The sequence below is a fragment of the Cupressus sempervirens genome, chromosome 11, assembly GCF_028749045.1.
Source record: "Cupressus sempervirens isolate cs-2001-9-10 chromosome 11, ASM2874904v1, whole genome shotgun sequence".
Classification (NCBI taxonomy): domain Eukaryota; kingdom Viridiplantae; phylum Streptophyta; class Pinopsida; order Cupressales; family Cupressaceae; genus Cupressus; species Cupressus sempervirens.
The window spans coordinates 789,705,891-789,850,069 of NC_143128.1; the positions used below are offsets into that span (position 1 = coordinate 789,705,891).

Below are 144,179 nucleotides of genomic sequence, written 5' to 3' on the forward strand. Positions count from 1 at the left end.
TAGTTGTGAAGGATAAGGTTTGATGTCTGTTAGAGTGGGTAGCTTGTAGGTTAATAAGGGCATCAACATCTTGTTGGTTTCTATTCACGGTTGAAGTCAAATGAAACATCAAATGGTAGTGGTGTAATTTCACTGTGTGTGGATAAATCATAAATGTCTAGTGGATAAGTTTTAGACTACTTCAAACTTTATTTTGAGCATTTCCTAAAAGACAGTTGCTTGATGGTTCTCAATATTGTCTATTACAGAATGTGATTTGAGGAATCTTTAAATGCATGGATAAATTCATCATTTTGTGCTTAAATGTGGTAAGTACACTGTAAATGGTGAATTATTTTTTTGTGTCTTTTTCATTAACCATTTTTTTTTTTTTTTTGTCTTTTTTCAGATTCCAAAGTTGGTGGATTCTTTGGAGAGAGAGTGGATAGATGAGAAGCATAGTTCATACTTGGATTCAATTGAGGCATCATTTGTGAAAAAAATGTATGACAAAGAATATTGTTCTCTAGATTTGTTTGTCTAAACAATGAGGACGAATGGGGATGAGTATTGAGTGGGGTGATTAGCTCACATTAAATGAGCAACCATGTAGCCACATATAGCTTAGAAAATTTCAACACCTAGAAAACATGCAAGTGGAGTTGAAGATGAAGAAGACCGAACGATGACAAAATCAATCATCCACTACTCCATCCACTAATGTTTCCACACAATCCAAAATCAAAATAGGAAAAACCAACATACAACTCATATTGCTCTAATTGTCTTGCAAGCCTCAAGATGTAGTGTGGACCACCAATGCAAGAAGTGAACTAATTCACTTCAGCATAGGTACACACAAAACCAATTTTATTTTTACATATTGATTACTACATATTTAAGCAGTGATGTTACTTACTCCTCATTTGTGATATTTTAAAACAAATTAAAATTCTGTATAGAAGTAAAATTCATGATTAATTCATACACACAATAATTTATCTATATATTTTGTATTAAAATATAATTTATTCGAAAATAGAGAATTATAAGTAGTAAGAATAAGAGAGGATATGTTTGAGTGAAGTGATATAGTGAAAATATAATATATAATGATATGTATGATACTTTATAAGCACGGTCAAAATTACACGACTGGTCTTCATCAATTTGTAGATTTGCGTCTGCAGCTCGACACCCATATGTTTTGTTTTTTTGAGATGTTTTGGTTTTTGGAGATTCTATATGGGATCCCTAACAAATATGACTGCATCATCTCTATGTTCTCATGGAAATTTACATTGTTTCCTGAATGAAGATGTGCACAATAACCGCAGGAGGATTGCATTCACTTCAGATTTCCCTGTATGCTGAAAGAGTAATCATTTTCCAGGGATCAAAATCAAATTGTTCCTATGCTTAGTGAGGACACTTGTACATTTCCAGAGATCGTTGGAGAGGCATTTGCATGTAATGGCTTCCAGAATTGGAGATCAAACTCTGTAATGATGTGCAAAGACAATCAGACGAGACAAGAGAATGGCCTTGAGATCAAGATGTCGACCTCTACTGGGTATTGCCTCATAGGTTAGCTCATATTGTGTGTTGGGGGATGTCATTTTTCCTCTATTTTTCAGCTAATTTAAAGAAATATATGAGATGTTTGTGAGATATTTGTTAGATATTTGAACAAAGTGATAACATTCTCAAAATTGCAAAGGTAACTTTTAAAAATAATATCACTATGTGTGGTTATTATGCATTACATTATCAAAATATGAGCAAACACATTAAACCATATTAAGGAAAACTGAATTGAGTATAGTTTTAAATCAAAAACATTTCAAAGAATATGATCTAACGATAATATTTCTTCAATAAAAAAGTTATTTCAGATTAGGCTCCCTTTTTAATCATTCTGAAATGAAAGCATTTGTTCAGAAAAAAGTTTGATCATATATTGAATTTGATTTTAAAAAATTATACTTTTGATTGTGTGAATAATTTTTATCATCTATGTTTCTGATTTGATATAAATTATTATATATCTATTAGTCTTCTACATCTCTAATAAAATAAATTGTATTTAAAGACAGTCTACCATCTTAGCCAGCATGCTCTGTCTAAAGTCAGATTTTTGGAGCAAGTTGCTCAGAAAGAAGGAAACATATAACAAATCATAGCTTCTTCCTAATATGTTTAAAAAAAAAAATCTTTATGTCACTCTATTTTTATGGAAGACATGCTCTATGTTATCAACTTCTATGATGAGGAGCTTTAACCCCGGAAGGAGAAGTTTGGTCCACTTTGCCCAACACGTGGTTTGCTGAAAATTGTGTGCAACCCATGGTGGCTGAATTTGAGCATATGCATTGCTTCTAATGGGATGTTGTAACTAAATATGACTCTACAAAGAATTTTTTGAAGTTGATGGTCTTCCTCAACCTCTTGAGTTGATGCTGCAGTGTTTGGGGATGGGATTTTCTTGAGTGGACTTAAATTAGGCACCGACAATATAGTTTCCTATATGCACTACCCTCCATAAGAAACATAGGTGGGTGAATTTGAGGGAGATGGATTTATGTTGAGAGGCCTTACGAGAGTGTTTCTTGATATTTCAGATGCTTCAAATCTCCATAGACACAATCATGATCTTCTAGCCCTTGACTCATATGACTGTTCTTATAGTTTCTATATAGAATAGATTTCATGGTCTTAATTGATTCTCATTGAGCTAGTTAGATTCAAATTTAATCTAGAATTAGTTCAAAGTTATAATTGTTTTTTTTTGTTTGGATGGCATCGGACATTATTATTGTTTGCAATAATAACCCAAGAATCAACTTTAAAACTTAAGTTTTTTATTTTTATGGAAATTGACTAGGGACTGGTATACGTTTATCCTAATGAAAAAGGACAATCAAATACCGTGTTATTGGTCTTTTGTTACATCAAATTCTAAAAATGAATTTAAAACAGTCTGGCATGGGGGCGATATCTCAAGACTTAGCCATTAGATTTCATATATCATTGGAAATCCAATTTGCCAAAAGCTCACTAGAATGATTTTGAAAATAATGGTTTGTTCAAAAGTTATAGTCACCTATGTTTGATTCTATGTGAAAGTTATAAATTTCTTTTGTTAATAAGAATTATTGTGACTTTAAATAAGCAAGGTGTTGTTTGGCTAATTGGTTGTAGTACCAGAGGTTCTATGCTCCAAAATACTTGTTTATATTGTTGCATGCTAAAGACAAATTGAACCAACAACCTATATAAATTCAAAAACTAGACCCCTCTCTTGGTGTGGGGCTAATTGTATGGTGCCTCTTTATCACATATGCATAGAACAATTATTCGTAGATTGCTTGTTTATTTGTTTGCCCAAATTCTATGATTATGGTTTTTGCACTTTATTTGTTTTTGCACCTTAAATTGTTTTCAGTGGATAATCATTAATTTCTATATGACTGTATAACAACTTATATGTTTTATGGTTGTTTATTTTGTACTTGATAATGTCTTCTTTCAATAATACGATTCAATAATACAATTGAGGGAAAATTTTGAAATCTTGGTTCTTTTGGCTAGATTCTCATTGAAGGAAAGGAAAGGGAACATAATAGCTCAATATAATACTTTTATCTTATAGTTTGTCCAAATGTGAGCAACACAATTTTTAGGTGGCCTTTAATAAAGAAAATTGAATAGCTTCATACATCGAACTGTATTTCAATCTCCCAAATGTGTAATTCGCATTTTGCCTTTTTTGAATGATATATTTCAGCATCATTTGCACCTATTGTCCTCCAATTGTGAGTATGAAGACATTATTGAAAGTAGAAACCATTCTTGCACCTAGACACTTCATTATGCTTATTAAAGTTCAGTTACTATTGCCAACAATTCATCATTCTACCAACATTAGGGACATCACATTAAATCACTACAATCTAGTTGAGAGGTAAAAGAGAATTCCTTAAAAACATATACACGGTTTGGTAGTAGTTGTATGAATGATATGCTTGAATATTTGTACCATTGTAGCACAAATAAGATTTTTCAAGAAAACATTGTTGTATTTCTTTTTCAGTTATGATGTATTATTCATATGATTTTATTAAAAACTGTTTATTTTTAAAATTTTATTCTTGTATGAGAATTATGAGAGTATGCTAAATGGTTTGTAAGTATATCATCACAATGTCCATATCATTAATTGGCATTAATTTAAATGTAGCAATTTTACATGTTGAACTCTATTGTAGATCATATATAGAATGGAGTAAGATCATTCTTACATTGACATTTCTAACAAAATGTACCAACAAGCTACTACAAGATATCAATATGTGTACCAAACTGAGATTACTAGAATAGATAGTGGACCGCCTACAACTGTCCAAACACAACTGGTATTCTAAATTGAAACAATGATGATATGCAATATGTCTTGACTTCTATTTAGGGAAATACTCATGTCCACTGATATACAATAATTCACACAAGTAGAGTATAGGGCCTATGAGGAGGCCAAATGTATGCATACCTTATGTCTTATTGTGGAAACATTTAAACATTTCATTTCCAATTCCTAAATTTAACATCTTTGTTTATACTAAAGTTAAATGTATACAATTATTTCCTACTATTGCAAACATGTTTACTCTTTGCCTATTATTAATCACGTATGCAATTCTTCTATACAAATATGTTGCAAAGAAGGACAATTGTAGTCAAGGACTTCTTCAAAAGTGTGGACCTCCATAACATCCATAGAGAAGAAATATATAATGTAATAGCTACAAAATGGTCCCTAAGTGTGGACCTCCATAACATCCATGAATAAGAAATATATAATGCAATAGTTGCAAAATGGTCCCTACAACAAAAGAGACTAATTTCTTATAGGACATCACCAATGCAAAATTTTACCCATGTTGGTACAGTGATGCAGGAGTATCCTGGGTTTCCTTGCAATCTTGCACTTTTTGCTCTTTCTGCTAGTGACTACTGAGTTCTTAGTTGCTGCTGAGTTCCTTTGGTTGTTGAGCGAACTCTTTGGACACCAAGTCATTCTTAGTTGTTGTCGAGTTCCTTTGGTTGTCGAGTGAATTCTCTAGATGTCGAGTGAATCCCTTGGTTGTCGAGTGCCTTTGGTTGTCGAGTGATTTCCTTTGGTTGTTGAGCATTGGAGGATGCCGAGTTTGTAGTTGCTGCCGAGTGATTCCTTTGGATGCTGAGCTCATGTGGATGTTGAGTGCCAGTTTTCATTTGCTGAGTTGTTTACGTCTAGTTCCAGTTCGGGCCGACTCTGCTTGCATTTAATTTCTGTTAGGTAGCTAATATTTTTAAAGAGCCAACTTCTGGCCTTTCTATATTCTAGAATCTTCTGTAAGCCATTTTGGCAATATTTAAGGAAGTCTAAGGTTAGGTTTTAGGTAGTGAGCAAGGGATAAGTAGACAAAATCTAGAGGGGAGATTGCAAATAAAATATATGCCCTTGGAAGTGAGAATTTGAAGATTGTAATATGTTTTGGCCGTAACCCAGAAGGCCTTATAGTTGGGCATGCATGAAGATGTTTTGATGAATCAATAAAAGTATTTCTCTCTTCTTCCTCCTTTGGTTGTTGTTTCTTGTGTTTGCTTCCGTTGTGTTAACTCTTGTAGGTGCTTTGGATAGCTGGGTGAGCCTTTGGCCCTAGTTATTCTTCCCTTGCTTGCGTCATACAGAGACCCTTATGTTTTGGAAATGGTGACATGAAAAATATGCAATTTACCATAAATACATCATGTATCAAATGAGTTATGGTTCCATCTAACCTCAATACCTTCATAAGCAAAGTACATCACATTTCTACAAGGAATGGGTCAAGCGTGGTTAGAATAACTACTTTACATGCCACAAACCAATGCTATTGCCAGGCAACACCTACACTACCACACTTGCATCTATCATCTACAATTTGCATCTAAATCAAATAATATGGAATCAACAAGTAGTGCAACTGTAGGGACCACAAAGTTCTTATTTAATATTCTCCAAATGAAAACCCAAAAAGACCCATAAGAATTGGTTAATCCACACACACACAAAAGACATTTAGCTATGTCGTTACAACTTTTTAAAGAACAATAAAGACGATCCACTAAACATCACTTCGACGTACTTGTCGCACCTTACAGTGTGATTTCTAGTCATTAATTGTGTTCAATTATTTAAATTATAATTAGTTTGTTTATTAATTGTAAGTATATTTCTACAACTCATCGTAGTAATCTTTTTTTAACTTCTAGATGTAGATTATGTGTATCTTTTTGAGCCAACATTACAAGTCACACTGTGAACTATCATCATGAAAAAACAACAACAATGAGATGAAAATTATACAACTTGATAAAATCTTTTCATAAATCAAATATATTTGGAAAGAGGATAGTCATTATAATTGAAGTAAAATGAAAATGAATACAGTCTATAATTTGTTTGACAAATTTGGTGTAAATTATTTCTCCATTCTAATTTGGGATGAATTAAGATTCAAAATTGTACTCTCAACAATTTTGTAAATAGGTTTTGCATTAGGTGGACTCACTCGTGTGAATGTTTTATGTGGGCTGTGTAAGTACAAGCTTGTCCTTTTATTGTGCAAGGTCTTGTATAGTTGTAATCATATCCTTTGATGTGTTATGTCTTCTACTTATCTTGCAACTTATGCTTGTTACGAAAACTTTATATTTGGGATGAAGTGGTGCAACTTTGGAGACTTGTAGCAAATATTATTTAATGACATAACTCTCTTATTAATAATCATGTCGCATCAAGCATTGAAAAATGAGATATTATTTGCATTAATAAATGTAGAGTGGATAAAGTTACAAGGAAAACCTGATTGTATATTACAATATTTATTATTTACTTAAATGTTGTTGACTCTACTTATCTTTTTACATGTATTCATTTTAATTACTAAAATTAAGTATTGTATATATGTTTATCATACTTTAACTCTAGAAGATGATGCACACTTGAACTAAAGTAGAAATATAATAACTCAAATGAATCTTGGTCTATTGGTGAAGTTGAATGGTTTTAAATGAGCCTAGTAGAGATCAATTCTTATTGAGTAGAAGACCATGACATAACAAGAAACAAAGATAGGGTTATGCCACATGTTGTCTTATGGTCAGAGAAATTTTGGTTTGACGAAATCTCCAACAAAAAGGAAAAGAAAAGAAAACACAATGAACAAGCTATATCGATATTCCCATATACATAAAACTAAGGAAATTACATAAAACTAGCCTACAAACATACAATCTTACATTCTAGGCATAGAGACATGATTATTACAAAAGTTGAATTCTATTGCTTAACTCTACTATACTCATCTTGCTACTCCTAACAAAGAATAAATACAACACTTATATACAAGATCACAAGCCACAATTCAACCATACCAATCACATTCTCCAAAGATAAGAAAATGTATTACAACATATAGGTTATGAGCCAAATTTATAAGAACTCTAGATAATGTTGATATGTGGTGTGATAGTAGATAGAGGTCCACCATGAATGTATTAACATCAAACAATGTGTCATTGATCATCACAGATTGTGAAACACCATTGCAAGACCAAATTAATCCAACCTGGTCATTAGAATATGAAGACCAAAATAGAATCACACTAGTCTTAATTTCATCACGAAAGAACTAATCAAAATGCAAACCCAGACATAGATTTATCATGGTGTATAGAACATATCATAAGGATCACATGGAATAGATATCCAACTGGAATGATCACAATGCAAAACATAAAAATTGGCAAACAAGAGTAGGAATATAAAGAAGATATTTTTGTTGATGCAAGATTGCCAATTGTCCAAGGATTCTCCTTCGCTACGATTAAAATAAAATTAATCTAGTCATTGCAAGATTAAAAAAGTATTATTTGGATAAAAGAAAGTGCAAATAATTATTTTCTTTACAAGTGTAGCTTGTTTAATATGTTTATAATTGTGAATAAATGTATTTCATATCTAATATATTGGACAATGTTCTTTCTTATCTAATATATTTAACAATATATTTTCCTATTTAATATGTTGGACAATGGACAATGCCATGATACATTTATATATGTAAAAATCATACATTTGTGTGTAATTGAACTTGTATTCTTAAGCTTGCTTATGCTTAACCTTATACTTATTGTTTATCCCTATATTCATTACTTATCTAGTCTATACTTTATGTGCACACAATACTAATTCAATGAAACTTGTGTGTCTAATTTTTATTAATAACTATATTTTAATTTATAATATGATCCTAATAGACACTAATCCAACCTGAATATTTGACCTAGATAGTTTTTGTAGTTACAAAATTGTCCTTGGAATGACGATTTTGATCCTTCTAAATACAAAATTAAAATCAACTAGTTTAGCTAACTCAACCCCGTTTATATTTAGCTCTCAAGGTGAATATACACAAATCTCTACAATTTGTTAATACATTCACTTGCAAAAAAAAATTTGCACTCATTTTAGATTAAAAGAGATTCTTCTTAACGCACAAAGAATAAACATGAATAATATTTACATTTAGATTCTTTAAAATATAGTAAACTAATACACATTACACACTCATCCTAACATATTTGAATCATCTACTGATTATTCCAAAACTCATGTGCATGTTTCAAGTGCATTGCTTATCAATATATTGAAAACAAGAGCTCTGTTCAAGCTTGAGTCTTTGCCTTCTGCAAGGAGTCTGAAGTAGGGTTGTTATACATGTATCAGTGGCTAGATATTTACATATCTATCATATACGTATGAATGTGTATGTTTGCTGCTATAAAAACAAAATAAGAATTCCTTACACTTAAATTTGGCTAATCTAATAGATGCATATGCCATAAACTAATCTAAATCAACAAATCACAACCATACAAATTAGTCTACTTAACTCTAGAATCATAAAGAAAAATGAAGCAACACTAAATTTGATATTCTTAAGACCAAAAGTTAATATTTCTTTGTTTCTTTTTTACCTTCAATTCTCCACAAACTTTGGTTGGGTAAGTCTACATACTTTAAGAAAATTATGTCGCAATAGATCTGATCTTGTAACTTGTGAACAACTTTATAATTGGTTTAGTTTACTAATATCCTCTTGGCTAAAAGAATTGTTGGAATTTAGGAATCTTTATAATAGTTTTCACAAGCAATTTTGTATAAAAAGAACTCATTACCATGTGCTAGAATTATGTTCTCACATGGAGGCTTCAATTGAAACCATTGAAATGCTAGAGTTTGACTACAAGTACATATATTTGAATTGTCATGATGCTGAAATTCAGCCTACCTAAACAATTGAATGATATTGGAGAAATTTCTAGAAAAAAGATTCCAATATTCAAATTACATATTTGGTGCTTCATTGAAGAATGTACATTCGACACCTCTATAGTACCAAGAACAATTAGAATGTAATAGAAGTGATCGCTCCAATTTTCTCGAAGCCCATATTTAAGCCAAGATTTGAATAATCCTGAAATGCGCAAGGCAACAAGGAAAGCCACATAACAGTAGAACATATATAAAATCCTAGTAATTTTTTTAATATATGATTTTAAAATTTAAGTCTTAAATGGTTGACATAATCTTCTCAAGAATTGATTAAAGAGTTTGGTCTTACCGGCTCTTCAAAACCTCTTATAATGTTTTTATACAATTTTGTTAATGGTTTTGATTTATCTGTGTCTATATTTTAGACAATTCTGATAAGATCATGTTTAATGTTCTTATCAAAATTGAAAGTGGTCCAAAATGTAAATTAAAAAATATCCCAAGCGGAAAAAAAAAACTAGGAAAATCTTTTCTTTTAATCCTACTAAAGTCTTGATTGTAAAAAAAATTCCATCCTTTTGTTCTAACCGTAGTAAAGGCTTAACCATCCAAAACAATTATACTATTGATTTGGACAATTGAAAACCTCTAATCCTTGCTCAAAATAAATATTAGAGGCTCAAAGGCTAGTTATACACAAAAGAATACGCAGTGTTGCTAACCCTAATTAGATTTCTTTCCTGCAAGCCCAAGATGAAAGTTGATTACTACACCAACTAAACTAATAAAAATCATTTAGACACAAGAGGCCTACAAAAATAGTACACCATTGTGCTTTATAGAATTTAGTAGTACACAATTAGCATCTTTAGATAGCTAAGTAGAGGTTGATTGTAAAATGGTATTACAAATACTAAAGAGTTTTAAACCAAAAACATTCAACACAAAATACAAATACAAATCCTCACAAGACTGCAAATGTAACTAGGGACTAACATTTTAATCAACACTGATCTGTCTTTTAAACATACTCGACAAATAAATAGACTATTTTCAATTTTATATATGCTCAAATAAAAACTTTTACCTACAAATTTATCATGTTCCATCTTTGATTTTCAATGCCAAAAGGAGGTTTTATGGCTAGGCCCCAACAAAAATAAAACCCATGAAAGCAGATGTAAAGAGCTTGCTGCAACTCATGAGAAACAACGATGAAACAAAGTTCAAAAATTGGGGAATGTTGGAAATGGAGGTGTGAAATGAAGGACGAGACAACCACCTATTGTGCATTTGCCTTTATGTTACAGGTCATGAGTTTGAGTAATCGTGGGCACTTGGTTATGATTTGTACAGTCATGGGCTCTACTGGGGTTTTTCTAGTATTTTGCAGGGGTTTGACGATCTACTTTCTCCAGGGGAAGAGAAACAAGGTGATTGTGCACATATGCTCTATAAACCACAATCAAAGCCTATTCAAGGTCTTAGTGGAGGTTATTATTGCCAAGGATTTCACTTATTTACGCTATGTGATTTAACAATTTCTAGAACTTGAAAAACTCTTTTGGAAAAAAATAGATTTTTAAAAATTACTCTTGTTTAAAACTTAAGATATAACAATTTGCCCAAATTTAATTTAATTATATGTCCCTACCTTGACTAATAAAAAAAATCAAACATGAAAAAGTGTATATTGGTGCCCATTAATCCATTCCCTAAGACAAAATTTAAAGATCATTATAGATTAAGTTTGTAACTAGATAAATTGAATTTTTTAATTGTAGATTAAATTTTAGTAAACCCATGTTTTTACACTTCCCAATTCGTACACATGACTAAGAGACCTTTACAAACATTAAGATGCAATAAATATCCCTATCTTCTTCCTTTCTTCTTCCTTTAATCTCTTTTTCCAACATCACGTAATCCCCTTTCCGGAGATCCAAATTAGCTTTACTTATTTAGCCTAAATTAATTTCTGTTTGATTAACCACGATTAACGCTAGCCGTCCTTTTCGTAAAAGGGTAAACGCGCTCAACGTTCTGTTTCTGTCAGTCACGAGCTTTTCTTTTGTTGCTTTGTTCAGGAAGCGGGATGGCCAGAACATTGGAAGAGAGCGAGATGAAAATAAATTTACATTTTGCCTGAATGATAAAAAACCGTTTGGAATAACAGCAGATAATTGTACACCGTAAATTACAATTACAAATCCAAGCATGATGTGCCATACAACTTTTGGGTTTTCAACGATGAAGAAATACCAACTTTGGATGGTGTCGCAGATTATCAGTGGTGAATCAGCGCAGAAAGATAAATATTTTCAGATGGGTGACCCTCCGTTTCATCATTTCAAGTGGGGCCATATTCTACTTAATAATTTTGAATTGCCCCCACGTTTTCTCTATTTGCAGAAATTCTATGTACAGCGACAGTATATTTCACTTAAATTACGATCTAGTATTTGAAACCATGGCATGATGGGCGCATTAGGGCTTACTTTTTCTGTTCTCGATAGTACTACCGTTAATTAACGTTGTGCTTGATTGAATAAATCGCACAGGATCCGAGAGCCGAGATACCATTGTGCGTTTGATGTTAAAGAACCAAAAGGGCAGTTGTAGGGCCTCTGTTGGAATAATTGTATGACTTTTGTATTGATTTGATGTGGATGATAATTGCTTTTCTGACTTTACCTTCCCCTCTGCATAATGTCGGTGATCTTGATTGATAACATATTTATAATCCCGCTTTTGAGTAAAACAGATTTACAATCAAGCATTTTTGGCAGTCTCTCTGCAACAATCCCTTGTTGATTGCAATGGAAGAAATATATTCTTCCCCCGATGCACAGGGACCATCTTCCTTCTCAGGTTCAAAAACCCAAAGGAAAAAACATGTAAGTTCCAGCTCTATTTCTTCGCAGAATGATTTGGAGAAGGATATGAGTGATGAAGACCAGGGGAGAAAGAAAAGGGCTTCTGATAGTCATATGAGGCATGGATCAGCCCTTGTGTGGAGGGATGTGACAGTTACAATTAGTGGGAAGAGGAAGTACTCCGATAAGGTGGTAAAGGGTTGCACAGGCTATGCAGTTCCCGGTACCCTCACTGTGATTATGGGCCCTGCAAAGTCTGGGAAGTCTACTCTGCTCAGAGCTCTTGCAGGTCTTTTTTCAATTTCAGAATGGTATTTGAAGCTTTTATCAATATGGACCGCCAATTGGGTGGGTTCTTTTTAATGAAATATGGGCAAAGAAAAAATTGGGCAATCATGCCAATTTTCTTTAACTTTTTTCACAATTTAGATTTATCAATTGCGAAATTCGCCAAAAGCGTTTGGAAAATATCTAAATCAAATGTAGCAGAGTTAATTATGTTTTGTTCCATATTAAGATGACATTGGAAACACTGATATTCCCCGAGACGGACTTTTGTTCCATATTAAGATGACATTGGAAACACTGATATGCCCTGAGACGGACTAACTCAAAATATGCAACTCATTGCCAATAATGTTGAAATGATAGGGTTTATTCAGTTACAGAACACCTACTATTAACCACTTCATCAGTAACACCATCTCTAACTACAAATACATTATGAATTTCTGAAACAATCAGTGATTTGGCTGAGTCTTATTCTTTAGCAAAGACAAGGAACAGATTGAGAAGAAGCTGGTTAGGCATGTATCGAGTATAATCTCCAAATGCCATAATTTTTAACTGGGTCTTCTTTTTTAATTTCTAAATACTATCACAGAATTTTAACCAAACATTGGGAAGTTTAATCCACTCTTCTATACTGATAAAATAAACTTTTATGCTCCTTAAGGTGTTCCTGAGACCGATATCTTATTTTCCTTTTGCAGGCATATTACCCAACACAGCTAAAGTCTATGGGGAAGTTCTTGTGAATGGTCGAAAATCAGAGTTCAAATATGGGAATTATGTGAGTACATAAATGCAATATCTTGGTAGAGTTTTAATCATTTTATAGTCACATAGAAAATGATTCAAATTTTCATGTATTAGTGAGCAACAAGAACTATATTTATATAGGACAGCCCTACTTTTTCCTTCGATTTTTTGGATATGATTGGAAAAACTTATCTATTGCCTATGGTTTGATATGATCAGTATGTTTAGTTCCAATTCAAATTGTCTTAAATTCATGCTAGGAGACACAGTATGAACTCTTATGTTATTTACTTATTCACAAATGGAAGTAGGCTCTATCAATGATGTGGATGTTCTTCACTAAACTGCCAATTACAATTTAAAATAAATCAGTACCAGACTTTTCAAACTGTTCTATTTTGCATTTAGAACCATATGACTATCACAATAACTATGCTATGATATAGGTTTTTCTAGCAGATTTATGATAGAACATTTGATAAGATACTTGTTAATATATATCTGTAGTATTTTGGTCATAACCCCAATAATAACCAGAGATACCTCACTAAATTGTTAGCAGGGTAAAAACATTATCTGCAAAACATCCTTTAAAATGTCCAAGGCAAAACCCTGTAGATTTTTTCTACTAAGGGCTGTATTCTTATAAGAATGGAAAATTCAGTGACAAAAAACAGCAAGGTGAGCAAGGTGGTGACATATTAGTTGGTTGCTAAATGTTTTGTATTCTGGCTTTCAAATTATCTTTTTGAGCCATAGAATATCATCAGGGAAGCATTGGAATTTTGCATTGCATAAAAGGTAAGAAGATCAAATTTCTTTGAGTCCACTCCCATCATATCTCTTAGGTTTATATAAGAACACTGCTATACATTCTAAAATGCTAAGGATCTTTTGCGCACTAGTTTATGTTATTCTTATTCCGTCTATGTGCTTTTTATTTCATATTCTAATAATCTAAACAATAGACTCCAGACCGCTGTACAGACAGTTGGGCATATTAAATACATATTCCCTACAGATACATGTTGTATCAAATATATTAAACATGTGGTGATGACACATTAAAGTTAATTGATTTTGATATGGATCACAAAGAAAATAATTTGAAAAGCATTCAGTGCCTTGTCGTCCGTTGCTTGATTAGGATGACCAAATGAAGCTTATTTACTTTCACATCTTTTACAAGTTTGCTTACTTCTGCGAATCCATTTATGTAACCCATTTTATAATGCCGTAATATCATTGGCGAAAGCCTAAAACTGTCATTTTTGAGTGTTGACACAATGTATTGCTTAATGCTTTGTATTTTTCTTTCAGCCAACCTTCTAATAAAGATTTCTTTTAATCTGGTGTTTCTTGGGAAATAAACAGGTTCAATACCTAGATTGTGAAGATCAATCTCTATCCAATAAACTAATTAAAGGATGAGACACAAGTTTTGGATAGCTACAACACGAAAATCTGAAAATCAACTTGCCTCAATGTGGAAAACCATGATTAGATCCTTTTTGTAAATGATGCCAAAATCAGCCTGTATATCAATCTTAATAAACCTATCATATGTGAACTAACACCAATAAATAATGATTAACATCACCATAAGATAGCAGCAATGAGGCATAAATCATCACACAGCACAGGATTTATGTGGATAAATCCTTGCGAGAAAGAACTCTACCAAGAAGAGAGGCCAAGCTTGCATTATCAGCACCATTCTACTCTTTGCCTCCACCATGGTAGCACATGTGAGCAATCTTCTTATGCCCCCACTTGTCTTTGTTCTTTGAAAGAAACTCTACTTTCAAATGTTTTTCATAAATCTGTAACCAAAAGGCTGAATTTATAGGATGAGAATGGCTCAAAAACCACCAATAAAGATGCCCAAAGAAGCCTCTTCATTCCTCGTGACCACAACTTTTGGAATGCCTGTACAGAACTTGAAAAGGCATGGGTTTAGCTTCCATTGCTTCCCTTCCAACTTAGGTGCCTATTCTTGCAAGATAAACATGTTGATGTCAGTTTTTATACCACATAACATATTAGCAATTGAACACTTGATATGGGATATCAAATCCTCAATTCCTCTCTTGAAAAGTTAATACTCGTGAAGACATGAGAATAACTCCAATGTTCCTTACACTTGTGGATACTAACTCAGTTATCGATGTGATTTGCTGGTAATCACGTAGGCGGGCTTACGTTATTCATTCGAAGATAACTTGGTCTTGGTGGAATGATGGTGATGGTGATGGTGATGGAGGGTGAATGCCAGATGATGTTGATGGAGAAGGTGATGGTGATGGAGGGTGAATTTTCTTATGACTTACCCCTTTCTAACTTTCCTCTTCAAAACTCCAACTCCTAACTACCTGCTATTCTACTCCTACTTCTATGAATGGAAAGATTAGCAAATGGACGGGGATCGAATCTAATGAAAGTTAACCAGCGGCTCCACCTCCATAGATGCAATGATTCAAAGGAAAGTGAACTAGTTTACCACACAAGGCTTCCCAACAAGCCGCTAGGATGCTAGTGACCTAGTTATCCCTATCAAACATCCACTAATGCTACCATGCAACTATCCATCTACTCTTAATCTTACTTAGCAACTTGAAATGAAATCTATTTTAGCAACTTTAAAATGAAAATCTTATTCTAACTAGTGGAAGTAGAAACCATGCAACAATACCAAATGTTCTTAATCACCATGCAAGCCACAACAATGATAAAGAGAGGCAATTTTGGCATTATCTTATGCAACAATTTTCTTCAACCATTACAAATGAGAATAAATGGCCTTATATAGAGGCCAAAATGTACAATCGACGGTAGAGATAAAAAGGCAAAACCGACGATCTAGATTGAATCCTAAAAACCCTAATTAGGGTTGCCACCCCATCGGCCAATGAGAAGATGCCACCTCGCCAATGGACCAATGAAAAAAGTGGAAAAGTAACAACTAATGAGAAGGCACCAAAATGGTGGCCAATTAAAATTAGACACTTGTCCTACCCTAGAAGAAAGAGAAATTGCCACTTGGGCTTACATCAAATGATCTTCTAATATAAATCTCCCTTTTTTTTTCAGTCTTTTAGCGAAGGCAATAAACCTAGCTAGCCTTTCGTTGACTTCCTCTATGGGAGGGCAAGGCGTATGCTTTATCTTGAGCTCAGCCGATTTCATCATGCTGCTTGCTGCTTGTAGTGTCTTCTCATGGTCCTTCTCATACTCTTTTGCAAATCCGATAAAGGCATTGAGGGAGGAAAGGTGTTGTGAGGTTTTCACACCATCGCCCCAAAATTTTGGGGACCCCCTTTTTTTGGTTGCCTTAGCAATTTTTCGGTCCAGAGGTTTCAAATTTGAACATTTCACACCTTGGATGCCTTCAAGCCAGGAGGGATTTGATTTAATGTGATTTCCTTCTTCACCTAGTTTCAACTTGATTTTCCAGAACAACTAATTTCATCCTTAGGCCGGAAAAATTTCAAATAACAACACTAGGCAGGATAAAATTGTAAAAATTGTAGTTAGATGATTTCTTTTGAAAATTTGGATATAATTGTGTAAATTTGGATAATTTTCAAAAAGTGAAATTTTGTTAGATTTGAATTTTTGGAAAATCTTGAATTTCTTTGTTGAGAATTTTTTTTTTCATGAAGATGAAATCAAATTGCAAATTGATTTTAGACTCTAGAGATGATTTTATTTTCGTCAAAAAACTAAAATTGCTTAGCAAAATTGATTTGAATTGAATTGCAAAAAATTGGCTTTAAATGGACTAAAATTGGCTTCAAATTTTTTAAGCCTTTAATGAAATTAGCAATTTAATATTGAAAAATGGCTTTTGGTTCGCCAAAATCCGATTTTAATGACATATTAATTGCTAAATTATCATTAAATGAAAACATTTAGCATCTCCAAGGCATTATTTACTTTCTTTTTGCAATTTTGGTCTAATTGGCAATTTTTAAAAGTAAATTTCATCTTGGCAAAGTTAAATTTTGGCTAAGTATTTAATTGGGGGCCAGTTTTGGTATTATAATTAATTTATTTTTGCTCCCAGGGTCCTAGTCGGTCAGCTAGGAAGGGAGAGGCAAGTGGGATATAAGAGGAAGCTCTCCCCCTTTATTTCTTCTTTCCTCACTCCTCTTTGGTGCTTAGGCGATTTTGCTAAGGGCAGATTTTCTCCTAAATGAGTGATTTTTCTAAGGCAGATTGGCATCCACTTGGGCGATTTTTTTCAACTAGGGTAGATTTGCATGGTGTTGACAATTTTTTAAAGATAATTTGGAGCTGCTTCCCCATGTTTGGCGATTTTTAGAGGGCAGATCTGCACTTTTTCTTGGCAATTTTCAGTATCCAAAGGCAGCAAGATCCGTCATATTTAAGCACCTTCATTTTGGCGATTTTCCTAGGGCCAAATTCTCATGCATGGCGGCTTCTCTAGGGAAGATCTAAAACTTCTCTTTGCTAGGCGATTTTTACAAATTCTGATTTTTGCCAAGGAGCTGCGATTTCTGCCCTAATTCGGGCGATTTTACTTGAAGGAAGTCATTGTGATCAAAGGTCTGATTTTTTATTTTTTTTGGGCAAATGGTGGACAATTCCGAGAGCACTAAATTCTGATTTTTCTAGCTAGAGCCTCAAGATTTGCAAGGGGTTTGAAATTCTCAAAGTCTGATCCTAAAATCCAAAAGAAGACCCGGCTATTGGTAAAGGTAACTTCAAATCATTTAGAGTTGAAAGGGGTCCTTAAGCTGATTTCTCTCTTTCGTTCTTGTCTAGATATTGTCTCCCTTGGTTTTTCTTGCATTCATCATCCACCACTTCATTAGGATCGCATATGTTAGTGCAAGCAAGAACCCTAGGGAACAAACACTAAGAAAGACAGAGGATATGATGCCCAAAACAACTTTCTTCTTGAAAATGAGGTGAATAACCGATACCAATGTCGGAACAGTAAAAATGATAAAGGTAAAGCACAGATTGAAGGAAGGGCAATTCCCCATGGCAAAGATCTACAAAAGCTGAATTGGCTACACGAAGGAAAGAAAGGAGTCACCAGATCATTGAGGCTCACAGTGGCACACTTCAAATCAAAATATGGCGATCTCATGGTGCTTCTCAGCCGGATCATGGGCCTAGCTCAAGGTATGCAATCCGAAAACTAGATGTACTTCTTTATTGATGAAATTGCAAATGGAAGGGGCGAATTTGATTGAAGATTGAGATTCAAGAAGCCCCACAATCTCAAGGAAGAGTGAAGTTCAAAGAAGAGCAAATTCAGAGGAAGTGGTTTGAAAATATTTGAGGCTAGGCAAGGCTTTGCTATTCATGCAAACCAAATTCGAATGGGAAGGTTGATAGACCAGGAAGGCAAGGATAATGGGGGGAGATTAAGTTCGATTTCAAGGTAGTGGCCAAGAGTAAAGCTCTCAAGTTGCAAAGAAGTTCACATCCAAGAAAGCCATCATGGCCAAGACAAGATTACCCCAAGTGCATGAAGACCTCATCCTTTTAGGGTCAGGACATCAAGTACAAGCAAGTTCGAGTGGTGATGAGAAAGTTTCTAAGGACAAGCTCAAGCATCCAAGGCTTCACCTTGTCTCAAAGATTGAATAGATTTATAAGATAAGGTTGATGAGGTGGCACTTTCATGTGCATGCAATCAAATCATGCCGAGTGTCCTATGTTCTCATTGGTTGACAAATTATTGTAATTTTCTCATTGGCCCACAAAGTTGGTGCCCTCATGTAATTGGTTGAATCATGGTAACCCTAATTAGGGTTTGTAAGATATAATCTTGGCCCTTGATTTCGCCTCTTAATCTCGGCCATTCATTGTATTTTGGAGCCTCTATATAAGGCCATTTTGCTCTCATTTGTGGGGGAGTTATGTTGTAGAATTGTTGCGAAGATACTATCAAAATTAATGTGATCAGATTTCTTGTGACATCTCTTGCTCTCTCATCCTGATGATGGATCACGTAGTGTGATTCGAAACGTTGATGGTAAAAATCACCACACAATCTAATCCAGAAACTGATTCACATTACTATCAAAATTGTTCTCTATTCATTGTTGTGGCTTGCATGGTGGATATACATGATCATTTTGGTGTATTGCATTGTTCTTATCTCTCAAATTAAAGTAGGATTTCATTTCATTTTGTTAGAGTAGAAGTAGATGGCTAATTGTATGGTGATGATTAGTGAATGTTTGATAGGGATCTACAACTAGGCCACTAACATCTTAGCCGCTAGTTAGGGAGCCTTGTGCGGTAAACTTGTTCTCTTTTCCTTTGAATCATTGCATCTATGGAGGTGGAGCCGCTGGTAAGCTTTCATTAGATTCGATCCCCGTCCATTTGCTAATCTTTCCATTCATAGGAGTAGGAGTAGAATAGCAAGTAGTTGAGTAGTTGAATTTCACTCTAAGAAAGTTAGGAAGGTAGAAGTCATTAGAAGCATTATTGCCTCCTCGCACAATCAACATTATCTAGTGCTACATCCTCCACCATCACTGTCGCCATCAACATCACCTAACACTCATACAAAATCATCACCATCTCACCAAAAACCCAAGTCATCCTCAAATGAATAGCGTAAGGCCGCCTACGTGATTACCAACAAATCACATTGATATACTGAGTTAGTATCCACAGGTGTAAGAAACATTGGAGTTATTCTCATGTCCTGTTGGTGTTTGAAAACGTTATAAGTTTCCAATTACCCCGATGAGAATATGACACATCTAGGGGCAGCTAACTCCCATCTTCAACATATCACTTCAGACACCAGGCCAACTATAAGGCTAGACCCTTCTTCTACTTCAGGCTCTGCAAGACCTAGGAAGGTGGACCTTGAAGTTTTGATGTATGGTACCTGTGCAATTTAAACATAGATCTAAACCTAATAATTGCAGATCAAAACCCCTTATATCTCCTAATAACTCATGTAATAACACAGATCTACAGTAGCTAAATGCGAATCAATGAAATTCATAAGCTGAGTGAGGGTTAGACTTTTCAGGTCTTCAACATGAAGGGAAAAACGTTTGATTAATAATGTTGAACTCAAAAAAACCCCTAATATGCAGCAACATGAACAATTGATCATGTAACCGATTAGTGCCTAATCCATTGGGCAATTCTATGAATCAAATACATACACATGGGTACCTGAGACATATTTGTATCTTCAGATATCTGATCTATCCATTCAACTTATGAACAGACATCCATGTTCAACTTAAATCCCATTCTTACATGATATCCCCATTAGTAAACTTGCAACCCTGTTGATTTCCCTGAAGTGTTTACATAACCTCTTGAGTTATAAGCAACAATGAAATAACATACAACCTTAAGGGACTGCAACTACGACCTAGGCTCTTTGTTCAAAGATCATAGAACACTGAAGATTACTGATAAAGGAGACAAGATTCAAAATGAAACTCAACCTGCTGTTCTTTGTATTAATTTCCTTGAAATAATACATTCATATGCATGAAATGAAAACATAAAACACCTAATAGATCTGAACCTATACTATAATTTGCACTACTGCTGTTCATATAAGAGAATTATGCTAAAGAATGGTGTCTTAGTATTGGGAATACATCAAGACTAGAACCAAAACCTGGTATCACAGCCATGAGCAATTTTTCTCCAACAAACTGGAACCTGTAGAATGAGAAAGAATGAGAATCATATAGGAGGAGGTGAATTCCTAGATCTGCTCTGTAACTGACATGTGTCCCTTCAGAATTCTCCCTCAAGAAGCTGAAAAGAATCTCTCTACCTTCTCTCCTCAACTGCTAGAATCAAATCTTCATCATTTGGTTTCTACAAGCAAGAAATATTTGAGATACTTGATGATGAAAGAACGTAACTGATTTTTGATGTTAAAATGAACTCAAGGTAAAAAGTGAAAATCAGTTAAAATGGCCTCTAGAATGCAAGAAAACTGTTTAAAGTTGATTTTCTCCACATTCAGACTTCAATAAGTCTTCATATCTCTCCTTTAACTAATTCTGATGATCAGTGATGAAAAACACCCATTCTACTGAGAACGCCCCGAAATTTACAAATTGGCTTATAGTGTGAACCAATGAGCACTTGTGCAAAAATCAACCTTATATTCAAAAAATTTAGATTGTTCCGGTTCCAACGATATATTGGAGTGCCTATTTTGGATAAAAATAGCCCCAATTATGGTCTTTTGAAGTTTAGGCTCCCAACTCCATGGTTTGCATAATATTTTGCAAAAATTTAAACTTTTCCCAAAGTTTAAACTATACAAAAGTTCAAATATTTATTTAAAATCTGCCTTGCATGTGATTCTAAGAAAAATTAACTTTTTTATGAAATTTGAAATTTGAATTTCCTTCAGAATCCCATCCGGGTCAAACTTGGTTGACCGACCTTGACACGTGTCATCTTCTGATTTGCTCATTCCATGTACACTCATCCATTCCTATCAACAGGGCGCCACATCAGCACCTCGGGAGGCGTGCCACGTCAGGAACCTCCGCCACGTGTCACTGTCAAACTGGTCCACCTTGCTGCCATGTCATTGCCACGTGTCATCTTCCTATTGAGTCGCTATGTCGCTATATTATCTCTCGAGCAACTTTCTCATCGCGACATAGCGACTACCCTCAGATCTGCCACATGGCATGATCTGGTGGATTTGAGATATCTGCCGCCACATCACAGTCTGTCTTGAAGTCCGTGCCACGTGGCACCTTGTGGTTGGTCTAGATTTCGCCACATCACAGTCTCCTTGATGCACACACTCTCTGGTTGCCACTTGTCACTACTTGATTTGCTGTCAAACTATAGGCGGGACCCGCAACCTTCTCACCAGATTTTCATGGTTTTTCGGCAATTTGCTATGTCGCTACCGCAAAACCTGGAATTTTTCAGCAAGCGACATGGCGACTTGTCGGATTCTTCAACTTTTTCGACGGCTCATTCCTGTTGACGTCATAGTCTAGGTTACGTGTTCATTTAAAATTACTATCTCTTTCTGGCTGACCACGGGCCCACCTGCGCAAGGAGCTGCCTTTAAAAGGTGTTCTCTTTTGAACACTCATCAATTGTGTGGAATCGTATTTAAAGACTCAAGCAAGACCACATACAGGCGATGTGGGATAAATGCCTTTGGACAGTGTTTTCTCCTTCTCTGTGCAGGGTCTTTCCTGAGACATGGTCACTTTGTTTTTTCTCTGACTTGGCTTCCATCTCAATCCTCTCCACTTGAACACATACAAAGTTGTCAAAAATGTCATAAATGACTTGGCTTCCATGTTCCCTGATAATTTCTACCATGGAGGCAATGATGAAATCGTCCCTGGCTATTGGAAAGAAAATCATGAGAATCAGAAATTCCTCGAGCAGGGAGGAACTCTGAGCGAGCTGCTTGAGAAATTCGTGAACACAACCCACCCATACATAACTGCCCACAACAAGACAGTCATATACTGGGAGGACGTGTTGCTGGACGCAATGATAAAAGTAAGAGTAGATCTTCTATCGAAAGAGACTACCATTCTACAGACATGGAACTATGGCCCCAACAACACAAAGCTCATTACTTCGGTAGGATATCGGGCAATCGTTTCATCAGCAAATCTCCTTTTCCTCTTTGTTTTAAAACATTGGCGTTTTCCCATGCTCCCCCTGCGGCTTCTTTATAGCTGTGTTTTTCTCTTCATGCCGCTATGTCAATGATGCTCTGCCTCTTCCTTTTTGGCGTGAACGAGTTGTGTTTTTTGAGCTTGCTTGATCAGATATAGACTATTGTAAGTTTTCCTCCATTATAGCATATGCCTCAATCTCCTTGTGCCGTGTGGGCTCCCTTCTTGATGCCCTGCGGATTGCTCTGCTTTCTCAAATTGTATGTGACTTGGAATGTTTACCGGCTGCGTGGGTCTATGGCGTGGGCTTTTTTCTTTATACGGCCCCTTGTTTTGATGTGCAAGGTCTTCTCTTGCGTATGGAGTTCTTTATTTTCATATGCTGCAACTTTCCATTAACTTTTTTGTTGCGTGAAGCTCCCTCTATTTTGGGCGTGAGTTATCTTGTGGAGCTCCCTACGAGCAACTACCCCTCATGCGTTTTCCTCTTTAATTTTATCCCCAACCATAATCAGAGGGGTCATTCAGCTTTGCATAAGTTGCAAAACTTTCTCATCACCATCACTAGTAGAAATGCTTTCCAGACATCAATTTCATCAAAATTACTACTCTTCCGATGTCAATATGCTACAAGACTGTCCAGTTATTTGTTTAAGAGTCACATTTTAAAGCTTATTCACAGTCTAAGCCACATTCCTCCAATGTTGGTCCATCTGATTTGGCAATGAATGGATTAATCCGGACCCATACGAGGGAGAATAGAGATGCAAGTAAAATGGACCACACAACGACAATTGTTGGTGTCCTGTTCTGTCTCCCCATCAAACCTTTTAGGAAAGGATACAAATGCACAATCACCCAAAAGGCAAAAAACAATTTTCCAAACAAAGGGCCCTAGGACTCGTATCCATTATTTATCGCATCAGAGACACCGGCAACAACTCCAATTAGGTTAATTATAAGTAATGTTGTTGGCGGAATCAACAAGGTTGTCCACTTAAATTCATATAACTCTGAAAATTTGGCATCATCTCTAGCTTTTGATGTTACAGTGCAATTTGTATCAGTACCAGCCAGAACCTTAAGCAAACCCTGGAATACAGCAAATAGATGCGCAGACACACCTCCAATCACCCAAAACTGCTCAACATCCATCTCCATGTAAATGAACACATTTCTTATCACAGCCAATTTGTTTAATAGCTATCTCCATCTATCATTAATGCTTTTGGATTCGATTAGTTCAAATCACACTCTGTGATATTTATCTTATTCTGATGATGGATCATAGAAGGCCGGTTCCTCTTAATTGCTTGTGTTCTCCTCTGTTATCCGTGTTTGCAAGGGTGTCTAGCAAATTCTCTGCTCTTGCACCAATCTCATTTTTTCCAGAAACACCCTCGAGTGCATGGAGAAGAGGTAATACTCCTCCATCCATACACTGTTGCATGGCTAGATGTCCCCTGGCAAGCCCTCTCAACATAGATAGAATCACAGGTATTGACGGCAATTTAAAAGCATGCATCCATTCTGGAGAAGACTTGAAATCTCCTCTCTTAGAAGCACCAAATACTTCTTTTAAATGTTAAACAACGACTCTAGCAATAACCTTCTCAATAATGATATCTTTTAACTTCTCACCAAATGAACTTATCTTGAAAATGATCTTGAACACATTGTGTACCTCCATCACTCTCATCTTCTATCATTAACAACAGTCATGACTTGAGAATTGTGCACCCACAACATGTTGAAATGGGAGATAGTACCCCTTTAAAAACTCCTTTGATTCCAGGTCAATATCTATGCAATCAGATGAACTTAGTCGGGCCCCAAAGTGGGTCTAACTAAATTTTTTTTCGTTTCCAAACAACTAAATTCTCAAACTGACCTATTAGTTTTCTAAAAATGATTTGATTGAAATTCAATTGCTGATCCATTTGTTAAAACTCATTTTACCACTTTATCTGCAAACTGTCAATTTAATGTCAGAGGGTCTTTTGACTGGCCTTAAAAACTGACCAAAACACCTAATTGGGCTCTGAAAACTGACACACTGATTCTTTGTTCTACATACTCCTACCCCGTCGAATCTCGTCTCATGATGAATTCCCAGTCAAATGATATTCGTTGTCAAAGTTACCTTCTCAGAATCACCTGTAGATAAACATGTCAGAAAACACTAAATTGTGTTCGGATTTGGCTTAAAAAACTGGGTAAACTGACACTTGGGAGAACGAAAATTGGGGTGTTGGTTCACTGTCATGAGGAGAATATAAATCTGTGATTTGGGCTCATGACGAATAACTAGGCGCAAATGGCGAGCGGTCAAAGCAGGCTACTCAGAATTTGCTGACTGGAAACAATGGCAGAAAAACAATTTTTACAAATGGAATTGACCTGGGAAAATGTGCAAATGGATTCGCCAAGATTTGAAAATTGGCACACTTGAAGTATTTTCGGAGTACAACACAGTGGTACAATCCATTCGATCTCACCTATCGTGGATTAGGAGTTATAATGTCACAAACAGGGGTACTGACAAATTTGCAAATGTTGACACCAGTGAAACTTTATAAATTGTAAACGGAATTGTGTTTGAAAACCGATCAAACAGCGTCGTTATAAGCTCAAAATTGAAACATAGAAAGTCTCTAACCCCTAGAATATGACGCAACAGGAATTTTCTCATTTGGGTCAACTGATCAAAAGTTATAACTCGTCAAATAGGGCCTTCCAGAATTCTGAACTAATTGCATCAGCATGACATCAGTCAATGACCAACTTTGAGGGATTCAAAACTTAGTCAAACGGACTCTACACGACTCGAAATCTGAAACATAGGCTCTCTGATATGGACACTAGATACTCCCAAAGTGGCGAGTCATGAAACATCATTGGGTGCGAGATATTCAATTGCAAACACAGGCTCTTATCGTTGTTTGACACTCGAGCAAAAATGCAGACTTGACAAATGCTCAAAACGGGACTTCACGAAATGACTCGGAATGGCAATTTATCTTCATGGGACGCATAGGCACACTGAATGGAAGGTGTTAGAAACATTAAATACCTCTTATGCTTCCAAAGGGCAACCGGCTACATATGCATGAAATGCATTTATAGGGCTTGATTCACTCAATGGTACTGAAAATCGAGGCTTCGATTTTGAGTCCCAACATGTCCCATGATTAGTAACTTTTCAAGAGAGGAATTGGGTGTTTGATACTCTGTATTAGATATTCAATTGCTAATATGTTATGTGGTATAAAAACTGATATCAACATTATCTGGCGCTAGAAGGAGGGCTGAATTTAAATTCAGCCTTGAGGAAATTGGAGCATTGGTGAGGCACATACCCTCCATCGTCGCGCCATTAACATTATCTAGCGCTAGAGGGAGGGCTGAATTTAAATTCATTCTTGAGGAAATTGGAGCATTGGTGAGGCACATACCCTCCATCGTCGCACCATCAACATTATCTAGCGCTAGGAGGGCTGATTTAAATTCGTTCTTGAGAAAATTGGAGCATTGGTGGACATACCCTCCATCGTTGCGTCATCAACATTATCTAGCGCTAGAAGGAGGGCTGAATGATTTTCATTCTTGGATCAACTTGGAAATTCAGAGGAGAGATTGACGAGGAATGAGCTTTCAAAGCTAGATTTGAGATGAGAGATCTCTTTTAAAGTGAAAAAAATAAAAAATAAAAAATAAAATCAAAAAATCAAAAAATTCAAAAAAAAAAAGAGAAAAAGAGAAAGAAAGGTTTCTCAATGGGTAGGCGAGTGGACATTCTTCCCATTTGGTTTGATTTGAACAAAAGGTTACCTCCATTGGATTTGTCTCAACTTGCAGCATTAGGAAAGTGCAGGATACATGGTATTACGGATCATGAGGAGTTGGATTGTTTGGTGTTTCTCTTGAGAGTGGACTTGGCATTAAGAAGAAATTTTTCTTTTTCACAAATACATGAGCTTGTAGTTCTTGTCAATTCGGAGGAAGATTTTCTTGTTTTCAAAGAAGATATCAATAGGGAATCAAAAAACATATATGGAAGAAGTTCTTGGTGCAGTGTACACAATCTCTCACATTCATAATCTACTTGCCCATCTTGCCAAGACACCATTTACTTGGTCAAGTTTCAATTTGGTTGGTATGAGGAAATATCAGTGGGGGGTGGTAAAGATTTCTTTCAGCTTTTAAGTTGGACACCGAAGAATGAAGAGGGTAAGATTTATCAAGATGATATGGTTGATTCTAATGTTCAAGATAAGCTAGTGGATGAACCTTCACACATTATATCACGAGATGGAGAGGTTGACAAGAAAATTGAGAAAACAATTGAATTTATCCAAGAGAGAGAAAAGATGGTAGGCAAAGGTCAACATGTGAGGGCCCACGAAGAACTACAAATGGAACATCAAAAGGTGGACGAAAAGGACATCTTTGGTGAGCCTTCATGCATAATTCAAGGGGTGACTCTTGAGGATGCATTGAAAGAAGTTTCAAATGTCCTTGAAGAGGAAAATAATCAAGTGGGTGAGTTGAACAAAGAATTACAAGATATCACGAGAGAGTTCAAATATGAGGAAAATATTGATAAACCAATACAAGGCGCTATCTCCACTACATTCTTTGGGGGGATGCTTGAAGATCCTATGGAAGAAATACAAAAGGAGTCATCACCCAAAGCCTTTCAAGGTGATAAAGTTGTTGCAAGTGGCATGATTCACCATCAACTTCAACCTCCAGAAATTTTGCCACTTGAAATGGAAGTTGATGGGCAACTCACAAAGACGTAGGATGGTTCTCCTACCAGTCTTGAAGGTGCTATGTTTGGTGAGAGCCTATATAAAGAATTGCAAGATGTTCCTAAAGAGAATTCAAATGGAAATTACATGCTAGATGAGGAAGCTTCTATTGGCGAGGATATGCAAGGATTGTTGAGTGGTGATCAAGTTGCTCCCATGGAAAAGGAAAATAAAGAACAGATTGGGTTGATGCTACAGTTGGATATTGTGTTCGAACAACTTGGAGAGGTGTTTGATGGGGAGAATATCAAAAAATCCTTGATTTTTGAGGATACACTTGAGGAGATTCACAAGGATTCATGGTTCACTGTTCACAGGGACAAGCCCCCAAAGACGATATTTCATGAGCTTGATTCCAAGATTGATTCTGCCTGGACTACCAATGAGTTCGATGTAGATGTTAGAGGGAAGATTCATCACCAATTGCGACCTCTTGAAGCTGTGGATGATTAATTGAGGTTTAAACAAGAGTTACCACCTAAAGCACACCAGGTTGTTTCTTTCCCTGCTCTTAAAGATGAAAGGTTTGAAAGTTTTTATTTTGATTATGGAAATTCTGGAGAAACAACTTGTATTTGGATTAATCATGGACCCTATGAGTTGCCTCAATTGTTGATCTTGCATGATAATTTTCTAGAGTTTGAGTTTGAGGTGACAAACTTTTTTTTCAGAGTACAAGGATGAGTTTGCGAAATTGAGAACTATCACCCAAACCTTGTTACTTCTGAACATCCTGAGAAACCATGTTAGATCCTGTGTATATATTAGATCGGTTAGTGTTGTCCCTTTAGGGTCTTGTACATAGTTAGGGTAGGTTTGTCTTGGACCATTTGGTTCAGGAGAGTAGTTTAGTTTGCTTTCGTGTGTGGCTTAGATTAAGTTTCCTTTCAATTGGGTAGATTAAAGTTTCCCTTTCAGTTGGTTAGAGTAGATTTATTTTAGTAGTTTAGTTTAGGTGTTGTGAGGGAGCTTGAGCTTGATTTGCATCAAGTCATTTGACTTGAAATTTTTTTTAGCTTCCCTCAGTCGGAAGGCAATTTTGGTTTTGGGCCTTTGCAAGGGCAAAGGGGGGTCCATGTTATCACTCGTGGGCGGGGTGTGTAGATTTTACATTTTAGTGACAAAACGGAGTCTGTCTAGTTCATTTTTTGAATATATTTGACGAGGTTCAAAGGTTAAAGGATGTGCTTAGTTGTTGGTCTATGGTAGGACTTGTACTAAATTTGGGTCGAACTCGATAGAGGTTCTTGAGTTATCTCTGGCATGGTTATAACATTCTACTCACACTTAATTGCTTTGAGTTCTTGATGTTTTGAAGTGAAATTGGACTTAGTAAAAATCATACACCTGCTTCAGCGCCACTGTGGTCTTCCAAATCCTTCGCAAGCTTCATTGCCTACAAACCAAACAAAATATTGAAAAGAAAAGAAAAAGAGAAAATATCATGGGACAAGAGAAAAAGCAGTATTAAAGTGGAAAATATAAGATGAAATTTGGTTCAAGGGTGTGCAATCATCTCTATTGGTGCTATAAAAATAATCACTAAAGGTAGAACCATGATTGTGGTGCCACAGTGATAACTCCATCAGGGCCATAGACACCTGACTGGCAGCGGGGCTCTATCCAGGTTGCTTTTGAAGTAAGGTTATTATAATAGCTAAGTTTAATGGATCTAAGAGTTATCAAGTTCTTGTCGAGCGAGAAAAAATTCATTTGCACACGTGTGAGTAACTTATGGTTAGGGTGCTTGGGTTCAACTTGAGAGGTCTTTACCTCGTTGAGTGCTTGTCCTTAAGTAGATTTTTCGGATAAGCCATCCCAAAATTTTTTGTTCTAAGTTACTTATTTCTCGAAATGTTCAGGAACATTTCTTTGGGTTGATGCTAGATGTTGTGAGGTTTTCACACCATCGCCCCAAACTTTTGGAGACCCCCTTGTTTTGGTTGCCTTAGCAATTTTTCGGTCAAGAGGTTTCAAATTTGAACATTTCACACCTTGGACGCCTTCAGGCCAGGAGGGATTTGATTGATTGTGATTTTCTTTTTCACCCGGTTTCAACTTGATTTTCCAGAACAACCAATTTCATCCTTAGGCTGGACAAATTTCAAAGAACAACTCTAGGCAGGATAAAATTGTAAAAATTGTACTTAGATGATATCTTTTGAAAATATGAATATAATTATGTAAATTTGGATAATTTTCAAAAAGTGAAATTTTGTTAGATTTGAATTTTTGGAAAATCTTGAATTTCTTTGGTGAGATTTTTTTTTCGTGAAGATGAAATCAAATTGCAAAATCGATTTTAGACTCTAGAGATGATTTTATTTTCGTCAAAAAACTAAAATTGCTTAGCAAAATCGATTTTTTAAAAATTTGGATATAATTATGTAAATTTGGATAATTTTCAAAAAGTGAAATTTTGTTAGATTTGAATTTTTCGAAAATCTTGAATTTCTTTGGTGAGATTTTTTTTTTTTTCGTGAAGATGAAATCAAATTGCAAAATCGATTTTAGACTCTAGAGATGATTTTATTTTCGTCAAAAAACTAAAATTGCTTAGCAAAATTGATTTGAATTGAATTGCAAAAAATTTGCTTTAAATGGACTAAAATTGTCTTGAAATTTTTTTAAGTCTTTAATGAAATTGGCAATTTAATATTGAAAAATGGCTTTTGGCTAGCCAAAATCAGATTTTAATAACATATTATTTGCTAAATTATCATTAAATGGAAACATTTAGCATCTTCAAGGCATTATTTACTTTCTTTTTGCAATTTTGGTCTAATTGGCAATTTTTAAAAGTAAATTTCATTCTGGCAAAGTTAAATTTTGGCTAAGTATTTAATTGGGGGCCAGTTTTGGTATTCTAATTAATTTATTTTTGCTCCCAGGGTCCTAGTCGGTCAGCTAGGAAGGGAGAGGCAATTGGGGTATAAGAGGAAGCTCTTCCCCTTTATTTCTTCATTCCTCACTCCTCTTTGGTGCTTAGGCGATTTTGCTAAGGGCAGATTTTCTCCTCTTTGAGCGATTTTTCTTAGGCAAATTGGCATCCTCTTGGGTGATTTTTTTCAACTAGGGCAGATTTGCATGGTGTTGACAATTTTTTAAAGATAATTTGGAGCTGCTTCCCCATGTTTGGCGATTTTTAAAGGGCAGATCTGCACTTTTTCTTGGCAATTTTCAGTATCCAAAGGCAGCAAGATCCGTCATATTTAAGCAGCTTCATTTTGGCGATTTTCCTAGGCCAAATTCTCATGCATGGCGGCTTCTCTAGAGCAGATCTGAAACTTCTCTTTGCTAGGCGATTTTTGCAAATTCTGATTTTTGCCAAGGAGCTGCAATTTCTGCCCTAATTTGGGCGATTTTATTTCAACAGCTCTTGTAACTGCCTCCAAGGAAGGATCCTGATGGTCATCCCAATCTACTGGATTCAACTCTGTTCCTTCTAGTGTATCATAATCTTCTCTCAACACATTTCCATCATCTTCTATTTGATCGGGAATATCAAGGCCTCTCCATTTGATATCTCTAATCATGTTCAGCGACAATCTTGAGAAAGCTAGCTTTCTCACATGAAAGTCATCCTTGGCATTGGCCCAAAAGTCTTCTATAGTGGGAACACATTTAGACGCATTTCCATGAGATACCTTGATAAGACTATTAAGATCGAATCCTTGCCTTGCTCTGTACCATCCTAAATGATACCATTCCAATTCGTTCTCCGCAGCTGCAAAGGTGACACGATTGGGGCAACTATCACTGCCAATTCCGAATGAGAAGGTCATCTGTGTCTTACCCTCGAGTTTCATTATTCTATCATAATGCTCAAGTTGCCTAGCCAATTTCATCAAAACTACCTTGTCGGGTGGGTATCTTGGAAGCCTCTTGGGACAAACTATGCTTCTTGCTACTCTAATGTACGTAAATTGTGGAAATTGGATGAACCAACTCCCACACTTATTTATCTTTGCTTTTGCTTCCGATGAGAGTCTTCTAGTAGGTGTCCCTCGTAATACCCTTACTATCTTCATGGCAAAGGTGCCACAAAACATTTTGTAATCTTTGTTGTGCAAATGAAGCTGTGGATAGCATTCATGCACCAAATATTGCCCCGACCCACTGCCAACTTCTCCTAAGGCCTTAAGTCTTGGACTTTTATACAATCTAGCAATTAGGTAAAACAGTAGGATCCCATGTAGAATTGCATTTGGTTTTGTACAGTTCTAAGTTGCAACTCTAGATTGTTGCTTATAATCCTAGCCCAATCAAATCTTCTTTTTCCTTTTTCAATTTCATCAATAAAGAAGTACATCCAGTTTTCGAATTGCATACCTTGAGCTAGGCCCATGATCCGGTTGAGAAGCACAATGAGATCGCCATATTCTGATTTGAAGTCCGCCAATGTGAGTTTTGATGATCTGGTTACTCCTTTCTTTCTCTCGTGTAGCCAATCCTGCTTTAGATGTGTGAAATAAGCTTCTTGGTTATCCTGAAATGATTTGACTGCCTGATCCATCATCACCACTGTCATGATATTGTACTGGGGAATGTTAAATGCTTCCTCGATCGCTTGTCCGCCAATATTGGCTAACACCCTCTGCCCTTCATCAAAAATGATGGATTTGCTGATCAGATCAAACCTAGATGCGCACCCTGTAACTAACTTTGGACAAGGCATAGTAGGAGGAAAAGTTGCTGCATGTACAATTCCGCTTCTGTATATCTTTGCCAAGGGGGATTGTCCTTCCTTTAGTCTGTCCTTTATTTGTATCATATTTACTGTAACAACATTGGTATCGGTTAGTCATCTCATTTTCGAGAAGAAAGTTATTTTGGGCATCGTATCCTCTGTCTTTCTTAGTATTTGTTCCGTTAGGGTTCTTGCTTGCATTAACATCTACCATCCTAAACGCTTATTTATGCCCCTTCATTCTAAGTGATATGGACTACCCTTATTGATCTCCAACCTTCTTTCTATCGATGGATTCTACACTTATTTCTGTCTCACTAAGTCTTATCACTACACTTATCAATCTCTAATCTTCAACTTAGGGGTGGGACTACCACTTATTTCTGCCCCGTCGTTACCTTAGGATGGACTACACTTATATCTCCCAACTTCATTCTTAGAGTGGTCTAGCTTATTTTTGCTTCTTCAAATGTCCTATCATGGATTCTACCTTTATAAACCTCCAATCTTCAACCTAGGATGGGATGATGAAGTGGTGGATGATGAATGCAAGAGAAATCAAGGGAAACAATGCTAGACAAGAACGAAAGAGAGAAATCCGCTTAAGGACCCCTTTCAACTCCAAATGATTTGAACTTACCTTAACCAATGGCCGAGTCTTATTTTGGAATTTAGGATCAAACATAAGAATTTCAAATCCCTTGCAAATCTTGATGCCCTAGTTGGAAAAATCAGAATTCTGTCCACTTGAAATTGCCCATGCATGTGCCACAAAATCAGACTTTATCACTTGTTTTCTTTACCAACAAAATCGTCCAATCTCTAGGAGAAAATCGCGGCTCTTTAGCAAATATAAAATCAGACCTGAACAATAACAAATCTGCCCCTCAACTTTGCAATTCTGAAAATGTCTTCTTTAGCCACAACAAATCACCAAGAATGGAAAGTGCAGATCCAAATTGCCCAAGAGGAAAAATCGCCAAACACCATGAAAATTTGCCTTTAAAAATCGCCCAAAAGTGGGAAATTCTGTCCTTTATCCAACTCGCCCAATATGGAGGATGTTCTTCTTGACAAAAATTGCTAAATCCGGAATAAAATCAGACTTAGATCATGAGAGGTTTGCCCTAGAAGGAAATTGCCAAGTATGGGGAGTGCAGATCTGCTCTTAATGAATCGCCAAGCATGGGGAGCAGTTCCAAATTATCTTTAAAAATTGCCAACACAATGCCAATATGCCCTAGCTGGAAAAATTCGTCCAAGGAAAATGCCAATCTGCCTTTGCAAAATTGCTCAAGGGAGAAGAAATCTGCTCTTAGTCAAAATCGCCCAAGCACCATGAAGAAGACGAATGAGAAGTGAGGAGATAAGGGAAAAAGACTTCCTCTTATAGCCCATTTGCTTGCCTTCTTTAGTTGGCCGACTGGGACCCTAGGAGCAAAAAGAAAAAATTAATTAGAACACCAATCTGGCCCCCAATTAAATGCTTAGCCAAAAATTAATTTTGCCAAGATGAAATTTACATTTTTAAATTGCCAATTAGACCAAGATTGCAAAAATAAAGTAAATAATGCTTTGGAGATGCTAAATGTTTCCATTTAATGATGATTTAGTAATTAATATATCATTAAAATCAGATTTTGGCTAGCCAAAACCATTTTTTCAATATTAAATTACTAATTTCATTAAAGATTTAAAAATTTCAAGGCAAATTTAATCCATTTAATGCCAATTTTTGCAATTCAATTCAAATCGATTTTGCTAAGCAATTTTAATTTTTTAACAGAAATAAATCATTTCTCTAGAATCCAAAATCGATTTTGCAATTTGATTTCACCATCACAAAATTAATTGTCTCACCAAAAAAATTCAAGATTTTCCAAAAAACTTAAAGCTAACAAAATTTCATTTTTGAAAATTACTCAAGTTTATACAATTATATCCAAATTTAAAAAAAAAATCGTCTAAGTACAAGATTTACTATTTTATCCTGCCAAGTGTTGTTCTTTGAAACTTGTTCGGCCTAAGGATAAAATTAGTCATTCTGGAAAACCAAGCTTAAAACTAGGTGAGAAATAAATTTAACCTCCTCCCTCTTGACCTGAAGGCGTCCAAGAAGTAAAATTTTCAAAGACCGGAAGTTTTTGGACAACTTCAAAAATTATTGCCAAAGCGATCAAGAAAGAAGGTGGTCCCCAAAATTTTGGGCTGATGGTGTGAGAACCTCACAACAAAACATTATATTAAATGTAATAAATGATGGATACCAAGAGACACCTATTGCGTCTTCCATGCTTCCACTTGGAAAAGCCTAGAGGTCATCGTTAAGTATCTTATTATAGACATCCATAGGTGGGTAAAACAATATTAAATAATTGTGTTCACAACCCACTTTTACTGCTACTAGTGGAACCAATAATTCCTTGTGATGATTGTATTATAAACAATGGTGAGAATTAAATATTAAAAATTATTTTTCTAATATATCCTAAGTGCCCTAGAATATTTTTGAAGGATCTAGGAACTGACAACTTGAATTTTCACCTAGTTAAATTTTTTTTGTATCTTGTGAAAATCAAGAAGAAACTGTGTTTCAATTGCTTAGTGTTTCTGAAATGTTGTCATCCTCAAGAAAAAACCTAGAACCATTATCATACCCTACGTTTTGATGAGTTATTCATAATTGGTATGCCAGTATAAAATAGGGATACTTTAAAGACTTTGGTTATATGTTTAATTTCTTCATATCCCTAAGTCCTTTGATATTTTCATATATCCTAAGTCATACCCCTAAATGTTTTAAGTTGTGATGTCATGAAATCTTTTCAATCGCTTCATCTCTCCATTTTGTCCTCTTGCTGTTTTGGTAGTCGCGAAGCATTCATTTGCGTGGTCATCGCAACGTTGCGGGCGTCAGTGCTAACTTTCAAGTTAAGGCCGTGAAGAGGAGATTAACTACAGATCGCAAGGTCACGGCTTGTGTTTGGCTTAAAATATTTTAAGTTGCAATGATGCAAATCATAACCATGGTAGTCAAAGTTGTAAGCCTTCACTACTTCATGGGTAGTTAATGTTAATCTCGGTTACGGTGGAGAAGTGGAGATGACTTATTATCGCAGCTTCGCAGAGTTAAGAGGCAAGCTAAAATTTAAGGTCGCGAAGCTGCGAAAGGAACAACAGTTAACTCCAGAGAGATCATCACAACATTGCGGGCAGCAAGGTAGTTAATAAATGTTAATTTGCGAAGTGGAGATAAGCCATCAATCGTGGCATTGCGGCTTATACTTCACTTGATAAATTCTAAGTTGCGAAGGTGCGAAAGGTAACCCGGGCAGTCAATTTTGAAGCTATCGCTACATCTTCTGTAGTTAAAGTTGACCCGAGGTTAGGGTGGAGAAGTAGAGATACCTTGTTATTGCACCATTGCAAGGTTCATCCTCGAGTTAAGTTTTATGGTCGCGAAGCCACGAAACAATGTAGTAGTTAAATAAAATAGTTATTGCATCTTCGCACAGTTTGAAGTTTTTATGTATCTGATGGTTGCGAAGTGGCGACGAGGTTAAAGATGGAGTTTTCACAGCATCACGGGTGATGAAGATGTTAAATCATAACCCCTAGAGAAGTTGCGAAGTGGTCTATTCAAAGGGTTTCGCTGCTTTGCATGTCTAAAGTGTTAGTTAAAAAATAAGCAACGATGTTGTGAAAAGATGCTAAGTAACTGTTTTGCTGGATCACGGCCGTTAATGAAGTAAAAGGTTAAAAGGTTGCAAAGCTGCGAAATGGTCAAGTTTTATGAATTCGCTACTTCGCAGGATGGTTGTAAATAGTTTGTTTAAATGTTGCGAAGACGCAAACATGGTTAGTGGTGTAGTTTTTGCTACACCTCTGCGGTTAGTAAAGAAGAACAATAAACAGTTGCGAGGAGGCGATAAAGGGTTGAATGAAGTTTTCGCTACTTCGCAAGTCCATGAGGTAAACAGGAAGATAGAGTTTTGAAGAAGAGATTGACTTGAAGTGCAACATCGCAGGGTTAACTTGACAGTGAAAGAATTAGCTGATGAAGTTGCGAAATAGTCAAAATAGCACTTTTCGCGTGGTCGCGGCGAGAAGCAAAGAAAAGCAAAAGATCGCCGAGAAGTAGAGATAATGAATTGATCGCCACTTTGCAACTATCAGTTTTAAAAGCAAAATCAGAATTAAAAAGCGCATGTCCAAGTTGGAAGAAGGGATAATGAGCTGGAGGTACGAACAATGTACAATATGGAAACAATGTAGCTTCTGAAGGACTGAAAGGATTTCAAGCATGCCAATTTTAAATGCCATTAATGCCACGCTCCAATTTGCAGAAATAGATAAAAGATAGAAAAACAAAGATTTCGTTACCAGTTGCACAGTTTTTGAAGTTTCAAAGAAGAGTTCAAATTGCAAAGAGAATTTCAGCATAAAGAGTTCAGAATTGTTGTAATACTTTGAAGCTATGGCACAAAAGGAAGGAGACTTGATCGCGCAGGCTCAAATTGAGGACGCTACAACGAAGGGAAAAAGCCCTAACCCTTTCGCGGATGAGTGGTTACTGATTTTACCAGGTTCCTCCAATCTCCAATCTGCTAATGACCATGCATTTAAAGACCTCTACAGTTTTTGCCGAGATGCAAAGGTGCCTGATAGGAATGGACGTGAATTATTTGGGTATTTCTACAAGAATAGAGTGGAAAAGGTTCCTATATCCAACCCTTGGACTAGGAATTTGGGAAAATTAATCACGCCTAAGGTTTTTGTAGATGTTGATCTAGTCAAGGCATTGATAAAATCATACAACCTAGTCAGCAAAGCATTCCACAAAAGAGATAGAAGTAAACTCTATGCACTTGACAAAGAAATGCTCATTGAAGCCTTTGACTTGGGAGGACCTATGTCATTTCCAATTGACATGGATAAGTTAAATGAGAATTTCAAGAACCACAAGAGTTTCTACACTAGTAGAACTATGACCAAACACATCCCAATGTCAAAGGAGAAAGGAGAAATATTAAAGAAAGTGGGAGATTTCATGCCTCTCGAATACTTCCAGGGATATCTCCAGAATATGGTGCTTGGTCTAAACAAAGTCCTAGGTTCAGATGGGACCATGAATGCTCTGGGTGAACATTATGTCATGTCGTTGAATATTCAGGACCCATACACTAATGTTGGGTATGATTATGTCACCTATATAATCAGTAGGATTCATGATGAGATTGTTGCAGCATAGGAGGGAAGGCTGAAAAATTTCAAGTTTCATCACTACTTGCTGCTCATGCATCTGATTCTGTATAGGAATGTGCAATTCATTGATCGAAGTTTCTTCGAAAGTACAAAGGAATGGGGAGAGAGACTGCTTGTGCAGTGATGGACAAGGGTATGGAAAAGATTCTACCCTTACTCAAATACTATTTCTTTTTACAATGATTTTTTATACCCTGTTCTAAACATGTTAGGGGCTATAATAGAAAGGATACCTAGGAGTGTTAGAAAATTGGTTAAGCCCAACTTGTGTTATGATGAGGGAAAGCAATTAGGGCATGACTGGGGAAGTGTTTTTCTTTTTGAAGATTATACAGCCATTAGGGTTTATGGATGTCCTCAGCCACCCACCTTCTCCCAAAATATGTTCTAGAAAGATTAGGGATTGTGGAGTTTTTTTGGCAATTAATTTCATTGAATACAAAGTACCTATGTCGAAATTTTAGGAAAGGCACATTTTTGTGTAGATGCTCCAAAATTGGAGATTTTGACATTGGTAAAAAGGCAATTGAGGAAACTGATGCCTTCTAAAGAAATTATAAGTTGCCAACTGTTCCTGCAAGAACATATGACCCCTATAGTGTAGTTAGAAATGCACTAAAGCAAATGAGGGGATACAACTTGCCTCCAACCAAGGGTTTATTGGAGGAAGATGTGATTGCAGATTTTCTAGATGATAATGTATCTAGAGAGAGGATAATAAAATTCAGAGATGTGATTTTTGAGCAAGAAATGAAAAAGACAAATCCATCCTTCAAGGGATTTTATCATGAAGTGGACTACTGGTCAAGGTTCAACAAATGCATTGAGAATTTTGATGAGATTGCAGCTCAAGTACCTGAAGAGATCAGAAATAGATTCGATCCTGGGTCTCTTGATCAGGACATTATTGTTGAAGTAAGTGATAATGAAGACCAATCAGAAAGCTCAACATAGGCTCATCAGAAAAGGAAGAAGCAGAAAATGGTAGAGATTTCGAAAAAGGCAAGAGGAAAAGCTTTATAGATTTTGCCAAGGAATAGCCAATATTTTGACAGTGCAAGAAGAAGCTCCCAAATGGCTCAAGCCACTAAAGATGAGCAAAGGGCAAAGAAGTTGGAGCTTCAAGTCCAAATGATTGACGGCAAAATTATTGAAGCTAGAGAGTTCATGAGTGATGAATTTTTTATAAAAATAGAAGAATTCAAAAGCTTTTTGTTTAAATTAAAAAAAAATGAATTGTCATTACAAATGAAACTAGGTGACTTCGATGAGAAAGTAGTAGAAATGGTTAAGAAGCTAAAGGAGTATGATCCTGCAAGTGAAACTCTGACTGTAGAAGAGGCAAGAGAGCTGATACAGAGAAGTGGCATGGTTGTTTTCCCAGGATGGGATATTAGTTCTTCTTTCCTATTGGATCAAATGAGAAGACAAGAAAGGACCATCTCATTTGAAGATGAAAATCAATAGGGGTAGTTGACAGGCTCTGGTTACAACATTGATGCTCAAACCATGGCAATATAGAGTTTAGCTCCAGAGCATCAGAGACCAACTCTCATAGAAATCAAGGGATATAGGGAATGTAATTTTTTGGAATGTCCAGTCCACTTCAAGCAACCAGATATATGGTTTGTTGACATTGCTAGGTAAAAACAGAATTGACGTGCTGGAAGAGCAGTTAGATGGAGCCTAGATCAAGACCAAGAGGCACTATGAAGAGGAGATGAAGAAAACATATGTTCTTGAACAGAAGAATCTTTGGTTAGAAAATGAAATGGTAGCCTTAAAAAACACTGTTAGATCTGCTATTGAGATTGAGGATAAAGGTGTACAAACAGAGACATATACACTTGAAGCAGGGGATATGGTGGGCCAAGCCATGGCTACTGATGAAGAAGAGTTGGAATCCAACAAAGAGATAGAAATTAGAACCCTAAAGAATTTGCTGATCCATAAAATAAATTCTTTGAAATATGTTTCTCAAAATCTGCATAGCAATTATATTGTCTTGCAGGGGGCAGAGTATCAATATTCTAAGGCAATATCCTTATTGTCTCCCTTATTCACCACATTGGGCCCATACACCCAATTTTTTGAGAGCCTTATACCCATGCTGACATAGAAGGACTTACCAGAAGTGGTAATTATTGCTGTCAGAAAATTGATCAATAGGGTGAAGGAGTTGAATGGTTTCTTTGTAGGAAAGTTGCAATTAATTTAGAATAAGATGAAAACAATTGCTACAGGAACACCAAATTTTGTGCCCAGTATATTAGAGGAAGGTGGAGCAGTAAAGGATTGGCAGGAATGGTCATCCTCTTTTGATGACATTTTGAATCACCCTAGGTTTATGGCATATTGCAACGGTGAGGCAAATATTGTAGTGGTTTATGATTTGATTGACATGCTATATAAATTAGAGTTAGAAATGGGTAAAGTAATTGTAGAGGTTAAGGCCATCACAGATGTTAAATGGAGCAAAAGGCTTGAAGAGTTAAACGGGATTAGAGATGCCACCTGGCGTGACATTGAAACTTACATAGCCATTTGGGAGGTCATAGCTGGCATAAAGGCCTTACCATCCGGGTAAAGTGATTGAGTAGTTGAGATTACAACTGAAAAGGCAGAAGAGACAAAATGAAGAAAAGACAGTGAAAGTGACAAGTTGTTAAAGTGCAAGCAAATTCATGTTGAAGACACCTGAAGAAAGTGCCACCTGCCAGTTTCAAAACTGCTTCCCCAATTTCGTCTAAATGCAAAGAATGTTTGTAAAGAAAATGTATCTGAAATATCTTTGTATTGTGTTTTAAATAAAATTTTGACAAGTGTCCTCCCATCTGAAGCTTGTTGCAATCCTTGTCTATAAAAAGATTTCCAAGACGTGGAGTGAGGGTCCGAGTTTTGTATAATTTTAGTGTTTATGCTATTGCAGTTGGTCCAGTCTTTTGTGTCAATTGTATGTTGTTTCAAAATTGCAATCTGAGAATACAATGAATACTGAATGATAGAATTTGTCATATTTTGAGTCTTATATTAGTAATGTATTATTTTCATGGAAGATCAATACAAAGAGAAAGTTTTGAGTAGCTATGTCTCCGAATTCTGTCTCCATTTTCATGTGCTTGTTATTTTGAGATTTGAATGAGCAAAGTTCTTTCAATTTAATGCAGCTGGGATAGGTTGTATGTCATTTCATTGTTTCTTTTAATTCAAGGAATTAAGTAAATGCTTCTATGAACTGACAGGGTTTCTAGGTATATGGGAAGGATATCATAAGAATGGAGTTTAGGGTTAACAACTGATAAATTTAATTGCAAGTCAATTAAATATGTCAAGATTTACTAGTATGACTATGCATAGCAATGGATAAGGCATTGGTCATAAATTGTGATGCAAATTGATACAGTCATTTGGTTGCACAATACACATTTAAATCAAAATCAATTGTTTAATTTCTATAACAAAGAACTATATTGTTGGTCATTCCCTTATTGTAATAACTTTTTCTGAATTTATAGTAAGTTGCTGTAAATCAACAATTTGATTACATTTTCAAGAAGACTTTTGACCATTTTTCTGCTATAAGGGATAAATATAAGATGAAGAATACCAATGAGTAAGTATAATCCCTAGGTGCACCTGCCTTGGCCTTGCAGAGCCTAAAGTGTAGAAAACCTTTAAGTTTTGTCAAGTTGGTCTAAATCTAGATGGGTTCTTGTTGAGTATGGGAATTAGCTAGCCCCTAGGCATCCACTATCATTCTGCATCCTGGTGCTGTTTTGAAGCCTGTAGTTTTAAAACACCAATAGGAACCATGCGTAGGACTTACAAGGTAGATATCACCTTAATCCTAATATTCTCCTACTTGACATCTTACATTGTAAATACACCTATAGAAATCGCAAACAAGGGACAACTTCTCTTAGTTATTTATGTACCACCTGAATCTTCAGCACCTCCCATGCTTTAACAAGACACTTGTGAAAGCAACCATGATAACCACCATCAAGCAAAAAACTCCTCACATCCTGCAACTTGCCACATTTGGAAGAAAAAGGAACGTGCCAAGGTGAAAAATATCAACTATCATTGAAATTTGCACCAATATCTACATGAACATAGGCATCAAAAGCAAACGATAACAAAGGCTTTAAGTAAATGTCATACTCATATTACTTGGCAATTAGAACAAATTGCAATTCATCCAAGCTAACCGTACCACTAACTAAAATATACCAACATAGATAAAACTTCATGCCATCAACGTATCAGCTCTAAATCTGCAATCAAGTCTCTGTATATCCAACCTCCTATCTCAAAGCGACATACCAACATAGAAATGACCACAAACAAGGCCAACTTACAAAGTCTACATCACCATTGAAACAATCTTGTGGATGTCAATAGTCCACATCTCACTCATCCCATCAGAAGAAAATGTGTAGCTAATTTATGTCTTGCATAACTTGTAGATCCAAATGCAATGAAGCAAGCAAGCTTGTTATCACTTCGATCAACAAACCAAAGTATCACAGAAAATATTTAGATACATATTTAGAAGCCCCCGTTGCATGAGTAATGTCAAATCTGAAAATACATCAAAGCATATGAAGTCTATCTATAGTACTTCTCATAGAAGATGTACCTAACTCTTCTATTACATAGTGTCAAGGAAACATACATTGATCTACAATTCCTACAACCAAGTATCATACAATACCTCTCTCCCCAGTAGTCTCAATAGCTTTCCCAAGTTATTCACACTCAACCATGTGAATACAAATATCCGGGAAGTAGAACAAGACCAAAGAGAGAACTTGCAGATCAAACTATAACCTTGTTTCACACTGACATGTACCAAACTATCTAGTGTAAAATCTCCTTCACCATTCCAAAATTGAACCGATATTAACATCTAATATTCAAATCAAGTGAAACAGTGAAGCAATAGATGTTAACTTCTTATACAAAAGGTAGATTAAACAAACCATCCATTCCCACAGCAAAGCAAATAAGCCCAAAACCACAAGCTATTTCTTGTACTTCTCTACTAAGTCCTCAAGATGAAAACCACGGCTCAAGATCACTATTAAGAACATCAAAAATCTATACAACCATGCATCTTCTTCTCAACAAGTCCTTTGAATAGTTATATTCAAGACTAGCTCACATGAGAAGACAAGGTATAAAATAAAGAACACATTTGATAGCTAGGCAGGTAATACCTCTTAGATCATTCGCGTGTCGGGTAGACCAAGATTGGGAAACAAGATTGTCACATGCTCACAACACCAAGCAATTTAAAGTTGCAACAATTGACAATCTTCTCTTTAGGTTTATAATGGATTCACATCCATAACTAGGTGTAGGCTCCCTTATTCTTTTTGCTAAAGTCCTTATCAAATAGTAACCATCTTAACATTTGATCCTCTAAAATATGAGATCTCATGAACTCACTTAAGTCTCTTTAGTCTCTACGAGCATCCACCAATCAATCCATGCTAACTTCAAATGGAATTGTGCAAAATCATGAAGCTCGAAGAAAATGATCAATACTCAAAACCAAAGACAACTAATATCACCTCACCAAAGATTCAAGAGCCCTCCATGGCTAACCGAGACATCACCATCTCCAAACCAAATGAAGATAACCATTTATCATCAATTGACGAATCCATAATACTACTAGCTCTCATTGAACTTGGTAACCAAGCTCTTTAGGCATCTTGATAATCATCTTGTGATTGAAGAACTCAACCAAGACCTTCCAAAGGGGAAGAGTCAAGCTACAATCTCTAAATGAAGAAGATACAAAACTGCACATCCTTTGTCTATAGAACCAAATGTTGAATTTGTTAGAAAGTAAAGTCTACCAATATAACTGGGGGGGGGGGGATCAGTTATATGCTCTAACCAACTTTTACGAACTTTAACAAAACTGAAACATGTAACCAAAAGATAAAGTGACACAAGATATGTTAACTAGAGTTACCCTTGATCAGAGGGAAAACCCTAGTGGGAATGATGCCCACAAGATGATGTACTAATATAAAAATTCCTTGTGAAAGGGTGTGACCTTGTTAGGAGTCAAATGATTACAATTAGTACACATGAGTCCCTATTAGGAGACTTTGAATCCCTGTCAAGAGATTCCAACCCTGTTAGAAACTGTTCCGACCCTAGTAGGAGTTGATTGGAAGTCAACTAAACCCACTGTCCAAATTACTTCAGAATTGTTTTCTCTAAACAATTTAGGATAAGCTATCCAAGAAAATGAATTGACTGAAACAACTTATCTTGCAAGTACAATTCCTTTAAAGTTCACAACTTATCCTCGACATCAATCATTGCCCTGACCTTCTCAAATTCACATCCAAAGCTCTCATAATATTACATATGACCATATATGACCTCATTGATCAAAACATGATACTTACAACCAAGTAAACATCTTTCCTTTATAACAAGTCCTGATAACTAATTGAGTTGGCCTTGACGTTTTCCCAATGTACAATGAATAATCTAGGACCATCATAAGATATTATAATTAAGTTCCACATGCTACAATACAAGTTACATCAATTACATAACACAGTCGGCCTCCAAGGAATAATCCACATATTATCCTTCACAAATCTTCACAAACTGAAAACTAGATTCCACTATATCGAACATAGCTTCACGAACATGTCTTCAACCAAAATTCAAGTTCATTGACTAAGCTTCAACCTCGCCAAAAAGATACAACACGAACAACAACATACACTTTCTTGCAAATTGTTCTACAACCACGTCTTTTGCAAATCTTCCATAACTCACACATAAATTCATAATTTTTTCCGAGAACATAGACATAGCATCTATAAACTTCCAAGAACATACTGCTTATCTCGTTGAAAGAAACTGAACAACCCCTGACCTTGCCAAACAAAACTGTCTCTGCTACTCTACTAGAACTCTCCATAAAGCTAATATGTTGACATCAATGACAAACTAAGTCATGAATGCAACACATAAGCACTCAATCATCTCCAAAACATTCCTTACAATCTCCTTAACAACATTCATCAATCTCCGTTAGACATTCATGTCGACAATCTCCCCCTTTAGCATTGATGGCATATGATGAAAAACATTAAAGTACCAAGAATACAAAATATATTTCTTTCTCATCTGCTCCCCATTCATGCTGCTCCCCATGAATGTAAATCTCTCCTCATAAACATATCTCTCCATCATATATATAGACAGAATGTAAAAAGTTTTTCATGTTCTGATCTCCTCCATTGATCAGCAATGTTTTTCATGAATATCTCTCCCCCATTGACATCAATGACAAAGGTGCCATTGTGCCAACAATTATTTCCAAAACAATTTGAAAAAGCTCACCAAGTGTCAAAAGAAACTATTGAACTATACTCAAGAGTTCTCAATAACTCTACCCAAAAGTGACTACTCCCCCAAGGAAGCATCACCAACGTATAGTCTAGATGTAAGAATAACCTCTGAATATACTGGAGTGATTCAATCCTGCATCAACTACTCTGAAGTAGGTTAGGGCATAACCCCAAGCATGCCTCTCAAGTACTCAAAGATGTCCTTTGCCAAATGTCTTGTAAAAATGTCTGCTATTTGCTCCTTTGTGCTAACATACTCCAATCTAATTCCCTTCTTTGCTACGTTCTCTCTCAAGAAATGATACTTTATCGCAATGTGCTTAGTCTTTGAATGTAACACTGGATTCTTTAATATATTACTTGTGCTTGTGTTATCACAGTGAATGATAATAGGTTCAGTAAACTCAATACCAATGTCTTGTAACATCAGCTTCATCCAAATAATCTTATTACAATTGTTTGTTGCTGCAACATACTCTGCTTTTGCTGTAGACTGTGATATGCAATTTTGTTTCCTACTTAACCATGAAACCTATCTTCCTCCCAAGAGGAATGCTCCACCACCTGCACTTTTTGTGTCATCAACATTTCCTGCCCAATTTGCATTTGTATATGCACATAAGTTAAAGTTGTGATTTTTCATACCATAAGCCATAATCTGGTGTACCCTTCAAATATCTAAAAATTATCTTTATTGCTGCAAAATGTGTTCCTTTAGGATCTTCTTGGAATCTTGCTACAATCCCAATTGCATTAAATATATCTGGTCTTGTGTGAGTCAAATACTGCAATCCTCCTATCATAGATCTCTATCTTGTTTGTTCTGCACTAGGAGATTCATCCTTACTAGACAATTTGCATCTTGTAACCATAGGTGTCCTAACTAGTTTACAAACCTCTACTAGATTGGCTCAGAATGATCGGAGTGTGCTACAAACATTTCGTCATACAATTGCTAAACGAACTAGTCTTTAAGTGAAACTATGTTTGCATTCACAAAATTACTGTTTCTCTAATTTGATACTGATAGTTCAGAACTTCATTAATCAATAATATAAACACATTAAAATGCCAACATCTCTTATTAAAGGTTTTATAAACTGATGGCAGAATTACATTCTAGCATTTGAGATATTAATATGCATAGTTAAACTATTTTGGGAGGAGAAGAAAGATGACAGACCCGTGATTTCCTACGTGGGCCGACGGTGTTAGGATCTGAAATGGAGTTAAGAACCGATGCCACTACCAAGACTCTGTCAATCTGTCGTCTGTTGGTGCATATTATGTCTATAACTCACTACATTGTAATACCATATGCCGTCCAAACTCTATATCATTTTTTCGACGTGATTGCTGCTCAGACATGTGAACGCCAACTCGACCCGTCACTGGTGTAAGCCGTGAGACATTGCTATAAATTGACTTGCCTGAACGCCACCATACCTTTGTGATATCCTCCTCGTTTATCTCAGTTCTGTCCGCTTGAGATGAAGTCGTTCTATTACTGCCCTCTTGCTCCGCTATGTAGATATTAATCACTCTTTGACATGTTGCTTCTGCCCAGTTTGCAAAATACGTACTCAGACTTGGCTCAACCCCCTCTACACTTCCTTATCAAACGTCTGCTACTTGCTGTTGCTTCTCGAATCCTTGTTATCTCAGAACTTGAATGTGAATACTAGGTTGGCGTCTAGTATCGCTACTTTCTTAAGAGATTTCGTCCTTAAGAACAATCCAGTCACACTTTAAACGACCATTAGGATTTGAAGAGTTTTTTCATATATTCATTTGTTGTTTCTTTCCCAAGATTGAGCCTCCTTTATATAACCTCGAAGTGAGGAAAGAGTGTTGGAATAAGAGATGTGGGATAAAACACCAATTTCGTCACTTAAGTCACTTTATAAAGTGAATGTCTTAATAAAACATAAAGTGACTTTATTAAAATACTTTAATACAATGGATGACGAACTTAAGTCAAATCTTCCCTTGTCACCGGCAGGCATCCTATCTGGAAGTGTCGTTAATCAATTCGGATGTGGAGATAGATTAACCAGGCGCCAAAAGAGCTAGCACGAAAGAGGGGACATGACAGTCCTCCCTTCCCAAGATTGCTTGCCCTCAAGCAATCTCAATGTTGGATGCTGTAAAATAGACTCACTTTCCCAAGTGGCGTCTTTGTACGGTAAATCCTTCCAGCGGACTAGTTATTCTCTGACAAACCTATTTCGTAGCTTCTTTTCCCTAGTTCGTAGCTTCTTTTCACTAGTCTCAATCATCTCTGCCGGCTCCAATACTAGTCTACCCTCATTGTCAAGTGGAGGCAAGTCCTTTGACGGTACAACCTACTAACCAATTGCCTTCTTGAGGCATGAGACTTGAAACATATTGTGGATTCAAATATCACTAGGTAAATCTAACTCGTAAGCCACCTCACCAACCTTCTTGGTGATGCCATAAGGTCCGTAAAATCTGGGCTTAAGCTTTTTTGATCCACTTTTCTTCAGGGAGCTCTGTCTATATGGTTGGAGGTGAAGATAAACCATGTTGCCTATCTCGAAGCTCCGCCTTGTACGATGTTGATCAGCATATAACTTCTGTTGGTTCTACGCTTGTTGAATATTATATCTAAGAGATCTGAGAATATCTTGTTGATCCTGGATCCAATCCTTGGCTAAGGGCGCTCTGTTGTCTTGTAAAGCCAAATCAATAAAAGAGAGGTTCGTAGCCATAAAGAGTGCGGAAAGGAGTCATCTGAATAGACATATGATGTGTGGAGTTATAACAATACTCCACCAAATACAACCATTTAACCCAAGCTCTTTGTTGACCTGCAATGTAGTTCCTCAAATACCTTTCCACCCATTTATTCACTATTTCGGTTTGACCATCCGTCTGCGGGTGATAGCTAGTACTGGGTGTCAACTTTGTACCTGTCAATCTGAAAACCTCCTGCCAAAAGGTATTGAGAAACCTGTTGTCCCTATCACTCACGATAGTCCTAGGTAATCCATGAAGACGAAAAACCTCTCGAAAGAACAACTCTGCCACCTGAGAGGTTGACCAGTCCGCCACAATAGCAAAGAAGTGCGCGAGCTTAGTCAATCTATCTACCACGACAAAAATACAGTCCCTGCCTTGGACCCTCAGCAACCTCGTAATAAAATCCATGGAGATACTCTCCCACCTCTGAACTGGAATAGGGAGAGACTATAGTAAACCTACTGGAAAGCCCTGTTCTGATTTATTTTGTTGACAGGTCTGGCACTCTCTAACATGCTGCAATACATCGTCTTTTAGCCCCTTCAATGAGAATCTCTCTCTGATCTACTTGTAGGTTTTAAAAAAACTTGGGTGACCTGCTGAAGGTGCATTATGTATAGGGTGCATAATATTCATTTTAAGTTTAGATTTTGGTACTAGGTAGATTCTATTCTTATAATATATAATATCATTCATTACTTTGTATCGATCATCTTGAAGAAGACCATCCATAATCTGACAAGCGTGAGTATTTTTAGAATACTCAACTAACAGTTGGGACCTCCAATCTGCTGAAATCTCGGAAATGGCACAACACTCCATCACTGAGGGTCTCCTAGAAAGTGCATCAGCAACTATGTTATTTTTCCCCTTGACATATTCAATGTCAAAATCATATGCTTGAACCTTGCTGATTCATTTTTGTTGTCTTTCATTCAACTCCTTATGTTCCAAAAAGTAACGCAAGCTGTTATGATCCGTCTTTATTGTGAACTTGCTTCCTACCAAGTATTGTCTAAACTTGGCTAAAGTGTGCATTATGGCCAGCATTTCCTTATCATAGGTAGAATATAATAGCTCGCTGTCCCTAAGTTTTCGACTCTCAAAAGCTATGGGATGACGGTCCTGCATCAAAACTGCCTCAATTCCATTCCCCGAAGCATCACACTCCAAAACAAAGGGTTTAGAAATATCAGAAAGTGCCAAGACCGGACATGTGCTCATTACCTGTTTCAGTCTATCAAAGATTGCCTTTGAATCCTTTGTCCATCTAAATGCCCCTTTTTGTGTCAGATTGATAAGGGGGGCCGCTACCTGTGAAAAAACTTTAGCGAATCGCTTGTAATAAGAACAAAGGCCAAGGAAACCCCGCAACTTAGATACATCTCTCAGTGGTGGCCAATCAAGAATTGCCTGTATCTTTTCCTAATGTACCTTAACTCCCTCTGCACCAATCACGTGACCTAGATAGAGAATTTCAGTTAGTCCAAATTCACACTTAGAGTCCTTTGCAAATAAAGAGTGTTCTTCTGTGATGCTAAGGATCTCATCTAGGTGCTGCAAATGTTCCTCCCAAGTCCTGCTAAAGATCAATATATCATCAAAGAAGACCAACGCACTCTTTCGTAGCTGCTTTTTAAAGATATGGCTCATGCATGATTGAAAGGTAGCTGGTGCGTTAGTGAGCCCAAATGGCATTTGAAAGTTGTCTTATGCACATCCTCTTCCCAGACTCGTATTTGATGGTACCCCGATCGAAGATCTATCTTCGAGAAATAAACAACTCCATGAAGCTCATCTAGTAACTCATCAATGCGGGGAATTAGATACTTGTTATTAATGGTTCTCTTATTAAGGGCACGGTAATCGATACACATCCAAAGGGTGTCATCCTTCTTCTTAACCAACACCAGTGAAGAGACAAAAGGGCTAGAGCTGGGCCTGATATGTCCCATATCTAATAGTTCCTTAATCGTCTTCTCTATCTCTTCCTTGTAATGCCTGGGGTGACGATAAGGAGTGGTAATGATGGGTTTGGCGCCCTCCTCTATCTTGATGATATGCTCAAACCCTCTATCTGGTGGGATAATTGGGGGTAAATCCTCAAATACCCTCCTATGCTTGTCAAAATGGCTTCTATCTTGTGAGCTGTAATCAACCTGGGTCCACTATCTGGTATGGCCTTTAGGACTATCAACCGATCACCCAAGAATTCCAACTGTATTGTCTCGTGATCAAATGTGTACCTATAGAGAGTCCTTAACCAGTGTCTACCCAGAATGGCATCCAACCCATCCAAATCAACATAAAAATCAGTCTCTAAAAGATAATCATCAAACTGTATCTGAAGACTGGATACTTTTTCTGTGCAACTCAAAACATCACCCCTTGCTACCTTCACTTCGAACTCGGGTATGCCGACTGTTTGCAAACCTCTCTTAGATACCATTTGTGTGTTGATGAAATTATGGGATGCTCTTGAATCCAAAAGGATAACAATGCGTTGTCCTCTAACAACACTCTTGACCTTGAAAGGATGACATGCTAGATCACTAGAAATGGTGGCTATAACAGGAGGCTGTTCGGTAGCGGTTTTCTTCTTTTTATCTTTAAGAGGCTGCTCCTTAACCTCTTCCTCCTCGCTGTCCTCAACATCACCACCATCTTGCTACTCTCCTTCATCCTCTAAAAGAACTTCAACATAGTGAATCTTGCCTTTACCAAGGCATTTGTGATCAAGTTCCAAGGTTCCCTGCAAGTGAAGCACAATTTCTTCCTCCTAAGTTCATTACGTGTTTCAAAATCCAATCTGGGAGGATTTGGTTTTTGCTGGTTTTTGTTCCCTTGGGACGATGTAGACACTTTATAGGGTTTCTTTAAGAATGTGAATCCAAATCATGGGCGATCTTAATTGCATCATTCGGTTTAAGGACCTTAACCAAACCCCTAAATCTGCCCTGTAACCCTTCTGTGAACAACATCACCTTGCACTATTCTGTCATATCCGGTACCATCATTGATATCCACTAAAACTCATCAATGAAGTTATCCAAAGACCCACTTTGTCGTAACTGAGCCAAATCCATGTAATAAACTTCAATATCCTTCCTGTCAAAATGAGTAATCAGCTTGGAGCTAAAAATCTCGTATGAAGTTATGAGGCCATGATCTTGGATGACTAAACCATGATGCCACCAGTCATACGTTGCTCCCTCAAGGTGCATCGTGGAAAATCTAATGGCTTCCGTCTTCGCCATGGGTTTGAGTGTCAAGTAGGTATCAAGCTTGTGAATCCAAGCTCTAACGGATGTCTTACTGCTGCCATCAAAAGTAGGGAGAGATAACTTGTTCACAACATGCTTGAGGTTTCTGTTTGGTACTCCGGATCTCCTATCTTGCTGCTGTCTATTTGACTCCCTTTTCTAATTTAGGTATTGGACAAAAGTTCAAATTTTGTTTAATAGGATCGGGAAACAAATCCCATTCATCATACATTGCCATAACATTGTCCGGTAGTAAATTTTGTGTTGCTGGTGGTGTTGGCTTTTCTTTTGCATTAAACACTGGCATTAAAGGCCTGTCAGTGTTACGTGTGGGAGCTCTAACAACTCGGTGTGATCCAACTACTATTTCCTCCACTGTGATGGCTCGGGGCTCTCCTATTAACAGGAGCTAATTGTTGTATATTAATTGCAAGTTGTTGAAGCGCATCAGCTATGTTATTCTGCCCATCTCTAATAGCTCGCAATGTTTCTCGTACTTCCCTGTCCTATTTAGTTTCATTATGTGCCATTTGAATGTTGTTTACCTGTTTTGCCCATTCAAAATAATCAACTTGTTTAGTTTGTTCAATTTGTTCACTTGTTCCAAAAATTAATTCCTCATCCAATGAATAACTATCTTCAATCTCAATATGTTCTGAAGAATCTGCTTGTTCCGGTTGTAGATGACTAAATTTATAATGTCTTTTACTCATTCTCGGTTGTCATTTTTTTTTTGGGATAAAAATTAGTCTGCAATTATTTTGCTTTTCTCACAAGATGGCAGGTCTTGTGGCTCTGATACCACTGTAATGATCTCTACTAGATTGGCTAAGAATGATCAGATTGTGCTACAGACATTTCGTCATACAGTTGCTATACAAATTAGTCTTTAAGTGAAACTATGTTTGCATTCTCAAAATTATTGTTTCTCTAATTTGATACTGATAGTTCAAAACTTCATTAATCAATAATATAAACACATTAAAATGCCAACTTCTCTTATTAAAGGTTTTATAAACTGATGGTAAAATTACATTCCAGCATTTGAGAAATTAATATGTATAGTTAAGCAATTTCGAGAAGAGAAGAAAGATGACAGACCCATGATTTCCTACATGGGTCGACGGTGTCAAGATTTGAAATGGAGTTAAGAATCGACGCCACTACCAAGACTCTGTCAATTTGCCATCTATTGGTGCATATTATGTCTATAACCCACTATATTGTAATAACATACGCCGTCCAGACTCTATATTGTTTTCCCGACATGATTGTTGCTCAGACATGTGAATGCCAACCCGACTCATCACTGGTGTAAGCCGTGAGACACTGCTATAAATTGACTTGCCTGAACGCCATGATACCTTTGTGATATCCTCCTTGTTTATCTCAGTTTTGTCCGCTTGAGATGAAGTCGCTCTATCATTGCCCTCTTGCTCCGCTATGTAGATATTAGTCACTCTTTGACTTGTTGCTTCTGCCCAGTCTGCAAAATACGTACCCAGACTTGGCTCAATTCCCTCTATGGCTTCCTTATCAAATGTCTACTATTTGCCAAGTGAAGAAACAAAAACTAGAGGAATATCCAGAACCAGTAACCTTCATCTTTGATACTAAATGTTGGGAAATAAATAGATTCTATGTAACAAACGGATTTTGATAACAAAATAAAGAGGTAATAACTGGGTTCACATAGAAATCAAAGAGTTTTCATCAACTAATTGTCGAAACAAAAAATCTTAAATCCTTTTCATGAGACATTAACTGATTTAACTACTAGGGATTAACTGAGGTAACCATTCAACTAAAATAACTGAAATAACGATTAATTGAAGTAACTAAAATAACGATTAACTAAAGTAACCATTCAATTGAAATAATTGAAATAACGATTAACTGAAGTAACCATTTCTTATCTTGCATATAGTAAAGTAAATACATAATTAGTTACAAGAGGGATACAAATACATATCAAGAATGGAAAGAAGAAACATACAAGAAGTAACTGACGAGTCTTTATCTAGTTGTGCAAGCCTTGGCTTTCGGTAAGAGGAGAAACATTGACTTAGGCTTAACCTCCCAACCTCAGACCATATTCATCCCCACACAATCTATTGAATAGAAAGGCCCTCCCTACCCTGGGATTAGGCTTGGGGTACTACTAGTTCAGCCACCTGAGCATTTCTGGTGTTTAGAATGTCCGTATAGTTATGGACGAACATGTCTGAATAATTGACACTACTAACATCAAGTGATCATAAGATAACAAACATGCCTTTAACGACCTTGGCCAAGGTTTTTGGATGGGTTCAATTACCCGATCACCACTGCTCAACATGTCAACAGGGGAACAATAAATATGAACATGCATGAGCTATTAAATGATTTTCCTTTTAAAATAATACATAATTGTTATCTCATATTTGATTCTGTTTCTATGTTATTGCAGATTTCTTTATCACCTCTTTGTTGGCCATACAGTCGGGTGAGTCCCAAGTGTTTAAATCTCGAAGTAAACTAACTCATTTTGCTAATCCTCAGCTACTGTATGAGTAATTACATATTTCAGTATATCACAACTTTTATGGCTTGAGAAAATAATCTTAAGACTTGCAAAAGTACAAATTGGATTCTGACTTACAGCAATAGAAGAAAGATGTTTGGACTCAATATGACAATTTGTCTTTACTCAATATGGAAAGATTAGTCTCTTTGATAATATAGTGCAAACTTCTCATGGTCGTACTTCCTTTTGCTATAATTTCTAATGCAGGAATAAAGGAATGAAGATGTATCACTTGAAAAAGGAAAATGACCACCTAACTTGATCTGACTTAATGGAAATGTGAGCCTTGGCTTGATGTTTAATAGCTGGCTACCTCACAAAAGCAATCCATATGCAATATTAGAATATATTTGAATTCCGATCTTCAACATGGGTTAGAAACAAGGAGTAAAATTGTGGAAAGATATATATGAGTAAAATTGTGTGGAGGTAATATATATACATACTTGCCTTTTCTCAGCTTCCAAATATATGTAAAGGCATTCGATTTCTCAAAGGCTTTCAAGAAGCCGTAACTCATAAATAAATATTTGCCTTCTTGGACGCCGATATAATATGCCAAGTGTACATTTCAGTTTCTAGAAAAGAATTGAATAAATAAGGAAAAGAATTTGAAGGTTATAAATTAAGGATAATTTATAATATATTTATCTACTTACATGTAGATGTATTTTTAAGATGACATCATATTATATGTTTTATCCAAGGTTGTATCTTTTATCTTGTATATCTAAATACATGCTTTATTTGGAAGATTATTTTATCTTCTTGTACATGTATTTAAATATACATATTAGATAGAATCTTGTATAAAAATGATATTATGGTGTCGCCTTTATTTCTATATCTATGTGCATGTACATAAATATTTGTTACAGTGAAATGATGGAAATGTCAACCATAAGCCGTTAAAGGTATGCATTTTAATTAAGCTAAAATCATTAATATTTTTTTAATGTTTCTCTAATAGCTCATGCGTGTCCAAATTATTGTACCCTGCTATACAAGTTGCTAGGTCCTTACCAACATAGTTAGAGGTCATACCTGTCGACTAGATAAGTGGAATAACATACTACCCCATTCCGTTGATCCCATTAAGCGATGCTTCTCCCCTTCGTCTTCTCCTGTAATCACCCATGCAACATTTCTCACAATAGTAACAAGTTCCATGATAAATCCATAATAACATTTAATGTAGATATTAGCAAGGAATTTCATTATTAACCATAATTCCGAAATCAAGCAATTGCTAACTACTATCATCATCATATGACAAATAATGGATAACGACCATCATCATTAAACAGTTAGACAAATAATGACAACAATATTTTCATAAAATACAACGGATATTTTTAACTACCCTTTTCACATGATTATGAAAGAAAATCCATTCAATTCAATGGCTATAATAAATTTAAATTAGGGCAAAATTTGGGATGTAACATTTTATACCAAATATTTTGGAGATCAATCTCTATCCAATGAACTAATTCAAAGGATGAGATACAAGGCTTATATGACTGCAACATGAAAATCTGGAACTCATTCAAATCCAAAACTTAAGATGCCTTAATGTGGAAAACCATGATTAGATCCTTCTTCGTAGTGATACCAAAAATCAGTTTGTATATTATGCGTAACAAACCTATCTTATGTGAACTTATTACAACAATAAATAATGATTAACACCATCGAAGAAAGTAACAATAAGGCATAAATCAACAACATAAGATCAACAGATTACAGCAGCACCTATGTACACGTGAACAACCTCCTTATGCTTCCCACCTACCTTTGGTCCTGTGCAAAAACTCTATATTCAATTTTTTTTTATAGTTCTTCATCAAAGGGCTTTTTTTTGATCATGGCAAGAGCTCCAAAACCACCAATAAAGATGCCCAAAGAAGCCTCTTTATTCCTCATAAAACTTAAAATTAAGATGCCTTAATGTGGAAAACCGTGATTAGATCCTTCTTCTTAGTGATACCAAAAATCAGTTTGTATATTATGCATAGCAAACCTATCTTATGTGAACTTATAACAACATAAGATCAACATGTACACGAGAACAACCTCCTTATGCCTCCCACCTACCTTTGTTCCTGCACAAAAACTCTCTAGTCAATTTTTTTTTCGATAGTTCTTCACCAAAGGGCTGAATTTTGATCATGGCAAGAGCTCCAAAACCACCAATAAAGATGCCCAAAGAAGCCTCTTTATTCCTCATAACCACAATCTTTGGAATGCTTCCACAAAACTTGAAAATACACTAGTTTAGCTTCCAATGCTTTCTTTCTAGCTTAGGCACCCATTCTTGAAAAATAAACATTAAATTAACTGTAATAAATGACATATACCAAGAGACACTTGCTTCCTCTTCCATGCACCCTCTTGAAGAAGCCCAAAGGTCACTCGTTTTCATTTTCTTAAGTCATTTAATATCTTAGACATCCATAAGCAGAGAAAAATAATATTAAATAATTGTGTTCACAACCCACTTTTACCTCTGTTAGTTGAATCCACCACCCCTCATGAATGTATTACAAACAATGGCAAGAATCAAATGTTACGAATTATTTTTCTAGTACATTCTAATTGCCTCTAAACACTTTCTAACAATGTTGGACCATGTGATAGGATTTAAAAGGTAGATGGTGCCTTCATTCTAACAATGTCTTGTATAGTTTAACAACTTAGTGATGAGCACACTTTTATACTAAGATAGGGGAAATGTGGTGAATCAATATAAAACAATTGTTTACTTAGTAAAATTTAATAACTAGAACAAAGCAATTGCATAAGATCTAACAACTAGGAAACACATATATTTACATGGAAAGAAAATTATAAAGAAAGGCTGCTTGGATCTAATGTCTAAATTTAGTCAAAAATAAAATACTCTTACAAACCTTTGTTGGCACCAACCCGTGGGAGACAACAATCTGCACTACTAAGCACCAACTTTACACGAGATACCAATCTCTTCTATTGAGAGGCACTGACCTCCAAATGAAGAAGATTTTTGCCTTCTTGAGTATTGCTTCTTTAATGGATGATGGTCATTTGAATATTCTTCATAAAATCTGCTTGTATTGGAATGATAAAATATTTATTGATTACTTGCCTTACTCCCATTTCATCTTCTTTTTATACCTCTTCATGCCCTTCATGAAGGGAGATGATTTTCCCAAAGGAGGTTGGACCATTTCAAGGAGGCTCCATTTAATATTAAATTAAAATTTTCAAATGTAAGATCCTCCATCTTTTTATTAACTCCAAAACTGCCTTAGTCAAGGTAAAGCCTTCCTTTTAACAGCATTGTTAATCTCATTGGAAAGATGTGATCTGCTTGGAACAAAGGAAGCTAACTTCTATATTTGAAGCAGGTTTTGGCCTTTGATAAATTGATTGCAATTAGCGGCCTTTGGCCTTCATACTTAATATTATGCCATTGCCACATAAAGCATATGATTTTCTTTATTAACAACAACAATATGGTGGCTGTACTTTTGCTCCTCTCATTTGACATCAATGACAATTTAGCCAACACTTATATAATCTGTCTATGAACAAAGAAAGAAAAATGCTTAGTAGTTGTTAAAGTAAGTCTTATAAATGAGCTAATGAATTCTTGCACATTGTCCAAAGGGGAATGAGAGAAGGTATATGGTGATCAAACTTGACATGGCAAATTTTTTGGACAAGTCAATGCTCATTGACAACGAATGTAATAATAAATAAGATCATTAACTATTGCAGTTTATCTATGACAGAACTGAAGAAGGGACAATAGTCAAGCTTGACATTGCAAAGGTATTTATTGAGGGAAAAATTGAATTTTCCAGTTTGTGTTGGTGTATGACTGTTTGTCAGTTCTTTTACTTTGGTTTGGTGCAGCTGGTTATGGTATGATTTAATGAAATTTGTTTGGTCCATGGTCAGTATTGTAATGTATGGAAATGGATGTTCACTAGTTTATGCATGCAAACTAGGAACTAGGCCTATTCCCACTTGATCACATTAAGAAGAGTGGATCCATTTGGCTCAACCTCAAATCTGATTGAAAAGGATTGGGCACAGAGTGAATCCAATAGTCCTTTGATTGAGTTGACAATGAATTGTTAAACAATGTGAATTGAATACTCGATCTAGGGCCAAAGGTGTTCAATTGAGAGTAATCACTATGCAGAAAAAATCTTAGATTATGTATGCAAACATGGAGTGCAGATCTGGGAAGTGGAGGAAGAGAGGAACCCATTTCTTAACTCAGCCTAAAAGTGGAGGTCAATGGCGGTTTGGGCACCCTTGACCCAGGAGTATCAGATGGGGACAAAAATTTCATTTTCTGAATCGGGATGTTTGTTAAGAACCTTTCCCTTAGACAGTAGCGTGAAAAATTGCCTTTGACCCCACTTTTTCACCTCAGCAAAAGACCAATCTATCTCCATCTTCTCTTCTTGATTTCAAATTTGTGTCTTCACATCGTTTTACTTGCACATACAAGAGAGATCAATCATGAAAACCTGCTCGCATGGAGATTGTTGTAGCTTGCTACTCCACAATGCTTAGATTTGGAGGCGATCTGAAGGATATGATGGGATGAAATGTTGTCTTGACTGAATGATGTATCTAGGGCGTGTATGATATGAAAATGAACTGAAAGAAGGGTCTCATATATGGTTCTAAAGGTATTTTGTGAATTAAGCCTTCCTGCGACAATTATATTTAGACACCTGTATTGAGGAACAATTGATGGGAACTTGAAACTGACATGTTTAAATTTGGGCCTGATTTGGTGGGTTAATAGCGCCCCAAAATGCCATTGACTGGTCAATGGTGCTTCAAAGGCACCATGGAGATTATTGTAACTTGCTGCTCCACAATGCTTAGATCTGGAGAAGATCTGAAGCATATGAAGGAATGTTTTGTTGCTTTGATTGAATGATGCATCTATTAAGATAATATCTTATACTTTCTATAATAGTCAACTACTTGTCTGTAGTCCGTCTTTCAGTCTAGATAGGAATGTTTCCTATCCCGTCTCTTTTTTCTTCAGTCCAGATAGGAATGTTTCCTATCCTGTCTCTAGTTTTGTTTCTAATTCCGTCTTCAGTCTACGTTGTTTCTAAAAGAAACAACGTCCTTGTAATTCTTTATAAGGAACACATTTGTTCCTCTGTTAATGAATCAATAATCCGGAAATCCGTTAATCTGCCAACTCTTCTTGAATCTTGTAACATGGTATCAGAGCAAGGCTAGGGTTTGGGATGCAAAGAATCTGCAACTCAGGACTGGAAATCGTGACATCAGTTTGCAAAATGTGGCATTTTTTTCATGCTTTTTCTTGTGCCTTTGAGTCTCTACCAACCGCAATTCAATGCCCTATTTTTCGCGTCTTTTCAGGGGATCGTTCCATCTGCAAATCGTTTTTTTTTCAAGCTCGAATCTGCAAAAACACGACTTCAGCTTGCTCGCGTCTGTTATGTTTTGCATCCCTTCAGTGACGTCTAATATTTTGCGTGTCTGTTATTGCTTGCGTAATTTTTCTCTTGCTCGTTTTTGACTGGAAATCGCGAGCCGTGTTTTGCAGTGTTTTTTCCTTGTATTTGCAACAAAAACGTGTCTGTAACACCATTTTTTGGGAAATCCTCATATCTACTGCCCTATCAGTCCATCAGTCCCTATTCTGAAAAGAAAAGTGTGATTTTTCACATAAAATCGACATTTTTCTGCAAATCCGACCTTCAAAGCCGTCGACTAGGGTTTTGCTCGAAACCCTAGTTTTTGACCTCAAAAAAAAAAATTTCTTTCATATTCTTGGTGGGTTTTTCGAGAGCTCAACTGGGTTGTCGTCCGTTTTTTCTGGGTGCCTCGATTTTCGAGCCAACGGATCTAGAAAACGACAGCAGATTCCTTCTGGGTTTTTCGAGCTCTCTTCTGAGTCATTCTCTGATTCTTTTGGGTCTTTCGTATTTTTGCCTCGAAGAACGTGCCTTCACAGATTTTCACAGTTTTTCATTGAAAAACGTGTCATGGCATCTCTGACAAATACTCTGCTCGAACATAATTCCAAATTCAATGGTCGCAATAATGGAACCTGGAAGCAGCGCATCATCGCAATCTTCGAATATCGAAACACCGATCAACTTGTTTTGGGTGTTAAGCAGCGTTCGACTTCTCCGGGTCCTGATCAAGATACATGGGATCTGAATAATCGAGAGGTAGTAAAGCTTCTCAAACTATCCATAGCGGATGACCAGCTTTCTCATATTCCATCCGGCAAGACAGCTGCCGAAATCTGGACACATCTAAAAGGTCTTCATGAGACTTCCGACAAGAGCAGAGCCTTCTTTCTGAAAAACACTCTGTTTTCTATTGTCATGGATGAGCGCACCTTGCTCCAGCCACATCTGAATCGGATTCAGGAAATCCGTGATCAGTTACTTGCCATCGGTCGCAAGATGGAGGAAGAGGATATTGTGGTAATCACTCTTCGGAGTTTACCAAAATCCTATGAGCATTTTATCGAGACTCTCAACATCACATCTACTGGTGTTGATCTAAAGTTCACTGATCTCTGCACCCTGCTGCTTCAGCAAGATCGGTGGAAACAACAGTTTGGTAGCAGCTCTAGTTCCACCTCCACTGAGCAAGCCTTTGCTGCAAAATCCTTTCAACAGAACATTGGCAACCATCAGTCTTCTCAGCCTTCCCAGCATCAACCTTCTGTTCAATCCTTGGATGGCTCTACGAAGCAAAATGTACAGTGTAATTGCTGTCACAAGTTCGGCCATATGAAATTCGAGTGCCGGAAACGTTTGGCTGCCCAAGCAAGGTAAAATGCTTCCCAGCCAACAACACAAGTTGTCGAGCTTCCTGATCAAGGCGAAGCTGCATTTTTCGCCTTTTGAATTTGTTTCTGTTTTTTTGGGTTTGTTGATTTTCTCCTCAAAAATCATTTCAAGTTGTCTGTAATACGCAAGGTTGTGTGAGATTCTGGGTTTTACCGTTTTTTCCACAAAAATGAAGTTTTGTAATTGCAACCTATTTTGAGTCATAGCACTCTTCTGGCAAAGCTTCTTGGTTTCAGCATTCTGTAGATCCAGGGAGGGTCTCAGTTATCACAGAATGTTCCGACATCCGTACGTTGACCATTAAGGGAGGGTATTAAGATAATATCTTATACTTTCTATAATAGTCAACTACTTGTCTGTAGTCCGTCTTTCAGTCTAGATAGGAATGTTTCCTATCCCGTCTCTTTTTTCTTCAGTCCAGATTGGAATGTTTCCTATCCTGTCTCTAGTTTTGTTTCTAATTCCGTCTTTAGTCTACGTTGTTTCTAAAAAGAAACAACGTCCTTGTAATTCTTTATAAGGAACATATTTGTTCCTCTGTTAATGAATCAATAATCCGGAAATTCGTTAATCTGTCAACTCTTCTTGAATCTTGTAACAGCATCTAGGATGTGTATGATATGATAATGAATTGAAAGAATGCTCTTATAAAGGATTCTCAAGGTATTTCATGAATAAGCCTTCCACCAACAATCATAATTAGACACCTGGATTGAGGAACAATTGGCGGGAATGCAAAACTGTCATGTTAAAATTTGGTCTGATTTGGCGTGTTAATAGCGCCCCAAAATGCCATTGACCTCTCAAAATAGGCCAAACAAGCAGGAATCAAGTGCACTCAGTTGAGGAAAACAGCTCCGATCACCATGCACACATGATACCAAATTTGCAGTATATCGGCCACAAATAGGCTTGGATAAAAGATAGGAGACAACACACCAAGGAAAGGGCATAAAATGGTGTAAATTGTACAAGCTTACAATTTATAACACTACATGTAATGGTTGTGTATGGCTCTAAAAGATATAAACAAAATTTAATAGTAACTATAATATAAAAATGTTAACATTTTAATTGTATGTTTCTCTATTAAAAAGTTAGTTGTTTTTAGGGGGCTGGGAAATGGATGTGTGGGAGACTGAGGTACTGGGGCACCTTGTTACAGCCGGGGTACAACTTGGGCCAGCAACCATACCCCTTGGGTACATGGTGCATCTGGTAATGTAGAAAAAATTAAGTATCTTTTGATTCTCAAACGACCAATGTGATTATGTGTCTATTGCTCTTTCCTTGTCAATTTATTGGTCTTAGTGAATAACTTATTTTCTTTCTTGTTAGGGTAGAAAGGCCAAGATGATTTCATTGTTGGACAAGTTCACCTTCTATATTAATGGCTGCAGCTCTGAACCAGACAGTTTGAAAGATGAGAGATGTACATGTGTTCCATTGTCTATATTACTCTGTGAGGATTTTTCTACGTGGAATATGCCTCTTTGAATGAAGCCAAATTCTTCAAGAAATTCCTTCATACCATGACTTGGCCTGTGGACAAAGGATATCTTTGGAAATAGAAAGGTGTCAAAATATGTATATCATTAGATGATGAAATGACTAACCTAACAAGAAAAATCTATGCTCCATGGAGTTTTTGGGACAGGGACATTTTAGGGGACGGGAACGTGTTTCTGGTACGGGTACGGGTCGAAGCCAAAATTTAGGGGATGGGACCTTAGGGGATGGCTATAAAATATAGGGGATTTGTAAATTTTTATATATGGAGAATTAGACTTCTTTAGAGATATATTTCAAATATGCTTATCATAACATTGATAAACCATTCACCATAGAATACATGGAAACTGAAAACTATCAAGATTAAAATCAAAATGAGAATATGATATGATGATATATCCGAATATCGCATACAATTAGCAAAAATGCCCAAAGGCTCCAAGTATCAATGTATCATCATCATGCATGAAATCAAAATGACATAATGAAAGTAAATACTAGAAGTGTAAATGAGATGTCCAACTCCATAATAATCAAAAGCAATAATGTATTTGAATTTCTGCAAAGCGGAAAGCCAAATATATGGCTGTCCTCTAGGAATCTAAATCTATATCTAAATCAAGATTAGTGCTAGTCTCTTCTTTCGGATCATTGTTAGGGGTAGGTAGAGGGTCCTCATCCAATGGAACACCAAGCAGCCCTGGAGGTGTGTTATCCTCATCAATTCGCAATGCATCCTTAGGATTAACATCCCAACGTAGTGCTGGAGTCTGTCGATATTCAAGACTTTGTCGCTCCTGTAGTCGCAATACACAGCCACAAGCTTCTCCGATCGTCTAGAGGTAAGGTTGTTCCTCTTGACCAATTGGATAACGCTATATGTAGACCAATTTCTCTTTGTAGCAGAGGAATTTGCAACCTGTGAGAGAAGACGGATGAGAAGGCCTTTCAGCTCAGGTGCGTCTCTACCATGCCATGTCCTCCATCCAATCGGGTCCCTTTGAGCTAATGTAGCTCTATCAGTCCTCGCCTTTGGTCTACCAAATGTTGGACCATGAAGATTGGCAAAGTCAAGCCATTGCCCTTGAATTTTTGTAGCATCCTCTACATTATACATTTTTGAAAGGGCCTTGAAGAAGCCCTCCTTCACCTATATTGAACAAACAAAAATTTAGAAGTTAGAGTTTATGAACTTTACAAATAAAATCAAAATTTTAAAAACATATTATAAAATTAGAAATCTTAAACATAAATTAAACTCACCTCATCACTAGATGGAGGCACTGTCCCAGGCCTTGGTGCATACCATTTTGGATTGACTGCATAGGCTGCCATATGAAGTGGGGTGTTCATAGTGTTCCACCTTTTCGTTACAATGGGCTTGAGATGCTCCTCATAGAAGTCCAAAGTAGGTTCCTTCTCTTTAATAGCTTGCTTGATCTTCCCAAGCATCCTATCAAAGGTCTCATAAATCTCTCCAAGGCTAGGAGAGTCAGTATCAACATATCTAATGACCTGCACAATAGGGTCAATGAAGGAGCAAATGTATTTGCAAATGAAAGAAAATTGCAAGTGAGAAACATCATATGTTAAAAAAATCAGCAAGTGCTTAAATCATAAATATTTTTATTAAATCAACAATAACAATTATGATGTCGATTATTTAAGTTTCTTAACCTCATTGTGGTCCACCAATTCTCATCCAAGATTCTTCGTTTGACAAGTCTTCCATCCGAGGTGCTTAATTCATGCCATCTATTCCACTCTGCATTGACCACCATGGTTGTAAGGCCTCTTGGACCTCAAGCATCCTCTCCATCAAAATGAAGTAGCTAGCATGTGTAGTCTCCATATGCTTGAGGAATGCTTTTTTGAAAAATGTCCTAAATAATGCAAGAGATGTGTGATGATTGCAAATACAAATTTTCTTGTTTCTAGCCTTAGACATCATAGTCTTTATCCAATCAATTTTTTCCAAAATCTTTCAAGGTGTTATTCAATGCATGTACACAACATGGGGTCCAAAAAATGTATTTATAGGTGCTCTCTACTATCAATCCAACTAATTTACACACCTGGGCTGAATCACTGACTAGTTGCACAACATTTGAAGCCCCTACCTCTTCTATAACATCCTTTAAAATTTGAAATTGGAAGGATGCATCTTTCTTTTTGCCCGAACAATCAATGGCTCTAAGAAAATAGGCCCTTGCTGTACTAGTGACAATAAGATTGATGAGTGGCCAATGTTTGATAGCGGTCCAACCATCCATGATGATAGAACATCCATCACTCATCCATCAAAGTGTTTACTTTGAGTACTCTTTGTCAAGGATAGTGGTGCATAATTTAGTCTCTCCTAGTGGTACAAATGAGGGACCAGCAGCATAAATATCTTGGCACATTTGTTTATAAAATTAGGAATGAGAAACATGGTATGGTATGCCATGAGCAACAAGAAATTTGCCAATGGACTCTTCAGCTCTCTCATTTGCTTGTATGTTAAATAAATCAGCCACATTGGTATCTCTCTTGGCCTTTCCCTTCTCTTTACTAGCAGTGCTAGTGGGAGTGAGTGTGCTACCTGTAGGACCTCCGGATTTCAATAACTCCCCTTCCACATACAACCTATTGGCCTCAAGTTTTTCATCATTCTAATTTTTTTTGCAACCTTTCACCTCTTGCCCACCTATCCATAAAAGATGACAATACACTCTTGTGTCGCTCTCAAAATAATGTTTCTTACATATATGGCACTCCCATTCCCTACTACCCCTTGAATTTTTCTTCTTATTGTTGTCTACTTTTGTGGCAAATTGTAGGAGATGTTTCTTAGGGTTGAATGGACCTTTGGCATATTTTTTGAGGGCTTTGGAAGGGCACTCAAATGGATTAGGCATTGCATCTTCCATAGGGACATTTTGATTTTGATTTATATTATGCTCAAATGAAGAATCATCCATGGCTGCCCTAGTTCTTTTTCTTGGTCTTTGTAAATTTGACACTTAAGTTTCTTGCATGGCAACATCCATGACTACTTCCCTCACTCTCACTACTGCTCATGTTTTTGCCTTTGGATTATACAATGTATTATACTGCTGCAACATTTCAATATTCCATTCAACATGCCCTCTCTATGTCATTAGAAAAGATGAAAAATGGCAACAAACAATATTGAAGTTTGATACAAACAAAAAAAAAAAAAAAAACATACTTGGAATGAAGAAGAAATGAATGCAAAACCTCCTCTTGCATCCAAAATGCACTCCCCGTTGGCTGCTATTGTTTTCTTCTTCCTCTTCCCAACTTGCCAAATAACTCAAATGAACAAAATACTTGACTCTTTTGTGTTTTAAAGCCAAAGTAGGGTTTACAATATTTTATAAATACCTAACGTCCATATTGGGGCCCGTGCGGATGGGAGACAGAGCAAAAAAAAAAAACATTTTTAAAAACCTTATTCAATGCTGACCACGTGTCGGGAAAAAGGGGACGGGATGGGGTTTTGGGGATGCTCAAAGGACAGGTATGGCGTCCCCGTTACGAATTTCATTACCCAAGTTTTCGGCAATATAGGAAGTGACGTTTTGGGGACGGTACCCAAAATCACCCATTTGGCACAGCATAGGGGACGACCAAAAGGGGTACCCACGTCCCCATTTTGTACCTGGTATGGGTACGAGGGTAAAACCCTAGGAAACGCGTCCCCGTGCAGCACACAGAAAAATCGATTATTTTATTCCTTGTAGGAATTGGTAGAAAGGCAGTTAAGTATTACCTTTTGGGCAGAGTGCAAAGAAAAATAGCCAGCTAAAGGAAAATGATTACTTCTATCAGAGGACTTTACCTTTGAGAGATTGTGCTTCGATCAGTTCTGCCCTATCTACCTCTGTTTATTTTTTAAAGTAGCTTATGTAATGAAGCCTTTTGAAACTCTCCAAAAAAACCCTTAAGACAAGATACGGATCAATGTAAAGGTGTTAGGTATTACCTTTTGGACAAAGTGCAAAGAAAAATAGCCAGCTAAAGGAAAATGATTACTTCTATCGGATGACATCACCTCTTAAAGCTTGTGCTTCAATCAGTTCTGACCTATCTTTCTCTGTTCTATTCTTAAAGCAGCTTATGTAATGAAGCCTTTTGAAACTCTCCAAAATATTCCTTAATACAAGATACTGATCAATGTGAAGGTGTAGAGCCCCTTTTAAAACTTCCTTATTTTCTTTAAATATAGTAAATTCTAACTCATAAAAATAGTTTGTACAATTAGTTATGGGTATGAAATTGACCTAAAGATTGTCACTTGATATTTATTATATAATTCAGATTTAATGTTTAAAATGTATTTCACAAAATTTAAAACTTATCCTCTTGCCTCTGCTGTAAATCTTCCTCCAATTTGCAGTGATCTTTCTTTATTTAAATGCCTTTGAAAATTGGAATATCTTAGAGTCAGCCTGTATTAGGGGTTTCCATCCACTAACATAGTGGTAAAAATTAAGGGGTTTTCATACTTTAATTTCCACCATGAGGGTATTCATTCTCAGGTAAATTTAACCATTATTTATGCTCCATAAGGAGCAAAGTAAGCTGAGAACATGTTTCTTTATGATGCCTTCTCCTTCTTGGTTTTTTTCAGGTACTCCTTCAGTGGCCATATGCTTCACAATCCTTCATTAACCTTGAGAAAAATTATTATTTAAATTAAAATTAATATTTTAATCTTATAATTACATTATGTTTTAGATTTTGATATATTAATTTTACTTGAGGCTCACTTTCTTATAATTTTTTTTTTATAATATTTTATTATGGGCATTTTTTTGTTTATCTTGATTTAATTTTAAAAAGGAGACTAAGTATGCCCTTCCCAAGATTGCTTGTCCTCCAACAATTAAAACTAGGCTCCTACATAATTAATTCTTCACTTGATTGAGTCTTTCTAGGAGATACTAGGATCCCAAATCAATCTTGGAAATACCATTATCTCTCTAATGATATAGTGTATGTTGTTTTATGCCTTTTTTTTGTAACTCTCACTGACCAACCTTGTCTAGCTTGTCTTTAAGTGATTTTGATTGATGGTTCATATTACCTTGAAAAGCTTCTTGAGTCATATCCTACTGTATTAAATTTTTTTGTCTTTGCAACTCCTTACTTTCTAGGAGTCTTTCTTTATAAAGATGAAGAACTATTTAAGCATTTAACTTTTTCTGCACTATTCTTATATTATCACTAGTTGTTATAAGTTGAACTAGAATATGTTTAGCTTAATCTCAAAAAGTGGGTTATTCCAAGAGACAGTCTCTTTACATCTATTATAAAAAGATTGTTATCTACAACCTAGCGGAAAATTGAAAATTATTCCTATTATTGGATTGAAAATCATTTAGCTATTAGACCATTCATACTAGCCTAATCTTGAACAATGTCTTCCATATCCACCATTTTTGATTCTCAGTCGGTTTTAACATTTGTAGATTGTTTACCATTAGTTGTTGATCTAACAATTGTAGAAAACTCAAAATTAGATGTAGTTGCTAAAATTTTGTCACTTGCTTTTGGCTTTGACATGTTTACTTCTTCGTATTCCACCTCACTTTCTAATTTTGCATTAAATGGCCTTGACTCTTTCTAATGTCATTGGTTATTTGCTATGAAGCTTGGAAATAAGTTTAGCAGACTCAAAACCAGACGTAGTTGTTGAAAACAATTCTTCAATTGTATGTTGTCATTGATGTTACACAAATGTTAGTACTAACCGAGCAATGAAGAATTTGTAGTATTGACCTTGTATATCTCAGTATTAATCGAGCAGTCAGGTAAAGAAGACTTTCTAGTAGTAACCGAACAGTTGGTTAATAAAGGGATTCCTGCTTGCGGTATTGACCGAGTGGTTGGGCATCAAAGGGCTTGTAGTTTTGATTGAGTGGTCGAGCATCAAAGGAGTCACAGTATTGACTGAGTGACAGTAGAATGCAAATTGTCTAATATTTTGTTGATTAAGGCCGACTAGTTGGATGTTTATTATTGTTTTGAAAGGGTATTCAAGCCGACTTGTCCTTGCTTATAATATATAAAAAAGGTCAAGTTGTGAGGATAAAATGTACAAGTGGAATATGGAATAAGATGGCTATGTAAGCAAAGGCAAAGGCAGAGCAGGAAAGTGTGGAAGATAAGCTGCAAAGAATATCTGATCAAGAAGGATCCAGAGTTTAAGCCAGAACAGAGATTTGAATCTGCGAAGGAAGTTGCTTCACCAATTAGGTCAAATTTGTTGTTGCTTTCTAACCATTGTAGCAGTAAAGAAATCTCTTAACAGAGTTGACTTAACAATCATCTTGTAAATCCTCTAACAAGGTGACATTTCATGATTGAAGTGTTTAAAGACCTCTAACAAGGCCACTCCTAACAGGGTGATCCAAATCCTCTAACAGGGTCATACTTATAACAGTATGTTTTGTAACCTTTAACATGGTTGGCTCTTAACAAGGCTCACTTCAGAAGAGTGAAAATTATTGTGACTAGTTGCAAGGTGGTTTTTCCCAAATTGGGTTTCCACGTAAAATCTTGGTGTCATTTGTGTTCATGTTATTTGCTTTATGCTTTAAGTTTCTGCAACTAAGTTACTAAAAGCTATAATAGATTAATAATCATAAGATTGCTTTGTTAACCGAGTGACAGTAATATTTTAGTTTTAACTGAGTTGGATAGTATTGCATGATCAGTGAAAGTTTGTATTGACATCTAAGGGAAAATGAATTGTTTTTGTGGTAACTGATTCACCTCTTCCCTCTTAGTTACCCTCTTACATTTGCAACAATAGTAACTACCAAAACTTGTTTCCAGCTGAAATGAACTAGTTTATGCAGTTCAAAGTTCCCAGACTCAGACTCGGCAAGGCTGACTTGTGACTTGGCAAAACTCAACAAAGTGAAAAAAACACACTTGAAAATTAGAGATTTGTAAGGATTTAAAGCTTTTTTCGTGCACCCATTATTGAATAAAGCTTAAAGACCCAATAACATCATCAAATAGAAGCTAATTTAATCTCATACATAAATATACATTGATCACATAAGTACAAACACAAATTAATACATTGATGACAATTAATACACTGACAAATAACCAATATCATCAAACACAACAATAGACATTTTATGCAAACTACATCTCCTCCCCAAAGAAAAAGTGGTCTTCTAGATGACAGGTACACATCAAAGTAATATCCAAGAAGGCTAGTGAAAAACGTGTAGATAATGACTTGTACTACGCAAACAAGATATAGTGTACTTCAAAAAAAAGGGGGCTGGGGGCAATGACCCCAGCGGGTTCAAGGGGCAGCATTGCCAATAGGGTCAAGGGGCAGCAATTATGTAACAATGCTTATTCTATGTTTTGTTGAGAATTGGATTCTATGCTTTCAATTCCCGTGCAAGTGAAGAGGTATTCTATTTTGTCATACCAACTCTGTAATTGTTATCGGGTATATTTTATTTATCTCATCTCAGCCTTGATCTGATTGGGTTAGTGCTTGTTGTATTACAATTAATTTCCTCATTTATAACTTCTCATAGTTGAGGTGCCGATAATGCAAATCCATATCTGCAATATACAAGTGTTGACATTATCATTATAGAAATATTATTTAGGGTTACAACATACACTGTTTCTCATGGGGATGCTCTAAAACCTTTCCTATTGTGACAGCCAAGCCTGCTATGTTACTCTTATCTTTACTTCTCAATAGAGGTGATCTGTAATTCATGGTTCCTTTATGCTACGCGAGCCTCTCACATTTCTCATCTAGAAATTGTGGGAGAAGGTAAATCCTTGACTTTCAAGTTACACGTTTGACCTACCCATATTAGCTTAGTCTACAAGCTGGAAATTAGATCCAGATGATTAATTGATGGTCACATGTGCCAAAAGTGGGCTAATCCAAAATGCTCCTAGCATGATAAGTTTTATTTGAAGAAAAAAAGTGGGAGAACCAAAGGGAGAGAATAACTCACTAGAAATGAGTTTCAGATTGAGGAAACAAGTTACACATAATCTTAACATGTCTTAGGAAGGAACACCATAGTGAGTGCATAAATGTCTGTTAAAGATTGCAAAGTAAACATTTCCACCATATGATAGCCACACAAACGTTGCCTCTGTATGACAAAAAGCATTTTTCATACCCGTTATTTAGCAATGGGAAATTTATGCCCTACGAAGGAGTCAAGCCACTTGTTTTTCCTTACAGATATGAAGTAATAACATAATGTTAAGCAATATTTACACAACTATTTTTTCCCCATTGATAGTAGCATGCCTGATGTGCCACATTATCTTTAGGGTAGAAGTCTGGTGGGTAACCTGTTTTGCTTTTTGCTATAGGAGGTGATCTTTTTATCTTCACTCATATGCTATTTTGTATTTTTCTGTTTGTTACCTTTCATTCCATGTATTCGATTATTTTAGTTGTCATTGTATGATGTCTCATCTGTCATGTTCTACAGAATATTGATTGTTGGAAAAACAGTTAATTACAGATTATAAAATTAAGGATATTCTACATGCTCTGATTGTTTGGCCCAGAAAAATGCAGTTGATTTATTCTAATTATTTTCTTCATGAGATCTTATTTTCTTCATAGGGTTATATTGGAAGAAAAGATGAACTGATAGACACCCTTACTGTACGGGAGATGCTGTACCATGCATCGCTTTTACAACTTCCAGGTTTCATCTCTCGTGCACAAAAGGCTGCTTTGGTTGAGGATGCTATCTTAGCCATGTCACTGCAGGAATATTCAGATTCACGCATAGGAAGTAACTTTCACAGTAAGGGTTTATCAAATGGTGAAAGAAGACGCATAAGCATTGCCAGGGAGCTGATTACAAACCCACAATTCGTATTTATTGATGAACCCCTTTATCACCTTGACTGGTTAGTAATATGCAAATTTTAGCAAGAAGAAATTCTAGTGCCATGTATTAAATCTTATTCATGACATCCACTAATCAAGTAAATGTGTCATTTATCCATTTAAGGGACATTGGATATGCTGTTTTCTTGTATGGTAGGATTTCATTTAAGCTGTCGTAACTGAAGTGACTATCTTGTAACCTGTGATTATAAAACATTTAGGGCCTTAGTCGTATGATTCATATGCCATTTTCTGATCTCATATTATATTTATCTGCTTGGTATGCAGTGTGTCTTCTCTATTGATGATGGTGATGCTGAAAAAACTTGCCTGCACTGGGCGTACTATCATATTTACCATGTATCATAGCAGCACTGAAGTATTTGGCCTCTTTGACAGTATCTGCTTGCTTGCAAATGGAAAGATGCTATTCTTTGGGGAAACATTATCATGCTTGCAAGTACGCATCACCTGTGCTACATATTTGTTTTACAGCTTTGTTGCACTAACTCTAGTTTCAATTGTTGGAGGTGTAAAGAGTTATAAAAACTGGGTTAATGTGAAAGTCAAGAATGAGATCTGATATTGCTGGATTTCGAAGGTTTTTTTAGAATATAAATTTTACCTAGGAGGCTTGACAAGCACCATTCAATCAAAATTAGTTAGACATTGACATGTTAGGGATAGGGTATTGCACACCTTGAAAACACTAAAGTATTATTCTAAGTCATGTAAGATAAATATTTATTTGTGATGCATCCTTAGGGGATGTGTTTGACCCATAGTTTACAGACTCGGACTTGAGGGTTCTCAGCAAGCCCAAAATTTTCAACCCGGCAAAATTTGGGAACTTAGAAAGAACTAAAACTTAGAATCTCTTAAAGAAACATGTTTTTTTTTTTTTTGTAAAATTCAATAAAAAAATGTATATGATTAAAAATTGATATCTTGAAAGAGAAAATGCATGGTTTTAAAGCAAAAAAAGGCATGTGGAAAACACATTTTTACCAGCATTTTACTTGCATCAACTTTTTTACCCACAGTTTTTTTGTCTATAAAAATGCAAGAGTTAAACTTGTGAGTACTCGCCCAACAAAACAACTAGAGAGTACTTGGCAGCTTGGGGAGTAATGGAGATTTTGCAAATTATGGATAGGCAGAGGAAGATTGCTTATTCAATAATGATCTGCCCAATTGTTGGAGTGTTTGTTTGCTGTCCATTGGGTGAGTTTAAGCTGATCACAGCAAAGTATTGCTGCCACAAGTCTGTTGACCGACACATTGATACCATCATGCTCATCTCAAGTAAAGTACAAATACATGTTTATTACAATAGGTTTCTGATCCATGTCACAAAAATTTTCTCTTTAATGTTTTTGGGTACGCTCAGGCCCAAGGCTTAATATATGGCCAATTATTATTCATATACACGAGTTCAATTGTGCAGAAACTCTAGAAGAAGATGCATGTGAGTCATTGGAAATATGCAATCCTGATGACTGATGTATTACACTTAATTGCAAGAGGAATCAACTCAGGTCTGCAAATGATAAAAGTTCAGTAGTCTCACCTCAGCATGCTCTCTTAGAGGGTTTTCCTACCTAATCCTAGCAACATAAATTTACATATTTTGTAATGAGACGCCTGTATAGTAGTTCCACTATATTTTTTTCAAGTCACTATTTCTGAGGCACAGAAGCGAAAATGCGTGTGTTGTACAGTAGCAAGTAAATTTTTTAAGTATTGGGATAAAATTTTGTGTTAGGGAGCATATAATTCATTGGAAATTTCAAATACGCAATCCTGATGACTGATGTATTACACTTAAATGTAAGAGGAATCACCTGAGCTCTGCAAATGATAAAAGCTCAGTTGTGTCACCTTGGCATATCCTCTAAGAGGGTTTTCCTACGCAATCCTAGCAGCATAAATTTCCATGTTTGGGAGTGAGATGCCTAGATAAGAGTTCCCTTATATTTATTCTGAGTCACTACTTTTGAGGCACATAAGTGAAATTAGTAAGTTGTACAGCAGCAAGTGAATTTTTTAAGTATCAGTTTTGTGTTGGGGAAATAGTTGTAATTGAAAAACGATTTAAATTTTTTCTTTTTGCTAGCATAAAGTTCACTTTTGTCCCTTTTTATTGTCTTGTCTTTGCATTAATTGATGTTTTTGTGCAGCACTTCGCAAATGCAGGCTTTCCTTGTCCTGTCATGCAAAGTCCATCTGATCACTTCCTACGAGCAATCAATACAGATTTTGATAAAATCATTTCAATGTGTAAAAACTGGCAGGTATAAGCTTGTAAATAGTGTCAGTAATTTAGTATTATTTTCCAGATTACTATATCGTGCCCTTGTCTTTGTTTAAGGGAATAATTCTGATGTTGAAAAGTAATATATGCTAATAGGATGAACATAGAGAATTTTCAACTGTCAAGATGGACACAGCTGCTGCTATCCAGTCTATAGAAACTACATACAAAGCATCTGCTGATGCTGTTGCTGTTGAATCCATGCTGGTTAAACTTACAGAGAAGGTACTATCAAGTTGTTGCTACTTTTCTTTATTCTTGCTGTTTTATTTCCATGCTTTTTGTTGAAGGGATCGAGTTATAGAAATCCAGAAATTAAGAGAATAATATTTTTTTTTCTACAAAGTGTTGCATGCAAGAACTTGATTGATGATAAGAATTTATCTTAGTATAGCATTCTGTATTGTATTGAATGTTGATGGACAAGCATTGAATTTTGTGTATGAAGATGAACTCGATTCATTTTCCATAAGAAACAATGAATCATTAGATTTGCATTAAAAAATGCAATAAAATTTGCAGCAGTTAAGATTTTGATTATTTCACAGATCGTAGTAGGAGGGCTTATATTGCATTTAACAAATCCTACCACTTAGCCTTAAGAGATCCACATGGGCCTTGCACATAGGCCTTTGCCTTTTGTAGAAGCCATAAAGACGATATATTTATGACATAAAGCATCAAGTTATAAGTACAGATAAGGGAAATCTCAAGCTACAAATACCTCTCCATCTTTGGAGTCTTTTGAAAATTCTGAAAGAAAATTAATAGGTAGTCTGAAATATGTTAGTGCTGCAAACACTGTGAATGCCAGTGTAGTGGAAGTTTCTATAGTATCTTAAACATATATGCAAATAAATGGGTGAGAATGTGTAAATGGTGAATTCTGAAAATTCCTTGAATTTAAGCAGACAAGTGAAACATTGGAAATAATTTTTTAAATATTGGGAAGCATCCGTAATGAATGCAAAAATATAACAAAATGATACAAGCAACTTGTCAAATTTTGAACAAAATTTCCATCTTTTCGATGTATCCCTGTTTTTTCTTTTTTCAAGTCAGCTAAATTTTAACTAATATACACACAGAAGATGCTGGTTTCAGGAATGCAAGATTGAAAGGACATGGAAATATCTTTGCAAAAGAATCAGAAAACAAGAAATATGCAAATATAACAAGTTTATACTGAAGTTTATATTTTGTATATAATTTATAAGAGATATGAAGTATATGATGGAGAGAAAACCAACAGCAAAATTTATACAGGATAACGATGGCTAAGAATCATAAATGCAATAGAAAGAAATAATGGTGCACTCATGGTATAACAAGAGAGTTTACTTTATGTAATCTGTCCTGGAAAACCCCCTTAAAACAGCACTCAATGTGTTGACTTGTTACTCTACCATCCGCAATACAATTAAATGTTTCATGCTTATGCTTTTTTTTAATCTAAGTTGCACGGGTACCTCCCTCCCCCTCCGGACCCAAGAAAGTTTGAACCGGTTCAAAGTTCGGCTCCGGTTCGAACTTGGTTTGACCAGGGTGCGATTTTTGCACTCCTGGTTCGAACTGGGTTCAAACCCGGGCGAACCACCTTGAAATTTTCGAACCCAGTTCAAACCTGCAGCTGAGCTTCTGAGTCATAATGAACTGTTTATCATTTTTTCAATATTAAATACTGCATTATAAACACATTTCATGGTAATCCATATCCAATGACACCCCAAGGTTTGAAGTTTCATTTTATAGCATTCCCAAAAACTGATCTTGTCCTCTGAATTTGCGATCTCTTCTACTTATAAACAGGACCACAACTGACATATAAGCGAAGTCAACCCCCAAAATATAAGCTTGCATTCCCGTGTGACACATGGCTTCTTTTTTTTGCAAGCACAATTGTTGAGTAGTTAAAGAGATATGTTGCATGGGCCTTGTGGAATTATGTAATGAATCCATCAAGAAATTGGAGGCTCTACCTTTATAAACTATATCAAGTCCTTGGCCAATAAGGTCAGTTTGAATTGGAAGGTATATTACATAATTGAAGGTAAGATAACTTGCCTAAAATCTAGTCAAACAGCGATGTTAATGAAGCTTAAATGGCTTTTTAAAACCTGGATGCTTTAAACAGATTTTCTCAAGTTTCACCCTGTTCTAAACTGTGCACAGAATATATATTAACAGATATATTAAATCATCTTGAATGAGATTCTATTATTATTGTGATGAAGGTTTACTTATGAGGTTTGTATATCAAGACTCTCAGTTATTGCTTAACACCCTTGGGTTTCCTCACATTCTGCTATCTGTTTTATACTTCATAGTACACGGCTTGCTTCAATATTATATGCAATGCAGCAAGTGTAGATTTGATTTTTATAATAGCTTATGGAACAAGGATCACATTCTAATTTTAACTCATGCTTCATAAATATATATATATATATATATATATATATCATTTTTACATGTTTTTGTACTAACGTACCCAAACGAACCCAAACCCCTTTCCAAAATTTTGTTGAACTTGCGAACCGGTTCTCAAACTTCGAACTTGGAACCAAACCCGAACCGGCAACTTAGATTTTAATCTATGTGCAAGTATCTACAGGCACACAAATATGGGAAATTTGATAATTGGAATTACAACACGACAAGTATTGTACCCTAAGTAAGAATCCCATATGAATGTATATATCTTAAAACACATTGAATTCATAATTTTGGGGGGCAAATTTCCATTTCCCTATCATATATTGACTATCAATTTCTCTCATGAAAAGTTACTTTCACAACGAATAATTCACTTTTCCTTATGTTTGTATCTGCATAAAACAATTTCAAAAGCACTACTGGAATGAAAATCTTATTGGCATGAAGGTTTGTTCCAGACAAGAGGGTAATTTTCAACCAATACTAATTGGCAGAAGGTATTCAGGAAGATTTTTGATAATTTCGTTTTCCTTGTTTCTTTAATCAGAAATCACGTAAGTTTAGGATACTGCTCACCTTATGAAATTTTGTAATGATTTCTTATTCTTGAAATATTTTTTCAAATATCATTTATCAATTTATAGCATATGTGAGACATTCTGAATGCTATTGACTACCAAGATAATGCATCTAACAGAACCTTTTATTTTGCAGGCAGGTCCAATGATTAAAAGCAAAGGTCATGCAAATGTATTTGAATGCATACTAATCTTGACATGGAGATCATGTTTGAACATGTCAAGAGATTTTAAATACTTTTGGTTACGGCTAATACTCTATATGCTGCTGATGATCTGTATGGGAACAGTATTCACAAATATAGGTCATACACTGTTTTCAGTGAAGGTAAGTGGAGTTATTACTACATTAAAATTGAAAGAGAATATTTAAATCGCAACTCTATTTCTGAATTCCTATTTAAATAAGTGAAACCTATATTTATTTGCTTAAATCAAATATAACCACTTAACGTTTCTAGCTTCCACCCACTGTCTTCCAACTGTTCACTTTCTTTTATAGTTATTTCTTTTCACCCTTTGAAGAATTTTACTTGCCTACTTGCATATGGCTTTTCAATGATATAAATTTATAACTAATAGTCTAATACACATACAGTTATTACAATGGATGTGTTAGTCATTTTATCCCTACTTAGAGAATATTGTCCCCAATTTTCAGATATGGTTGTTGAAAGAATCGTCATTGATGTCAAATATTGATAATAAGAAGATACGAAAAGAGCAGATAGTACATGTTTTAGAAATGTTTTATCTTGATTCATTAAAAAATCAGAGTAATGGCAGATATGCAGATCCTATGTATAGAGTTGGCAATGTAGTAATGGGAGATCCTTATTGTCATAGAATAATTTTTTACTGCTGTACCTGGTAAATTACATCATTAAATAATAATACAGATGGATGTGTGTGCCACATATAGGAGTAAAATATATCTTTATTTGCTCGATTCATTACAAAGAAAAAGATTGGAGATGGCCAACCAAAGATCACAATTCATCTGATTATACACTACTCCCTTCCTTGGTAGTACACAACATATTTAAAGGGCCCAACGGTTGCCAAGAGAGACACAACCATCAACCAATTGACACTTATACCTACCTGAGAGTGACAACCAACAAACAATTAATACATTGACAGATACCCAATATTATCAAAATCATGACAATAGGCATTGTACGCTGACTACAATGACTACATAATGATTTTCCAGAGAGCAAGAAATGGTTATGGTAGTGGCTGCATTAAATATGCATTTTCAATCGACACATAATGATGCAGCTTTTAATATAAACAAGTGATTCAAAGTAACAACAATTGATGTTAATGAAGCAGAAAAGCTCCATGCAGCGATTACATTATGATGCATGGGCAGTGATTCAAAAGTGATTGCGATTGTTAATTTTTTTCATATGGCAGCAATTAGAGAGCAATATAATGTTAAATTTGAACCAGAAGTAACTATGAATGCAACAATTTATCAAATACTCAGAAAGCAAAATAATATAGGATTTTATCCTGGGAAAAACCCTCCTCACCGAGGGAAACAAGCCCACCACAAGAGAATTCCTTTATTAGATTTTTCAAAACAATTACACAAATTCTGCTCCTCTTATGACTTCAATGGTTGCTGATCAAACAATGATCAGAACTTATATAACAAAAGAATCCTCAAAGAGGCACCACGATACTCACAAAATTATCTGAGATAAATATCATGATAATTTTACTCCAAACTTGAAAGACACAATGCTACTTCTCAAAAAAGATGTATAAAAGATAGGAATAAATGCAATATATGAATCTTTAATTTCAGAATCATCTGGTCTGCATATAATAATGCTTTGAATTAATGAATAAGACCCCAACTTGAGAATATCACCCGCACTCCAAAAATGTACGGCCTGCAAGAAAAAGAGTGCCATTATGAAATTAATTGATGCCCTCAAGTATGAACTGATGCCATACAGAATGCAATGGTGTTTGGATTAAATGAGTCGATGTGAATAGAAAAACCATCTACTCATTAATACAACCATAGTTGAGCCAAATCAATAACAAACCGGTAAACATTTGAGAAAGTCTCAACTGCTAGTGATGCCATGTCAATGAGAACATAGTGTCCACATAGGGAGAAATAGAACACAATGCCAACAAGAATATGTCATATATTTCAGACATGAACAATAGAGATCAGATATCAAAAATCAACAATGATTAATAAGTCTCCACATAGTAGACATATCAAAATTGTATATAGAATACTGTCGTCATTTAACAAAGATAATATGATCTCTATCACAGTTACCTTATTCAACACTCCCTCTTAGCAAGAGAGAGATCTTCAGGATGTCACCTCATGATAGGTACACAAAGCTGTGATTAAAAAATGTCAACAAAAAATATCGTTATAGATTTTCTCAATAAAATTGTTATCTCTGCATAACAATATTCACCATAGCTACTCCTAGAGGGTGAAATTAGAAACACAGCAAGTTTAGCCATGGTATCACACACATGACTTCCACCATGGCTACTCCCAGAGGGTCGTTCCAGACTCCCAGAGGGTTGTTCCAGCATAAGTACTCCCAAAGGGCGGAACAAAGGATTTCACCTCAGACTTCTCTCACAGAGAACTCATTAACAAGGGATTGCACATCGAACTTTTCTTGCACAGAACTCATGAATAAGGGATTGCACCTCTAATGTAATAATCCACTGCCGGTTATAACTACACAACATGAATTTCCCTTTACTAAAATTTCAACATTATGTCAAACATGTGGCAAGTATACAGAACTACTAAATCTTTAGGTGATTGTTTCACCGAAGTTTTTAGATAGCAAATAATCTCATTCAATTCCAGCTTTCAACATAATGCCAATTTAGAGAAGAATAAGAAGGGCAATTTTAATCGCTATTAACTGTCTTTCATCAGAATGCGCTACAGGAAATAAACAGAACAGAAAGCTGCTTCCAATGAAGTAATTCCAATAATTTAAATGTTTATTTGGGAAATATAACAATAACATTCACATCTGCGTATGAATTGCAACTTGGTAATTAACTGTAGCAGCAAATGACTTTAACACTGGACTCCAGAATGCAACCTTTGGCATATGAAGACTGAATGCTAGCCTCTTACATGAAACACGATACAAGAAATAGCTTGTAACTCTTGGCAGTATGATCGCAGGACACTCGAAACCAAAGTAACAAGAATCGGAATCAGATCAAAATCCGCAAGGCCGAATCAAATCGTGAATCGGCCATGAATCGGAATCGAATCGGCCATGAATCGGAAAATTTAAAAAACCCTTGAAATTTAGTGAGTAACTTATTTCATAAACCCTTTATCGCTGATTCAATTCACCGATTCACAAAAAATCGGTTGGCTTGAATCGAATCGCCGAATTGCGTGAATCGCATGAATCGCCGTGATTCTTGGAACTATGCTCGAAACACAAGCTGCTGGTCTAAAGAAAGATCGCAGCTCCAAATAGTTGTTCCTGCGGCCTCTATATAATGTGTGGCCTTCAGGATTCCAATCACATGCCCCAAAGATTCACACGTAGGCCAGAAAAAACACTGCCGTCCCTCCAAATTCTGATCGCAGGATGGCTACAGACCTCCCAAATATGAATTGCAGGCACTGGGAAAGTCACATCCAGCCTTGTGGGAAGGTTGTAAATGCATTTACTAACAAAATTGTGGCCTCCAAAGAATACACACCCTATAGACTTCCAACCACAGGCTTAGAGAAATAGCAGCAATTTCAATTGCATTCAATGATTTTTCTAGATGCAAACGCAAGACCTCTTAAATCTCCAGCAAATAAACTGCCTTCAAATCACACCATAGAGTGAATCTCTCCTTTGATACAGTTAAAACAGTAGGAGAAATTAGCAAATAGTTTTACCTTAGCAACTATTTGCAAAGTAATCCAGAATAAAATCTCAGATTAGAATCTACAATATTTCAGCTGTAGATCCAGTGGAACAACTCAGAATTTATACCCTTATACATCAGCAAGGGCACAAAAATTAGAACTCAGGAAAACCACAAAGACAACAAAAACAAATAAATATTCAAGCATGCTTTTTCCAATGAAATGAGCTCATATAAATAATGCTTTGTTGATAAAAGTTTCCAAAAGAACTCAACTTTAGAAACTCAGAAAGTTTTCCAAATGAACTCAGCTCTTGAAACTTTCCAACACAACGTCACTTTAAATATTTAATACTTGGCTTAGGCATATAATAAATGGCCCCTTCCAATGACGACTCAACCCTCAACTCAACAAAAGCAAATAAATATTCAAGCGTGCTTTTTCCAATGAAACAAGCTCATATTTATAATGCTTTGTTGATAAAAGTTTCCAAAAGAATTCAACTTAAGAAACTCAGAAAGTTTCCCAAATGAACTCAGCTCTTGAAACTTTCCAACACAACATTAGTTTAAATATTTAATACTTGGCTTAGGCATATAATAAATGACCCTTCCAATGATGACTCAACCCTCAACTTAAGTGAAATTATAACTTTATAATAAACCATTTAATGATTTAATAATAATTTGGCCACTAACTATTTAATGATTTAATGATAATTTGGCCATTTAACTTGTTCAAAAAGAAGAAGCACAAAACAAACACATACCTTTGATCTGAGACTCAAACATGTCAACAAGCAAGTTGCTCTCTTATGCAAATTCGAAATTGGATTTTGGAAACATGTGAAAATCAAGGTTTTCATCTTATTTAAAGAGAATTTTCACTTTACATGGCATATATTTGGACAAATGTGCAAAAACAAGCCATAATATGCAGCAAAATAGCAAAATAAGCATGAATTAATGAAAAAAGTTATGGTGTCTACTTAGAAAGTAAAGTCCACAAAGATAACTGAGAGGGGGGGTGAATCAGTTATTAGATCAATATTATTTTTATCAACTTTAATAAATCTCAAACATGTGATCAATATAAACAACCATAAGAAGATACACATACACAATAACACTATATATGTTAACTAGGGAAACCCTTGATCAAAAGGAAAACCCCGGTGGGGATGGTACCCACAAATGATCTACTAATATATAAGTTCCTTGTAAGAGGATGGACTCTGTTAAGAGCCAGTGAAATACATTCAGTACACATTAATCCTTGCTAGGAGCCTTTGAATCCTTTTGAGAAGATTCCAACCTTGTTGGGAGTTGTAGAAGGCAAAAGGCCCCACTGTCCAAACAACTTCAGGGGCAAGAACACCAAACTCACTATCCAATCTAGCCTCTGTATTATTCCTTTCAGAATAATAGAAATACAATTGATCTCAACAACTCAAACTCTTGCTTTATCCTCTTATCGTGCTTTTTTTGCACCAAACACTTCTCAGATCTCCAAACTCTCATTATAGTAATCCCCTTGATCGCTTACTCGCATGTGCCTCGCACATACAATTTGCTTTCTATCTCAAAAGCGTCTTACTTGCTTACATCTTCATCACAAGGAAAATAACTCTCCTTTATACCGTGTCCTCAAGATAATTCATTGAGGTTGGCCCTAATTACAATAGGAACTCATAAGATAACACACTACATTACATCTTTTCATTATTACATTACACTGTCGACTCACAGTCCTTACTAATCTTCACATGTGCGACCTCGGACTTCGTGCACTTGCTGACGTCATCATAAAATGTCTTCTGTCTCTGTCTAACCGCGCTCATCCCGATTCTATACTTGTTAGGAGATATAATCGAAACATAATAAATTGCTTCTCAGGAACTCTGTCTGCGAACTGTCTTCTGTAAATCTCGAATAACTGCTACCAGTCTTCGACTTTCTGCATGCGCTCTTAGCCACGTCATCACGACACTTTGTAGAACATGTCCCCAACTGCGCATAACCTTATCTTGAAACCTCAATCCATGCAATCTTGATCTCTGTTTGCTACTCTGGCAATCTTCTCAGTATGTTGAGATCAATGGCATAGTCATGAATGTAACACACAGTCATGTTATCAATCTCTCCAATCCTCGAGCAATGCTAGGATACTCCCCCATAGGAATATCATCAGCATTCATGCTAACACACTTGTACAATACACCCGTATGCCCATTCAAACACCACCATATGATAAAAATACCATATGTAAGTAAGTTGCTAATTTTGTACGGAACCGTACGATACTGTCGACCTCACCTTCAAACGCAAATACCTCAATGATGTTGTCGATAAATAACCGGAATATTATGCATTATGCAAAATTGAAGATTCACGCATGCAAGAGGAAATTCGTATTCTCAATTATGATGATACTCTAGATTACGTCAGACATGTCTTCAACAAAAATAAACAACAAACTCGGGCCAAAGGTAGAATAAGGTGAGGAGTTGCTCCCTCCGAAACTGCAAATATAGAATATTGAGTGTCTTGCAGCTTCAAAACTGTAGTAGTCTTGAACTCCAACTAGAATTTGTAAATACAAAGAGAAAGTCTAATTCAACCCTTACAACTATGCCAAACTCAGCCTTATAAAGGGGTCTAGGAAGTTTCCCAAAGGATTACAAGTAGGCCGACATACTTTATTTATTATATTAATATATTATCACCCTTTTATTTTACTAAATTAATTAATTAAAGAAGCCCTTTATAATATAATATAATTTTTGGGACAATTTAATTACATCTTGTCAAAGTCTAGACTCACAACTCTCCCTATTTTGTAATTGATCATTAAGGTTCTGAGTCTTAATTGAGGTGTCATTAAGGTTATGAGTACAGGGATGTCACACCTCCCATGTTAGGAATAACATCTTCTATATCCACTGAGGTCGCCTATGGCAACGGATAATACAAAAATATCAAGATTTGAGTGATTGTCTAGGACAGAGGAGGCATTACATTCATACTGTATTAAGTTTCTGAATAGAAAGTTTCTTGCAGTTGGTTGAGTGATTGTCTAGGAAAGAGGGGACATTGCATTCATACTATAGTAAGCTTTTGAGTAGAAAGTTTCATGCAATTGGTTAATTATGCAATGAAAAATAAGAATATTAAGATGCATTGAATTCTTTTGCTTTTGGACTGAAGATTTTGTATATCTATCTAAAGGCAATAATAGTCCAAAAGCAATTGTTAGAACTTGATAATGGCTCAAAGGCAATGGATAGAAGGAACCGATGGCCTGATAGGTATAGCCAGAAGGTACTAATGGCTATAAGTCAGAACAGCCCACAGAAAATGGGCTGAAGGCAACACTTGGCCAAAGGCTTTTGCCTATGGATATCAACATGTAGCACATAAACAAAAAGGTGTACAAAAAGATCATAGAATTGCTGGATCCAAACAATTATTAGTATTGATTGAAGATTTATTAGAGTCTTAAGTAATCACCACCATTTACTGAACACAACTAGGCATTCATCAAAGTTTAAAAGAAGTCGAAATAATTGTTACTTTTAACTCCACATTTATGACAATTTATATTGAAACAATAGTCTAGAGCATTAATTACATTGTGATTGAACTCCACATCTGTTACACTAAAAAGTTGTCAACACTCAATAGTAATGCAACTGGTTGCATTCAATCCCATGTTTATTAAACTGAAATAGTAGCCAATGACATTAGTCATATCCAGTCCGACATTTATTATGATGAAATAACATTGCTTCCAGTGTTTGTCAGTGAATGTGTATTACTTTTGTTGGAAACAACTAAAAGCGTCAAACCTCACCTCACTATTGTGACGGTTTTCTATGCTGATGATGGATGCTAATCAGTTCGAAAGTAGAGTTTGTTGATTTGCTGATTTATAGCACTCGTCCATCAATCTCAGTTATACGAGTCCCCAACTAATCTTCTTGTTTTGTGAAATACCCTTTGCTGCCAAGGGAGAGAGGTGAATGGTAGAAAATAAGTCACTTAACTTAAAAGCATTGTTGCTAGGAAATGCTAGAGAATGGTACCAGTACCAATATAGCTAATTAAAAAAAATAGGAGATGGGGTACTTGGAGACGCTAGAGAATGGTACCAGTTTCGATATGGCTAATTTCTAAAAATAGGAGACACCATTTAAAAGAATTAATGTACTATGAGACACCGTTTTTTTAAAATAATGTAATATCTTCTAGAAAATATCATGATACAACTTTGGAAACAAGAATAGTAAATCAGTCGTAGAAGAACAACAAAAATGAAGACAACTTCTCTTTAGACGATTACAATGACAAAAAATCAGTCATACAATTACTTATGTCCCCCTCAAAAAGCTTACACTGTTAGTAGATTTGATCCTAAAACTTTGCACAAATTTTTGTGTTGTCCAAAATATAAGCATGAAACACTATGCAGGCTTATTTTATTTATTTTTCTTTTCTTTTAAAGGCATCTTGCCCTAATTTATGGTGGGGGATGTCAATTTTTGTTTGGGAGACTTTAGAGACGACAAGAGATACCAGCCGAAGGAACCCTATGCGTCACAAAGTTTTTGTAGTATTGGAGACGCATCTCAAGGGCTAGGAGAGAAGTCTCTGGGTAACCTTGAATATTTATTAGCCGATAAGGCTTTCACTAGGTGGACACTGCCCATTGGATTTGTCTCACATAGCCAACAGTGCCCATCGTAGACACCAATGTAGACACCACTATTGGATTAGGATGTGGTAGTCGGATAGAAAGAAAGTATTTCCCAAATTATAGAAGCAAAGATTAATGCCACAAAAATGCCCATTTACGACTACAAAAAATAATATAGAGGTGTGATTGCACTACTTGTTGGAATATATTACTTGCCATATCATTGGAATTTTACAGTAAATAAACATTTAATTTTTTAAAACAAATTACTGCATGAGCTGTCAGGGCTGACAAACTCGCCTGAGACAATTTAAAAAAAAAAAATTTTATTTCTTGGCAAACCATTACCCATATTTATTATTATTTATAAAATCTTCCCTCCTATAAGTAATTACAGACACTAAGATCACAAGTATAAAACTTATAGAATGATTATATTTATATAGATAATATAATTCTTTAATAAGATTTTGGTGCAGGGGCACAAAGTAATTATTAGGCATATTAACTAGTTTTAAGTTTTAGGTTTAAATTTGTGTCTCTAAGTTTTCAATAAAAGTCCATTTTCTATGTGGTGGCAATGCCATGGTAGCATCCCATATAAGCCAACCAGACATTAGCCACTTAGGACTCATGCTTTAGTTTTTTAATTATGCATTGAGTTTTATTTTCCCAAAGTGTGTGTGCAGTAAAAATCTAAAAGTTTCGAATTAATTATTAGGTAGGGAAAGGATGCCAAAATAACATGAACTCCAGGAAGGAATTTGATGGCTTCTTGGAAGTTACATAACTATGATTCTTCAAAAAGAAGAATGGATTCATCTTGTAAACAATTGGACAAGAGAATAGATTAAGTTTTCTTGGTTTTTCTTGCAACTGCTTGAGTTTTCAGCATTCATACAACATTTCTTGGTTGTCTTTGTGTAGGTTTTTGCATGCATGTTTCTTGTTATGCTTTGAATTTCATTTGAGAGTTATTGAGTTCCCAATCTCTATAGCTTAGAGTCATTTTCATTTCCTCTTTAACAGGCCGGAACTCTCTGTTTTTGAGAGAGCGGTCTTCACATGGAGGGTTTCTGAAGATTCTCCAGTGGTCTTTGTCAGCCATTGGAGGATCATTAATAATTTTATGTTTTCTTCTAGAGCTGTATTATTATTTTTGTTGCAGGAGAGCCAAATGGACATGCAAAATTAATCGGGTGACATCTCTATGTGTCTACCCATTAATATGTTGTTCCATTAATATCAATTTGGAATGGAATGGTCATGGTATGTGTGAGAAATTTGATGCCCTTGTTGGTTCAACCATGAATTTTCTGAGTATGTTTTGACAGAAAATTGGGATCTGTTACGGGGGTCATATCTCCCTAACCCACTGTTGGATTTTCATGATTTTCAGATATGTTATTTAAACCTAATTCTCTAGAGTTCCACCAAAGGGATTTTCAAAATATGTTTAGGAACAAAAGTTACAAGTGTTTGATTCGGGTACTATCCAAACTGCCAGAACAGCCACGAGTTGATTTTGCATGTTTGAAGAATGACTGCAATTGTGAGTTTATTCTTCAGATTTATTGACGTTTCTTGGAATATTGAAGGAGTGAACTCATTGTTACTAATAAGGATTTGTCCTTCCTATCATTTTATTGGCTTTGATAACTAAGTTTGGTTCCTGAAGAGTTTAAAAACTGTACATTGTTTAGTTTTGTAGATTTATAGTATGATCTCTGTATTGTTGGTTGCATATAAGTGTGTCTTAATTCCTGTTGCTGTGAAGGTAAACCAACAAGAGTGTTTAATGTTCTATGCTACTATAGCCGAGTATGTTGCTGTATTAAGGAAAGATAAGTGCAAAGAGCCCAAATTGATGAGTAAGCCTTTGATGAAGCCTCTTTGTGTTGGATTTGTCCAGAAAGGCATTCCAAAGTGCAGCTCTGCATCATATTTTACTTATATGTGCACAAAATTTTATTTTATATAATTTTAATATTAAATTTATAATTTTAATATCCATTATCATAAATATATATATAAAGCATTATTTTTATAATTAATACATTATTATATTAATTGAATTGTAATAAATCAAATAATTTTATATTGATGTTTGAAGAGGAAAACAAAATTTAATTGTTTAACAAAATATATGATAAATAATTAGTTACAATAATTATTCACTCTTATAAATTATTTTATGGAAATCTAAATGATCTTGGTAGATCTAACCTTCAACTAAGAATTTATCTTTTTTGAATTCAATTAGTAGAATTTATTCACCTTGATTCTTAGATTTAATACACGTTCAGCTAAAAGATACTTTCTTAAACAAATTTCAAATTGCAAATTAATGATTAATTCTATACTAATGAATAATGAATACTCATTGTTTCTATTAAATAATATAGCAAAATCAGCAGTTCATAAAATATATTCTCTTATCCAAGTAAAATAAGGGAAATTTAAAAAGATAGGTTAACAAAGAAAGTTGACCTCAAAATCTTGATAGCCATCACAGAGTAAATAATAACAAATTTTCGAGAACAGTAATTGTTTGTATAAATGCATTGGAAAACTTGGATAGTCAAAACAGCTGTCTGTGCAGAAGAAGGAATAAAGGCTTTAACTAGAAATGTCTTCTTTCTTTGTACAAAGCTATCTCATACAAATGTGTAGGTACTTGATATCAATGGCTACACCATTGCACCTTATCTGGTGCAAGTGCTAGTATATTTTTGTAGGTAATTGGAAGACATCCCATGCACAGTGAGTAGTCATAAAATGTTTCTAATTTACAATTCCAAGATGCTTCACATGAACCATGGCCAAGTTAAGCAGCTCGTATATAAAATGGAGATTTCCGCTGTAAAGGAATGAATTAGATTGATTGTCAATGCACAATTAAAATTAAAGTTTCATTGTGGATATATGGTTTGAACTTGGAGCTCACTAATTAAGGGTGTGTATTTTGCAGGCAAGAGTCGTTGCAGTCTTTTTTTTCATAGCTTTCACATCTTTATTGAGTATTGGGGGATTTCCTTCTCATATTAAAGAAATTAAGGTAAACAGAATTTTTGAAAGATTCCTTTTCATCATTCATCCTTAAGGTTTATCAATTATACTGCAAATGTGTTTTTATATTGGCTATAATCATTTTTTATTGTAGGATTCTACTATTTCCATATCAAAGATTGGATTTGAAAGCATTTGCAATTTACTAATTACCACCAATATGTGATTTCCTTTCCATATCGATTAGTGATAAATAATGATTTTTTACTTGTGAACAAATCTAAATATCTTAACTTCCAATGAAATGCTTTTTGCATTATTTTTTGCTATGAAAGTCCTTTTTATTTTCACTGGTAGTAAAGATGACAGCATGCATTGAAGATGCTTCAGCAGTGAAAGAAACATAATATTGAATAATAGTATAGTTTTCTTAGGTAGGTAACAACCTAGCCGAAATGTAAAAGTAAGTAGTGTCGCACAGGTTACCACAGAGCAAGACATTAATTTGGTGTCTAAGAAGCTACATATGTAATAAGTATGTACTCCATGGCATTTTTTTTTCTATATATTTAATATATTATTCAACAAAATATACAAGTTTAGTATCCAGATGCAAATCCATGACCTCCACTATGGAGCTCACATGCCTTAATCATCGAGCCAACTATCTTCTTTTCTACACACCAATTTGTCAATAGAAATATATTTTATTTTTTGTGATGCAACAGACAAGAAGAGGGCCTATTGCAAAAACAACACCAAGCTTTACACATAAGGTAGGAGCTATAATGTGATTTTTGGAACTTAATTATTATACTTAATTTTCAGATGATAATCTATTTATATTTATAAATGAATTTTGTAAATTTGGTAGATACTTAAATTATCTTATATTGTTTGAGCATCAAGTGGATCATATATTTTCAATTCAGGAAACCTTGATGATATTAGATTTGTTATACACTGTTTCTATGCACATTGCAAGAGCTTTCCAATCATATATAAAAACCATTGTGTTTGATTTAAAAAACTTTATGGACCAAATAATCCACCTTGTGATATATATATAATTGGCCAAACTTTTGCCCAAAATTGGATATCTTTAATAACCTTATAACTTGCATAAGAAAGTAAACTAACTATGCTGAACAGTAAACATAACCATGCAATAAAGTAACTTATAACATCATGTTTTGTTAACTAGGGAACCCTGGCCAAGGGAAAACCCCGTTGGGGATGGTACCCACAAAATGATCCACTAATCAGAAGTATTTGGTTAAAGATAATGACCTAGTTAGGAGTCTATTACAACCGTATAGTGTCTCAGTCCTTGTTAGAGGACTTAGAGCTTATTAGAAGCGTCAACCCTATTAGGAGTTGTTACATACAATTACAAAATGTATGCAAGATGAGCCCACTACCCAAACATGCAATGTACAATAAAGTTCTTTAATACAAAAATAGATACAAAAACCTTTGCACTGCTGCTGATATCTTCAATATCTGATATTGCCTTTGCTGCTCATCACAAACTTTATCACAATTTGCATTCCTTTGATTATACATCCTGATCATACATCAGAATTCGCATCACAAAACATTACCATATAACTTCACATAACTTCACATTTGCAATCTTCCTTTATACCTTGTTGTTTAACAAATATCTGCCTAGCCGGCCTTCATACCTTTATAAACTTTATCAATATACAACATTAACTCTTGCCCACTTAGGGTGAACATCTAGGATATCGTCCCTAATTAATTAAGTACAAAATAATTCCTTAACCTAAAATACCCATTTCCTTATCATGCTTTGTTTTGCCTGTACATTGCTATAACTAGTAAACTCATCATAACTCTCTCTGTATTCGCTATACTAACTTGCACTCTCAAATGTAGAATCCTCATACTCTATACAATCTGTCCTCAAGTGTGCACATGCCAATACGATTTCTCTGAACTGCGCTAATCAATACTCTAATTGTTCTGATAAGCGAACTATGTAACACTTAGACAATTTTCTAAGTCTAACTGCTATTACTTCATCTTCATGCTTTGCTCATTTCATATGACTGATATGTTGCCATAAATGACAACATCAAAAAGTCTGACCTAGCCAAATTGCCAACACTTATACTGTCACTCTTTCTATTCCATCCATATCCTTAATTGTCCATCACCAATTATCTATCTATCTGGCTGCTATGGAGGTGGAAACACCAAAGCAATCACTTAACTGGGGCCAATGTCCAAACAGCCCCAACATTTTCTCTTCTTCCCGATGTGTGCAAGTTTTCTTGGAGGTGGAGGAATAGTTTGCGGGATTCATCTACCTTCTCTGTTGTCAGTATATTCTTTTGCATTTCTCCTATCATTTCCATTATTTCTGCTATAATCACACGTTTACTTATACCATTATTAGTTTAGTTTATTTTCTATTTATTGTGTAGATTCTCTATCTCAATCTTTGTGCCCTGTCTATACAAGATGAAATTGTGTCCCATAGACGTCCTATATCCTTGCTATTGTGCTAGGCTCATAGGGTTGTTTGAGGTAATAAGCTTGCGTGACTTGACAATTAATCTTGATAGTTAGTTCTTTTGTTTCTAGTAGTCAGAATATGTTATATGTTTGTTTGTCTAGTTAATTTACTCTTGCATTTCACATAATAGTTCATTTAATCCTTAAAACATGTCCTTCATCAATCAAGTTCTCTCAATCACGCTAGCTCAACAAAGCAATAGTAGAATTGAGGTGGCACAAGAGTTGATTTGCTCCTTGGGATTTCATCAATCTTGAGGGTGGTGAATTCCTTCTCCACATGTATTTTCTAGGAAGCCTACTCAAGATGTACCAAGCGTAATGATTGATTTTCAAAGTTCTAAAAATGCTCACCTAGATGCCTCACCGGCAGATGATGTAATGAATTTTTTGTCAGCTGTAGTTAGTATTCAACCATAGGCAAGCCTGCTGTAGCAGTGACTCTTTTATCAATAGCTAGCAGCTTACCAACAATTTTCTTTAGTTTCTTCAATGCATGGAAATTAGACCAATTTAATGCAATATTGTTGTACATGGTTGGTTCAACCCTTCTTACAATACCAGAGGCAAGTTATTGGAAATGAAGTCAGCACAAATGGTTGGTACTACCACAGTGGAGAAACTTGTAAGCAACAGGTGAGTACTCACGTGGTTAGTAATTGCAACAACCTTGCTAGAATTTTGGGGATAGCAAGGCTCGAGCTACTACCAAGCATTTATCAAGTGTTGTCATGTCCCCTATTGGGACTTTATTTTTAACTAGAATACCCAAATGAGACATGTGGTATATTTAAGAATGTATATTGTCAACTTTATATCCTGATTGAGAGCTTGCAACCAGGTTAGTTATCATTGTGAAAACTGAAGAAACATATAACCAGCAATGATAAAAATAGAATTCTAATTATCAATACAATTACATGTAACATCCCTAATCTAGGACCTAGAAGATATATGATATGATAATTTTTACTTAAAGATCGGAACTTATTATATAAGCTTCCACCATTTATTGGCAAGCATATGGAAGGATAATGTCCCTCTATGCAAAGGATAAATATTCTGTCACTTGGAATAGTTTTTTTTATTTATACATAATCATCACTAATAAATAATACCAATTATCTCCATCGATTAAAGGGAACAAGCATTTTGTCAAAGGACCATTGATACTATTACCAACTTCATAGTCAATGAAGGAGGCGACGTATGGTGTGATCAGATCAAACAAATATTCATCAAAGGATATTGGCTAAGGAAGAAGCAACGTATTTGATTAATGGATGTTAATGACAACAACAAAGATTGATATCAAATAGAAAAGTATGATATCCGGTAAATAAAAATTATATCTAATCAATAAACTGCCAACTTGAAGGCAATACTTAAGAGAAACCACGAAGAAACGATGGATAGCCAAGTGAGGGACTAATGGTATCAACTAAGTCTAGACAACCGGTGATGAATAGTCTGGAAAATGATATCGTGAAAGAAGACGTAGCACTTCACTGATCAGTTGCTTATAGTCATCAAGTGATACAATACAATGACATGGAAGTTTGAACATCACAAAAGAGAGAAATTAAGAATCAGGGAATAGCCATGTGAGCTATTACTCGGCATGGATGATACATGATGATAGAAAGCGGTTGATACGGACAAATGCTTCTGATTTTTCTCTTACGAATGCAACCCAGGTATATCTAGATTCTAGAGTGATCATCAGTGAATAGTACAAAGTATCTCTCACCTAGAAAGCCTCTTGTTCTGGTAGGACCGCCAATGTGGGTGTGGACAAGATCCAGTAAACTGGTAGAAGAGTGATCTTTTGCCTTGAATGTTTCACTTCTCTGTTTTCCTTATTGACATCCTTTTTATATCACACTGTTCTGTTTGCTCAGTTTTGGTAAGTCTAACAAACTGGGATGAACTTATCTTACTGAATTGTCAAAATTGATATGGCATATCCTCTAGTACCAGAGTCATCTGTCATCAATTCAAGATATCTTGTATCCTTCTGTAGCTCCCTCTAGCTGGTTCATATTTCTGTCAGTTCTTTTGCTAACTGCAATCAATACTCCTGTCCTTTCCTGATTTCACAACCTTCATCCTTGAATATAACATCATATCCATTTTCACACATTGGTTCAACACTTGCAATAACCGTTGATTAGAGATTAATCAATGTATTATAATATGTCTAAATAATGTAAAGAATCTCATAAATAACAACATGTCAATTTTAATCAATATAATTTATATATATTCAATGAAGATGAATGATTCATATATAAGTTGATTGATAACTGATATAAATAATTAGTTAAAATACAATTCATATTGCTAATAACTCTAACACTAAACTATGTCATCATAAACCAATATATTAATATTATCAAATACCAATTAACTAAGAATAATGGGCAATAATAAAGAATGATACTAATTAGAGCACAAGATGCATCCCAATGTGGACCCCATCGAATAAGGTGGGGACACCATAAATATTGGGAAGAAAGGAAGTCAACAATGGGGAGGGAAAAAACATATTTGGCATCCGATAAGAATGCCAAGGAAGTATTAATAAACAAGAAAAAACAAAGTTAACATAAGAAGGGACCCACGATAAGGTGCAAATGTTGAAGAGGGATAAGAGAGGAGAAAGAAAGGGATCTGCGGTGAAAGATAGTACATGGCAGTAAGGAGTGCCATCGAAGATTAGAAAAGGGAGCATTGCCACTTCCCTATAATGATCTATGTGGCAAAAAAGAGGGAATCTAAGTACTACATTGGACACCTCTTTGGGCGGTCAATGTATCAGAAAGAGTTGAGAATTCACGAGCATCATATAAGGGAAGCATTCTAGCAAAGGTCAAACGTCATTAAAATAAGGTTAGGGGTGCAAATCATACATCCACATTTGACCACAAGTAGAAGGTGGCCAAATTGCAAGTGGCGAGGATTAGTAGTCGAGGGGAAGATGCTTGATAATAAAGAAATTGTATCAAAAGACCTCCAACCCTTGATACATGTGGAAGGTTATCAACCCATGCGACTACTAAGGTAAATAAGGTATCATATTTATTTAAAGCCTTGTTCACTATATATATATATCATTGAGAAATGATTCATATTTATTAATTAGAAAAGTATTGTTATAATATTTTATGGAAATGAGAATAACGTAATACCTTATGGGAGATTGATATAATCGTCGTAGAAGAGACTGATATATATAGTCTCTAAGTAAGAAGGGGATTGATATAATTTCCATTGGCGAGGCTGAGATTGATATAATCTTTATATTACTGGTATGAGAGATTGATATGATGTCCATCTAACCATAATGATTTAAGAATGATCTATTAAGATTGATCTATTCTGATGAGTCAACATATGCATATGTGTTAAAGAGCCCTAGATAGAGGAAATTGATATGTGTAATACCTTATGGGAGATTGATATAATCATCATAGAAGAGACTGATATATATAGTCTCTAAGTAAGAAGGGGATTGATATAATTTCCATTGGCGAGGCTGAGATTGATATAATCTTTATATTACTGGTATGAGAGATTGATATGATGTCCATTTGACCATAATGATTTAAGAATGATCTATTCTGATGAGTCAACATATGCATATGTGTTAAAGAGCCCTAGATAGAGGAAATCTCTTCTAGGAAGAACCTTAGAGGGAGCACTCTAGAGAATATGGTGAAGTAACTAAGGATGGTACTAGAATCGATGATATATCGTTCAGGATTCAGAGATCCTTAAGAGGGTTAGCAACCTCGATGTGGAGACGTCTTTGAGGTTTGGGGTTAAGATAGGGGGTAGAATAGTATATTTAGACATGTTATTATTTAATTTTGACATTTCTTTTGTAGGTAGTACTTGCCTCAAGCTAACCCTAATAGTGGGGATATTACAGTGGTATCAAAGCACAATCCTACTATCTAGTGAACTTTGGCTCACACAAACTCATCAATAGATCATAGGACTATGGAAAAACAACTAGCAAAAGAATTAAGAAGCTTCATGGAGAAAACCAATGAAAGGTTTAAGAGCACATACAAAATGACCCTCAAAGCCATACAAAAATTAAGCAATAATAATCATAGTGAAAGACCCAATCCAAATTCAGGGAGGGATGCCCACTCTAATCATTCAGAGAATGAACCTCCGACACAAGATTCAATTCCTCGGGACACCTTTCCTTCATTCCTTCCAAGCGAGGAAAGGATTATGGAAGAAGAGGAAATTGCCACCAATAGTGTGGAAACAATTGCACAAATGTACGCAAGGATAGACCCAAAGACTAGGAATCTTATTCCCTTTAAAGAGTATTACGAAACCAAAACACTGGAAAGCAAAAAGAAAATCCATATAAACAAAGACCTTAAAAGAAACATAAGCAAACTACCATTACCTTGCTTTGATGGACCAAAAAAGGAAACCATTCAATTGTGGGTTCAAAAACTAGATACATACCCATCTCTCAGTCCCATGTCAAAAGAAGTTTTCCATAGTCCATTTAACAGGGCCAACACATGATTGGTGGCACTACAATCTCAAAACTCTAGGCCATAAAAAAATCACCACTTACAATGAATTCACACAAAAACTTATTAGTAGATTTGATGATTGAGATTCTAAATAATATTTCCAAGAGTTAACCCACCTCAACAAACAAGAACTGTGGAAGGATTTTTCCGCAAGTGCTTAGGACTATCAGTTATGATTCTTGATCTTTCCTAGAAAAGGCTCACTTAAATGTTTATAGGACTAAAAGACTCCACTAAAAGCTCAGTAAAACCCCTTGAACCCCAAAATTTGGAAGAAGCTATCAAAAAGGAAAAGAAGGTTGAGTCCAACACACCCAAGGAAATATCCAAAAGCTTCACATTCAAAACATCCCCTCAAAATGAAGGGCCAAAGAAAGACAACCAAGAACGATTGTGTTATTTATGCAAGGAACCGTGGAGTCAGGATCACCAATGTCAAAAGAGAAAATATTTGATTGAGAAAATCTGAAAAACAAATGTTTTAAATGTAAGGAGCATTGGGGTCATGGTCATTTGTGCAAAAGAGGGAAAATAAATAAGATTGAGGCAATAAGGAAAACGTGTCAAAAAGCTAAACTGGATGAATAAGGAGTCATTAAGTTTCTTGAGGGCAAGCAAATTCGAGATGGAGGAACTGCAATAACCCTCGATTAAAGATTAATTGATGTATTATAATATGTCTATAAAGAAGCTGATAAAGAACAATATGTCAATTTTAATCAATATAAAGTATTAATTAAATATAATTTATATATATTCAATGAAGATAAATGATTCATATATAGGTTAATTAATAACCAATATACATAATTAATTAAAATACAATTCGTATTTTGCTATAACTAACACTAAATTGTGTGATCATAAACTAATATATTAATATTATCAATTATCAATTAACTAATAATAATGGGCAAATCACACATCCACGTTTGACCACAAACTGAAGGCATCCAAATCATAAGTGTCGAGGATTAGTAGTTGAGGGGAGGATGGTTGATAATAAAGAAATAGAAATATTAAAAGATCACCAACCCTTGATACGTGTGGAAGGTCATCTGCCCATGCTACTACTAAGGTAAATAAGGTATTATATTTTTTAAAGCCCTTGTTCCCATTATTAATTATATATATATATATATATATATATATATATATATATATATATATTATGTATATTATATATATTTAAATAATTAATAATGTCAACAAGGGCTTTAAATATATATATCATTGAGAAATTACTCATATTTATAAATTAGAAAAGTATTGTTATAATATTTTATGGAAACAAGATTAACATAATACCTTATGGGAGATTGATATAATCATCAAGGAAGAGACTGATATTGTCTCTAAGTAAAAAGTGGATTGATATAATTCCCATAATGCCTAATGAGAGATTGATATAATTTCCATCAGTAAGGCTAGGGTTGATATTATCTCTATATTATTGGTATGAGAGATTGATATAATCTTTATCTGACTGGAATGACTAAGATTGATCTATTTTGATGAGTCAACACATGAATATGTGTTAAGGGCCCTAGATATAGGATATATCTTCCGAGAAGAACCTTAGAGGGAGCACTCTCGAGAAGATGAAGAAGTAATCGAAGATGGCACTAGAATCGATGATATATCGTACAGGATCAGAAGATCTTTAGGAGGGTTTGTAATCTCAATCTGGAGACATCTTTAAGGTTTGGGGGTAAGATAGGGGGTAGAATAGTATACTTAGACATGTCTTATTTAATTGTGACATTTCTTTTAGGTAGTACTTGCCTTCAAGTAACCCTAATAGTAGGGACATTACAACACTCAATAAATTATGATAAACCCTTCACATAGTAAACATTGTCAGTGTAATTCTTTCCATAACAGATCCCTTTCCAACAATATACACTACGTTGTCATCACCAAATCTAGCAGAGCCACCATCATACTTATCAAGCAAAACAAATTCTCTTTTATCTTCAGTCATATGATGAGAAAGACCACCGTCAATTAATCATTCATTCTTTTTTCGTGAAATATATAAAGCAGTTTCAATGTCATCAATTTTAGAACAAATGTTAGAGATATCAATTTTAGATTTTTAATCTTCTTCCTCTTCTTCGGCATAAGGCAAACAATCTTCACCTGTTGATCCATCATCTGACATACTAGTATCTTTATTCACAAAATAAGCCTTTATATTAATTTTTTTGAACTTTCGTCTAAGACCTCTCTTAGGACATCTAATAGCCAAATTACAAACTTTACCACACCTAAAGCATTTTAGGGGTAACATACCTTTATAAATTTCAGTAGCTTTCTTCTATCTCCTCGTGAAGTTAGCTTCAATCTCTTCTTCATCATCATTGTCAGATTCTTCAATTTTGGTTGCTTTGAAATCTGTTTCTGATATGCTCTTGTCATTGTCAAACTTTCTCAATTCAAATGCTATCAAAGTGCCAAACATTTGTTCCTTGGTAACTTCTTTGGATCATAAACCTCGTTAACAGCTAAAACTTTGTCATTGTAGCCGTTAGGTAATGTCATCAAGATTTTCTCCATAAAGTCTTCATCAATTATGTTACCGCCTTGATTCTTGATTCATTCACTGCATTCTCAATTCTCTAAAATAACTCTCAATTCCTTCACCATCTTTCATTCTAAGATTCTCAAAATGTCTTTTTGCTGTCAACTTCTTAGAACTTATCGTTTCCTTGATAGTTTTCTTTGAAATTTTCCCAAAACTCATAAGCAATTTTCAAATAAAGTTTTTTAGCAAGTACTGATTTTGATAAAGGACGAGTAATTGCATACCTTTCCTTCTCATTCTCCTCATATGCTTTGATTTCATCTATTGTCTGTAAGCATTCTAAGGGAACACATACATAGTCTCCACATGCTTCCAAGTCTTGTAGCTACTAACTGATACTAGATAATCTCTCATAATCTTTCCAAGAACTTTAGTCTAATCCATCAAACATAGGGATATTCAATTTGTGTTCCATAGGATCTGCCTCAAGCGGTTAAGCTCCACATCGAGGAACCAAGCTTTGATGCCAATTGTTTAACAGGTCGAATAATTGAGAGGGGGGAGAATCAATTATTCCAACACACTTATAGTGAATACGTAGAAACCATCAATGAATACTTCAGACCTGTCATTTACAACACAATAAATCACCATAAGAAAGATAAGCATGAAAGCACAGAAACAGTAGAGTCTGACACATTTAACACTAGGATTTATATAGAAAACCCATTTTGGGAAAAACCACAAAGAAGCTAATTCTCATGAAATGGAAAACACCCGTTAAGGTGATTTTGTACAACAAGGCTAACTGCCTGAAATGCTCACTGCAACAAAGGGGTATTGTCGGTAGGCTTCACTACAAAGGTGGCTTCGCCCAAGGAATACAAAAAGGCACACTACAGATAGGCTTGTAGTCAATAAATGATAGATAAAGTAGGAACCACCACAAAATACAGTTGTCGAGCCTGCTAGTGCCTGCACCTCCTTGAATCAGCTATCTGAGTAAGTTCATATTTGCATCACATATAGTTCGCATATAAGCAACAAGATCACATGGATACAATCACAAAACACGTATTTGCATCAAAGTAACAAGAATCGGAATCGGATCGGAATCGGCAAGGCCGAATCAAATCGTGAATCGGCCATGAATCGGAATCGAATCGGCCATGAATCGGAAAATTAAAAAAACCCTTGAAATTTAGTGAGTAACTTATTTCATAAACCCTTTATCGCTGATTCGATTCACCGATTCACAAAAAATCGTTTGGCTTGAATCGAATCGCCAAATCGCGTGAATCGCATGAATCGCCGTGATTCTTGGAACTATGATTTGCATACATCCCTCGTGAGATAATACTTCATTTATATTGGATGTACTTCTCAAATCTATCAGTTAGAATAGATTTGAAATAGGTCACACCTCCTTGAGCTATGCAACGATTCTCAAGCAATCCAACACTCTAGAACAAACTTTGGTGCCAACAGTTATGATGAACATGTTATGGAGGGCTGTTGGGATTGAAACTGAACCACACGCTACACAAAGGGTTGACCCAAAAACACGATCCACCGAGGCATGAAATGGTAAACCAATTAATGTATTAACTGACAGTAAGCACAAAGACCGATACACAGGCTATTGGTGAAAGATAATCAATATGCAACCGACAGATACACCAAACTATGTCGGAACACAGCTACCAACACACGAGAGGTTGAGAGAAAAGATGTTGACATCAATGACAACCATCAATTTCACATTTCAACATTTGCATCTCTTGTTATATATTCCATCTTATTCTCCATAGTGAGATAGTTTGTTTTCTAAAATATTAAAGAATATTACATGTATACTATATTATGCATAGACATCATAATGGCAAGAATAGCAACATAAAAATGTACATCAGTTGCAATATGTTAATTGCTTAACATTTCTACCTCTTATAAAGTGTGAAAATTCAGCAAGATCAGGGTTTCATGTATTATGTATCTCAAAGTATGGTTACTAGATTTCTTGGTTGTGAGACTGCGAGTCTCTTCCTTGATCAATTGCTTATTTCCTTTCTTCCCTGCTCTCCTTGATGAGTGCCAATCTGCATTATATATCTATCCATTGGTATTTAGGAGTCATGTCTTTTCTATGGTAATGCCCCCCTTCTAAAAGAGGTGTTTATTTATGGTGACTGTGGACTCTTGCTGACTAAACTGTTGCAAGTCATCTTAAGGAAAATCTTTCCCCAGCACTTATGCCTCTTTACTAATGATCTGCAGCTGCCTTGGATTAATCAAACTCCTTTAATAAAACATACCCTTGTCTTATTGCTTATGTATATGTATCAGTGCATCTGAGATAACATGGCTGCCTCTTTCTAAATACATTTCAATATGGAATCTAAAATCGTAGAAATTCACAAGGTATTATAAATAATATGATTTTCTGAGGAAGGACATATTTTAAGTCTCCCTTCATGGCAGGGTTGTGACAAGTATAATCTATAACATGTATATTGTGGTTTCACAGGATAGTGGTATCATCATTATTGCTTTTGAGCGGGTTTGAAGTAATGATGGGATATCATTGAATAACATGTATCATACTATTGGTAAACAGATTGTTCTTTTGAATAAACTCTCAAAATGCCCAAATCTAAAAGAACAATTAGATGCCAACAGTTTGATAATCTATCATGGGGTTGATAGATTTCCTCTGAATTGAAAGGTACAACTCCCTTATAGAATGATATGCAATGAATTTGTTTATTCCTAAACTAATTAAGGTACGTTCTTAACTCAAGAACGAAAGAGGAAAACCAAGCCAGCCCTAGACAGAACTAACTCAGGCAGATTTTAGTTCCTAAACCTATCCAATGCCAAGAACCCACAACTCCTATGACTTCTTGATACCAGTAATGCAATATGGATGCAAATTATGTGAATGCAATGAAGAAATGAAGATTTAATATTTAGATTTCTGCAATAGGAATATATGCAAATACTCTGATCTACAACACATTCACTATTTGACATAAGATGCAAGATAATGTCCAAAACCAAATACAACAATGCTCTGATTGAATATATTCAGAAAATAATACCCAAATTCTTTGATTTGAAGCAAAACTCTCCTTTGTTTTGAACACAACAAATACAATGCTCTGATTTTTTATTTGCTTGCAACTCTGGCCAAATCTTTTACATAAATCAAAATATCAAACCCTTAAATGCATGAAATGAAATACATAACAAAAACTAATGTCTCCCCTCTACTCCAGCAATACCTACTCTTGCAGAAAAGAAGAACCCCCGCAAATGAAAAGGTTTTACTATAAATACATTCTCTAAGAACCGATTGGTGTCCTCCGGTGACTTTTCAGTTCTTGTCTCTTTGACTTCTCATCCTTTCCTTTTGAAAATTGATATGCTTATTAACTTTTAAAGTTAATAATGATATATACTAACATATTTAAATTATATTTAACAATTGACATTTAAATATGTTAAATCAATATCAAAATCTTTCCTTTGTTGAGTGGACAACAAAATAAATACTACTGCTAGGTAAAAATGAGTCATTTTTCGTGAGGCGTATCTTTTTATTCCACTGTTGGATCGAACTCATTTCTGGATATGTTCTTCCAAACTTTGTTATCTTCATCTTAACCGGAGCGATCGGAAAAATAATCACTGAGTCAAAAGATATGAGCTTCTAAATTCTGCTCTATATGACTGCTACAAAATCAGAATTAATAAAATAAAATTTCCAACCATTCTTCTTTCAATGCTCTATAATCCATGCCTTCAATCTGCCACAATGTTATCTTCCATGCTTACAATGTTAATTCTCTGCTAAAATTTGGGAGAAATTCTTTGGAATGCTTATAGCGGAAATCTGACTTTTGTCTTCTTCCTTTGGTGGAAAATTGAACTTTGACTGCGAAAGTGGTAGTGGAAAATGAATTTTTCATTTTATATTTAATACCACATTGATGTCCAAATCCTCAAACAATAAATCATTATGAGATTATCATTCCTTGTTTAATCAATTAAAGCTCTTTTCCATCTCTCTATCATGGATTTGATGCTTGGTGGAAATTCCATTTTTGAGTGCGAAAAGCGCACCCAATCTTCAATTTTCCATTTCCATGTAGTGGGCACAATTTTGATGTAGATTGATTCACAAATTATTTTTCTAGAGTGATCTTGATGCTAGACCCCATATACCTTCATTTTGGATTGAGATTTGCCTTTTCTCTCCTCATGTGGAAAATTGGACTTTGCCTGCGAAAGTCGTAGTGGAAAATGAATTTTTCGCTATGCATTTTTCTTTTTGCTGGAAAATGAAATATTTGCTTCTCCAATGGAAAATCTAAAAATGATTATGAAAGGCGCAGTGGAAAATGAGTTTTCCACTACACTTCATTTTTCCTTTGGTGGAAAATCCCAAGTTGACTTCTCCATTACGGAAAATTAGAAAATGACTGTGAAAGGCACAGTGGAAAATGAGTTTTCCACTACACTTCATTTTTCCTTTGGTGGAAAATCCCATGTTGACTTCTCCATTGCGGAAAATTAGAAAATGACTGCGAAAGGCACAGTGGAAAATGAGTTTTCCACTACACTTCATTTTTCCTTTGGTGGAAAATCCCAAGTTGACTTCTCCATTGCGGAAAATTCAAAAAGTGCTTCTCCATGGTGGAAAAATGAATTTTGACTTCTATTTGCTTCCACATTTGCATATCTGGACTCAGAAATAATTCAATCCTTCATAGAAATTTCGTTAAACACACTGAGAACAATTTTAAGAAGTTCTTTATGGGTGGCAACTTTAAAAAGTTTCAAAAATGGTGTACTGAAAGTGCACCTACACATACTAAAAATCATAAGAATCACTAAAGTGGCATGTTGACTACATATTATCAGGTCAGATATTAATATGCATTTGTTTCCCGCAGATACTTTATCATTGATGTATTTCCAGGCATCATAATTTTGTAGTTTTGCTGCTTATAATTTGACACCTGTTGCCACAGTTTGAGCACTTTAGGCTGAGAATGCTCTTCATCATCTAAAGATGCCTAGAACAACTTTAAATAAAGTACTTTGACCATGGAAATTTGCAAATACAACATTCTGGAATACCTCATTTCTCTTTTTAAGTCTTGTAAAGGCCGAGAATTTATAGTTCTCCATTACCAGTATGGGGGAGTTGCTTGGAGAAACAACAAATAGCAATATATATCCCTCAGAAGCACTTGCTGTAGGTGAGGATAGAAAGTTGCTGAATTCTTTTAAAGGAAAATTTAACAATGTTCGGGTGCACCCAACAATGAACAAGACATGCTATTCATCAAAATTCGTTACCGATTCGTGCCAAGAATCCGATTCGGGCACGGGATCCGATCCGTGGATTCGGGGATTTTTTTTTTTCAATTGTGATTCGTGGAGGATTCGTGCATATATATATATATATGCATTATAATGATCTTGCATTAGGACGCTTGTTCAAATACAAATTCATTTGCAGTGGTTCCCAAATGTTGAAGACAGCAAGTGCTGTCTGACTCAGCACCAATGGGAAGATGAAGATCAATAAGGTTAACATACCTGCTAAAAAAATTCTTCCAGAAACGACTGGACAAAGCCTTTGACAGTCCTTCCAGCCATTACAGTCAACAGTACCAGTAACACCAGCAGCTGCTGTCAGTCTATGTACCAGTAACACCAGCAGCTGCTGTCAGTCTATGTCAACGGTCCTGCCTTCTCTTTCCAGAATGAAAGTCACATTGATACCATATTGAAAGTGCTTTGTGTCAGTGTTTGGAGTCGACACAAAATTGACTGCTAAAAGAGGTGTTGGTGGTTGAAAATGTTGGCAGGCTAAAATATGAAACTACAATTCCCACTTTTTTGCAAATTTTTTTTGACCTTGCCGTGGATTCACACGGATCCGCGCGTGGATCCTTGAGGATCTGGGCAGGATCCTTAATCCAGGGATCCTGACGGATCCACAGGCAGGATTAAGGATCCTGCCCGGATCCTCAAGGATCCATACGCGGATCCGGATCCGAATCGGACCCGAATCCGGATCCGAGGGTTAAGGCACGAATCCGGTAACTAGGCATCAAATCCCTTAATAGGCTTGATGTTCCAGTACCCTTTCTACAATCTCAATTATCCTATGTATTGCAATCTGTAAAGGGGGTAAGGAGTATTTGCTAATACTATTTTCCAAAGAACATGGCCTGGCTCTGAGCAATAGAAGGAAAGGCATATCCAGTTGCACTGGGTCAAATTGAATAAGGTCTTAGTCTTATCAAAGCAAAGGAAGAAGTAGCAATTGTGAAGAGGTTTGACATGTTCACAGTTTGAAAAGGAATCTAATTTCTTGCAAGTGGTAGGAAAAACTCTTGCAATGATCTATTTTTGATTGCTATTTGATGAGGACCTCAATATGATCTATGACAATGGTACAGAATCTGCAAGTTGGTTTTCGCAAAAGATTTCACTACCAATAAGTACTATATAAATTGCTTAGTGAAGTAAACAGTAGAATTTCATGTTTGGCAAAACATGAAACTAATTACCATCACGGAAATCAGAAAATAAGATTAAGCACAAACAAATATGAATCCCACTGAATAAGGAAATTTGTTTGACCCAATTCTTGAGACAACAATGACTATCAATTATATTCTGAGTCCTGACCTAAATGACAAATTCATTAAATATTGTAATAGGCTATAATTGATCTTATCATGTATTTTGAGGCTATATTTGATATTTCATGCATGATTTTTGATGATTCCAGGTTCTGAAATTCTTTTGCATTGAGTTTCAAAGTCAGTTTTAATTCTTTTAAATAAGGGACACTCTCCTTTTTTCATGGAGGGCATAATAAATGTCTTATTGCACTGACTGTGTAGTGAAATCTATTTCAAAAAATGGTTGTGCTTAAAAAATTGTTACCTCGAAACATTTGTTTTTATGACATTAAAAAAATGACTGCCTTGGCCCTTCATACATTTATGAGCATTCAAAAAGAGAGTAACTAAAGTTGGTCATTCTGATTTGTTATTTGCAGATTTATAGCCATGAAAAAGCTGCCAGACACACCGGACTACTTCCCTTTTTGCTAGGAAACTTGCTTTCCTGTATTCCTTTTTTGTTTCTCATCTCCATCTTGTGTTCTGCAGTCATTTACTTCTTACTTGGTCTGAGATCAGATTTCAGCTTGTTTATGTATTTTGTTTTAAACTTCTTCATGTGCCTTCTAATAAATGAAGGCATGCTCATGGTTCTCGCTTCATTATCACCCAATGTATTCAAAGGCATCCTGACCATGGTTTTTCTTCAGGTGGGCACTGACCTATACAAATCAGTCTACTTATCTACTGTTAAATTTTTAGCTGCTTGTGAAGGTGTCTCTGTGTTATTGTCCTCTGTCTCTCTTTCCTCTAAAGTTATTTATTTATCAATCAAATGTGTGTTGTAGATTATCATGATGCTGGTTGCAGGATATTTCAGACTGAAAGACGAACTTCCAAGGGCAGTATGGAAATACCCACTATCATATTTAGTCTTCCATACATACGCTATTGAGGCAAGTATGCTCAGAATATTTTAACTGTTTGCCTTTTTCACTTTTTTGCCCTTACATTTATTTCTGATAGCCAAACATGAAAATTAATGTTTAATACTGTCGACAGGGTCTTCTTGAAAATGAATATGTAGGAGTATCCTTTGCTGTTGGACAAATTGGATCAATTTCTGGAGAGAAAGCTCTGCGGGACTCGTATGATATTTCGAGTGCAAGAAATGCCAAGTGGATAAACTTATTGATTCTTGTTATCATAGCTCTTGGATATCGATTAATTCTATTTCTATCCCTTTATATGGGAGAAAAGTGCAGATCTTGGCCCTACAGAAGCTACAGAGAAAACAAATGCTTTGTGAATTAAGATAAAGCACAAATTCCATTGTTTTCACTTTTTGTTCTAATAAATAGTAATCTTAAATCTAGCAAAGAAGTGCTTGATCTTCATTTTCCTCCCTTTAAAAGAATAGATTCTTGGAAAGTGTAGACTGACACAATTGAGTCATAATTGTTGTCAATCTCAAAGTCATCATCTGTATACACAGGCAGTCATTTGCAGTGCTAACTTGGTTGATTCGGTAATCTTGTTATTTGGCAGATGTGGTAACCTAGGCTCTTTTGAACCTTGGTCTTTATGATCTTGAGTCTGCTTTTATTTTTTTTGTTACATTTGTAATTAATGTAAATTCCCACAGCTCTGTTCTTTGCAGGAGCATTCATCTTCCTAAAAATAAATTTAATCTTCTTCAAGGCAATCTCTGCAAGATTGACATGTTGTAAGACGAAATTTTATACAGTTCCTGCTATTTCACAATGAGCGTTCTGTCATCTGCTTTTTGATGATGTGAATGAAGTTATCATATTATTTTCTAGTCTCGCAAAAACATTTCATCTGAAGCATGCAAAATTGCTTACAAGTCTAGTGTGAATACCGCAATCTGTGAATTGATGATTATGGCAAATGTCAGAGACAGGGAATTCTAATTTATTTTCAGTATTTACTTAAGCTACATACTCACGTGGTTAAGATGCAAAATTTTATATTGTTCAAAATAACTCGTGTTTGAACTGTACGTATAGAAAGCGAACAATGTTCAATTCACATGTACTGTTCCTTTTGAATCACCATCGCTAAGGAACGCTATTGAGCAACTGTTTTAAGTGATTCATATACCTTGTCTCATCTGTGTAGAGGTCACTTCATCTAACATAATTTATGAATGCATGCAAGTGCTCACTGTGCATCTGGAAACTTGTTTCAGCTTCAGCCGAGGTAGTTCAGTGAAAAAAGTTTTTAAATTGGAAAAGCTAGACAAATGGATGATTGGAGACAGCCGCAAAGAATTCTGCCATCTGTTAAGTGTATCTGCTATTGTTTCCTTAAGAAGGCAATGTACTAGACAGCTTTGATAAGGATAATTTTAATTTTTGCTGCGAATTTGAATATTTTCTGAAAGGATAAGGACGTGTAGACGGAAACCATAGTCAATAGTTATTGTGACTTCCTTTAGTCCGTTGAGTAAAATTTGATCAGGCGTTAGTGGTTCTGGCTAAATATAAGGTGAGAGAATTTGATTGTCACGCTATATTCACTTTAAAAAGTGGAAAAAAAAATTTCTTAAAATAAGGGCATGTTTCCATATAAAAGGGAAAAATAATTGGGGATCTGTGTTTTTTTGTCCCTGCCTTGCATAAGGCAGGAACTAATGGTTTCAGTGGTGGGTCATAAATACTTTAAATTAGACCAGTTGACATAACCTAAGGTTTAAGCGCACTATTTTAAAAATATTTTTTGTCAATGGTACAAAAAATAGTAAGGTGCTAAGGTCGCATTTATTGTCACATCCGCACTATCAGAAAGGCGCGGTGATTTAATGCATTACATTAACGATACAAATTTTTCCTTAATAATTATTCTGCGATGCACAGTTTTTGAGGTGCACGATTTTCTACAAAGTGTTGAAGCTCGCACTGTATGTGTTTGGCAACATGGCAAAAATATAGATCTGTCCATGATATTAAAATGTCAAACAACTTTTCAAATAGAAATTATATCCCAACATACACAATATGTAAAAAGAGGGTGCTTTTTTTTTTTTTTTTTTCTCGGTGATTTGTCATGCATCTTTCCAAACTTATAGTAGTATATTTTAGTAAGTTTTTTGTATATTTTTAAATGTGTGTTGTTTAGATCAATGACATTTAATTCCAAGCCTTGCTAATTATTTTTAATACAACTTGATTATAAAATATAATGATTTGTATGTCAAGTTCAAAGTATGTAATATTGTTGGAAATTTTATGTATTGATACTTCCTTTTGATTAATGATAAATAAAATATGATCTTAGTTATTGATGTTTATGTAAACAATAAACAATTATAAACTTGATAATACAAATTAGCAAATTCTATAGTATTATTTTGATTTTAAAAAATAAGAAATAATATTTTTCTTATATTTTTTTAACATCTTTACTTTAAAAAAGATTAAACATTATTTTCTTTATAATTGTCTCTTTTTAATATTTAAAAAAAAAGTTTTCTAAAAGAATAAGGAAAAATAATTTAAAATGAGAATGAAATTATTTTCGATTGAATTTAATTATTGTAGAAAATTGAAACTGGTTAAAGGGAAAATTAATTCAACAATTAAAATTGATATGAATGAAATTCTATCAATTATGTCTAATCCAAGACAAGCTGGAAAATAGAGAATTAATCATTATAATTGAATAGAATTCAAACTTATCTTTACCACATTGAATATCACCACAATACCAAATGATTTACAACTCTTCTCAAATCATGTCACTTGCAAATCTTTCTAAACCAATATTATTCAATTTCTTTGACATTCTATAGAAATCAAGATGATTTGGTAATGTTGTTACAAATTGAATTGTTAGCACCTAACAATATATGTTCAGTAATGACAACTATCACATACGTACAATACCTTGCAACTCTTGCACAAGGTAAGGACTCAAGCTCTCCTAGAGCTCTTTTTTTTTAAAGCACTACACAGGTATAGCTAATTTCTAGTATCCTCTTTTCTCTCATAGTTTATCTTCAATTTCTATATAGTACCGACTCAATAAAAGATTTTAAAATATAATTTTTTTCACACTTATAAATTCCAATAGAAACACTTAAGTAGGGAAGATAACTAGTATTAGTTATATTTAACTTTGCCTATTCAATTGAGGTACCAACCAATGTGGAAATTATCCAATTTTGTTGTTGTCCTCCTATCAATCCGCTCTGTAGAAGTCATTACATGAGTAAAGGTCAAAAAGTGTCAAATAAAGGTGTTACCAAATATTGGATACTAGGAACCCCAATAGTGATTCAATTTATACTAAACTATAAACTATAAAAAAATCAATTTTGAATTACTAAAGTACATAAAATAAAGTGACTAACTTTACATTTCAAATCATAATTAAACTATTTGTGTTAGGAATGTGGAGGGAGGGCCACAAAATTAAACATGGCCCCATAAGTGCATCATGTAAGTGGCAGGTGAAGATGATAGTCGAGTCATTTTAGAGACCTAAAAATAATGTTTTTACTTCTTCTTTTTACCATTTTGACTACATAACTCCTCTCCTGCCATTGTGGTATGCAATTTGGCTCTTCAACTTAGCCCTTAATCCAATCTCCATTTAATGTTGTGTTCATCAACCATTTCTATTTGGTAAAAAATGTTTATTAATTTGCAAATGTCAATGGAGTTTTTAAATTTTGCTAAAATGATTATCCGTTTGTATAAAGGGTTAAGTAAAATGACGATTTTCTTTAGACGTGCACTTTTTTCCTTTTTCTTTGCAATTATTTTGTCCAATGCATTTTATTTACCCAAAAAAATGCTCAATTGTTTGCAAATGTCATTGGGAGGTTTTTAGATTTCTTAAAGGATTAAGTGTCAATATAAAGTGTTACCATAAATGATGATTTTTCCTTTCCTATATATGCATTTTTTGTTACAATCATTTAATCAAACACATTGTATTTCCTCTATTATGTTTATTATTTTTTGCAAATGTCATCCGGGTAAATTTCCCAAAAATGATTATTTGTCTGCATAAAGTGTTGCAATAAAATGATGGATTTTCCTTCCTTGCTCATGCATTTGGTTTTTTCTGCAATTATTTATTCGAATTCATTACACTTCCTATAAACTATTTTTATTATTTTTGCAAATGTCATTGGGGTGTTTCAAATTTATCTAAAATGATTATTAGTTTGCATAAAGAGTTAAATAAAATGATGGATTTTCCTTCCTTGTTCATGCATTTGGTTTTCCTACAATTATTTATTTGAATACATTCAATTTCTTGTATTATGTTTATTATTTTTGCAAATGTCATTGGGGGTTTTCAAATTTCTCTAAAATTATTATTTTTCTGCATAAAGGTTTTGCAATAAAATGATGGATTTTCATTCCTTATTCATACATTTGATTTTTTTAAATTTTATTTATTATTATTTTTTTCTTTTTTTCTTTCTGCAACCATTTTCTTGAATGCATTCCATTTCCTCAATTATGTTTATTATTTTGCAAATGTCATTGGGGGTCTTCGGATTTGACAAAAATGATTAACCATTTGCATAAAGGGTTGCAATGAAATGATTATATGTCCTTCCTATTCGCACTTTTGGTTTTTTTCTACAATCATTTATTCAAATGCATTTCATTCCCTCTACTATGTTTAATATTATTATTGCAAATGGCATTGTGAGTTTTCAAATTTCTCAAAAAAGATTATTCGTCTGCACAAAAGTTTGCAAGAAAATGATAGATTTTTTCCCCTTGTTTACGCATTTCATTTTTTTGCAATAATCTATTCGAATGCATTCAATTTCCTCTATTATGTTTATTATTATGCAAATCTCATTGGGGGGTTTTTAAATTTCTCAAGACCTTTATCTGTCTGCATAAAGGGTTACAATAAAATGATGTAATTTTCCTTCCCTATTTATGCATTTTGATTTTTTTGCAATCATTTATTCAATTGCATTTCATTTTCAGAAGTATGTTTATCATTTTGCAAATGTCATTGTGAGTATTTAGATTTCCCTAAAATGATTATCCCATTGCATTAAGGGTTACAAAAAAATGATGAGTTTTCCTTTCTTGTTAATGCATTTTGATTTTTTCTAAAATCATTTATTCGAATGCATTTTATATCCTCAATTATGTTTATTATTTTGTATTCCTTGTTTGTGCACATTATCCAAGGTTGATCCTTAGAATCACTTGATTAAAAAGTTGTCTTGAAGTGTAGAAAGTTGTGTAGAACCTTGTGACCATTTCGTAGATTGATCAAACGAGTCATTGTGGATTCTAGGAAGAGTGGATAAGGTAGAAGCACCTTAAAGCATTGAAGATTGTGGACTCACTTAACTTTTTCTATTGATATTTGCATCAAGTGGTATCAGAGCCATTAAGAATTTGTTTGGGAAAACAAGATGATAGAAGGAGAGGATACCCCTTTGAGGATAACCAATATTGAATTGGCAAGAATAGTAAAGGAGCAAATGGTTGAGAGCAGGGAAGTTAGAGAGGAGAATAGATCCATGAGGAGAGAAATTGAAAAGTTGAAGGGGCAAGTGTGAAAAGGAGACCATGAGGAGTCCGAGGGAGAAGAAGGAGAAGATGAAGATGAATTGCCTAACATGCCTGAAAGATCAGAAGATCACAATAGCAACCCTCTAGATGGTAGGAAAGAAAGATAAAGGGGACTTGCCAATGTTTGATGGGAATTTGGAACTAGAAGCATGTATGGAATGGTTAGAGGCCCTTGAAAACCATTTTGAAGCTGATGAGGTACTTGCAAATCAAAGGGTGAGAATGGAAAAAGCCAAGTTGAAAGGGCCAACCTTAAGTTGGTGGAATTTCCTCCAAAATGAGAGGGTAGAAGAAGAGAAACAGACCATTGCTACACAGAAGAGAATGATGGTAGAAATCATGAAGTCGTTTTTCCTTGAGGATTATGAAGTAATGCTCCACAAGAGGTTACATAATCTTAAGCAAAAGGACATGGATGTAAGTACCTATATCCAAGAATCTCATACCTTGACTCTTAGGTCTACACTGTATGAAAATGAAAAGAAAAAATTTGCAAGGTACATCAATTGGCTTAGATATAACATACAAGATAAACTAACCTTGGTGTCAGTGGCTTCAGTGCATGGAAATGGTGAACTAGTAATTATCATATGACTAATTTGTACGTTTTGTCTATTTTTGATACAATTCTTGGTGTAATTGAATTCTTGGATGGAAGCTATGACTGGGAAGTGTCAATAGAATAGGAGTCACGACCTTTGTTATGAGATTTATACACCGATAAAGAAAAGAGAATAGATTTTACATTATTTATGTTGCTATAAGTTGCACCTATGAATCCATGTACGAAAACCAATTCACCTATACATTCTTTGTTATGGACTTGTTTCTTCATCATTGATTCTGACCTTGCCCACTACTGGACTATCTTTAGCAATTGAAATTTAAGAAACTATGAAATCATATATTTATATGAGAGAGAGAGAGAGAGAGAGAGAGAGAGAGAGAGAGAGAGAGAGAGAGAGAGAGAGAGAGAGAGAGAGAGAGAGAGAGAGAGAGATTAGGTAGTGTATTTATATGGAAGGGAGGGAGGGAGGTAGATTATTGGGCATATCTAGAGATAGAGGAGAGTAATTGGGGGAAATATCTAGAGAGAGTGGGAAGGGATGTGTGTATGTGTGTGAGAGAGAGATAAAGAGAGAAGGGGTTGCATCTAGAGATGGGGGGAGAGAGTTATTGGAGGTTGAGAGAGAGAGAGAGAGAGAGAGAGAGAGAGAGTTATTGGGGGGGGGGGGGGGGGGGGGGGGTCTCTAAAGAGAGTGGAAAGGGATGGGAGAGGGAGGGAGTACATTATAAAAAATGTTTATCATAGGTATCACAATAGCACTAATCATAGGTGTTATAATAGAGGTAACCCACATTAAAAATTAACATGAAAATTACTCTAACACTAACCAAAATTCTAATAATAGCACTAATGCTAACCACAATAGGTGTAGTAACCCTAAAAATAACGTTAATCATAATAATAACACAAACCCTAGCAAACTTCTTAAATAGAAACTAGTGACTTGGCTAATACTAATGGTAGGCATAACAATGACACTTACACTAACCATAGGTGTCCTAATAGCACTAACCCACGTAAAAGAACTAGCGTTAATCATAATAGGACAAATAACCCTATCAATAACCTTAACTATAACAATAACATGGATCCTAACAAACTTATTGAATATAACATAATAATTCCATTAACACTAACATTAGTTGTACAAATAACACTAACACCAACTATAGGTGTCACAATAACACTAATTCACATAAAAAATAACCTAGCAATTATACTAACATTAACCTTATTTTAATAGTAGCACCAACACTAGCTGTAAGAGGAGCAATAAGCTAGCAATAACCTTAATCATAATAATAGAATGAGTTGTAAAAAACTTCTTAAACATAACCTAATAGTTCCCCTAAGACTAACCTTACATATAACAATAGAACTAACACTAATCTTAGGTGTCATAATAGCATATTAAATGTCCCTATTTCTAATCCTAACAATTACCCTATCGTATGTGTGTCCCTAACCATAACTCTATATCTAACCCTAAATCAATGTGCAATTTTGTTCTTAACCCTAATCCTATGTCTAACCCTTCACTTATCTTATGTATGACCCTAATCCTAATCATAACCCTAACCCTAACCCTAGCCCTAATGCTAAACCTAAACCTAACCCTAATCCTAATCACAATTCTAACTCTAGTCCTAAACATGCTATTAAATGTTACCCTTTCCCCAATCATAGTTCCTATTACCCTTTCCCCAATCATAGTTCCTAAGCCTTAAATCTAACCCTAACCCTAATCCTAACCCTATTCCTTATCATAAGTCCAACTATAACACTAACCTTACTACTAAATGTAACTCTTTTCCCAGTTGTAAATCTTAACCCTTGAATCTAACTCTAACTCAATCAATATTTCTTGGTCCTAACCTTAATCTTATGCCAAACCCTTCACTCATGCTACGTGCAAAACCCATACCCTAACTCTACTCCAATGTGTAACATTAACTATAATTCCAATAGCTTCCCTATAAGTCGTGTGCCCTAACCTAATCATATTTCTAATACTATGTCTAATTGTAACCCTTTCCATAACTCTACTCCTAACTCTAATATTTTTTGCAACAATATCCTTAAAATAATAACAACTCTTAAAGTTATACAAATTAAATGCTACATATAGAATAAAAAAAATTGAGGAATAATTTTATACTAACTTTAACAAAATATACAACTATAATAAAAATAATCAATTAATAATTTGATAGTAACCTTATCAAAATAATAAATTGTTTTTCCTATTGCGTCGCGACTGCCACTAGCTTATATATATATATATATATATGTATGTATGTATGTATGTATGTATGTATGTATGTATGTATGTATGTATGTATGCATATTCATATATACATATGTATATATACATATACATATGTATATATATATATATACATATGTATCTATATATGTATATGTGTATATGTATATATATATGCATATGTATCTATATATGTATATGTGTATATGTATATATATATGTATGTATATATATATACATATGTATATATAGATACATATGTATATATATATATATATATACATATGTATATGTATATATACATATGTATATATGAATATGCATACATACATACATACATACATACATACATACATACATACATACATACATACATACATACATACATATATATATATATATATATATATATAAGAAAGCTAGTTGATATTCCTTGCAATAATATCACTAAATGAATAAAAGAGGCATACAATCAATGTCAACTTGCTAATGCATAAACACAATGTTAGCTTAGAAAATAGGTTGAATTACTGTGATAGATAGTTCAATGAGAACTTAAGAATTCATAAAGTCAATGCAATCGTAGCAAATGAGTAGAATCAATGTGTCAAATAATTCGATTAACCACGAGCAATTATGTGGTAGTCGATGAGATGCAAAAGTGTTAAAGTGATTAGGTATGGGGTAAGGAGAGACTAAGTGAGGTCGTTTGTGTGGTATAATTAGATGGGGTTTAAATTAACACAAGAGCCAAAGTCATTTTATAAATAATGGATAGAGTGAAGGCAAGATTACCAAATATGAGTAGAATGAGAGTGATAAATAATTAAATGAATAAAACAAAATTTCATGATTAAACTAGAAGATGAACACACTACACTAATTTGGTGATTAAACTTACAGATTTAATCATTTTTTTGATACTATACCCTATCTCTTTGATATTCCACTCAATAATGTTCATAGACAAATAAAAGATAAATGCATACAATCAATGTCAAATGAAGAATGGATACACTAAATTGAATCTTAAGAAAATAGTAGAATGTGAGGGACAAATAATTCATCGAATACAATTATATTTCATGATTAAACTAGTAGATTGAATCTATTATCAATATTGTATCCTATCTCTTTGACATTCCACATAATAATGTCAGTAGATGAATAAAATGCAAATGCATACAACCATCGATGAAGAATAGATACAATCAATGCTACACAATTGAGTAGAATGAGAGTTGCAAAAAGTTCAATGAATACAATTACATTTCATGATTAAACTAGAAAATAAATATAATAAACTAATTGTATATTTATAATCTATAAGATTGTATCATATTATCGACATTGTACCCTATCTTTTTGACATTTCATGCAATAAAGCTAATGAATTGAAACAATAGTCAAATGCATACAACCAATATCAAATGATGAATGGATGCAATCTGTTAGAGTAAAGGATTAATTTAGTTTCATTTTATTAAATTACCTTTAATCCCTTCTTAAGATTTCCCTTTATGCATGTGTATTTCTATTTAATAATTAAATAGTAATTATTAAATGACATTTACCTCTTAGGGTTTCCCTTTTAGGTGTTACGATCTCCTTTTATAAGGATTGATCAATTGTAAATTTCAATTTATTCTTTTTAGTCTAATAATATATTCTTCTGTATTTTTATAGCCAAACCCTTGCCTTCTCTTTGTCTTTGCTTCTCTGTGACAGGGTTTTGCATGTAGGTGTTCTTCAGGTTTTATGGATTTGTATTGCTCAAATCTTTGATGGTATTAGAGTTGGATCTATTGTAGCTTGTTCAATTTTTTGAAGAAAGAAGGAATGAAGGTTTGTTGGATCAATTTTGGCATTTTTCAATTTTTTTGTGCAAAAGGGGATTCTCTAAAAATCAAAGCTTTTTCAGTCCAAAAGGACATCACGGTTGGATTCAAAGCATATCAAAACTCCTATTTTCATATATAATTTATAAAATTTGGACAACATTGACTTGGAAGGCAAATTGTTTTTGCATAGCAGGGTTGTATAACCCTTGGGACACATTTTGATGCATATTTTTTATCAAAAAAATTCAAAATATTAAAATCAACACATTTGAAAAATGAATGCGATTATCAAAACACTGCACCACCACAGCTCTATCATTGCGCCACCGAAACCACACCACTGCCTTCCCTCTCTACCCATGCTTCGCTCACTCCCTGTCAGCTCATGCATCACTTCCCCACAGTTTGCACGTTGCTCATGTCCTGTCGTTGCTAGGGCCTCCACTGACAAGACACCTCCGCCTAGTCCAACCCACTTGTGGTCATGTGGGGGACTAAGGACTAATTTTTTAGCCCCTTTGCAATTTTTTTTGGGGTTTCAAAATTTGCTTTTGCACTTCTAGAGGCCCTGTCATTTTTTTGGTTTTAACTTGAGCATATAGAGGCATTTTTGGGAAAAAAAGATATCGTCGAAAAGATGATTCTGAGACGGACGTGATGGTGAAGTTATTTTTTGGATTTTTCCCTAGTTTGGTACCTATTTTTTTGCTCAAAGTCAGATGATTCTTTGTACCTTCCCAAGGGCATAACTTATTCGTTTTAGCTCCATTTTTCTGTCCAAAAAATGTGTTAAAAATCTCTACTGGAGCACTTTCTAGATTATCTATTATTTCATCAGTATTTTTTCTAGGTATTTGTGATACTCAACTAAATTTTTTTTGCTCTTTTCTTATACACAGATTCCTTCTAGCATCTAGGGTTCAATTTTTTGCATTGTGGGGGGTGTTTTATATTATTATTATTGTCATTTACATCACTAAACCAAAACTTTTCAAAAACAATCAAACACCTTCTAAAAGAATTGCCGAGACTTCTTCTTGTTTAGTTCCTCTAAACCCACACAACTATCATACATGGACATCTTCTATGAAATGACTTCTCCATTTAAAGGGTTTGTGGTCTTGTTTAGATGAAGCACACATAATTTTACAGAGGCCTTTTGAGGTAATGTAGAACAAGAATAAGATGTATGAGGCCATGGGTTTGATTTCTTTGAATGTTTCAGACAACTTGTAATTTCACCTTGATGGGTTGAATTCCCCTCGAAAAGTGTGAGCCAAGTTCAAGGACTTGTTTGGTACAATCAATGAGTTCAGGACACTTCAAATTCAGGCAGAGATTTCATCACTTGTACTAAATGTTTTTCCCTCTATTGAGGACTTTTTGATGATGTTTAAACAAAACAAAACTTTACTACAGGGTTGTGGGAAAGTGAAGAGTGATAAGGAGTGTATTTATCTGATACTATCAAAGCTTTGAGGAAGCTTTCAATTTTTCTCTTCTACCTTACATTCCACTATGGATGCTTTGAGTCCTAGATTTATCATGCCCACTTTTAAGGTATTCTATGATTGATTGACTAGGGAGTAAGCCAAGCTCTCACAGTTGGACTCTCTTATAGGACCAAAGAAGTAGGCATTGGTTTCTCAAACATCTATAAGGATGCCAAAGTAGAAACCAAAGCCCAAATCAGATACAATAGATGGTGAGAGTTCCTCCAAGCCTTATCCTAAATCAGTTGCTTGAAAATTCACTTAGAAGTGTAAACCTTCTAAGTATGGTGAGTCTTCCTCCAAGATTAAGAAGTCTACAAGTGATCCTTGTAGTTTTTATTGCAAGGAAGGACTTACAGTGTCTAGGTGATGGAAACTTCTTGAGACTTTAGAGGAGACCATGCAACATCATAACATTACTTCTCTAAAGTCACCACCTCCTCCTTCAAGGAAAGGACATACTCTTTTCTGCACGATCATTATGTTCATCAGCTGATTGGATTCTTTATTCAGGTGCTTCCCGCCATATGATGCACTAACCTGATTTGGTTACCTCACTTACTCAGAGTGTTACTACACAGATTGCAGTTGGTGAGTCTGAACAACTTTTAGTTTCAGGTTTAGGCATTATGTCTTTAGAGGTTGGTACACTATAAGATGTTATCTTGGTTCTGACCATATCTATGAACCTCCTATCTTTCTTTCAAATTTGTCATTATAGCTCTGGTAAGATAGTTGAGTTATCACCACATGATGTGCTTATTCGAAATCTCCATGAGCCTAACTTGGTTGTTGCTACTGGGAGTGTTGATATAAAGTCTCACTTATATCAGTTTGATGGCTTTGAGAGCTTTGATTCTATAGGTGTTTCTCTTATTTCTCATGCAAACACAATGAGAAAGCTTTGTCATGAGTACTTTTGCCATGTCAACTACATATATCTATAGTAGATGAGTACATAGGAGCTATCGATTGGGCTACCTCAGATCTCTTGTATTGACAGTGTTTGTCAAGGTTGTGCACTTGGTAGACATTACAGGGATCCATCTTCGGCAAGTAGATCCACATGCGTTAAGGCACCATTGAAGTTGATATAGAGTGATCTTATGTCATTCCCCACTCCATCCTTTTTAGGTGCTCGATATGCGCTTACCTTCATAGATGACTTCTCTAGGTGCGCATGGGTGTACTTTTAAAAGTACATGTCTGATGTCTTTGATTCATTTTGAATCTTTAAGATGTTTATGTAGAAGCAATCTAGTCTTTTTGTCAGGCATATACACAGTGACAATGGCAGAGAGATATTTTTGCATTGAGCATGGTTTACAACATCAGTTCATAGCTCCCCATACCCCTTAGTAGAATGGGGTTCTAGAGAGAAAGAATGGGACATTACAGGAGATGGTCAATTTTATGATACAGTCTCGAGCTATGAGTTCTTCATTTTGGGTTGAGGCTATCAATTGTGCCAACTATATTCAAAATTGAATGCCTCACAAGGCATTGTGACATTTGACTCTTGAGGAGGCTTGGAATCATGTCAAGCTCAATTTTTCTACATTCCACATATTTGGTAGTGAACTTGGGCATTTATTCCATATGCTCAGTGGAAAGCCATGGAGAGGAAGAGCTAACCAATCATCTTTTTTGGCTATTGCAAGGATGTGAAGGCATATAGGTTGTTTGGACTTGATTCTTGAGAGGTCTTGTTTTGGTGAGATGTGTAGCTTGATGAGTATTATCCTCAAATGAAGCCTCCATCACCAAATTCTCCTGCACTACCTAGTACTTCCTCTTCTTTTTTACAGGATGTATCCTTTGAGGAAAATCTTGATGTTGGTCCCTCTTCACCACCTTCACCAAATGTTCAGTGACTACCCAAATGGGCTTGTTATATCGTTGATGCAACAAGACCTATGATAGGAGATCCTTTAGATTCTTGTCACACTCCTGCTCAAACATCTAATATTGGACTACTGAGTCATGCCATTTCAGATGATCCACAAAGTTTTTCACAAGCGACAAGACAATTAGAATGGGATATGGTTATGGATGAGGAGTACTCTTCTTTGATGAAGAGCAACACATGGAATATTTGTCTTCTTCCAAAAGGAATAAAGTTGGTTTGGTGCCAATGGGTGTATTGTACCAAGTATGTTGCAGATGGTTCTATTGATAGGTACAAGGCACCTCTTGTTACAAAGGGATTTTCACAGGTCGAGGGTATTGATTACTCTGAGACCTTTGCTCCTATTGCCAAGATGAATTATGTTCTCCTTGTATTCTCTCTTGTAGTTTCTCAGGGATGGACACTATTTCAGATGGACATGAAGAGTTCCTTTTTGCATGGAGATCTACATGAGGAGATCTATATGGGGCAACCTCATGGTTTTGTGTAGGACTCTTCTATGGTATGCCGACTTCAGAGGTCTTTATACGGTCTCAAACATGCCCCTTAGGCTTGGTATGTGGAGATGGATTCCTTCTAACTTGTTTCATAATTCACTCGGTGTCATTTTGATCCTACAATATACATTCAACATCATGGTGTTGACTTATTGATACTTATGCTATATGTAGATGATCTCATCATTATAGGTAGCTCATCCTCTATGATTTAGAGTGTTCAATGAGCTTTAAGAGATCAGTTTGAGATGAAAAACCTAGGACTTCTGCACTATTTTTTGGGCCTATAGGTTGTTTAGTCTTTGGATGGGATAGCCATACTCCAACAAAAGTATGCTCTTGATATGCTTTAGAGATTCAACATGCTTGATTACAAGCCTACACCCACAACTTTTTAGTCAGGCGTTGTTTTGTCTACCACTTGCGCTACTCCCATAGTGGATTCCACTTTATAAAAATAGCTTGTGGGTAGTTTGTTGTACTTGACACACATACATCTTGATATTTCCTTTGCAGTTGGACTTGTCTCTAGATTCTCACATGATCCACATGAGAGTCACTGGAAAGCTTCCAAACATATCTTGAGGTACATCTGGGGTACTACATGTTATGGAATTCACTACACATTAGGGGATCCTCACATTGTTGATTATACAGACTCAAATTGGGCTGGTGATATTGATGATCGAAAGACTACTCCTAGATTTTTTTTTCTGTCTTAGTTCTAGTCCTATCACATGGTCTTGCAAGAAGAAGCATGCTCACGCTTATCATCTATAGAGGGAGAGTACAAGGAATTTATGCTAGCTATTCAGGAGGTTTTATGGCTTTGATGATTGATGAAAAAGTTTGGATTTCCTCCCGATAGTTCCACCTTTCTTTGGTGTGACAATTAGAGTGCTATACATATTTCTTGCAACCCAGTTGAGCATCAGAGGACCATGAACATTGAGCTTCACATGCACTTCATTAGGCATTTAATTCAAGATTGCTCTCTTAGCTTGGAGTACATTCCCACTACTGAGTAGGTTGCAGACATCTGAGCACTAAACCTTTTGCATCCCTACGGTATCTTCAAATGCATTCTATGCTTGGGATGAAGGAAGTTTTCCTTGGGGGATCTCAGTGTTGAGTCCTTCCTTCCTTCTTTTCTTATTTTTTAGCTTCTTCTATCTTTTTTTGTAGTAGGGTTTTTCCCACATGTTTTCCCCATTTCTCCATTTTTCAGAGATTTGGTTGTGCTGGGTACCTCATCAAGCCATGTTGTCGAAACCCATTTATTGCTTTCAACATTGTAGTTTCCTTTCTTTTTTTGCATTTTTTGTAGTTGCATTGTTGCTCATCTTAAGGGGGGGTGTTTATAGAGTAAAGGATTAATTTTATTAAATTACCTTTACACCCTTCTTAAGATTTCCATTTATGCACATGCATTTCCATTTAATAATTAAATATTAATTATTAAATGTCACTAACCTCTTAGGGTTTCCCTTTTAGATTTTACAATCTCCTTCTATAAGGATTGATCAATTTTGTAAATTTCAATTCATTCTTTTTAGTCTGATAATATATTCTTTGATGTTTTTAGAGCCAATCCCTTTCCTTCTCTTTGTCTTTGCTTCTCTATGATAGGTTCTTGCATATAGGTGTTCTTCGAATTTTGTGGATTTGTATTGCTCAAATCCTTCACAATCAATGCAAGATTAACAAATGATTAGAATGTGAATGACAATTAGTTCATTGAATATAATTACATTTCATTATTAAACTAGTAGATTACTACAATAAACTAATTGCACATGATTATTTACTAACAGATTGAATCATATTATTTGATGGAAATATAAAAGGAGTAACTAAGAGGGGAGGGGTGAATTAGTTACCACTAAAATATATTTCAAATCCCTTAGATGTTAATACATAACATAAACCCCACTTGAAAATACTAATGCTCGGTAAATACACATGCACTCAATTTACACTAGTAAATTTTGTAACTCGGTAAACATTGAAATAACATCAATTACTTGAAAAATGTAAATCTTAAGATATTATCAATAATTAACCTTATTTAACTTAGTTTCATGCACATAAAATAAATAACATGAACACAAGTGACACCAAGATTTAACGTGGAAAATCAATTTGAGAAAAAACCACCAATTGGAACTAGTTACTGATTTTCACTCTTCTAAAGTGAACCTTATTAGGATCCAACCCTATTAAAGGTTACAAAATACACTGTTAGGTGTGACCTTGTTACAAGATATAATCACCCTATTAGGAGTGGTCTTGTTAGAGGTCTTTAAAAACTTCAATCTAGAAATGCCATCTTGTTAGAGGATTTACAAATAGTTGTTAAGCCAACTCTATTAAGAGATTTAGATCACTGCTACAATGGTTAGACAGTAAAAATGGGATGACTTGATTTCTAATGCAACTAAATTGCTTATTACAGATCTCAATTCTAGCTTGTATACTTGATCCTTTCTGATTGAATGTATCTTTGTAGCTTAAACAAGGATATTTTGCTTATCCTTCTAATTCGCTTCCTCTAAGCATCTTCAAATCTGAACTATTTCTTTCACACATTCAATCCTCACCTTGACCTTATATTTATATCTTTACACATTGTCAAGTCAGCTTAAATACAACTTAGAATACGTAATAATCATCTCCTTAGTAAGCTAGAACCAATAAATAAATTAATTGAACTCAATATGCCAAAATAAGAAAATTCTTTATTAGTCAACCCTGCTTGGTAGACACTAACTTAGAAATGATTTTCCTATGTTAACCAAGTGAACTCGGTTAACACTGCATATTCACAAAGTTCTTTTGGTAATCGAGTGAGCTCAGTTAACACTAGTTCCATCCAACTTTTATGTCATTAATCAAGTGAGCTCAGTTACTCCAACTTTTGCAATCTGCCTTAGTGAACTCAGTAGACACTATCTTCTGAACTTTGCAAACTCTAGAATGCTTGGTAGACATAGGATATTATCTTCATCGCCCAAGTGAGCTCGATATACACTAACTAGAAATGATATAACATTTTGTGTAACATCAAAGACAATACACAACTAACCAATTATTTTCAACAATCTCCCTCTTTGGCATTGATGGCAACACATGTCACAATACAATGGAATTTTAGAGCAAGAATAAAGTAAGGAACATGTCCTTAGTTTCATTCTGATTCTCATCCATGAGAACCCCCTCTATTAGTGTGAACTCCCTCTACCTTCAATTTCTCCCTTTGTCAGCAAAACTTTGCTTTCAACATCTTCTTCTGATAGCAAACTCTCCTTCTAATTTGATATCAGACCAAGTTCTCGAACATTTTTTTATAAAATTTCTATGAAATGTGTACTTTTCCTTTTTATAAAATTTATGTGATATGACAACAAACTCTCCCTCTTTGACATCTCATGCCAAAGATAATATTCAGCGAATATCAATGTACCTCATGTACTGATTCATATGCAATGTGTCCTTTTCAATACTGCATCAACTGACTGATCTTCAACATGCTCTAGTTGATGCATTATTAAAATTCATTTAGTGAGATTTAGATAGGGGAATGACCCCTAACTTAGCTCTTAGATACAAACATGCATCCTTAGGTAATGACTTAGTGAATATGTCTGCAATTTATTCTTTAGTATTCACATATTCCAATCTTACCTCTTTATCTTGTACCAATTCTCTTAAAAAATGGTATTTTATAGAAATGTGCTTGGTTTTGTTATGCATCATATGATTCTTTAATATATTAATTGCACTGGTGTTATGACAAAATATAACCATTGGATCCTTGATTTTTATCTTCCTTCTTGCCAACAATTGCTTGAACCAAACAACATTGGAACAATTAACTGTTGTTGCCACATATTTTTTCTCTGTTGTAGACTGATAAATACAATTCTACTTCTTTCTTGTCTAAGACACTAGTATTTTACCGAGAAAGAAGGCACCACCACTGGTGCTCTTCTTCTCATGAACACTTCCTGCCCAATCAGCATCTGTGAATGCTTTCAAATCCAGATTGCCTCCTTTTTTGTACCATAATCCATAGTCTTCAATACCCTTCAGATACCTCATGATTCTCTTGATTGCCATCATCTAATTTTCTCTAGGATTTTCTGAGAATCTTGCCACCATACCAACTACTAATGTAATATCAAGCCTTGTGTGCACTACATATTATAATTTTCCAATCATTGATCTATATATGGTTTGATCTACCTCTCTGGAATCATTATTTTTGGAAAGCTTATGTCTAGTAGACATAGGTGTTCTAATTGGTCTTGAATCTTCCATTCCAAACTTCTTTAGTATCTCCTTGATATATTTGGATTGAGTAATATAGATACCATCTTTCTTCTACTAGATCTGCAATCCAACAAAGAATTTTATCTCTCCAAACATGGACATCTTAAATTCTTTACTCATTTATTCTGAAAATGCCTTGCATAAATCATCATTTCCTATAAATAAAGTGTCATCCACAAAGATTTCTGCCAACACAATCTTCTTGTCTAGTCCTTCTTTGATATGTAGGCTACTGTTATCATTTGTTCTTTGGAAACCAATCTTTATCAAGTAGTTATGAAGTCTTTCATACCAAGCTCTAGGAGCTTTCTTGAGACCATACATTGCCTTGTCTATTTTACGAACTATATCCCTTTTACCTTCAGGTTGTTCTATGTAAACTTCCTCTTCAATAATTCCATTCAAGAATGTAGATTTTACATCCATTTGATAAACTTTAAATCTTTTATGTATAGCATATGCAAGTAAAGTTCTAACACCTTTTAATCTAGCAATAGGAGTAAAAGTTTCACCATAATCAATACCTTCTTCTTGAGAATAACCTTTGCATACTAACCTTGCTTTGTTTCTAGAAACTTCTCCATCTTCATTCAACTTATTTCTGAAAACCCACTTTGTGCCAATTACATTTTTATCTTTGGCTCTAAGAACAAGAGTTCAAGTCTTGTTCCTCTCTATCTGTTCTATTTCTTCATTCATAACTTCAATCCAACTTCCATTATCCAAAGCATCCTTCATTGATCTAGGTTGAAATTCAACAAGCAAACATGTACCTTTCAATTTGTTTCTTGTCATTATTCCATTTGACTTGTCTCCAATGATCTAATCAGGTGTGTGGTGCCTTTTGACATATCTTGCTGACACATGTACTTTGGATTTGGAATTTGTTCCACTAACCTTGCCATGATCTTTTGTATCAAGCTCGTGTCCCACTGTTTGTGATTTGGGTCCATCTAACTCAGTTTGCTTTGGCAATAGCTTGGTAGCTTCTGACTACAACTTGAGTCCTTCAGACTATGATTCGGGTTGCATTGGTTGCAACTCGGTAGCTTTTGGAGATTTTGGGGACTTGGGAGGTAAGTCTGCTAACTTCCAATTTGATTTGGCAATGTATCAGGTTCATAGTAGACAAATTTTCTATAATCCTCAGGTTCTTTGTTGCTTTCTTCTTAACTCTTTTATGCAAACTCATCAATTTTTACATGTGCACTTTCTATGATTTTATGAGTTGACAAATTCAAACATTTATATGCTTTTCTTTTGCAGGAGTATCCTAGGAATATGTCGTCATCACCTTTGACATCAAATATACCTTTCCTATATTCCATCAATATATAACATTTGCTACCAAATACTTTCAAGTAACTTACATTAGGTTTGTAGCCATACCATAGTTCATAAGGAGTTTGCTTTGAGTCTTTCTTCGACTATACTATGTTCAAGGTATGTACTACAGTACTGATTGCTTCCTTCTGATATTTGATTGCAACACTCTTTTCTATCATTAAAGTTCTTGTACAATCCATGATGGATTTGTTCCTTCTTTCAGCTATACCATTCTACTATGGTGTACCAAGAGCTAATACTTGTCTCTTAATTCCTCTTTCAATGAAGAATTCGTTGAACTTGTTGGAAATGAATTCACCACCTCTGTTTGATCTCAAACACTTCATCTTCTTTCCAATTTCTTTCTCTACTCTTTCCAGATACCACTTAAGTTTTTGAAATGCTTCAAACTTTTCTTTCAGATACATTACATTCATCATTCTAGAATAATCATAAAAAATAAAAATAAAACACTTATCTCCACTGTAGCTCTTTATTCCAATAGGTCCACATAAATCTATATGAACTAGCTCTAAAACTTCTTCAGAATGATAGTCCTTTCTTTTGAAACTTGTCTTTCCTATCTTACCAATTGGACAATTTTTGCATAGGCCCATATTAGGTTTTCTTAGACTAGGAATACCTCCTACTCTTTTCTTCTTTCTTATCTTGATTAGATTATCAAAGTTCACATGACATAACCTTTTATGCCATAACCAACTTTCTTCTACTTGAGCAATAAAACATGAACTTTCATGAGATCTAGGTAGAATAAGTTACCTTTTGTTTGTTTGCTAGACCCAACCAGGTTTCATTTTCTATCTAGCAGCTTGGCATTCCCATTCATGAATTCTACCTTGAATCCAATGTTATTCAACTATGCCACACTTAGTAGATTATGCTTTAGTCCTTCAACACAATAAGCATTATCACATCTAAGTTCATTGGTTAGTAAGATACAATCTTTTCTCTTTATGCAACATGGTTCATTGTTTCAAAATCTCAAACTTCCACCATCATAATATTCCATATGTTCAAACTTTATTTTGTCACTAGTCATATGATGTGAGAAACCACTTTCAATAATTCATGTATCATTTTTGCTAACGTGAGAGATAAGTGTCATTTTATCTCCTTCATCATTAGATTCATCTCTTACAACAATATATACTATTTCATCATCTTCACTATTATCTGAATCCTTAGCCATAAAACAAGATTTCTTACCTTTGTCCTTGTAGTCCTTGAAGTTCTTGAAATCCTTCTTTCTTTTGTACTTGTTGTGCTTCTTTTCATCTTTGTCTTCTCTATTTAGGCATCTTGCAGCAATGTGCCCAATTTCTTCACAAGAGAAACAAATTAAAGGGATTTTACCTTTATACTTTCCTTTGCCTTTAGGATACCTTCTTGCAAGCAATGCTTCAACGGCTTCAAGATTACTATCAGAACCGTCTTCCTCTTCACTTTTAGATTGTTTTCCTTTAGACCTTTTAGCTTTCTTCTTGAGTGATACTTTGGCTTGAAATGTGGACTCAAGATTTCTAGAACTAGGAGTATAATTATCATAGTTATCTAGTTTAAATGCAATCAATCTTCCAACTCGAGCATCCAAATTTATCTTGTTATTTGGATCACATCTCATCTCTTGAATAGAAGACACTCTGATTGCATAGATAGGAATAAGGGTTATGAGTACCTTGCTTACCACTATCACATCTTCAAATTTTTCTCTAGAGGCTTTGATGGCACTGACACTGGCTTTGATTTTTTCAAAAATTTTACAATGTTTTCATCTTCTCTCATTTTCATCTAATCAAACTAACATCTCAAGCTTTCTGCCTTGGCTCTTTTCACATTATCATCACCTCCATAGATATCCTTTAGTTTGGTCCACATGTCATGAGCAGTACCACATCCTTTGACTTCATCAAATTCATCATAGTTAAGAGTTGAAACAATGTCAATCATCATAATGTTATGATTTTTCTTTTCAATAATCTGTTCTACAGTCAATGTTCTAGTAGGAGCCTTGTAAGCATTTTACAAATATTTCAAACCTAAATCACTGATGGTTGCCAAGTGCAACTTCATAAGTTCTAGCCATGCCTCGAAGTTATCCTTGTTCAGTTTGGAAATCTCTCTCATGTAAGACATCTTGATCTTTAGTTTAGGTCCTTGAAACCTCTCTGCAAGCACCAAGAAGCTCTGATACCAATTATTGGAAAAATAAAAGGAGTAACTGAGAGGGGAGGGGTGAATCAATTACCACTAAAATATATCCTAGATCTCTTAGATGCCAATACATAACATAAACTTCACTTAAAGATACTAATGCTTGGTAAATACATAGGTACTCGGTTTACACTAGTAAATGTTGTAACTTGGTAAACATTGAAATAATAGCAATTACTCGAAAAATGAAAATCTTAAGATATTATCAATAATTAACCTTATTTAACTTAGTTGCATACACATAAAAGAAATAACATGAACACAAGTCACAGCAAGATTTAATGTGGAAACCCAATTTGGGAAAAACTGCCAATTGCAACTAGTTACCAATTTTCACTCTTCTAAAGTGAGCCCTATTAGGAGCCAACCCTATTAAAGGTTAAAAACACACTGTTAGGTGTGACCCTGTTAGAGGATTTAATCATCCTATTAGGAGTGGCCTTGTTAGATGTCTTTAGACACTTCAATCTAGAAATGCCACCTTGTTAGATGATTTACAAATAACTATTAAGACAACTCAGTTAAGAGATTTAGATCACTGCTACAATGGTTAGAGAGTAATAATGAGATGACCTAATTTTTGATGCAACTAAATTGCTAATAATAGATCTCAATTTTGACTTGTATACTTGATCCTTTCTGATCGAATTTATCTTTGTATCTCAAAAAAGGATATTCTTCTTATCCTTCTAATTCGCTTCCTCTAAGCATCTTCAAATCTTCTATTTCTTTCACACATTCAATCCTCACCTTGACCTTATATTTATGTCTTTGCACATTGTCAAGTCGACTTGAATACAACTTAGAATACTTAATATTCATCTCCTCATTCAGCTTGAACCAAAAAACAAATTAATTGAACTCAATATGCCAAAACAAGAAAATTCTTTGTTTGCTGACCATGCTCGGTAGAAACTAACTCATAAATGATTTTTCTGTGTGAACCAAGTGAACTCGGTTAATACTGCATATTCACAAAGTTCCTTTGATAACCAAGTGAGCTTGGTTAACACTGGTTCCATGCAACTTTTCCTTCATTAACTGAGTGAGCTCGGTTAACACTCAACTTTTGCAATCTGCCTAAGTGAACTCGGTAGACACTGTCTTATGAACTTGGCAAACTCTAGAATGCTCGGTAGACATAGGAAACTGTCTTCATCGCCCAAGTGAGCTCAACATACACTGACTAGCAAGGATATGGCATTTTTTGTAACATCAAAGACAATATATAATTAAGCAATCATTTTCAACAATTATTAACATTGTACCCTATCTCCTTGACATCCATGCAATAATGTTAGTAGATGAATAAAATACAAATACATAAAACCAATGTCAAATGAAGAATGGATAGAGTTTTAATGCAAGCTTTACAAATGAGTAGAATCAGAGTTACAAATAACTCAATTGATACAATTACATTTCATGATTAAAATAGAAGATGAATACAATAAGCTAATTACATAGTTAAACTAGTAGACTGAATCATATTATCGACATTGTGCCCTATCTATTTGGCATTCCATGCAATAATGCCAATAGGTGGATAAAAGGGAAATGCATACAACCAATGTCAAATGAAGAATAAAAGAACTTCTCTTGATTAAAGCAACAATATACCCTATTTCTTTCATATTTCATGCAATAATTTCATGAAAAATTTGAAACCCTCCAATAAACACCCATAAATGATTGAAACATATAGGATCACCATTTTTCATTATTAAAACCAATTATGCGCACATTTTGAATGATAAAGAATCATGAATTCATTTCTATTTGTGAGAGGAAGGATTCCCTCACTTGTAGCAAATGAGAGTGATCAATCGAAACCCTCTTCATATGTAGAGAAATGAAATTGCCAAGAAGCATCGCAGGATAAGAAATTTCTAGGAAAGAATGTGAAATATACATTACTTCTTCGTTGTTGGTCTAAGGGTCAAGTGCCAAACCACACTTTTGCAATGACACATTTTTACCTCTTTGCATTTGATGATATCTTCAGAGGGATCCATGAATACCCAAAAGCTAAAACCTTAGCTTAACTCACCTACCAAAATACAACAATTTTTTTGGTAAAATCCAACTTATAATTTAGAATTCTATATACTCAAATTAGGTTTGGGTCATCTCCCTTAATATATATTCAAATTGAAGCCAACAAAGTGATGCTAAATTCTAACATTGCCAAGCCCGCCCTTAACTAAAATTCTACATTCTTGCCATCACATTATCAAATCCCCTACTCAGCCTTCCCAGCATAATCGCTTTGTAATCTTTTAGGACCACTAGATAATATAAAATCAAAGGGAAGCGTCTACCCAGCCGGCATAATTGATATTAAACTAATTTTAATATTTAATTAAAAATATAAATTCATTGTTCTGTACATTTCAAAGAATTAATAAATTATAATATTCAGCCAATCTATCAGCTGCATAGGCAATTCGAAATAGAAGAACCTCCTCCCCCCTTTCATCATCGTTGTTTGGGCAACAACAATCTAGTTAGACCCATTGCCACCTCTATCATTCATGTACCATTTTAGATAGTTATTGTTTCCATGGTAATCTCCTATATTGCATTTTCTCAATAATATGGGTCGACCTTTCCACATAAATTATCTTATTCGTCTCTTGTCATATCTTCACGAGGACCACATAAAACTAGCTGCAAAATAATCCTCAGGGAGGAGAAGATCCTATTGAATTAGTAAGTTGACAAGTGGCTCTTAATGCAAATAGTATTTATTGTTCCTTTATATAGGACAAGAAACTAAAGGTTCGACAGAGCAGAGTACATGGTGCAGGTGGAAATGATTTTGTGAAGATATGAGACAAGACATAACACTGGGGTCAACTCGCTTCCCTCCACGGAAACACAACGCAGCTCAGTTCAGTTCAGTTCTGAACTTCTGATATGATATCACTACGAAACAAGACAAGTCATCTCAATCAATCCATCTGAAGAGATATCTTCGTTCACAAATTTCGTTTACTCTTGTCATGCCTCGTGTCATATCAAATGTTAAGCCACCATTAATGGGGAAAGTCTTTCCAGAGATGGACGGTGAAATGAAATTGATTTGATTTGATATGAATTTACATGAATGATGTACGAATACATAATGACCACGTAAAATTACGACTGGCTGTCAACCCGTGAAGGCCGTGATCTCAAAGCTACACGTCCGTTAAGAATTTATTGCCACGGATCCAACGGGAATCCCGGAGAATATCTTAAAGTCAACTACGATGGAGAAATATAGGCATGATTGAACCATTGCAGACTATCCCATCACATCTGCATTCAACTCTTTACTAATTTCTCTGGGGATCTTTTTTCCAGAGTATCCAGCTATTACAAACTCATTAGTCTCAAGACTTCAGTCTCTTTTTCTTTCTAAATTATTGCTTTCATGACCTTCCAGTTTCATACTCATAATGTTTTCGCCCTTGCACGAAAAATGACCACTGAAAAGCTTCAGACGCGTAATAATAGTTTCTACTGTTTACCAATGAATTTCAAACATTGCTCCGTATTTCATCATTTAGATAAAGAAATAGAGAGAGATTCGATGAATTATGTAGCAAGAATTGTGATGAGAAACGTACACGCTTATCCCAAGTTGAAGGTTCGGGGAATTTTATTATTTTGCATTTGGTAGTACATTGTTGTTCAGTATTTTTATACTTGGAAAAACCAGGTATGTTTGTATCTTTATATTGAAGAGTTTTCAGCTGACAAATATGATCTGTTGTTGCTTCATAGACTACCTATCTCTCATTTCATAAACATTAAAGTGAATGGAGTTCCAAAGTCTTAAGATATAAAGATAAATTTATTAAAAAATTAAAGAGTGCAACTAATGTTCATAGACTCGTAAAGTATGTACGAGCAAAATCATGCAGTAGGGGAGACTAATCAGTAGTTGTATAGTTTAATTTCTGACATATAGAACTCTTAATTTGTATGTTGAAATTTGCTATTTTTTTTGGTGAATTTCTATATGTGAGCGAAGAGCTTAAAGCTAATCTTTCGGCTTTTCTGCATTTAAGAAGCTCTCGCTAGACTTTGTAGATTGTGAGGTGGTCTAAAAGTGTCATTTTAAAACGTTTGTTTGGAACCCATTATGTTCACCCCCAATAGCCGCTCACCCAAAAAATAGTACTTTTTGCACACATGGACCAATCAACAACCAAGAAAGCTAAAAAATGGTCAACTATTAGTACAAGCGTGATTGGTTATTAGTACATGTGTTATCATTTTGGGGGCTTTTAATGAGCGGTAACTAGAGGGATCTATAACGGTAGGATGTGGCGGTCTTTAGAACATGAGTGGCTATAGGGTCGTCTCCCCTAGTGTCACTTGCCAATTTCATAGAGTCCAATATAGTAACATCAAAGATGCATCAAATGCGTACCACCTCTACTTGTGTGGATAGTATATTTTCTGTTAAATTAAACATGCTTTCAATTGAAATTTACTAGGGGAAACAAGCTAGTTGCCGCCCATGTTTGTATTACTGCCATGCCTACCACTACCTTTTCCCCCTAATTAACGCTCACCAAAAAATGAATGCACATGTACTAACTACTCGTCACACATGTACTAATAGTTGATCATCTTTTAGTTTTTGTGGTTGCTAATTGGTCGATTTGTGCAAAAAATACTATTTCTTGGGTGAGTGGCTATTGGGGGAATCTTAGTGGCAGGTTTCAGGTGAACATTTTAAAATGACGCTTTTAGGCCAACTCACACTCTACGAGTTCTACAGAGAGCTCCATAAATGCAAGAAAGTTGAAAGGTTAGCTTTAAGCTCTTCACTTACCTACAAAGGTTCGCCAAACAAATGGACAAATTTTGGCATACGGATTAGGAATTGTAAGTGCACAAAGTTAACCTAGGAGGCTGCTAGGTCATTTCTCCTAATACTCTCCATCATCTACCTTAGGAAGTCAGGTTACAAACCATGCGAAGGCAACATGATAGAGAAAACATGATAATATTAGCGATTTAAGTTATTCTATAAATATTCATTCTCTTATGTTTCGTGATTTTATTACTTTGGTGCCCACCCTTGGGTCTATTTATTACTATGATATATGTTTTTTATAATTAGGAGGTGGTGGAAAGATGGTAACATTATGAATTTAGTTATATTTTTGTGTTTAACATTATTTAGTTGAGATTGATGTATCATATTTTGATGTTGTTCTCTATTGTGTGTTTATGTGTGTATAGGTACAATCTTGTCTAATTAGATGCATTGGTGTTCATCTTATATGGTGTCCTTTTGTATGGGCATGACAACAATTTTTGCAATTTTGTGATAAAAATGTGATAGGAGAAGAGACCTGGTAGTCGTCCAGGCTAACTTCGCACACCTAGAACTCCTAATCTATACGTCAAAATTTGCCAATGTTTTGGGTGAACCTCTCTAGGTGACTAAAGCGATTAAAGCTAAGGTTTAGGCATTTTTGCATTTATGAAGATCTCTATAGAGGTCATGGAGTGTGAAGTGGTAAAAAAATATCATTTCAAAATGTTTGCTTGATACTTGTTATGTTCACCCCCCCATAGCCACTGACCAAAAAAAATAGTGCTTTAGGCACAAATGGACCAATCAACAACCAAGAAAGCTAAAAATGATCAATTATTAGTACACATGTGATAAGTTATTAGTATATGTGTTATCGACTATTATTACATGTGTTATCATTTTTTGGGGCTTTTTAAAAGTGGTAATTAGGTGGTATCTATAATGACACCCTATCGGTCATTAGACCCCTTGACGACTACTAGATCTCTTCCCCTATTTTCTATAAATTCAACTCCACTTGCACCTGCTTCAATGTAGTTAAAAATTAGAGTTGCGTGATTTGGGGATCTATGAAGCAAAGAAATCTAAGGGTTGTGTTGGTGTTTTAAAACTATAGGTTCTAAAAATAGCACCTTGATGTGAAAAGAGAGTGGATGCCTAGGGGTCAGCTAATTCCCATATTTAGCAAGAATTCACTCAGATTTGGACCAACTTGACAAAGCACAAAGGCTTTCTACACTTTAGGCTCTACAAGGCCAAGGCAGGTGCACCTAGGGATTTATCACTCATTTAATAACTTTCCTTATGCAATATTTATGGACCTTATAGCAAAACATGGCCATAAATCTTCTTGAAATTGAAACTAACCATTGATTTACAACAACTAACTACAACTCAATAGTTATCACAATAAGTTGATGACCAACATATAGTTCATTGCACATAATGTATACAATTGATTTTGAATTAAGTGTGTATTATGCAACCAAATGATTGCATCAATTGCCTCTTAACTCATGACTAGTGCCTTATCCATTTCTATATAGAGTCATATTAGTAAATCTTGACCTATTTAATCAACTTGCAATTAAATTTATCAACTATTAACCCTGGATACCATTCTTATGATATCCCTCCCATATATCTAGAAACCCTATCAATTCATAGAAGCACTTACATAATTCCTTGAATTAAAAGCGATAATAAACTAACATACAACCTATCCAAGCTACCTTAAATTGGAAGAACTTTTCTCATTCAATCTCAAAGCTACAAGTACATGAAAAAGGAGATAGAATTTTAGAGACACAGATACTCAAAAATTCCCTTTGTATTCATCTTCCTTGGAAATAATGCATTACTGATATAAAACTCAGGAATATGACAAATTTTGTCATTCAATATTCATTATGTTCTCAGAGTACAAAATTGAGACAACATACAATTGACATAAAAGACTAGACCAACTGCAATAGCATAAGCACTAAAAAATAGCAGAACTCAAACCCTCACTGCATATCTTCGAAATCCTTTTATAGATAAGGATTGCATCAAGCTTCAGATGGGAGGACACTTGTCAAAATTTGATTCAAAAAACAACTGCAAAGATATTTCAAGATAAATTTTCCTTTTACAAACATTCTTTGTATTTGGACAAAATTGGGGAAGCAGTTATGAAACTAGCAAGTGGCAATTTCCTCCAAATGTGTTTAATATGATTTTATTTGCACTTTAACAACCTATTGTTTTCATTGTCTTTTCTTCATTTTGTCTTGTTTGCCTTTTATTTGTGACTTTAACTATTTAATCATTGTCCCTAGAGGGCAAGGCCTTTATTCCATCTATAACTTCCTAGATGGTTATGTTAGTTTCTATATCTGGCCAAGTGTTATCTCTGATTCCATTCAATTCCTCAAGGCACTTAGTTCACTTAGCATCTGCAATGGCTTTAACTTTTGCAATCATCTTGCCCATCTCTACTTCCAGTTTATAGAAAATATCAATTAAATCATAAACCACCACAACATCTACCTCACCATTGCAATAAGCAAAAAACCGGGCATGATTTAGAATGTCATCAAAAGAAGATGACCATTCTTGCCACTCCTTTACTCCTCCATTTTCATCTAATATGCTATGCACAAAATTTGGGGTTCCTATTGTAGACACCTAAATTTGATTACACTGCTTTGGTAATCTAATTTAGCCATCTCTAAAGGCATCATTAATTAAAATCTTATTTAATTAATCCTTTGCCATCCCTAGTTGATTAATTTAATTAATCATCTATAGTCCTAATTGATAAATCAAATAATCTATTATTTATCAATTAAATCCTTTTCTCCTATCTAAATTCCAAAAATCCCCATTTATTAAATAAATCTATTTGATAAATGAAATCCTCAAATTCAAAAACCCCTAACCTATCTCTAAATCTCCATTTAGCCTAATCCACCCCATCCACCCATACTAACCAAACTTAGCCACTAACTCACCCACCTTCATTAATGCCATCCACTTGCACATCTCTAACATCCCTATTCTAATCCTAAACCCAATCCTAATCCACCCCCTAATGTTGTCACATTCCCTAAACAAGTTTAAGACTTTCCTAATCCAAATCAATTCTCCCCTCAAAAATTCCAACCACCAAGTCATGAGTGCTCTTACAAACCATAAAAGACTCTTACAAGCCCACTCATGACTCTTACACCCATCTTCCACACTCTTCCCTCTTCCACACGCATTCCTCTTACATCCCTCTTACATACTCAACCCCACTCATCATGCCTTTAACCAACCCTTTACCCTACCCTCTCACACTCATCCTCCTTGTGACAAGTGTCACCTTCCCATTGGTGCTAAACAAGCACAATCCATGTGCTCTCCTTTGAGTGCATCCTAGCCCTCCTTAAGCCTTCATCCATCCTTGCATCTAAGCCCTCCATCCCTCTACCTCTTAGCCTATAAATTGAATCCCATCCCAAGCTATTTCATCAACAATCTTTGAGCTAAAGTTACCATGCTATTTTGAGAACCAAAGCCATCAACCATACCCTTATCATGCCAAATTGAGAGCTCACAAAGCTACCAATTTGCCATTACCCATCTCCATTGAAGCAGCTTTTGAGCATCTTGAGCATACATCCACAGCAAAAGGACACATCTACAGAATCAAGAAAGCATGGAGTGCTTTTTCTTGTGAGGTTTGCACTTCTTGTTTTCTTTCTTTGTCTAAGCATATATGTGAATTTAGTTTTTGGTTTGTGAATGTTTACTTTATTTGTAAATGTTCTTTGCATACTAATTCTTGTTCTACACCTATAGTAATTATTTTCATCTTATTCTGAATTAATTGTCATTTTCTGCCAAAGAAACCATTCAATTCCTTCACCGTAATAATCAATTTCCTGACAAAAATAATTACCATTTTTGGTAAGTCATTCTTGTGTGTCAACATGGGTACAAGAATTTCAAAAAATTTGGTGTCTTGGCCCCATGTGGTGAATAAGGGAGGCAAAAAAAAAATGCCTCAGAACATTAATACTCTGCCCCCTGCAAAACAATATAATTGCTATGTACAATTTGAGAGGCATAATTCACATAATTTATTTTGTGAATAAGAAAATTCTTTATGGTTTTGATCTCTATAACTTTTCTTCATTCCAATTCCTCTTCATCGGTAGCCATGGCCTGGCCCATTACATCTCTTGTTTCAAGTGCAAAACCCTATGTTTGCACACCTTTATCTTCAATCTCAATTGCAGGCCTAGCAGTGTTCTTCAATGTGACAATCTCATTTTCTAACTAGAGGCTCCTTTCTTCTAGGACATATGTTTTCTTTATCTCCTCCTCATAGTGCCTCCTTGTATTAATATACCTCTCATAGGCTCTATATAGTTGTTCTTTCAACACATCAATTCTATTCTTTCCAAGCAGTGATGCTGAAGTCATTAGTCCATAAATTTGGTTGCTACATGTAGAGTGGACATTCCAAAAGATAACATTCCCTCTAGGGGATTCTTTGATTTCCATGATAGCAGGCTTTTCATTTTCTAGAGCCAAGCCCCATATAGCCATGGTTTGAGCATCAATGCTATAACCAAATCCTCTGATCTCTCCTTGTTGGTTTACATCCTCAAAAGAGACAATTTTCTCTTGTCTTCTCATTTAATCAAGCAAGAAAGAGGGACTAATATCCCATCCCGAAAAAAACAATCATGCCACTTCTCCGTATCATCTCTCTTGCCTCTTCTATAGTTAGAGTTTCACTTGTAGGATCATACTTCTGTAGCTTTTTTACCATTTTTGCTACCCTTTCATTGGAGTCACCTAGTTTCATCTGTAAGGACAATTCGTTCTATTTCAATTTGAATAAGAAGCTTTTGAATTCTTCTATATTTATGAAGTTCTCATCATTCATGAACTCCCTAGCTTCAATAATTCTATCATCGACCATTTTGGCTTGAAGTTCTAACTTCTTTGCCCCTTGCTCATCCTTAGTAGCTTGAGTCATTAGGAAGCTTCTCCTTGCATTGTTAAAATACAGGTTATTCCTTGGCATGACTTGCAAAGCTTTTTCTCTTGCCATTTTAGGAATTTCTACCAACCTTGCTTCTTCCTTTTTTGATGAGCCCATGCTAAGTATTCTAGTTGGTCTTCATCATCACTTATTTCCACAACAATGTCTTGATTAGGAGACCCAAGATCTACTTTGTTCTTGATCTCTTCAAGAACCTGAGCTACAATCTCATCAAAAGTTTCTATACATTCGTCAAACCTTGGCCAGTAGCTCTCTTCATGATAAAAACCTTCAAAGGATGGATCAACCTTCTTCATTTATTCTTCAAAGATCATCACATCCCTCCATTTTATCATTCTTTCTATGCACACATTTTCATCCAAGTAATCTACAATCACATATTCCTCCCATAAACCCTTGGTTGGTGGCAGGTTGTATCCCCTCATCTATTTTAAGGTAGTCCTAACTACACTGAAAGGGTCATATGCTCTTGTAGGAATAGTTGGCAATTTATAATCTCTCAAGAATGCATATGTTTCTTCAATTACCTTTTTGCCAATTTCAATGTCTCCAATTTTGTAGCATCTATACAAAAATGTGCCCTTCCTAACATTTTGACCAAAGTACTCCGAATTTAATGAAATTAATTGACAGAAAAACTCCACAATTCCTAATCTCTCTGGGATAAATTTCTGGAGAAGATGGGGTGGCTAAGGGAATCCAAAAACCATAATGACCGTGTAATCTTTAAATAGAAATACACTTCTCCAATCATGCCCTAATTTTTTTCCTTTGTCATAACATTTGTTGGGCTTAACCAATTTTATAACATTTCTAGGAACCCTTTCTACTATAGCTCCCACCAGATTCAAAATAGGGTACACAAAATCATTATAAAATGAAATAGTGTTTGAGTAAGGGTAGAATCTTTGCCATACCTTTGTATGTGACTGCACAAGAAGTTTCTCTCCCCACTCTTCTGTGCTTTCTAGGTAACTTTGATCAATAAATTACACATTCTTGTACAAAATCAAATGCATGATCAAAGAATAGTATGACACTTGAAATTCTCCAATCTCCCTTCCTGAGTTGCAACGATCTCATCATGAATTCTATTGGCTATGTAGGTGACATAGTCATACCCAAAATTAGTGTATGGGTTCTGGATATTCGATGCCATGATATAATGTGCACCAATAGCATCCATAGTTCCATCTGAGCCTAAGACTTTGTTGAGGCCAAAAATTGTATTTTGAAGATACTTTAAAAAAACCCTAGAGGCATAAAGTCTCCCACCTTCTTAGATATATCTCCTTTCTCTTTTTTATCCATTGGAATATGCCTTGTCATAGTTCTACCAGTGTAGAAACTCTTATGGTTCTTGAAACTCTCATTTAATTTATCTATGTCAATTGACAATGACATAAGTCCTCCTAGGTCAAAAGCTTCAATAAAAGTTTCTTTGCCCAATAAGAAAAGAATTCTTTTGTCCCTCCTGTGAAATGATTTACTAATAGGATTATAAGCCTTAATCAACACTTTTATCAGATGACCATCAATGAAAACCTCTAGCATGATCAACTTACCCAAACTCCTATTCCAGGGGTTGGATATAGGGACCTCTTTTGTCCTGTTCTTGTAAAAATACTAGAATAATTCACTCCCATTCTTGTGTGACACCTCTACATCTCTATAGAAACTATATGGGTCTTTGAATGCATGGTTGTTTGTAGATTGAAGGTTGGAGGAACCTCGTAGGAAATGAAGCCATTCGTCAGCGAAAGGGATAGGGCTTTTCCCTTTGGATGCAACTTCTTCAATTTGAGCTTGGGAAATCAATTTTCCTTCCTTCCGTGCCATAGCTTTAAAATATCACAATTTTGAACTCTGTATGCTATAAATCAATCGACAACTCAAATTTCACTCTAAAACTAGTAATGCAATCTTTTTTCTTCTTAGCATTTATAATTTTTAGTAATTCAGAGTGTGGAATTAAATTGGCATGCTTGAAATCTTCTTAGTACTTCAAAAGTTGCTCTATCTTCAAATTAAACACTATTCCTACTTCCATCTCATCATCCTTTTCCAGCTCAGACATGCACTTTTTAACTCTCTTTTTTGCCTTCAAAACTGTAGGTTGTGAAGTGGCAATCAACTTATTTTCTCTACTTCTCGGTGGCTTCCTATTCTTTTTTATTTCTTGCTGCAACCGCACGAAAATGGCTATCTTTTCCATTTCGCAACTTCACCACTTGATTTTCTAACTACAAAGTTGACTTTGCGATGTCATGGTTCACATAAATATCTGCTTCACAACCTTACTTTCTTGTTTATCACATGGACCTATGAAGAGGCAAAACCCTTAGTTAATCCTTCATCGTAATGTCACAATGGTTAAGGGCTCATCATTCCATACCACATAGATATAATGAATATTGTCAACCTTAACATCATTATTGCATCACAGCTTAAAATTAATCTGCTTGTCAATATCCTACAAAATAGTGAGTTGCATTACTTTGACCATCTCGTAGCTTCACAGTCATTCACCTCTTCATTTCATTAACCACAATGATCTAGCCAAATAATTATTTGGCATTTTATCGCAACATCTCTTCCTTAAACTCTAATCATGGCTTAACACCTACGAAAGCACAAAACTGCCTATCTCTACTTTGTGGCTTACCCTCTTAATTGACCCTTTATCCTTGTGAGGCAACGAAGTTCATTTTTAACCTTTTCACCACTTCTCTGTGGTTTATGACTTATCATTCATGATGCCTGCGATGTTGCGAAGACTTCAACTCTAACCTTTTCGCCACTTCACAACTATCAAATACATAACATCTTTAAACCTTGTGATGTAGTGAACACTATCATAGAGTTAACAGTCATCCTTTCGTGGCTTCATGATTGTAAACATTAGCTCACCTCTTAACCCCATGAAGCTGCGATAACAAGCTATCTCCACTTCACCACTTTGATCCCAAGTTATTGTTAACTGCAAGAGATGTAGAGATAACTTCAAACTTGATTGTCATTGTTATGTTTCACATCTTCACAACTTAAAAACCGTTAAGTGAAACTTAAGTCATGACCCCACGATCTTTAGTGTATCTCCTCTTCATGGCCTTAACTTGAAAGTTGATATTGATGGCTGCATCATTGTGATGACTTTGAGATTGACTGCTTTGCAACTTTGTAACTACCAAAACAATTAGAGAGAAAAACTAAGAGATGAAGCGATTAACAAGATTTCACAACATCACAACTTAAAACATTTAGGGACATGACTTTATAATATATGAAAAGGTAAAATACTTAGGGATATGAAAAATCAATATGTATAACCAAAGTTTTAGTGTATCCCTATTTCATACTTGTAGATCAATTTATGAATAATCTCGCAAAATATAAGGTATGATTATTTGCCTAAGGTTTTTGCTTGAGTGACAACAATTTAATAAACCCTAAACAGTGAAAAAATATTTTTTTCCCAACTTTCACAAGACATCAAATTTTCTTAAACTTAGTGAAAATTTGGACCATCAATGGCTCTATTTGGGGATGATGGATAACTTGTATTCGTGAAAGAATCTAGAATTTATGTGTTAAGAAGACCACATACATGACAACATTGGACAACAATGCTTGAGAAAACAAGGGAACCAAGAAAACAAACAGGGACAACAAGATTGTATAGAGATTTACAAAATATACAAAACCCTAGACTATTGTTCATGGAAAAATAAGTATTTCAACAGAAATAACTTTTCAGGATTTGTCCATGAATTGGAAATTTCAAAATATCCCCTGATAATTCCTTTATAAAATAAGATTCTTTCCACAATTTTCATGAATTAGATATGGCCCTAACCAAATGGGATCAAACTTTCCATGTTTTCCTTTTTCTTCTAATCTGGCATTCCATAGCAATACCATATCTTTAGGCTAAAACTTTCTTCTTATTGTCCTTTTGTCATATAAGTGTTTAACTTGGACTTGCAACTTTACATTTTGGGCAAAAGCATCTCTTCTTGTCTCATCTAATTGCATAATGTTATCTATTCTAATATGTATTTCATCAATAATATCATCATCATATTGCTAGGAAAACTTGTACATCCCTCGTTTTATAGTATATTATAGGGAAAACTTGTCAGCCCAAAGAGCCAATATCATTTTGGAATCCCATGCTCTTTTATTTTCTTCTAAGATTCTCTTAATGATCTTTAGTAGACTCTTATTGCTTGATTCTGCCTACCCATTTCCTTGGAGGTGGTATGGGGATGAAGTAGATCTAGTGATACCATACTTTTCACAGAAAATTTTGTATTCATTGGATCTAAATCACATTGCATTATCAATAACTATCTTCTTAGGGCATCCAAACCTAGTAATGATGTTATTGAAGATAAAATCCATTACTACTTTTCGAGCAAACCTTTTGGTTGGGACTGCTTATACCCATTTTGTAAAATATTCAATAGCTACCAAGATCCAAGCATATCCCCCACTTGACTTATTTTCAATCTCACTTATAAAATCAATCCCCCATTGCTGGAATGGTGCTTGGACCTCTATTGGTTTCAATGGCATATTTCCAGAAAACTTTAACTTTCCACTGAATCTTTAACAAGCATCACACCTTTTCACAAGCTTATGTGCATGTTTAAAAATATTAGGCCACCAAAATCCAACTCTGATCATCTTGTGCGCTGTTGTCTTAGCCATATAATGGCCTCCACATATTCCACTATGCATTTCATTCAAGATTATCACTAAATGATCTTCATCAACACATTTGAGTAGTACACCTTCCATACTCCTCCAACATAGTTGTCTGCTTACAATAACATATTTGATAGCTTGTAGTTTTAATGCTCTTTTTTGATTTTCACTCAATCATGGTGGAGTTTTCATATATTAAAAATAAAATATTACATCTTTGTATCAATCACAAATATCCTAATTACACATAGTCCATTTCTACAATCAGCATCAAGTTGGCTTATTTGATTTGCTTCAAGGTTAGCCTCTACCATCAGCTTAGCAAGTCCTTATCCTCTCACCAATTTAGTAATTTGGATATCTATATTGAACTCTTGAATCCTATTGATCCATCTATACCTTCTGCTAGAGACTTCTTGATGTGATAAAATATCCTTCACTGCAACACTAGGCACAAATTCAATCATAGTAGCTCCCATTAAGTAATATCTAAATGTCTTCACAACTTTGACCAATGCATAAGCCTACTTTTCATTTCTGTCATATTTCAATTCTGTAGTTGCAAGGATTTACTGAAAAATGCTATTAGCTATTCATATCCCTCCTCATTCTTCTACAATAATACTGTTGCAACAATATGGAATGAGGCAAAGGAGAATATATTCATTGGCTTAGAATAATCAGGTGCCCTTAAAATAGGAGCATCCTTTATTTCTTGTTTTATTTTTTGAAAAGCCACGCTTCATTCATCATCCCATTTAATTTTAGAGCCCTTCTTTAACATCTTAGAAATAGGTCTACTTATTTCAAAAAAGTTTGTAACAAACCACCTAAAGAAATTTATTTTCCCAAAGAAGGATTTAATTCCTTTCACATTCTTAGGCTTTTTAATTTTACCTATGTTCTCCACCCTCTCTGGATCTATCCTAACTCATTCTTTTCCAACCAAGTGACCTAATAATTTACCTTCAGTGACAATAAAAGCACACTTCCTAGGATTTAAAGAAATACCATACTTAAGAGCTCTAATAAACACCTTTTCCAAATGCATACCATGATCATTTCCATCTTTTGAGTATGTTGTCAAATCATCTTGGTATACTACTAGAAACTTGTCAATTATGTCCGTAAAGGCCACATCTACAGCTCTCTAAAAAGTAGCCCCAACATTAGTTAAACCAAAGGGCACTCTACTGTAAACATATGTTCCCCAAGGTGTTGTAAATGCAGTTTTGTATTGCTCTGATTCCTTTACAACCACTTGATTGTATCCAGAGAAACCATCCATCATAGACATTAACTTTGATCCAATGACTCTTTACAACATGGCTTCCATGTTGGTTAAACCATAATTTTCCTTTAATGAAGAAATGTTTAGATTCTTGAAGTCAACACATAATCTTATGTCCCCATTTTTCTTCCTAACATGAACTAAGTTTGATACCCAAGAGGAATGCCTAATTGGTTTGATGATTCCTGCATCCCTCAACTTTATCAATTCTTCCTGCATCTTTGGTGCAAGAGTTGGATTTATAGGCCTATTTTTTTGTTTGAATGGTTTAGCTCCCTCTTTCAATGGAACTTCATGTTGAAAGTGATCCTCTCTATAGGCCTTCAAATCATCATATGACCAGGAAAATACATGTATGTACTTTCTTAGTAAACTAACCAAAGTCTTCTTAATTTTAGGAGATAACTTTTTCCCTATATATACTTTCTTTGGTGTTTCTTTGGTTCCAAGGCTGATCTCCTCTAAGTCCTTTACATCATGTTCGATTTGAGTTGTCTTGAATCTATCATGGTTATAAAAAAATAGTCTCCAATACAACCAAACCTTTGGGAATCTTGTTCATTTTTAATTGAACCACCTTTTCACCAAAAATGGTATCCTTACCATCTACTATCTCCACAAGCACTGCACAACCAATTTCTTGTCCCCAAAATTGCTCTTCACAATTTAAAAACCTTATAATATCTTTTTCTTCTTCAAAGACCTACCAATTCTAGATATTATTAGGGACTGAGGTTCTAGTTTGTACTTCTACTTTTGACAAGCCATCAAAGGTTATATCATCAGGCTTTATAGAAATATTTTCTAGCAAGCCAACCATCTTGTTATTACTCCTATCTTTCCATGTTATCCCAAAGGCATCAAAAACTTCTATCATATCCCAAACAACATTTTTATATTGTTTCAATCTTTTGTTCCTAGAGACATATATTCCTCTTACTTGGGAAACAATTAACTTAGAATCATTAATGACATATAAGCATTTGATACTATGTTTATGAACCAATCTTACTCCTAATAGTAAAGCCTCATACTCTACTATATTATTTGTACATGGAAAGTTCAGAGTAAAAGAGAACTTATAAGTTCAACCATTAGGAGAA

At 35.1% G+C, this 144,179-nt stretch overlaps 1 protein-coding gene and 1 long non-coding RNA gene across 2 annotated transcripts; both read left to right on the forward strand.

Moving 5' to 3' along the window:
- Window positions 1–12,111: 12,111 nt before the first annotated feature.
- Window positions 12,112–105,925, forward strand: LOC149531961 (ABC transporter G family member 3-like). The gene is made up of 11 exons (XM_089811235.1): window positions 12,112–12,508; window positions 13,212–13,291; window positions 70,676–70,968; window positions 71,237–71,408; window positions 73,129–73,242; window positions 73,359–73,487; window positions 76,413–76,604; window positions 87,835–87,921; window positions 104,599–104,871; window positions 105,010–105,117; window positions 105,224–105,925. The coding sequence occupies exons 1-11, from the start codon at window positions 12,163–12,165 to the stop codon at window positions 105,473–105,475; spliced, it is 2,046 nt and encodes a 681-aa protein (XP_089667361.1). The 5' UTR covers window positions 12,112–12,162; the 3' UTR covers window positions 105,476–105,925.
- LOC149531962 (uncharacterized) lies at window positions 71,952–72,594 on the forward strand. The gene is made up of 2 exons (XR_016359126.1): window positions 71,952–72,253; window positions 72,396–72,594. It is a non-coding gene; the product is annotated as an uncharacterized LOC149531962 (long non-coding RNA).
- Window positions 105,926–144,179: the final 38,254 nt, after the last annotated feature.

Coding starts and splice junctions, on each gene's coding strand:
- LOC149531961 (XM_089811235.1), top strand. CDS start 12,163: ATGGAAGAAATATATTCTTCCCCCGATGCACAGGGACCATCTTCCTTC. Junction 73,243..73,358: donor CAATGTGTAAAAACTGGCAG/GTATAAGCTTGT, acceptor ATATGCTAATAG/GATGAACATAGAGAATTTTC. Junction 104,872..105,009: donor TGACCATGGTTTTTCTTCAG/GTGGGCACTGAC, acceptor TGTGTGTTGTAG/ATTATCATGATGCTGGTTGC.